Below are 128843 nucleotides of genomic sequence, written 5' to 3'. Positions count from 1 at the left end.
GTCGGCAGTATCTGGTGTGTTGCCATCTCGTTGCTCACGCGACGTTCTCTATAAACAAGCAGTCTGGTGTATAATACAGTTCTATACGATCTCTGTTCTATACGATCTCTGTTCTATACGATCTCTGTTCATATTGCAATTGCACTGTCACCACATTTGTCCATGATTATAATAACTTGTCATTATGCTCTCTATGCATGTAATGGAATTATATGATGACTGCCAATGCAGAGAGCTTTAGTTTAGCTAGCGTTCTATGAATCACATTGAGCCCCATAAAACCACACTAAGTCCCAAGTCGGGCTGTGATTTTCTGCATATTAATTGCGCAGGCAGTTGACGAAACCTGCCTCTTGTCTTAGAATTGAATGCATTTGCATATTTGAATAACAGTGCTTTTGTCTGACGCATTTAATATGATTTATAATGTGCTAAGCTGCCAGACTCTTGTTTCCCAGTATGAACATATGCCTTGACACTGCCTCCAGTACTGAGCATTCCAATGCCATTCTGTCAGTTTAGAACAGCGAGGCCTTGCATAAATGGCAAGTCGACAACAATCATCATTGTGCGCCCAGTCTTCTGGTACTGTATCATATACTATCGATCATCTAATAGCCGCTTTGGCATTATACCCGATTACCGCGAAGGAGAAAAAATCTATGTTGACAACGTTTCCGCAAGTCCGTGATATGTTTTGCCTTAACCGCGTGGCGTATTGTGACAGCTTTAAGGGAATCGGGTCATGGCATCACAACACTTCCATCCAGTCTACGACAAAGATCAATATTCTCGCTCGGACATTTCCGGAAAACATCGCGCGATGTCCCTCAGTGACGCTCGCTCGTCATGATTCAGTATAAACGAATGACGCCATGCTCGGCATCATGTTTACAGTTGTTGTTCTGCAGCCATGTTAGTGGGTGATAAATGGCTATGTCAGGAGATGGTATAATACCTAATAACGACAGTTACATTATAACAAATTATGGACAGCATTATGAACTAATTTTTGTGGAGTGTTTTCCAATTTCTATTTTGCGTGATTAACTTTGTTGGAATTTGGCCCCTCGTGTGCGTCAGAGATTTGTATAGGAAGTGCGGCTCTAAGTGTACACGCGCTTGTCCGATTTTGCTCAAATATTTCTAGTGTAATCTTTATCAGAATACTATTGAATGATTAGACTTGAAACAATAAGATAATGCTGTTAGTCCAATTAAGTTAAGTCAGTATTGATCGATTATCGACCATGACATTTAAGGTGACGAGTGAGGAATGTCAAATGTGGTGCTTATAGATTTGACTGAATATCAGTTTCAATCTAAGCGTCGAAACAGACGTTCGTGTACTACCCGTCAATCAAAATGGACGTTCATGGTCAATAATGGCAAGACCAATTTTCCAAAACAACGTTCAAAGTAAACCACCATAGAATTAATGAAGTCATTAATTAGGAAATCAAAGGCTGTGTAAATCATTCACCATAAGGTTTTTCGGCACTAGGGTCAACCGTAACACAACATGAAAATTGAACACGCCACTACATTTCTCAGTGAAGGTCTCCGTGGCTGAGGAGGTTAGCGTGATAGCACGACGCAATGACCCAGGAGCCTCTCACCAATGCGGTCGCTGTGAGTTCAAGTCCAGATAATTCTGGCTTCCTCTCCGGCCGTACGTGGGAAGGTCACCCAGCAACTTGCGGATGGCCGTGGTTTTCCTCCGCCATAATGCTAGCTGTGTAAGTGAAATATTCTTATACAACAAAAGGTTTTTATCGGTTGGTTAGTTGCTAATGTCGTGCTTAGAAAAGTATACTGTTTCGTGATGGGAATACGTCCTCATCTTGACACAGTGTGGCGTAAACGCAAACATGACATAAATCCACAATTATTCACTCTTTCATTCAACCAAAAACGACTTGCAAAAAAAAGATTATTTTCACCTAACGTCGTCAGTTATGTCATAAGACATATCGCATACAGAGCCCTGGGGTACATAAGATAAGCGCCGATCTCAACCATTTTCAACGACATATGTATTCCATCGTGTTAATATATGTAACCCACGCACTGGAACGTATAATATACTGAAAAGATTTTGTTAATCGGTTCACGTAACACTATCTACAGGCTAAATCTGTAAAATGAGCAAAACTAGATCATTATGCCAGGTAAAATCCGCATGCTGGATTGTTATGCTATTAAGAGCTTGTAGCCCATGGCCTTCATTATAACGCTTTATGTTCCGTCCCCCACCCCCTTCCACTCTTCCCCACAGGTCTGGGCAGCCACGGGCCTGCCGCACGGAATGACTCATCCTCGAATGTTATGCGAGAGGAAATCGCCTGATGGGAGAATCTCTTGCGGTTGCTTAGCGGCTTGATGGATAGTCTACGAGTCGCAGTTCGGAAATAACTCGGGTGTTTCCGCCATCACCACAATTATATCGACACCACTCGTGACAAATCGTGCAGAATCGAGAATTTCCGGGGATTGTGTAAGGATATGTTGCAGTTTGATATGAAAATGAACGATATTCCTTGTTTACGTAGAGTTGAACAAGCTTGAGTTGTTGCTAAAATTTAGCTTTGCACTTTGTGATATGCTTACATTTTGTCATCTACATGTGTACGCTGCCTTTATAACAAGCACAATTATTTCTCAGGTATCAAGTATTTATTTATTTACTTGTTTATTTATTTGATTATTGCTTATAACGCTATGCTCAGGAATTTCCCCATACATCGAATATTTTGCATGCCCAATAAGCCTATATCAGTTACTAACATGTGACAGCTAGAAATGGCATGGTAACGTCTATACCCTCACTGTATGTATACATGTATGTATGTGCTTGGGGCTTTACGTCATAAATGACAATTTTTTAGTCATGACGACGGGAGTCATTAGATGTGTGTACATTTACTATGTCTTCTTGTGGCAGGGCGAGTTCACGCCGCCAAAGTGCTGCCGCCACTGAAGTATCATGCCGAAGACACCAGACATGACACCCCACTCAGTCACATTATACTGACACAGGACCAACCAGTCCTGTTTCATTGCTCAGTGTTGAGCACCAAACGAGGCGGCAAACGATATACCCTTATTGTAAACCCTGGAGACTCTCTCCATACGGATGTACATAGGTCATTGATGTTTTACATATAAATGTGAACATGCACAATGTAATATTGATATGAATATTAATAAAGATAATTTCTGACACAAATGTAAATGCATTTCACTCTGGAACAGAGAATTTATATATGTCTATAAAGTTAACGTTTATTAACTGACGAATTCACGGGTCAGCGTCTCTAACTTCAATCAACAAGCTTTTAACACCCATGCAGTCAGATTAGGCCTATAGATGTACCCTAAATGACCGTAAATTTCGTCCATGACTAACATGCCCATTTTTCCCGATTCTGAGAGTTCCGCTGATTTTAGAAAGGTGTTTTGAGGTTTGCTTGGAACATGATATTATACTGGAAAATTGTCAGTTTCAGCACCAAAAATAATATTTTGTGACATTTATTTACCTCAAAAAAAAAAAGCACTTTGATGGGGGAAACTTTAGGTCATTTCGGTCTATACTGACTATTATATTGTTCATGCTGTTTCCATCAAATTAAGTTACAATAACCAGATGTATGTTTAGCTGGTTTCTTTGCATACATTAGCTGGCCATACCCCCAATTAAAGTATGTTTCGTGCAATGGCGGTATTCGTTTTTGTCATATTAAACATATAGCTTTACAAAATAATGACAGGTTTATTCCTGCAATGATACTGTAAATATGCATATACATGAGGTCATAAATAAGTAATATTACGTATAATTTAACTCTTACGTCAGGTTATTAAACTGCACACCGGCCTGCAGGCTTATAGCATATATGTTTATGTCACTGGTTTTAAATAGAAGGCCGTGGGAACGTTTGTCAGTAACCTGCGGATGGTCGTGGGTTTCCCCCCGGGAATTGACCGGTTTCCTTCCACCATAATTCTGGCCGCCGTCGTATAACTGAAATATTCTTGAGTACGGCGCAAAACACCAATGAAATACACAAATAAATAGAGAGGGCTGTATAATATAGTTGATTTGAAGAAATTTGGAAGATATTTCACAGAAACAGTCTAGCCTCTTTACACATGTTTCTTTACAGTTTGATACTTTTTTTTAACACTGTTATATCATTGCGACCTTGACATTTTAAATTCATTTTAAGGCCATTCGAATCTTCATATACTCCATGATATGAGAATTTGACAATCGGGAATTTATTTGGAAGTTTGGGAGCAGACAATCATGAAAGCCGGCTTCAGCTGCTGCTGATCGTCGTGAGGTTTTTCATTTACCTGGAGAGAGGCGGTGATTTGCCCAGGACACTCCAGCTTATTCCAGCCACCAGTACTGTAGTCGCATAGGATAAAAATTCTAGGTTATGGCATCAAATACCAATCAAATAAATATAACAAAACATATAGGCTATAGTATTTGACATTTTTTTTGGGGGGGGGGGGTGGTATTATATGCGACTGGGTTAATTATATCGCATGACTATCTATATATAGATTACATTATTTGATGTCATTTTTTGTATCATAGGCCTATATGCGGCTGGATTAACTAGAACATTCCTACATACCATGTGCTATATAGCCTACTCTTGACTATGGTATCGTGTGTACATTTGGTACAATCAAATCAACAACAACCAGCCCCATGTGATGTTGCCTCGGTATATGTACAGACCGCTCTAAATTCTATCCGGACTCTTGTAGTGTGCCATAGAATTCTAACCTCTACCCCATACGGTTTAAAAGCTTGTCCACCTTGATAGATGTATGTTAAAACGGGACGAAAATCTTTTAATAGTAACGGATTGTAGCTAGGTCAGAATGCACCACGCCGGCGTGACGACTGCGAACCTGAGAGAAGACAGCTTTAGTGGTAAATCTTGTTAATTTAACTCGCCATTTGTTCAACACAAGATCGGTCGTTGCAGGTTTAAAAAAATGCATGGCCATTCTATAAAAAAAATAGTCGACCGAAGTTGTCGCTGCATTCCTCGCGCCCTGATGCAGTCATTAGAATCTTGAATGTGACACCAGTAGACAGAAGGCGCTATACATGGAACGTTTACTTTCTTATCTGTTAAAGAGATAAAATATAACTGTTCTGAGCTATTTGTTCTGTACATCTTGTTCTATTAATAGCAACATACAGCAGAAAGACACGGTGTGTTTTGACATAGAAATTATTCTATATCTTTGCATTTCCACAATAACAACTTATCCTAAAAACACAGTTACCGTAAACGTTCAAACATTTCGCTCAGCTAAAAAGCATTCCTAGAGGCAAATACATGTTTCTGTCAAAATCCTATGATCTGGCAGATATTCCCACGTAGGACTGGGGAGGAATCCAGTATGAGCTGGACTCAAAGTGACGGATTGCCTTAACATGACACATCTCATATATTCCATATTTTGACACATAATCTTTTTTATATTCCCAGTCTAATTGGTTTCATATGTTTCATCCGTCTAAAACTAGGTACGCTAGTGCGTAATATATTGATTTGATTTACTTACCGGACTCAGTTTATTTATTTAATTGACTGTTGTTTTACGCCACACTCAAGAATATTTCACTTTTACAACGGCGGCCAGCATTATGGTGGGAGGAAACAGAGCATAGCCCGGGAGAAACTCGTGACCATCCCCAAGTTGCTGCGAAACCTTGACACATACGGCCGGACAGAAAGCCAGCATAAGCTGGACTTGAACTCACAGCTACCGCATTGGTGAGAGGCTCCTAGGTCAATGCGTCGAGCTGGCGTGCTAAACCCCTCGGCCACGGATCCTCCTCTCCCCCTTCCCCCGCCCAGAACATTTAACCTATATAACACCTTCAAGGGTGTTGTATATCTGGTGCACGTTTTACAAAGCTGTCGTAGCACTACTTCAAGCGTATTTAGTGACATCTCTTCCATACATGTTGTCATGGAAGCTACAAAAGGCGCAAATTGCGATTGCTCCGTATAACGGAACTCGGGCTAAAGAAGACAAAGCACTCACCAAGGACTTAGCAAAATTCCTGACATGAAATCACCAACGAATCGGCGTTTTAATTGCTTTGAACTTGCGACCTCATTGATCAAATACTTCTGACACAAGCTATATTGGTCAGCCAAAATGGGTTAAAAAAATTGGTAAGCATCTAGGTAATAACGTAGGCCTACATGTATACATTTGAAAAGTGTACGTGTACACGTCTAAGTTAGACAATTTTACTCTTTTTGTACATGGTGCATTAAAAAAAGAAAAAAAAAAACAGAAAAAAAGAATACAACCACAACGTAATCAAAGAAAGAAAGGAAGTATTAACAACGCCAGCAATAAAATATTTGTAACACAGCATCTGATGTTACCGTGGAAACAGATACATCGTTTTCCTGAGTGTAATCAGGAAAGTTAATGACAGTCCATTAAGTCAACAATGATCGAGAAAAAAACACAGTTCTGGCACAATGGACCTCATTTAAAGTACAGTGTAACTTTAAATGTGGTTCAGATAAAATAAATGGTAAGACTGTTCTTCCGAGAATAGATCGCTCTGTGATCGGCGCACGCTCTGTTGACGAGTTAAAGGTCTTGACTTGTACCTTGCCCGAGGCAATAGCAATACTTTGGGCCTGAACAGTGAGCAGTGTTCATTTCACGTTACACCGCTTCTATAGCAAGGTTTACTTTTTTGCATGGATGTTACCCAGGAGGAAATATCCTATTTATCCGAGATTACCTCAGAAAACCAGTCGCAAAACTGTTCGCTGCAGTAGCCCAGTTGAACTTTTCAAACTTTGAACTTTGAATTTCGTGAAACATTGAAATCGGGATATTATCTTCTAATGCTAATTTACCTACGTGTACGTGTAGGCGATGCGAAAAGTGTCCTTTCAAAAACTTTATCTTCAAGAGGACTTGTAGAATATAGTCTTTTAGACCTACAAACTGGATTACAAGTTTCGTGGAATAAGTCGTTGTCTTATTTTGGACACTCCACATATGAGAAGGTACAATCTGGATGTGGCGGTATGGAGTGGCGATTTGGTGTACCAGCTTCAACTCCGCGCAGTTGTAAGACCGCGCTTTGTGCAATTTAATATGGACATGCAAGGAGGATCTCAGAGATTTAGGCCCTAGTTATTGTCAACAAAGAGCGCTTTTGTATAAGAATAGTGTAGCAAGACATTCGATCTAGTGTGGGAACGTCCCGTCATATACGACATCCGAGATAAAATATCGCGTCTCGACAGGACTGAATGACGTCCCGTGTTTGGCCTGCATTTCCGGGCCAGCTAGCAACCAGGATATGCAGTAGCGGCCCAAATAGTCATTTCCGACAACATCTGTGTACAGAGCATTGGATTTAGTACGGTGAAGTGGGACTGAAATATGAAGAAAGTAGTGTGAGAAAGTTTACAATAGCTTAGCGACGTAATTAAACGTTCTCACGCGATTCACGGACAAGTCGCACTTAGGTTTCAATCACAGAGAGGAAGTCTTGCGAGACAGCATTTTCGGACAGTTTCTTTCCCTTTTTTCGCACAGTGTTTCATTGGACCTTAGTTTCTGTTCCTGTTGCATTTATTTCGACGTTTGTTCTGGCGCAGCATCTCTCTAGATCGTGTTCTTTGTTTTCCTACTGTTATACCACGAAAGGCAGGCGTCTTTCCGCTCAGGAGGTTTCGTAAGGCGTTATAGAGGGTGCATCACACGGTGTGAGGGGGTCTTGTTTGAACTGAATTACGATTCACTTTGTACGGACACGATAATTTTATAAAAGTGAATTTTTTCAGTGGAGTTCACTCTCGGCCTACGTGTACATTCGTGAACAAAGCAACAGCCTGTAAACCGTGTATATATTCTGGAAGCGAATAGTGGGAAATAATAACTGACTGCTAACAATGGAATCTAATGATTTCCAATCCCCAGAAACTTTGCACGGCAGCCTTGAGGGAATAAACCTTGAGGGAAGGGAAGACAACTCATCCGAAAACAAACCGGTGGACCCGGGAAGGCGCAGGTCTTTAGCAGGTGTGGAAGTCAGTAGGGAAATCCCCACTGCAGGATCTACCGTGGAAGAGGATTCTGTGTCTTCTAACACCCAGGACGAAGACGCCGACATGTTTTCCTCAAGGAAATCGACCAGCAGAAAAAATTCTTTCGGCAAAGCTTGTGACCTGGAAAGAGATCGGAAAGGCACATGGAACTTTTCTAGGGTAAGTCAAATTTTGTTCATTTACCTGTAGTTAATTACACCTTAACCCGCTGTTTCTGCACATAAGATTGATTATTTTATTGGTGTTCAACGCCGTACTTAAGAATTTGTCACTTATATGACGGTGGCAGGGTTATGGGTGGAGGGAGCAGGAGTGCTGGGAGTACGCTTGTACCGAAAGAGCGAGAGCTGGATTCATTGGTCTAGTGTCTGACAGTCGCAGGGTTCCAGTGTTTTAACTGTCTAAGCCCAGTCTTGAGATCACGCCTTAACAATTACACTTAGATATTTATTCCATTGGTGTTTAACGTCATAGACCGTTCCGATGGCCTGTAATGGTTAGAGTGTCCGCCTCGAAGTCGGGAGGCCTGGGATCAAAACCAGGTGAGGTCATGCTAAAAACATTGAAAATGATACTTGCTGCTGCCTCGCTTGGTGCTAAGCACTGAGAGGTCAGAGCAAGGAAACAATACTGGTTGATCCAGGATCGGTATAATGTGACTGGGCTACGTGTGAAATCTGGTGTCTCCGTCATGATAATTTTGTAGCGGCAGCACTTTGGCGACATGGACTCGCCCTGCCACAAGAAGACACAACATATGCACACACCTAATGGCTTCTTGTCGTCATGCATATGACTGAATTTTTATAAGTAGGATGCAAAACCCCACCTATACACCCATACATTTAACGACGTGCACAACAATTTTTGCATTTTTCTTTACACGACGGCGGTAGCTGGATTCGAGCCTGGTGCCGACTGACTGTGACGTAAACATCGCTTAAACCCCCTATCACGCTACGTCAGATTGTGTGTAACTATTTAATATCTTCATCTCTGCTTTCACAGAGTAATTGTGATCTTCATAACATAAAATTACCAGAGCGTAGAATTGGCTTTCAAGCTGCAGCTCAACCGCTACAGGCAAAATAAGTGATCGCCTAATGCACTTGATTAACACACAAATATGTCCATCCTTGAAGCGTTTTTCACATTAGTGCAACACGTCATTTGCTTAAGAAAGCCATAATTCAGCTTCTGTGCTGCTATGGGTGTTTATATTTTATGTTATTACAACTGACACAGTGTTCATCTTCATTCCGTTGGTGAAGAACGTTACCTCAGGGTGACCTTGTACACGCAGGGTTACCCAATGTCACGTGATGAGCATTTCTTAGAGCACTTATTAAAGATAAACAAATGGGTCCTACACCAAGGATCAGGCATCCCAGGTCAACTACTTATCAAATGCCACGGACAGGAAATCTTTAGATGTCTCCCCTATTACTGTCGATCATTATGCCGTAGGTCACATGACGATATGCGATTGTTATTACTTTTACACGGTCTGACGTCTGTTGCATGCATCACTTGTTTCCTGACAAATGATGTGCATATACCTGTACGTCACACGTGGGAAAGTTCGTCAGTAAGATGCCAAAATGTCGGTGTTTTACCTCAAGCACTCTAATTTCCTCCACCCATTTTACTGAAAAATCCTTGCGTATGGTGTCAAACAAGAATCAAACAAATAACTTAAAGATGTGAAAACCAAGATTTTGAGAAAATATCGATCAGCGCAAATACAATCGCATTTTTGGTATTATTTTAAAATAGCCCAAAAATTTACCTTTCACGAAATATTAGCCTCGTCTATGCAAGTCTTACCTATCAAAATCAGTAATAAAGGTCCCACTATATGTAGAACGGTTCAACTGATATTTTTTTAAAATTAAATCTAAAATCTTATTTACAACTTATTTAGTGCAGATATACTAGTTTGATATTTTCTGAAAGGCAATAATATGAGCTATTCTTGGTTAGTAGAGGTAAAATTGTTTGATTAACGAGGCCCCTTGCTATTTATGCGATGGACTTGTATTACGCTGATCCAAAAAGTGTGGACGAAACCACGCGTAGCCTTGCGGAAACCATCGCCCACAATCAGGTGGACTTAAGCAGGTCTCCTGACCTGAAGCCGCAACAAAACCAGTGACTGGTGGATTCGAACTCGCGACTTCAGTGGTGCAGGGCTGGTTGTCTGAAACAATTGCGGCGTGTTAGACTACCGGTATACTGAGTAATACTAGTGACATCCTGCATTGAAATGATGTATACTAGTTCCGCTTTGGGAGGATATGTTCTTAGGCTTGTGATAATATTGTGTTCATATTCTGCGGTTAACCTGTGGATGCCCGGGAAATGTGCACATTCACAGTGGCTATATATATGACCTTCTCTGTGGGCAGATATGTAGTACTTTATACACGAAGTTGTAGCAAAAAAAGTACTTCATTATCACGGAAAATGGTGGAGCCTCCGTGGTCTAGATGGTTAGCGCGCCATCGCGGAGCACTGATCCAGGAGACCCTCACCAATGTGGTCGTTGTGAGTTCAAGTCCAGCTCATGCTGGCTTCATCTCCCGCCGTGGGAAGGTCTAGCAGCAACCTGCGGATGGTCGTGGGTTTCCCCCCGAACTCTTCCCAGTTTCCTCCCACCATAATGCGGACCACCGTACTATAACTAACTGTTGGTTAAATACTCTTGAGTACGGCGTAAAACACGGCGTATAGAACGTCATACATGTCCTTAGGCAAACCGTTACATAATTGTTGTACCATACACTAAGTTATAGCAGAATTTACTTCAAAATGGATGACAGTCATCAACAGTTCTGCGAAACAGATGTACCGATAAATACACTTTGTATAATCGCCTGATCTTGAATTTGTCAGCATTACACATCCTGGTCATATAAAATCTGGGGTCTGTACCAGATCCGCTTTAGTTGCCATTTGTTCCTACAAACTGCCCAGATGATGTCAGCGCGTGTGTACACTTGATTTATAAGTACTTGTATTTCAAGTTGCTACAACATTTAACCATTACTTCGCCTGAAAGGTTAGTACGTGTCTAATATTATGCTTACTTTAATTCACAAGTTTTTTAAAAAATATTTATTTATTTATTTGTTTGGTGTTTTACGCCGTCCTTACGAATATTTCCTTCCTCTCCGTCCGTACGTGGGAAGGTCTGCAAGCAACCTGCGGATGGTTGTGGGTTTCCCCCGGGCTCTACCCCTTTCCTCCCAACATAATGTTGACCGCCGTCGTATAAGTGAAACATTCTTGAGTAAGTTGTAAAACACCAATCAAATAAATAAATAAATAAATAAATAAGAATATTTCACTTATACGACGGCGGCCAGCATTATGGTGGCAGGAAACCGCGTGTTTGTTTAAATAGGTACTGTAAATACGTTTTGGGCCTTTAGTCCAAAATGGCTTTGTGAAAAAAGGGCCACATTGTGCTTAATTAAGCACCACAGTGAAGTAAATAAGTCATCTTCACCGCGTTTTGTGGTCAAGGACCTGTCCACATGTACACATGCAGCTTTGCTTTGAAAACATACATCAACGTGTGTAGTATAGCTTATCACATTTTGTGTACAAGAGGTGTACAGTCAGATGTGATGAAGCGGCATGGAGAATACCAACCGATTGTACCTACATGTCGTACACAAAAAACCGAAGGTATTTATTTTTATAACTATTTTGTTTAAACCGAGAGTACATGTCCTTCACTTTTTTCTACAGGGCATACCGTCCATTCACTCATACGTGTAAGATAAAAAAATACCGATCCCCTATCCCATCTCGTCTGATCTTCCATTAATTGCTCACCTCCCCATTCTAGGGGGCTAACACAGTTCCCCATACCTACACCCCATACCCCCCTCCCCACTAACTCCATCCCCAATGGTGACTCATTCTTCATTGACGTACCTCCAAACAATTCACAGGTATAATTGTCTAGTCAAATTCGTAGGATATACGATCGCAAGTATATATGCCTGTACAGTTACAAACCAGACAGGTAGGCCTATGTACTTGTGTGTATATAGTATAAAACTGACTCGGACACCTGGACAAGTTAGAGCTCAGGTAAGGTGTTGCAGTCACGCTGTTACCAGCGCTGGGGATTCTTACCTGTCCAAACATTTCTTACCTGAGCAGATTTCAGATTTTCACCTGCGGGTTTTACAGCTAACGCCCTCTGACATTTCGGAAGTTTGATACGATTTGAAGAAAAAAACGGGTTCATTTTGAATGTTCAGGAAAGTACATATGCCCCACAGAGCGAGTCGGCGTACATAAAACACTGTAAGAGACAGAGTCGGGTATAGCTGCATGTGTGTTACCTCTGATTAAGTTTACCTGATCAGTCTACCTGTGATTAAGTTTACCTGGTCAGTCTACCTGTGATTAAGTTTACCTGGTCAGTCTACGTTGATTACTGATAACATTTCAATCTGAGGGTGAAATCGTCCTGAGATCACGCCTTGAGCAGGTCATGAGAGTTTTTGCTCGCATTAGCCACACGTAGGTAAGTTTGCTTTAATTAAATAGGTGAACTAAAATAGCGAAAAGTCTACAATACCGTCAGGGGTCCGGTACACACATTCAAGTTAAAACCCCTTTTCTACATCAGCACAGTCCTCTGACGGCCTTACCTGTCAGCTATTCAAGCGGAAAGTCGACCGTATACGCCCATACGATCTCTTCCATCTTAGTACTTTTTAGTACAAATTATAGGACTCCTTTTCTATATCTGTACAGTCCTATGATTGCTGTACCAGACAGTTTCTCAAGAGGAAAGTTCACAGAATATACAGCCTGGGCCGTTTAAGTACATTCAAGTTTTCGGACCCTTGTTCTACATGTAGGCCTACATAAGTACATGTAGACCTATTGTTGCTTGTCAGTTTTTCTCATCAGCTATATTTAAGCAAGTATATAGCTTAGAAATAGCTGCTAACATAGCCCTCGTAAATTGTAACTGGAAAGGTTCGTTTTCCTCAGAGCTTAAAAACCAATACACACTTTAGTCTAGAATAATTTCACTTCCTCAATATTAACGAACTCGTACATATATACCCTGTTATGTAACATATAAGCTATCAATTTGTAAAACTCATTCATCTGTCGCGCATGCCATGCAGTTATCAAACAGATATATCTTCATAGAAATTACGGTATTGGTATATACACGTATTCTGTAGGGAAGTGGTTTTCATTTCAGATTGTGATTTCGGTTGGCATATATATCTGATCTAGCGTGAACAGTTAACCAAAGGTACATGTATACATACACATTCTCTCCTACACAAGCACACTGGTTGTCTACATACTGGTAGGTAAATGTTTGTTTATTTATTTTTTAAGAGAGGGAGGGAGAGCGGGGAAAGAAGTGAAATAAACGTAAAAACATGTACACTCAAAATGCATCTATTAATTTTAACTGAAATTCTGTTGTCTGAGTGATGCTAGAATGTATTCTGTTATTATAACATAATACTGTGTCATTTTCAACATAATATCCTGTTAGTCTAATAGTCTTTATTTTGAATTAATACAGTATGTGTGTTATATTTATCAGAATAATCTACTGAAGTAACAGAATACATTCTAGCATCACTCAGACAAGATACTTTCTTTTAAAATTAACAGATGTTTTTTTCAGAGTAAGCACCACACTGTAAAGACTACTTCATTGGTAGTAGATTTTTTATCATTTTTTTTTAGGTGAAACAGACATATAAGTATGTATGCGCTACACTACTGACTGTGAAAGACTACTTAGTCTGATGTCTCTAAACACAGATGTTTTCTAAATTGCATATAAATGCACTCTTGTGTCAATATAACTCAATGTCTTTGGGCCAGTAGTTCTTCGTTTGTGCAATTCTGGAAGGCTGCCATCGTTTACCGTGTACTAAATCCGCTCTACTGATACCACTGTCGTTCATAAAACAAGCTTTTTTACATTCTTTCAACCAAGCGCTACTTTTAAAGCGTATTCTGGAAAATTCCATTACATAGCCGCCATCATTAATTTTCCCGTGCAGATTTTGACAGTCGCAGGAATGCACCTCCTTCTCCCTCTTTGTCGCTATTAATTCTCTGTTATCACCGAGTGTGGCGTTCATTATTTTTTTACCAACATGATTGTGTGAATTAAAATTATTTTCCAAAAACATGTATAGATATTAAAGATTACGCGGAATTTTGTTATTAAGTTGTTATGGACAGCATGATCAGTCAGCGGTTTATCGCGTGCGCTACATTAACCAACTATATATATATATATATATATATATATATATATATATATATATATAGCCATTGTTTTCACAAAAGCACAGAAGTATGACATAGGCCTACATTGTAGCAATTTATTAATATTATTAGCAAGTTATTGACATAATTAAATGTCTTCACATGACATGTAATCGGTTATTGAAATTTATTTTTCTCTTTCATGTTTTATGCACAATTAGGCAACGACGTTATAGCGTTGATATTTCCCTATTACTCATCTAAATACATGAATTTTACATGCAAAATTTAAAGCTTCAATATGTAGCGTAAATAGTTTATACAACCCAGGCAAGTTCAATTTTTTAAAAATATAACTTGTTACTGGTGTTCCCAATTTTATTGTAAAGCTTTAAAATAAAATTTCAAATTTTGACTGAAGTCAGAACTGGCTGAGTGAAATCGTACCCATACAGTTGCTTCCTTAGTATGCCAGTTCTTTTATCAGCTTTTTATTTTATCAGTCACTTCACCAGCCCCATTCCCTTTCCCACCATTTTTTCTCCTTTTCAGCAGTTAAGGTCGTTTCCCCTGACATTTCCCCACGTCAAACCTTTAAATGCACAGACTAACATTCGCCTAAATAGATGAAACTATTCACACTTTTAGATGCCGAGATTTGTGGAAACCTTCAGACAAGATACCCAGATACACATGAAAACATTCACACAAGATGCCGAGATGTATAAGAACATCCAGAAAAAATACCGAGATATATGAAAAACTCACACAAGATGCCGAGATATATGTGAAAACGTTCATACAAGATACCGGATTTATGAAAATATTCACACAGGAGATACCAAGATATATGAAAACATTCACACAACATACCGTAGTGTGAAAACTCTCACACTTGTGTGGAATGGACCTGGTATGGTAAGGCGGGGAATCGGCCCCTCGTTCAAGAGACTCTGCACCCTAAGAAGGGAAACTGACTATAGCTGTGACTGACAGCTTCTGACACACTCGTAAGGCTATTTCTTTCTTTCAGCCATGTTTTACTTTTCTTTACCTATTATATAGCAAACATGCATGTAAGCAATTTATAGGTCATAAAATCGAAAAATGGTGGCATGCTCCGGTCACACTGAAATATCTTTTTTGGCATTAGACACTGTAGACTGGAAAAAATCACTGCAACACAAATGTAACCTTTTGAAAAATTCTTGAGCGCGCAGTTACGCACCAGTCAATAAATTACATATGTAACAAATATTCAGGCTTACATTTCCGCTACTCGTAACATGTTAAAGTTAATGATAACTAGAGAACGTCATGTGTTCACAGCCAGGATTCACGCACGATTTCGCTATAGCTGCCACACGTTACGTAATGCCATGACTTAATAAGTATCCACTGTAATTTGTGATAACATTCATGAAAGCGTTGCCAACAAAACCAAACCAAAAATCCCCAAAGATTCGAACTCTCTCTCACGAGTTGAAACCTCTTCTCCATACTTACTTCGTTAGTTCACTGAACTATGAAGGATGCCTGACAGAGCGTGGCAGAAATATGGATTTTAAAGTTGCCAAAATATGTCAAAACTGATCACATTATAAAGTTTATTTTTTACATATGAAGACAAACGTTAACCAAAATGAAAGTTTCAGTAAAGATATTTTCCTAGTTAACGTTGACCTTCATAATGTAAATCAAAAACACAGTGCCTCGTTTAAATGAAAAATTGGCTTATTTTTTGCGAGTTGTTACTAAGCAACCATCCCTTTTATGGCCATACAACTTTTATGGGTGATTCGACCAAGCATTGTACTTCTGATTTGGAAATTTACAGAATTGTGCTTGGATTTTTAACACTGATCTCACCACAATCCGAAGCATTTATTGATTAGCTTTTACACGCAGATAGTATCACGGATTTCTAATCATTCTTATATCCAATTCACTGTATAAAAAGCATTTGGATTTAAGCGATAATGGGATTTTTCAGGCACGAAAGGACGGTAGTGATGCACCTGGAATGAATAATAATGACATATTTTTGTAAAACTCAGTGTACAGTGACCTAACAGAGCCTCACATGCTTTTTATTTCTCCAACGTCCACCTGTGAATATATATACATCATATGTACGACATAATTGTGTGTACACGATCTTTCGTTCGTGTCATGCTTGTACTGGTCGCATGCAACTTGTAGGATTTTTGCGATATTCAGGACGATTAAACACACTGTAGGCCTTTACCAGAGCATACAACGGATCTGTAAAATAGGTATACGTTAATAACTCACTGGCGTTTTAATTATGAACCGTAACCATGCATGTAATTTAAAACGGACCATCTAATCAGTGAACCTGTCATGTAGTTAACCTGTCTGTCTGTCCGCCAGTCAGTCTGTCAGTCACGCAGTTTGACTGTCTGTCAGCTAGTAATTTAGTCATTCCGTCAATAAGTCGATGGCTTTTAGTCAAGATCGTAAGTTGGTCAAATCTTTAGTAAGTCAGTCAGTCAGCCAGATCATGCCAGCACTCAACCAGTGTTTTTAATCAACCACCAGGCAATGCCAGTCAGACCGCCAGTCAATTGGTGAGTCCGTTTTTTTCGGTTGTTCAACATAATGTCAGGTGAGTTGACAGTTAAACGATCGTGATATAAGTTTGTCAAGTCGTTAGGCACTTGGTCATTCAACCCATCTGTGAGTCAGTTATTCCAACCCTCAATCCGCTTAGATGCTGAGAGTTTGTCTACAACAGTCATTTTTTCCATAACTAAACCAACTCTATCACTGTGATCGACATTCCTTAACATAAACGACAATACTCCCCCCCCCCCCACTCATTCATTCAGACTCATCAGTCAAGTCTGAACGCAATCATCCATCCGGTCAGTGCAATAAGTATAGGTATTAACACCATTAAATGCAGACTAAAACCAACTAAAACAGCTTGAAACTAATATTCAAATTTAAATTTTGCATCAGTTTATTTTAAATCTCCACACCTATCCCAGGGTGATAATACCCACAGATCTTATTTTTTTTTTACACGACTAAAAAAAGGAAATTTGCTCTCTGATTCATTTTCCACAAGTTTAAGAAATTGGGGGCATCCAGTAACCCAGCCAATACAAAGAGTAAGGTCTAACCACAGACATATATGCCGCTTGCGGCGAATTAACACACCTTGTCACATTTAGACCAAAATCAGTAGTTCGTCATTTCCTTTGCTGTAAACAAAAATGCAAGGTGATGAAAGAAAAAAAAAATCCACGGGAAATAATGAGTATTATTTATTCTTAATGGGATCTGTGTATGTTGACAATCGTACACAGCAGTGAGCCGTGACGTACTGTCATGTATCGGTGATGCTTGAATGAATCGAACTTCACCAGAGCGTGCAGGTGAGCTCTTCGGGTACACTTCTCAGTGTGAAGACTTATACATATTCCGATGCAACGAGCATCTTTGGGGTTGTTTTTATGTCTTTGTAATGAAAAATTATTTTGTTAATTTAATTATTACTTTTTAAAATTTATTTAATTACTTGAAATTTATTTAATTACTTGAATCAGATTAATTTTATTTTGGCCATAAAAGAATACTGTATAATACATACCTGTACGATGTAACATCTATACATTCAATGTATGTCGCGACACCTGAATGTACATACGCGTATGAGGCGATACCTATACGTCCAATGTGCACCTGTACGATGTGAACTTGTGTATATACCTGTATACAATGTATACCTGCACTATGTAAACCTATATATACAAGGTATACCTGTACTGTGTAAACCTATATATACAGTATATACTTCCATGATGTGACCGTACATGTATTTATACAATATATACCTGTACGATGTGAACCTCTATATACAATATATACCTGTAAGATGTAAACCTATATATACAGTATATACCTGTACGATGTAACCGTACATGTATATATACAATATTTACCTGTACGATATGAACCTATTATACAATATATACCTGTACGATATGAACCTACATGTACTTAAAGTTATTACCTGATCGGTTGAAACACCTACACAGCTAAATAATATATACCTGTATGTTACCTGTACTAGGTCATGGCCATTGTTTTTTTTAATTTGCACCTGCGTGCAGTAATTAAATTATTAAAATACAATATAATTAATATTCCACCTGCACAGCTGATTGATTTTCATCATCTCCAGTATGTTTTCATCTTTTTTAAGAGGTCACGAGGTTTAGTTTTAAGTATGAACAATTACTCACAATAATGTCTGATCAATATCAGCGCGAATATTCGCGGTTACTTTGGTCCTTAACAATGAACGGTATACCGGCATATAAAACAATGGGAGTATTGGGGTGGGGTGGCAAGTGGGGGAGGGGTTGTAGTGCAGAAATACATCAGACTTCCAGCGCAGATTTGATGCCCTTGAGGCAATGTGTCTCGTACGGCTATATTTATCTGATATTAAATCTAAGTGTTATAGAAGTCATTATCTACCTCTGCAGTTACGCATAATTAAAAAAAATTTATTGCTATGGGGCCATAAATTTTTCAGCTATATTCCCTGAGCGTCTGTATAGTGAAGGGGTATTGATAAAAGAAACGGACGAACGCGTGGTACAATTGTCACACATCGCATACCGCTACCTGTGAGAAATATTTTCGCTGAATCCGTGGGTAAAAGCATACATATATACAGAGTGATGACACATGGGGCGGTTTCATATACACTGGTCACACGGGCTCCAGAAAGTTGAGGAAATTTGGAACCTTTTTGTCGGGGTAGGTCAGACCTGGTAATTAGATGCCGGTTCATTCGTACCAAGCCGACTTGACAAAGTGTCTACCTGTTGATTTATTTTTCGGGTCATGCGTTGTGCAGGTCAAAATCTTTGAGGCGATACAGTGCTACATCGTAACAGCAAACGGACGAAGAAACGAGCCATAAATGGATGACCTGAGGTGGATACTTTCATCCCTTCGGGAAACAAATGTGTGAAGATAGGATTCAAGTGAAATTCCCCAAGAGGATCGTGTTATGATGTTTTTCATTCCGACACATCTGGATATTTGTAAGCTTGCTACGAATTTGCAAGTGGCCTGGACCCGATACATGTGAATATTTGTAAGCTTGCTACGAATTCGCAAGTGGCCTGGAGGATTCGAATGGAATGGACTTCCTATAGGGAATATGGACACGTCAAATTTTCCGGCAAAAGTTTACTTCTTTTGTTAAAGCACATACAGATTGGGACACTCTCTTGACGCTGGAGGCAGAGGTATGATAAGTTCTAAAGCATTGCTAGCAGACACATGAAAAGTTCACATCGGTTGTCAAAGAAGGTTTGGATGGGATACACTATGGAGAAACGACTTTAAATCGTTCGTGACAAAGTTCAAATGAGGTTGGTAGCCAGTGGACATCTGGATCAGACGTAGGTGACGAAGGTGAAGAATTCACGAGGACGTTCACATCAGTTGTCTTAGGAAATTTCGATTGGTTTGGTTTGGATTCACTTTGGATGAGATATCGGAAACAATTGTAAAATCTAAAACGGTTTGACAAAAGTTCGAACGCTGTGAACCTATGAATTGATATATTTCACTTTGCCAAATCAGGCGCTAGTTGCACGTAGGCCTATTGCAGGTATTTAAAGCCAGAAACATTGCTCTTGTGTGATTCGTGCGCCAGGCAATTTAAGGTCTATCAAACAGTTTCTGAGCATGTTGATCAAGAATAACCAGTTTTCTGCCTGCATGTATCGTGTATAAGATCGGAGGTCAGGGATTACGCAGCCGATGACTACAAAGGGTAAAAGCACAGTGCAAGCCACGATGTCCACATAGGGTTTCATGTCCAGCACAAACGCCCACTTGTTGAACCTCCGAAGTTGGAAAATATTGACAAGCTTTTCAGGTCTCAACAGGAATTTCGGTTACATTGTGTTGGATTGAGACGGAATTTTTTCGGAATGAACACTGTTGGGTTTAGTGTGCGATTCGTAATATGGTAATGATGATGTGGAATACGAGCGTAATTAGCCCCAATATAAGCTGAAGCGAAAGGATTGCTTATAAAAGTGATAAGGAGAGGATGTTGTCTGTTCTTAATAGAACAAGAGGGTTGTTTCGAGAGACGTATTTTCTAAACAAAAATATATACGCATATAGAGACGACGCAATTAAAATCTCGACTTGTGATTTCTTCGAATCAATGATATATCTTACTCAGTGAAAAAGTACAATCGACGGAAAGTTCAACCGCCTGTTTCTGTGACCACAATTCTAGTTGAAAAATAAGTAAATATGGACAATTGACAAATTCTGAAAGAATTTTCAAACGTATGAAAAAAACGTATGAAGTAGACTGATAAAGTTCACAGCAGTCACCGGAAGCTGACAAAGAGACGGATGATCACGCTGTCGGGATGTGATTATGAATGTATCCCATATAAGCTGAATTTTTTGCCTGGATTATGTTGACAAATTGCTTAATATTTTTTAAATGACTGGTCGTCTTACGCAGTGTGTTTACTGCTGATAAAAAAAATACAGTGACGCTGCTTATTCCGATCGCTTCCCACAGCCTCTACTGATGCGGAATGAATAGATATACGTATATATGTATACCTTACATCGTATGGTTGCTTCACACAACGTCAGAGTTTGGCAACTGAACTGACAAATTCGTTTTATGTATACAAAGGATCAGGTAGCCACACAAAGCCACCTTGATGAGCTCCGCGTTTTTCCTACCACTGCTCTTGTTTTGCCATGTAACACTTTCACACATAACCAGTGTGGGTAGTTTGGAGGCATTTAAACCCATCTCATTGTTTTTTTATTCATAACAATAGTGTATAACTAGTTTACGTCCACTGTGCACGGCGCCGCAAAGCTGGTTAGCAACACGATCGCTTTTGTAGGCAAAATGAGCGGACAGGCTAATAGGCCTAAAGAAATCAGCTATCTACAGCTAATATGTAACAGTTGTGTAACACAGTGTTGCTCCCCCTAATCTGTGTCAAGCTGACGCGCCCGTTAAGGAATTCCCTGGTAGACCTGGACGACTTAACACTTCTTCACTTTGACGGAACGATGGACAATTATCAGACTACATTTCAGCTGACTAACGGTGCAACAGAAAAGGAGTAAACATCCTGTGATTAACGGAATCACTGAAAATCGTTACATTTTGTGTGATTAACGGAATAACTGAAAATCGTTACATTTCGAGTGATTAACGGAACAAGGGAAAATGATCACATGGAGCAAAGGAAACGGATTACACACCACCGATTAACGGAACAAGAGAATCATCCAATCAGCTGAGCAACGGAAACGGATTACACTTCGTGTGATTAAAGGAAGCAACTACAACGGATTGCACTTTGTGTGTTTTAAGAAAAGAACGGCAACGGATTACACTTCGTGTGATTAAGGAAGCAACGACAACGGGTTACACTTCGTGTGATTAACGACGCAACTGTAACGGATTATACTCCGTGTGATAAAAGAAGCAACTGCAACGGACTACACTTCGTGTGAATAAAGGAAGCAACTACAAAGGATTGCACTTCGTGTGTTTTAAGGAAGGAACGGCAACGGATTACACTTCGTGTGATTAAGGAAGCAACGGAAACGGATTACCACGCTTGAACACATGCCACTTCATCTAGTTAGTGGAGCAACGGGAAAAGCTGAATACACTTCATCCGATTAACGGATCAAACGTAAACAATTACCGTCATAGGGAAAATTACCCATGGATTAATCCGTGATTCTGAACTGGAGTGGATTTCAAATAAGATCAAATGGATCCTAGGAGAGTGAATGTAGTAGCTGTCCCTGTGATGTATCATTACAGAGGGCATGTGTTACCGCGGTATGCTCTGGTGCAGGTGAGTCCACGGGGGTGGGGGGTGGGGGGGGGGAGTAAAGTATTAGGCCGTGAGTCATCCTAATCGTAATTAACACATCTTGTGTTGTGAACGACCACGACAACGTCAGGCCACATAGAAGGGAACCACATTAAATCTATCTTGCTAATAAAATCATAATAAAAAACGATGGTAGCGTCTTATAAAAACCATAGTATGACATAATATTTTGCTTGTAGTAAATATGAACTTCGTCAGGTGTAGTCGAGACGATCGTATAAGAAAGTCAATCCATTCAAACTGTTGAGTAAAGGTAAATGAGTACAAAGTCAGTTCATGATTTCACCCATACTGTTCATGAATCCATCACTACCTTTCATCAATCCCATAATGGCTTATACACTTGTTGGTGAATACATCAATACTGTTCATGAATCCATCAATACCTTTCATCAATCCCATAATGGCTTATACACTTGTTGGTGAATACATCAATACTGTTCATGAATCCATCACTACCTTTCATCAATCCCATAATGGCTTATACACTTGTTGGTGAATACATCAATACTGTTCATGAATCCATCACTACCTTTCATCAATCCCATAATGGCTTATACACTTGTTGGTGAATACATCAATACTGTTCATGAATCCATCACTACCTTTCATCAATCCCATAATGGCTTATACACTTGTTGGTGAATACATCAATACTGTTCATGAATCCATCACTACCTTTCATCAATCCCATAATGGCCTATACACTTCTTTGTGAATACATCAATGCTGTTCGTTAGTCTATCGCTACTTTTTTGTTATGTACCAATATCACACTGTTGGCAAATCCACACATACCATAATCACAATTCACTACATGTTGCAAATTAACTTAATACTGCATGGTGGGAAGGTCTGTCAGCAACCTGCGGATGGTCGTGGGTTTCCCCAGGGCTCTGACCGGTTTCCTCCCACCGAAACGCTGGCCGCCGTTGCAGAAATATTCTTAAATGCGGCATAAAACAGCAATCAAATAAATAAATAAATAAATAAATAAATAAATAAATAAATAAAATCAATAATTTAAAGTGTAATGAAAAAACGTCGGTTGCTCTACAGTTGAATCAGTGAAGATAAGTTCAAGATCTGTGTACAAGTATTTATTGTTTTCAGTTGACGTATATTTCCCAAGAATATTATATTTCACTTTTACAGATATATTTAGTATGATGGTATTAAATTAAGACAATTCGTCTTAATTTAAGGATGATATGAATTACTTGTGCTCAAATGGATCGTCATATATAGACACATGTAAAACCTTTCATGAAAAGCAGCCAAGGGTGGTAAACAGCAGTGATTTTCAGTCTAAGCAGCCGCGGGCTTTAAACAGCGGGGATTTACTGTACTAGCAGTTACCAGTTGTAAACAGCAGAGATTTACTGAATAAGCAGCCGCGGGTTGTAAAACAGCAGGGATTTACTCTACAGGCAGCCACGGGTTGTAAACAGCGGTGATTTACTGTATAAGCAGCCACGGGTTGTACACAGCGGTGATTTACTGAATAAGCAGCCACGGGTTGTAAACAGCAGAGATTTACTGTATAAGCAGTCGCATGTTGTAAATAGCGGGGATTTACTGAATAAGCAGCCACGGGTGGTAAACGGCAGAGATTTACTGAATAAGCAGCCACGGGTTGTAAACGGTAGAGATTTACTGAATAAGCAGCCACGGGTTATAAACAGCAGGGATTTACTGTACAAACAGCCAAGGGTTGTAAACAGAGGGGATTTACTATATGAGCAGCAATGTAGTTACGAATTTCGTCTCCTAAACGGCTGTATGCCTCTACAAGGGATTCACCTGCGTTACACAAGACGTTCTAGTTGGAATCAATAAAGTGCTTCCCAAGCACACAACCTGTACAGGCGTACATGTGTAATGGTTTGTCCCACAGTTACAAAGCCTTCATTTAAAGTTACGTGAGCATCTTACATACGGCCATACATCATAACGATGAATGATAGAATGATAAGAAGTCCTTGATGATTTATGCTGATAACCCCTGTGTCTAGTGAGTTTAGGTGAATGTGATAATGTGAAGGTGAATGACGTCTTCTCATACATCTCTTAAGCGTACCATTCCAGACCTCGCAATACAGCGGTTGACATGGTTGATGATGATGACAGGTTACACGTCTTCATAGACTGCTTAGACTTCATCATTCACATCAGGTACCGTTAAACTCATTTGTAAAGCAAAGTATAATCCGGATATGGGTTTTCTTCAATCTGGCCCAACTCTAACAAGTCTATTGTATGTGTATATAGCGTTTTTTTGTTGTCAACACAAGCCAAACTGACCGATCTTGAATTACACGCACATTTTGATGCCCTAAAAGAGCTACACTAACGTTATCTTATTGCTTCAGTCCTATATATATATATATATATATATATATATCGTAGACATGTCCGAGGAGACCACTGCACGGTAGATCACCTTGTGACGTAAAGATTCAGTAAAATTAATCAGAGCTGGATTCGAACTCCAGTCCCATTGCATGTTGAATCTCCACAGATGACCTACACTGCAATGTCTAGTGATCCTGGTTGTCCATAGCGGATCCGGGCGCAGTTTCTGAAGAGCCCCATTTATCTTACCAAATACAGCAATAGTACGAAATTGCTCTAGTATCACGTAACATGAGTAGGCCCAATTCTGAATGACGGCTCAGACGTATAGCACATACACTGTTCTGTTTAGAATGTGGACAGAACCAACTTTTCTATCGTCTTTGCTATGTTAGTAGAGATATATTCAAGATGTTTCCCGAAAGACCTCATTAACATGCCTTTACTTTAGTTAATTCTTTAGGGTGACACATGTCCACGTTCTGCCCCATGTCTACTCCTAATTATTCAGAATTATGACCAGTAATTACTAAAAATGTTTAATTTCACCATATGCGTGATAAAATAATATAAATGTGTCTGTAGTGATACACTGATCCCTACTGAAATTTGAGGTCCCATAATGCTCACTGAACACACGACCGCGTGCCTGTGGGTGAGGAATAATTACAATTAAATTCACATGAATCAGCTATTAAAGTCAGTTTAATTAGTGTGGTATGTCAGCTAACATTAAATATGCGACAGGGATTTAAAACTCCATGTTAAAATATATGTGACAAGGAGCAATGCATCTGAAAATATCGCACGACACAATCAGTTTTTAGAAAATGATAGTAATGGCATTTGGAGGTTACGGAATATAATTAAATGAGAAATAAGGCACTTGGCGGGCTTAGATGCAAACCAAGAAAGGGCAGAAAAGAGGTTAATATGCTTAAATGAGTAAAAAAGTAATTCTTGGGAAATGGGAGAGAGAAGGACATTTGACAATGGCAATTACCTGACAACCTATTCAACCCACAACGTTCAGAGGGGCACCCCATAATGGTTTTGAAAGCAAGTTGTCTTCCTCAGAAGTAAAGCTTCGTAAACGTCGGCACAAATTTTTGGGATTTAACGTCGTACTTAACAATTTTTCAGTCATATGACGACTAGGAGCCATTAGGTGTGTGTACATATACTGTGTCTTCGTGTGGAAGGGCAAGTCCATGCCGCTAAAATGCTGCCACCACTGAAGTATCATGCCAAAGACACCAGCCATGACACCCGACACAGTCACATTATACTGACACCGGGCCAACCTGTCCAGTTTCCCTGATCTAGCCTCTCAGTGCTGAGCGTCCAGCGAGGCAGCAACACATACCATTTTTAAAGTCGTATGATGGGTTTGACCCCGGGTATCCGACTTCGACGTCGTAGGTAGAAGTGGCGCATACGTTTCATGAACACGCCTTATCACGTGACCACGTCTCTGGGCATTGGGTGATCTAATATAGCCCTGAAAAGAATTCCAAGGTCAAATTTCTCTTTCCAGAATTCCAAGGTTGCAGAAGGCCCCAAGACCCCTCCACCCTTACCCAATCGGAGTCCGACAACACGTTTGACTTTCGTGGACGACCTTGACAGTGCATATTACAGCTCATCTTCATCCGGAGGGGTAAGTTCTTGTGAACTATGATTTATCTAAAAAGCCTTCTTCAACAATACCCATCCTGTACACATCGGCACTAAGGGTATATTTGTATTAGGTGTTTTCATTTTTACTCATGATTTACCATTGACCCCATATATGTCCACGAGTCACCTTGCCAACAACAGGCTATCTACCACTAACCTTTGCAAACCATCAGTGGGTTGCCTACAATGCCGTCGCGCGACATGATCCATTAAGCACGTACTGTTTTCTAGCGTAATAATTAGATGACTGTTAAAAAGTCAAGAACTGAGTCATTGGCAGGACACGCCACTAAGTTAATCGAGAACAAATCGTGTGAATGTGTTTCCTGGCTGCACCATGGTGATGTCATTCCTCTTCCGGTAGGAAGACATACTTAACTGCATGTTTTAGGTCCTTAGAACTTCAAGTAAAACGAAAACCGAACACTCAATGGCTTGCTGCAACATTTTTTCCTGTTCCGTGTTTTAAACTGCCGAGGGTCTTCTTTGAATAGTCTATCAGGTGTAACGAAAACATCAGGTTATAAGTAGCCGCAGCACATAATTAAGGCTCCAGAACAGTCAATATACTTTGTTTCAAACAATGAAAACCATGTTCTGTTCACCGGACCCACATGTGATATCTCTTACCTAGTCTTGCTTTGATTAAGACGACAAACGTGCTATATTCTTTACACCCCGAGACCCCATGGGAGTGTCTTGCAAGGAATCGTTGCAAGGAATGCTGCTCTCACATGAGGGATGTAGTTCGTGTTCCGCAAGGAAACGTGTCTCGAATCTTTCAGTGTTAGGCACTTCACACCTAATACAGCAGAACATGCGTTAAGTATAGAGATAAAACCTTTCCTCGTCAGCAAGGCACACAAGTCTCGACTATTGCGGCGTTTGACTCTTCATCCGATGAAGTAATCATTAGCTGCGAACACAGGTGTTTGTTTTTCTGTTCAGCAACGAAGACGTCTGGAAGCTTTTAGTCTTCGACAGCTCAAGTGAAAGGAAAGTGTAATTTCAAAGATAGTTCAACAAGTACATGTAGCTGTAACATTAGGACAGTTTCTCTGTCCCGTAAGGGAAGAAATGTTTAGAATCTTTCTGCCTTCGACATTTGAAAGTGCCATATCTAATGAAGTTTAGCACGCAGTAACGATGACATGTTTTGTAAGAATTCTCCATCATTTCGATCAATAAAATCCATCATTCCACATAGATTGATTGCTTGATTAGTGTTGAATGCCGTATATTACATGACAGGGATCAGGTTTAGGGATGGTGGAAATCGGAGAGCCCGGAGTAAACCACCGTCCTTCGCCAGGAACCTGACAAACCTCCTGACTTAAAGCCGTAGCCCAAATAATGTTGGCTACATATGAGCACGCCACACCAAGGGCCTGGTATGGTAGCGGCGATTCAACGTTTTACTGTACCTATGACGTAAAAAAGTCACCATCTTCACCCAGTCGAATGTTCGAATGCCAAACTTTTGCTTCTTTAGTCCAGTGGGCCCGCTGATCAGTCTTGCATAAAACAAAAGGAAAGTACATGTAACTCCGAGTACTGGAGTCATAATTGATCTATATTTCGTCTGCCTTGGTTGTGTCATCATCAAGAAGTATGTATTTCTTTACGGTACATCCCGATGATGACACAAACATGGCAGACGAAGTATAAATCATCCAGGACTCCAGTAATTGGACATTTCTTATACTCTGTTTACTTTTTTTCTTTTCATTCTGTCTAGTTTAACTTTTTAACCTTCATTACAACTATATTTATGAGGAAAGCGGTCTTTTTTGTTTTTGTTTTTTATCTGCGGCGAACTGCACGTTCATCTTCACCTCTTAATTACATGTAGTTTATTTATAAACGTTTTGTTTTCGTATTTTACTCTATTTATAGCGCCAGACGTCGTCTGGATTTAGTAAATTAAGGCCTGTGTTAAAGTTCACCTGGTGATGTTCTCGGAATTACATCTATATTGTTTATGTAGTCGGAATTTCAAGCTGGGCTAATTTTGCTCTTTCAGGGCAAAATGTTCATTTCCTCGTCCTTAAAGACGTCGTTTAGTGGCTATAGCTTTGTCGGAAGTTTACTAAAGCTATCTTTTGTGACTACAGCTCAGTGGAAAATAATTTCACGAATGTAACTGAAATTGAATGAACACATTGTTTAAAGGAGCAACGACGTCGTATAATTAGTGCCGTGCTAAAGTTCCGAAAAACAAACTGGAATGTTCAATGTCTCTTGGGGACGAGACAATTGCCTGTGTACTATACAAACTGACCGTAAAACGCCATCCAAAAGCGCAAGTTTCGAAGGGATACAATGCTGTCGTTTTTCACATGAATTGCTGGGTTCGGGGAAATTTCTCGATTATATTTTTTTGCAGGACTTTTGCGGTCATGTGCAGAAAGTGATTGTTAGCAATAAGAAAGTCCACTAGGAGTAAACTTAACACTCCAATACCAGAGGTTACTTCAATCTTTTCTTGGCAAGCACTTTCGCTGTCAAATAAAACAACTCTTTTTTTTCTGTTGAACGCAAAACTGACCAAACCAGATAGCCCTTTCGTTTGTCTTATATGATACAGACTTTATACCCTGTATTTCGTCTAATGTTTGGTATGTAAAAAATGCACTTTAAGAAGCACTTTGGATGTCAATAGTTAAGTTTTTCTGATGTAAGTTTTAATTTTTAATCTTAAGTTGGATGAATGACTCAGAATCAAGTAAAATGTGTCACCTGAAAAAGCTAAACTTTGGGTAAAATACAGTGGTTTGAAACCTTTGTAGTATCTGGCGTCTTTAGTAGGCGCGGCACCGTTATTTGATTAATTTATTTGATTGGTGTTTTACGCTGTACTCAAGATTATTTCACTTAGACGACTGCGGCCAGCATTATGGTGGGAGGAAGCCCACGACCATCTGCACGCTGTTGGAAGACCTCCCTACTTACGGCGGCACCCTTAAAAATTTCAGTAATTATAACCGTTCACAAAGTTTCAAACGGACAATACCAGGGAAATTTGATTGGGCCATGGGCTTTGGCACGTGCGTTGTGTTATGCGAGTGATGCAGTAAAAAGTGAAATATTATATAAGAAAACAATGTGCAGAGCTAGGAGTGTGAAATTTAGATGCAGCTGAGATCCTCTTGTGCTTGGCTGTCCACAATGCATTCAGACAGAAATTCAAACCCCCAAAAACTGACTCAATCAAAAACACAGAGCTTTTTAATTAGTTTGGCTAGATATAAACATTAATAAAAGTGTAACTGCACCAATGGATACCATCATTTATATGTGTCAAAGATATATGAGAAAACCTTGCAGTTTTACTAAAAAAAGAAAACGAGAGAAAAAAAATCACCTCACAGCTGTTATTTGGGTTGTTTGCACCTGAAGTGCATTCCATGCTACATAAAACTACTTGAGCGTAAAACACATACATTAACACGACACCGCTTGATATTAATAAATTAAACCTACATGTTAGAACATCATACATTAACAAATCTGAAGAAACAAAAGTTAGAATTTTTTAATGGTTTAAATTCGTCACTGAAACGTCAAAATTAATCTGATAAGATACACTCCCTGACCTGCTTTTATAGGTTAAGTGTATAAACAGAAACATCTAAATGTGGATAATTAAGTCACTCAATGAAGCAACATTTGCCCGCGGGTCCCGGCGTTCAGCAATGGCCTCAAATTAGGTCAATCATATGCAAATTCAACGAGCTTAACGTCACCTCAATATGCAAATTAGGAAAGAACTCGTGCATACAAGATTTAACGCTTCTCCGCCAGATACCTGATTAACCTCCTGACTTAGAGCTGCAACCAAAACAGCCGGAGCAGGATTCGAATCTTGGTGGTCAAGTGCCAACAGCTTTCCACAGAAGCCCTAAATCTCATGGTCAAAGAGGGTTCCATATATTTAATTATACACACTAGCTGTGAGCAGTAAAATTAAATAGCTTCCTAAGACAAGTCATATCACTAAAAGAGAACATATAGTTCTAATTACGACAAGAATTGCCACGTGAAGTCAGTTAAACAAGGCACAGTTTAGAAGAACTTCCTACATTTAGAAGATTGCTTATAAACAGGCTACAGAATAGATTGTGACTGGCTGGTTTGAGAGATAAGCGAGTACAGGCTATACCATACCTAAGCTGAATTTTACATAGGGTACATTTATTCAAGAGTGACAACAGGGTTTAACACACGAAACCCTATCTCCACTATCAGCCAATCAGGGTCGATTCTGTATCCGGTAGTTTCTTGCCACTATAGATGGTTTGCATTGGCAGCCATCTTTGAGGTAAGTTTGTGTATATTGCCCATTGTATACCCTCACAAGCCAAGGGCATCTGCCCAGCTTATGACACCTCTAACAACCCCCAGTGGGCAATACACAAACTTACCTAAAAGATGACTGCCATTGCAAATCATATACAGACCCAACATAAGATTATGTCTCGAAAAAGTTAAGTCAACACCGCTAAAGTATGTTATTATATTGTTTTAATACATAAAACACTCTTACTTCTTGAAAACTGAAAGACTTGCGAAGTTTCATGAGACAGGGCCAAACATAACAATGTACTAACAGATGAGTCTCCCAGATTGTTTCTGATAACGCACTTCATTCAGCGCTGCACTCGGCTAAAATTTACACCACGTTGCTATTGTATTACGGCCATTTTGAAGATCTGGCTTTGAAGTTAGCAAGAAGTCAAGCTATCAGCTATTTTCCATTCTTGGGAGGTATTTCTCATCTATCAATTAGGATGTCCCTTTATGCACATATTGCCTCAGTATTTGAAAATTTCTTAAACTGAAGGATAAATTTAGTTACCCGTCTTCAATACTCAACCCATAGTTATTTCATAATGAACACACCCTAAGACACTGGTTGGTCTAACTCATTAAATAAAAACAGTGTTTATGCTCCTACATATAAATTAGGGCATACCAAAGCCAAAATCTTAAAGATTACCAGAAACAAACACTTCATAAACCCTATAGATATAAAAACCTGGGTTACAGTATTGTATCCAATGTTAAGGTCAGCAATATGTGCAAGACGGTAAATCTTGGGAATTTTTTTACCGCCTACACATGTAATGTAATGTAATCACTATCATCTATCCACGTCACGTCTGTCAAAGGGAAATGAAATCAGCTCCAATAAAGTTTTTTCTAGTTTATCAGACATTGGAAAAAGCACATGAGAAAGGACGAGACATGGCATTGTAATAAGGCTAAAAGCATACTGTTTTTCATCTGTCACAACGGTCAATATAGAGAAGAAAGATACATACATTATCAGTGATTAATGAAAGCTAGAACAAATTGTTATAGGCAAGTAAATTGACGTGACTTCTTATTGTTAGCCATCTTTTTTCCCCTTACCGATGCATGCATAAATAATATCATTGAGCAGTTAAGCAGTAATCATGTCAAAGTGCCATAAAGCCAGTTCCAACAAATAATCTGCATCTATTATTTGATTGCGTATTTAGGAATATCACAAACCTTACATTTGTCATATGAGACATTGACATAAAAATGCGTAGGCCTGTAATCACAGCATCACATGGCTAAAGTAACATCATTCCCCAAGATTTAAGTTGATTTATTAACTTACCATAAATAGCCAAAAAATTTCTTACAATTTTCCAGCAGAATATCATCTCATGTTCCAAGGAAACCTAAAATGATTGTTCTAAAATGTATAGATCTCTCAGAATCAGGAAAAATGGACAAGCGAGTAATGGGCAAAATTTATGGTTATTTAGGGTATCCCTCATTTTAAGACTGCACATAACATTTGTTCACCTTATATATATATGGTCTTTGTCAGTTTTATAGGTAGAGGAAACCCAAGTGTCTGGATTAAACCACTGACCTTTGGCAAGTAACTGATGACAAATAAATTCACACATCTATCATGTGATTCTGTCCTCTATCTCACGAGGTAAATCTCAGCAAAGTCAGTGAAAATTTATACAGATTGATTTTTCACACCTGACTGGACATATATAGAAGAGGTATAGAATACATACGTACCTGTCCAGGTTACAGAGTTATCAAACGAAGCTACAAAAGGTCATATGGTGCACAGTCAGGACATAAGGATTTAAAATGGCACGATATTAACAAATCCAATGATGCCCCAGTAGCTTGATCAGGTGTAGCTATTTGAGGACAGTAAAGGGGGATAACCACTAGGAATGTCATTACCATAACTCTTCAACCATTTTGCTTGTTTTGCAAGGTGTTTATTCAGACATATACTGAAGGGATTTTTCTTTATAGTCTGATAAAATTATACTTTTTGTGAAGCCCTGAAAATGGCCAATCCAACCATTGTAGTTTTGCCAAATTATAAATGTGCATAAATTCCACTGGAAGTTGCTAGCTTGAGGAATTAGGGTATAAAGAATGCTAGCTCAGTATTGAATATAATACAACTGGACAGCTGATAAACAAAAACATTATACACACTTAGCTGGATAACTGCTTAAATTTACAAACCATGCTGTATTTCATCTAAGGTTTCCCCAGTAAAATGCATTTTCACTGACATAAAAGGGCCTTAAAATGATACTTTTGGTGCTGACACTTCAGTTTTTCTGATCAAATTTTTAATAATCAAACTCCAACAAAAACAAAACTCCTCAGCGGCCCTGTAAGGTGGATGAATCAATCAGAATCGAAGTTTTCTGACTCCACCCATAATATGAAAATTAGCACGATAGTGTAAATATTTTTCTGCATGTTTAGAAAAAAAAAGCAAACAGAAGAAACAATCCACAGACTAGGACTATAAATATATCATATTATTTTGTTACTCAATAAACATAAATTTGAATAAATGAATAAATTTGACAAAAATACATGTACCTGTGAAAATAAAAATGAGTATGCATGAATAAAAGTACACATTAAAAAAGAGGTGTACATCTCTCCAGTGTGTATTCAGGCATTGTCTATGATGATACAGTGTATTCCGGTATAGTCTTTGTCTCATCATACCATGCGCAAAGACAATAGGTATGTGGTTAAGTGTGTTTTTCTGTAGCAACCTGTACAGCAATTAACACCGTGAAAAAAGCCTGCTATTGTATGTAGCAGATGCTATACAAAGGCCTAATGATAAGCTTGTGGAGAATTCTCCTTGGCACAGACGGTTAATATCAATGATCTACCTACACTATATTTAACTTGCCCACTGTCTCATGACTCAATTGCTACAGCTATGCAGACTTTATTATTAACTGTTTAACTCACCTGTAACGACTGTTCGAGTCTTTGTTCAGGTGGTAACTAGGAATTGCAAGGCCAGGTGGGCTAACACAGGTAGGAAAAGTATGTCAGATTTATGGTAGTCTGGGGACTTGTTTTCAAAAGTTCTTACGCAATGACTTTTTGCATCTTTGACTTTTGACGATGACCCTTACGTGCTTTATGAACTGTTTACTTCCTTTTACGTGGTATAACTTACACAGAACTGCTTGTGTTAGGTTTGAGTTTATTCATCATGAAGACTTAATCCAGTTCCGCTTAAAAGCATCTGACATCAAAAATTTGGACCATTCAGGAACAGAAATTCTACACCACTACGTATAGGTAGCTTTACATGTATTGACCAAGTTCAAGGACACCTTAGGAAAAACACAACTGTTTACAACAGGATAGGCCTATTGCTGGGTAAACGCTTCAGTACATATAAGCATTGTTTTGTGTTTCTCGTGTTATTTCCCACCTCACATTTAAGGAAAAGACATCTAAAAATCGAAGTAGACATCACTTAATAGGGCACTTAAAACTATGCGTAAATATATTTTCATTTATTTTTTTTTAGATGTTTTTGAAAAGAGTTAGAAGTGTTCAAACTTTGGAATTCTAACATTTGCTTTATTGACCCTACTATCAGAGTTTTACAAGGAACTCTTACATCACAGAAGGTTTTTTCAAGTTCTTAAACACTGTCAGTATGGCTCATAAAATCAAGGTTCCATACGATTCAAATATTGGAATGCCTTTCAATACTGCCTTTAAAAACAACCCTAAAGAAATAAACGGAACTATTTTTACCCATAGTTTTCACTTGTCTGTATGATAAGCCTTGCTTTATATTTCAGCTTTCTTTTACTTTGAGGCAGTCAAGTCTAAGGGTGCAAGAAACCAGAGTGTCCCGAATAAACAACTGACCTTTGCCAAGTATATTTAAATTGTACAAACACTTGCTACATTAGTGTTTCGGTCAGTGGACACAAACAGCATATCTGTCAAATCTCACGTTTTGGGGAAAAAAAAAAACAAATCTTGTGTTGTTAAATCAAAAATCACATTCTCACGGTCAATGTTTTACATGTTACCTTTGACAAAATTGTTGTATGATGTTTTCATCTCTTATAATGACAAAATATATGTAAACTTGCCAGCAAAAACTTCTAAAATACAGCAAAACTACGCAGCACCATTTTCTCCCAGTAACTTTGTCCCCCTAGACCCCAGGCCATTCCATGGTAGTACGCATCACACTGAGGAGTTTTTCATTCAACATTCCAGCCTGCATGAAACCGCATTTGTCAGTGGATAATCAACCATAAGAAGTCAAGGAGGGCACCATTGTGATGTGCTGTGATATAAATTAATGGCATTTCCACAAAGGCAATATTACACACAGACCTTTCATAAAAGCCCTATTTATTCAACTCCTCAACAGCATTACAAAAAAATATATGGGCTTTGTGATACATTGTTGAGAAATCATTTCTTGCTACAATGTATTTAAATGTTTCACATTTTCTTAACATGATGTCAAATGGGTGGTTCTACAGCAACCTACATGTGAACATTGCCCTCCAGTCTGATACAGGCCAGAGCAATCCCTTGAAAACAAGGAAATGGCAAAGTTGTGCAACAGCTAGCACACATACATTCTCATCACAACTATACTACAAATATGTTTGTATTAACAGAGCCCTTCTCCCATGTATACATACATACAAGCCATACCTTTTTACCTGTTATCGCTATAGCCAAATATAGCGCATCACCGTGATGAAAAAAAATATAGTTGGTTAGGAGACTATTCAGGCAGGTGAATTAATACAGGTGTAGATCAAAACTGTATCATGTACAATGTATATGATCAACTACAGATTAGATTGAATGTCAGATTTGCCTAACAAGAAATGCTCCTCTTTCTACAATCACACATGTGAGACTAGAGAAACTCACCTGCTAGGCTGTATGCAAAGACTCATTAAGGACAGGTGGGCAATCAAGAAAAACAGAAACTCACTGTGGCTAAAAAGCAGAGAATTTATGATTTACACATGTTTTAAAACAAGCATTTGTTAACTTTAGAAAATTTTGGTGGAGATTTAAAATATTGGATTCTCAAATAATTTTGTGCTGGCCTCCTATATATATATATAACTTCAGAAATTTATATCTGTTATTCATTTTATTCATAATAAAGCAATTATATCCCAAAGTCACAGACTTTACCTTTCACAACTGTGCTGAAGGAAGCTGATTTATTCCTTTGCACTCTGACATACATGTCCAAGGCTAGCCTGGATAATTAGTTTTATTTCCTATTTTATATAAAACAATAACAAAACTTCCTTGATTCCATTTCCTTGTTGACACTGTGCCAGCCAGAGATATTTTACAATCACACAAACCATATATGCCACAGAGAGTTGGTGGCCTTCATACATCGCCCATTTTGGAGCGTAAAATGCCAGAGAGGTAAAATCCATCCTATCGGAGCTTCCCCCATCCACACCACCATCAGAATACTTACTAATAATGCATCTGTTAGAAAGAAAAAAAAACTTATTATAATGAAATATTATTAATGATCATATTTTACTGATGTAAACAGCAGTATATAGGTGCACATAGGTATGTATCAACTGAAATACTATTAAGGAATTCACCATCTATCTTACCTGTAATTAAGATTACAGGTGAAACCACATATATATGTATAACTCTAAGTCCACATGAGCACATTAAACTAATCCTCATTATGGCTATTTTTAGGCCTGTCATACCCTTTACAGTAATGTGTGATAGGCTTGAATATCCCATATAGCATGTATACCACAGCCACCAGACTAGAGTATGCTGTAACCTAATACAGTAATATGATATAATCATGTAACAGGGAAGTCATAAATAGAGAAATGGGAATTTCCAGCATGATGAACGACCCTATAATACTTATTTTAATATTTTATACTTCATGTTGATTTTATATATACCCTAAATGACCATACATTTCGCCCATGACTAATTTGCCCATTTTTCCTGATTCTGAGAATTCTGTTGATTTTAGGAGTGCGTTTGAAGGTTTTCTTAGAACATGGGATGATATTTGACTGAAAAATTGTAAGCTTCAGCTTCAAAAATAATATTTTATGTTTATTTGCCTCTTATAAATGCACTTTTGTGGGCGAAATGTTTGGCCATTAGGGTTGTTGGAAAATCTCTTCCATGTGTATACTATGAAGGTAGAGATAAATAAATGCAGTGTCAAATGCAGCCTTTTAGTTTGACAACCTTTTTAAAACGCTTACTTTGAACAAAAATTTTCACTTATTAAGAAACCTGTGACTAATGCCTTATATACCAAATTAAAGCGTCAAAATTACTTATAAATCTATCTGGAGGCAGCATTCTTGAAAACAGGAAAATGTATGTTGTAATTTTAAGCACCTTTGAAATGTTTCAAATTAGGACCATGATTTAGTGAAGCATGAAAATTATGCTCAGTTTACATTCCCTTTATGACAAAGGGAGACAAAACCTCGCAGTGAGCTTTGCCCGGTCAGTCTAATACCCTGCAGTACACGGTTATAACCACTGAAGTCCCAATGATGACAGGCGACAATTTCAACAGGTCAACAGATAATAAAGACGGTTGTAAAAGGCATCATTACTTTCAACATAAGTTAGCTAGGCCAGACATTAAAAGCCAGCTGATGTACATTTAGTTGTCACTGGTATCTGCTAACATGGGGAACATCTGTACATCTACAATTTAAGAATTCTCTCAAATGGTTTCCATCTTAAAAGAAAAAACTTGACCAGCTCATACTTCTAAATGTATATTAATTACAATTTCAAACAATTGCAGGATTCTGTGGAAGCCTTCACCATATACTCATATTTCCATTAAAATGCATTTTGAATTTTCTACAATTTTAGAATTCTACGGTATTCTCCACCCTTAAAGAGCCTCCACCACCTCTTATTTCTATACTGTCTCTGTTGTAATTCTCTGCCCCTAAAAAGCTTCAACCACCTCTAATTTCAATATTGTCATTTCTATAATTTCAGGATTCTGTGGGATCCTCAGTACTAGAAAAGCCTCCACCACCTTTTAATTCTATATTGTCACTTCTATAATTTCAGGGGTCTGTGGTATCCTCAGTACTAGAAGAGCCTCCACCACCTCTTACTTCTATATTGTCACTTCTATAATTTCAGGGGTCTGTGGTATCTTCAGTTCTAGAGGAGCCTCCTCCACCACCTATTAGTTCTATATTGTCACATCTATAATTTCAGTGGTCTGTGGTATCCTCAGTACTAGAAGAGCCTCCACCACCTCTTACTTCTATATTGTCACTTCTATAATTTCAGGGGTCTGTGGTATCCTCAGTACTAGAAGAGCCTCCACCACCTCTTACTTCTATATTGTCACTTCTATAATTTCAGGGGTCTGTGGTATCTTCAGTTCTAGAGGACCCTCCACCACCTATTAGTTCTATATTGTCACTTCTATAATTTCAGGGGTCTGTGGTATCTTCAGTTCTAGAGGAGCCTCCTCCACCACCTATTAGTTCTATATTGTCACTTCTATAATTTCAGGGGTCTGTGGTATCTTCAGTTCTAGAGGAGCCTCCTCCACCACCTATTAGTTCTATATTGTCACTTCTATAATTTCAGGATTCTGTGGTATCCTCAGTACTAGAAGAGCCTCCACCAGACTATGAGGTAACCTATGAGGATTTAGACGCAGTTCGACAGGACATTTACAAACGTCAACAGCTACCATATCCACCTCCACCCAGGCTAACCTCCCACCCTTTGCCACCCCCCAACCCTCAGGTCATGAGAATAACCCAGGTACAAGGGGGAGGGCTGACCTCGAAACAGCCCCCAGCATCAAAAGCTAATGTGGTGCACATGCCCGGGGATACAGGTCATCATTACTGCAGTATTGGCGATGTTGGGGGACTTCCTGGTAGTCTACATACAGAGGTGAGTAAGACGGCAGTCCCGTCTCACCAGTCAGCACAGCCTCACGTACATGTTCACCTGTGTCAGGGAGAGTGTAAGTCACTGGGTTTCCAGGCAGGACAGGTACACTTCCACCCTAACACCAGCTACTCCAGAGGCCTCCCAGCAGGGGGCTGGCAGGACAACATCCCACCCCCACCCTCGCTGTACAGGGGCAGTGTGGATATCCAGGCACCTGGGGCCCCACAGGTGCTTCCCACCTACCAAGGCGCATACCAGGAGATTCCTGCACAGAGGGTAGGGGGTGTCCCGTTCCCCCACCACCAGTCTAAGTCAGTGCGGGTCCACACGATGAGTGACGTCATGTCGGAGGCAGGGGTTCAAAACCTGCACTCGTCATCTAGTGTCCGGGCTCCGAGTCAGAAGGGTCCTTACCACCTTGGGCCACAGGTTGTTAACATTGAAAGCATACCTGATATGCCCCAGTTTGTTGGACGGGCAGGCAGTCCTCTGCCACCCCCTCCAAACTTTCCAGCACCCCCTCCTCCCATCGTGCAAAACCAGTCGCCGAGTCTTCAGAGGAGCTCGCTTAACCAGTCACCCTCTCCGCCTCTTCCACCTCCACCCCCTGAGCTTGCCGCAGAGTATAATAATGGGCTAGGGATCTATGAGGATATACCAGGACAGAAGGAAACCCCGACAGAGCCAGCAGCTCCGCCAGCTCCCCCTATCCCTGCCCCTCCCCCTGCTCCACCCATCCCAACGACTACACCTCACAGAAAGGTGAGCTTTACCCCAACAAGTGAAAGCGAAAACCCAACGGAGGTAAACAGTAACCCTTCACCACGAAAGACATCGTCAGGCCAACTGAGCTTTTCTGCGGAGGAAATTGGAAATGTCTTGAAAACACTGAAAAAGACAAACAATTCTAAAGGTAAGATATGGCTATTGTTATGTCTAGACTATTGTTCACGCCATACATATATGTAAGTTTTGTTCAGAACATATATATATGTAAATTTTGACTATATTGTTCACGCCATACATGTATGTACCGGTAAGTTTTAACTATACTGTTCAGATCATACATATATGTAAGTTTTGACTAAATTGTTCACACCATTCATATATATAAGTTTTGACTAAATTGTTTCACACCATACATATATGTAAGTTTTGACTAAATTGTTTCACACCATTCATATATGTAAGTTTTGACTATACTGTTCACACCATACATATATGTACGTTTTGACTATACTGTTCACACCATACATATATGTAAGTTTTGACTATACTGTTCACACCATACATATATGTACGTTTTGACTATATTGTTCAGACCATAAATATATGTACCCATAAGTAACTGTTCACACCATACATATATGTAAGTTTTGACTATACTGTTCACACCCTACATATATGTAAGTTTTGACTAAATTGTTTACACCCTACATATATGTAAGTTTTGACTATATTGTTCAGACCATAAATATATGTACCCATAAGTAACTGTTCAAACCATACATATATGTTAGTTTTGACTATACTGTTCACACCATACATATATGTATGTTTTGACTATATTGTTCAGACCATACATGTATGTGTTTTCCTGTTGTTCACATCATAAGTATGTTTTGTCTATTGTTCACATCCTAGGTGAAATCCTTCTTGTAACAAATCAGGCAGTGTTTTTATTTTATTCACATAGTACTGGTTCTATAGACAAAAAACAATTTTCATACACATGAAAGCAATTAACTAAAAAGAGATAAAATGTAGCTATATATATTCATTGTAAGATTGGGTACAAATTAATGGCTGCATGACAGGCACTTTAAACTAATACTGTTGTCCTAAATGAACTGTTATCACTTTAATAATTCACAAATTCATCTTTTCCATGACTCTTCTGGTCATTAAAAGCATTAATTAAATGTGGTAATTTGAAGACACAGATTGACAGGGAGTCATAATAACATTAGCCATTGGACTTGATAAGCTTACAGTGAAAGTCTACACGTACAGGTACGAGGCACTACAGGTATTGTGAGTCCCCTGTATACAGTGGAAGCCTATACATAGAGGCACGAGGCACTACAGGTACTGTGAGTCCCCTGTATACAGTGGAAGCCTATACATAGAGGCACGAGGCACTACAGGTATTGTGAGTCCCCTGTATACAGTGGAAGCCTATACATAGAGGCATGAGGCACTACAGGTATTGTGAGTCCCCTGTATACAGTGGAAGCCTATACATAGAGGCATGAGGCACTACAGGTATTGTGAGTAAGGTAGTAGGATCAGTATATCTTATACTTCCCCTAATGTTTGGTAGCCGATAAAGTAGAAATTCAGACGCACATAACGGCCTTAAGACGATACCTGTGATGCCAAGCTTTTCTGAGTTGGATGAATCATTCAGTACATCCAGCAAAATGTGTCACTTGAAAAAATCGAAAACTTTAGGTGAAATAAAGTGACTCTTTCTTCCTATTCTGAGAACATGAAGCTGTTCAAGAGGAAGCTTATAAAATGTTACAGTCAACTGCTGCCCTAGAATTATTATTATTTTAAGCAGAAGTGTCAAATAACTGAAGTGGAGAATTACTAATAATAGAGAGCTGCGGAGAGCTAGCTTTTCTCAGGTATCTCAAATTCCATTTTACTATAGAGCTTCTATGTTTAAACAACCACAAAAGGGTAAATTCACCTTTTTATGTGGTGCAGTATGTGAGATGGGACTAGTTGAATAAAACTAGGACAAGCTTAACTTTATACATGTAGCTCTCGGGCCCAATGTCAGGATGGTAACTATCATATTTTTAAAGAACGCAAAATGAGAATATGCTGTTTACAGAAATACTAGTATTTCATCTAAAGTTTGGCATGCTGATATGCACTTTCAGAAGTAAATTTAAAGGCCTCATAATAATACTTTTGATGCCAAGACTCAAGTTTTTCTCAAAAGAATTTAATCAGACTTAATAACAAAAAACTCTCAAAGTGGTTGTGTATAAAGGTGGACAAATCAATCAGAATCAAGCAAAATCTGTCACCTGAAAAGTGCTAAATATTAGGTGAAATGCAGTCATTTCATATTAAAATATTACGTATGTGTGAAGGTCTGTCAGCAACCTGTGGATGGTCGTGGGTTTCCCCCGGACTATGCCCGGTTTCCTCTCACCATATTGCTGAACGCCGTCATAAAAGTGAAAAAAAAAAAATGAGTATGGCTTAAAACACCAATCAAATAAACAAATAATTACTAAAGTATTACTTCACCCCAATCCCTCTAAGTCTGAAATATGTACATTAAGCTACAAATAGAACAATATTTTATACACGTACATGGTTGGATAACATAGTGTATGTTATATTCTGGGTCATTATGACACGCTGGCGCATTAATCACCTAGGCCACCTCGGTCCCAGGGTCACCTGATATAAACAGTATGACAATTACTTCAACTTAAATAACGGTGAGTGAGTGAGTGACTGAGTGAGTGAGTGCTTGGGTTTAACGTCATATTTTATCTAGTGCTGGAATGACTGTGAATAATTAAATATGGCTAAACGCAAAATTTTAGGTGAATTACATCACATCTACGTGTATGTAATGTAGCTCTATATATAGGATATCATGCCTTCAACATGGGAGTATCCTTTCATCAGTTTCAAGTGTTTACACACTTTCAGGGCTGTTTATACATTTGCAAGCACAATACATTCTCAGCTCACTCCAATTAGCTACTGTTGTATTAGTCACACAGGTGTAGATGTTTACCTGTGCATTAGAACTGGTTTAACGAGTTGTCCACCTGGAAAAGAGAATTTGATCAGGCCTAGCTGGAACTACACATATCTGATCATTCCATGGTCATTTAAAATTAATGAGTTTTTACCTGTGTGAATTTTTTTTAACTTGGGTTAAGAAGAGAGTCAGGCAGATTAACAACATGAAATAGGGCAGCCAAAGACATTACAGGTAAAATACAGGTAAACAGAATATCAAGTAGGGCGAAATGTCGTAAATTAAGTTGTCAAACGGTAACTACATGTGACTTTATTTTCATGCTGAACCACATAAGGATTATTTCTGGCATACAAAAAATTTATATACATGTACTTATCCGTATGTGTTCAAAGAAACAGCTGTGTGCTTTATAATCTTAGGATTCTATGAACTGTCTATGATTTCAAGGTTTTTAATATTTCAAATTATCCTGACATTAAAGATGTTGATATTGTTCAAAAACTGCGTAAATCATGAAAATTTCCTTGAATGTGAACACTTGAATATTCTTTATATTTCAACAATGACCTAAACAGGACTTTCTTATTTATACAGGAGTTGGCAATCAGGTTACCGTGGCAACCATGCCTGAAAAGTTTTAGGCCTGCACATTGCGCGTCCACCAAAACTGAAAACTGGAAACTGCTATACAATAATATGCTTTCCATCCACCCTCTCCCCCAAAAAACAGAACAGCCCATCATTTACATGTGTTATACATAGCTAGAAACAGAACTGCCCATCATTTACATGTGTTATACATAGCTAGAAACAGAACAGCCCATCAATTACATGTGTTATACATAGTTGTAAACTGAACAGCCCATCATTTACATGCGTTATACATAGCTAGAAACAGAACAGCTATCATTTACATGTGTTATACATAGCTAGAAACAGAACAGCCCATCATTTACATGTGTTATACATAGCTATACACAGAAATAAAGCCCATCATTTACATGTGTTATACATAGCTAGAAACAGAACAGCCCATCATTTACATGTGTTATACATAGCTATAAACAGAAATAAAGCCCATCATTTACATGTGTTATACATAGCTATAAACAGAAAAGCCCATTATTTACATGTGTTATACATAGCTATAAACAAAAATAAAGCCCATCATTTACATGTGTTACACATAGCTATAAACAGAAATAAAGCCCATCATTTACATGTGTTATACATAGCTAGAAACAGAAATACAACCATGTTGAGGGATACCCTGGACATTCTACAGCCCGTATAGGTCTGACATATTTGTCTTTATTTTACTAATCTAATTATTCCACAGTTCTAATTATTCCACAGTTTGTTACATTTTCCAAAACTGTGTATTGTAAATTTGAAACCAAGCATGTTAGTAAAAGACTGCTTTTTTTTTTTTTTTGCTTTTTTTTCATTTCCAAAGTGTTCTACATGGATTTTTATCATGGAATATACTCTTTAACCATGTATGCAAATTAATGGACAGAGAATTTATATGTATTTCCGCTATCATTCCACTGTACATGTATGTATATCACCTGGTCACAATAAGTTGTTGATGAAACTCGTGTGACCATTTATGCAGTCTAATGAACACGTCTGGATGGTCATCCACCACACTGCATGGTCTTCCACCTGGATGGTCATCCACCACACTGGATGGATGGCCACCCACCACACTGGATGGTCTTCCACCACACTGGATGGTCTTCCACCTGGATGGTCATCCACCACAATGGATGGTCATCCACCACACTGGACGGTCATCCACCACAATGGATGGTCATCCACCACACTGGACAGTCATCCACCACACTGGATGGCCACCCACCACACTGGATGGTCTTCCGCCACACTGGATGGTCTTCCACTTGGATGGTCATCCACCACAATGGATGGTCATCCATCACACTGGACGGTCATCCACCACACTGGATGGCCACCCACCACACTGGATGGTCTTCCACCACACTGGATGGACTTCCACCTGGATGGTCTTCCACCACACTGGATGGTCATCCACCACACTGGATGGTCATCCACCACACTGGATGGTCATCCACCACACTGGATGGTCATCCACCACACTGGATGGCCACCCACCACACTGGATGGCCACCCACCACACTGGATGGTCATCCACCACAATGGATGGTCATCCACCACACCGGACGGTCATCCACCACAGTGGATGGTCATCCACCACACTGGATGGTCATCCATCAATACACAGTGCATATCTTTGCATCCCATGTGGGGAAGTTTGTTAGTAATTCGCCAAAGGTTGGGGCTCTGTTTCGGGCACTCCAGTTTCATCCGCCCAACCACTATATGGAAAACTTATCAAGCTGGTTTTGATCTTGTTCTGAGAGGCCAGAAAATGAATTTCCACACACAATGTTTTATGAGGTGCAAATTTTTGGCAAAAACATGGGATACAAAATATGTAATGATTGCTACAGCATACCACAAACCTGAAAATAAGTCCCACATTCATTTGCATGCACAATGTTAAGTAAACAAACATGTTTACAATAAAAATAAGGAAGTATGTTTGACTGGCTTATCAAGTTGCCACTTCCCTGTTTGGTTACCAATGATGCGTACAGCGAGTGATATTTGATAACTGTCATAATTTCACGATATATTATATTGTCCTCGATTATGTTGGAAAGATGAAATTATACTTGATAAAACAGTCATTATATTTAATTACATGCATTATGCTCATCTGTATTCCTCTCCGGGAATACATGCACGTGGGAAGGTCTGCCAGCATAATGGTGGCCACTGTCATATAAGTGACTATTCTTCAGCATGGGGTTAAAACTCCAGTCAAATAAATAAATAAATAAATAAATAAATAAATATACCCATCCATGGGTAAGGTACTAGTACAACTTCCTAAAATCCTTCCTGAATAAAGATGCCCAAAGAGGTCCTTATACATAAGAAAATCCAGAAAATTTCAATAAAAGAATCTGATTTTGCCGATTTTTAATGGGTTGGCTGATAGCCAATTGGTAAAACGTAAGTTTTATCACCTTTGTTCATAAACATAAGTTTCATCACTTTTGTACATAAAATGTAAGTTTTATCACCAAACATAATAGTTCAGGACATTTATTTGCCTCTATAAATGTTCTTCTTTTTGGGGTGAAATTTTAAATCATTTACCATGCTTCATAATTGATAAAAAAAAAATGAAAATCTTTTTCACTGCTGCAGGAGCTTAATAGTTATTAAAATTGAATTTGAATTAAAACAAAAATAAATTGATTACTTGTTGTAACAACTCTTGTATTTGTATTTCAGCACCAACTGCAATACTTGTCAAGGAATGTATTATTTTTAATATGTATGTGTGTACAAATGTGGTCTTTGGGTTTATGTCCTACTTAAGAATTTTAAACTCCTATGATTAACTTTAATAGCATTTACTTCCAACAATGTACTGGATTATTTAAGACCTATACCGATTGCTCAAGCAGAGTCTCTCTTCACCAGATTTCAGCTGACATCTAATCTATCAAGCATTCAGACAGGTCATGCACTGAGCTCACGAGACGAAATACATACAGTGGATATCTGTGTTAATTTATATTTCCACCGACATGAATCGCACATGAATTACATAACTGCATGTCTAAATTAATAAATACTAATTAACAGTGCACAGGGCATAATGCATTTGTTGTATCTTCCCTGAAACGGCAAAGGCTGTCTTTGTCTGCCATTATAACACCCAATCATTCTTATTCATTTCAGCCAAAAAATCAGTTCCTGTTCCAAAGCCTGGCACCCCTGAGCCAGTTGCTGCTGAATCGGTCGTGCTCAAATCTACGCCCCCTTCCACCTCCCCAGCCTCAAAAACAACACCTGTAACAAAGGCACCAGAAGTGACAACTACACACAAAGTACCAGTACCGCCACCTGTCCAGACTGAGAAGAGGCCGTTACGATCTTCGTCAACCAGTCGAGTTCCGAACAAATTCCAGAACAGCACTGACGAGGACAAAGAACCTAAAATACCTGCCACCCAGACGCTAAGAAGGACGTTCTCAAAGGTGGGGCCTGGTGGAGGCTCAAACATAAACACGTCAACCCCTGTGACAGAGAATCTCAGTCCTTCAAGGCTTAAGCCAATACAATCTACCAATCAAGATGGAAAGGGGCCAGGTAACAACGCTTTATGGAGTGGGAACACAACAAGTAAACACCTGGCACATGTAAATACTGCTCCAGGTAAGCTACATTTCTGTTTTAAGTCAACTTCACCACTTCAGAGGCCTAATGGTTAGAGAGTCTGCCTCACAGGAGACCAGGGATCAAACCTGGGTCAGGTCATACCAAAGATTTTAACAATGATACTTGTTGCTGCCTTGATAGACACTCAGCACTGAGAGGTTAGAGAAAGGAAACATGACTGGTCGGCCCAGTGTCAGTATAATATGACCGGGTGAGGTGTCATGTCTGGTGTCTTCTGCATGATACTTCAGTGGCCGCAGCATTCTGACTGCATGAACCCTGCCACAAGAAGACACAGCATATGTACAAGCACCTGAAGACTCCTCGTCGTCATATGACTGAAAAAATTCTTAATTACGACGTTAAATCCCAAGCCTTCATGCAACCACTTAAGGTAACTTCTCAGACAGCAGGTTGGTCTTCTCGGTAAGAGCTCATCAGCAACTGATTAATGCTTCATTTGTTTGTTCTGATTTGTCATGATGCATATACCTGTCATCTATGACATTAAAAACAGCTAACTGGCTGTCTAAGATCATACTGCTCTTTAAATATTACACCAATGTGGTTAGGAAAATCATCACTTAATTAAATCCTTTCATCTATTTCATTATTTGAAAATTTCACATGCAATCAAGACACGTACTAGTTAATATTACAATTATGTTAAACACAAAACATAAATTTATCTCACTTTTTATTGATGTACTTAGCACTTCGCATCCATGCTTGCGTGTGCTATGTGTGGAGCCAGTTTAACACACTCACCAAATAATCAAAGCGTTGAAGCATAAAGTTGCACATCAACTGCTGTTAACTATTTTTTGTTTGTTTATACACCCAATGACCATGTGAATGCTGGTGAACTGCACTGCTTAAAGCATTCTCCTTCTTACCATACATACTAACTATGGAGCTTTTCTACTCCATTTCTTACAGCAGAGTTGAACTCCTCCACCCCACTGGACACCGATCAGACAGAAGAGCATACAGTGTCCCCCAGTGCTATAGCAGCCAAACAGGGACGAGGAAGATCATTTGTCAAGGGCAGGGGAGGTAACTCTAGTTGACTTGTCTCATCATGAGATCCTCATTTAACAGCTGTTTTAACACTTGACTGATGTTAGAGCAAGGCTATAGGATTTTTCATTTACAAATGCATGATGGCTGTCAGTTTTACAGGTGAACAAAACTGGTGTGTCCGAGGTCATGATAAATGAAAAAACCATTCATATATACATGTAAATGAAAAATCTATGCAAATACATTTATTTATTTGATTGGTGTTTCACGCCATACTCAAGAATATTTCCCTTATACAATGGCGGCGGAAACGAGGCAGAGCCTGGGGGAAACCAACAACCATCCGCAGGTTGCTGACAGACCTTCCTACGTACAACCAGATCTATGCAAATACAACTGTAAATGAAAAATACATTCATGCATATCTGTATGTACATGAAAAATGATTTTATGTGGCCATCCAATCACATCTTCATCTAACAGACATGCAGTTTCAATAAGAAAAGGTCATTTCCCAGTTGTACTGTTGTAATAACTGACCTTCATTTGATGCCTGACAATGGTTTATAACAAGATGGTTATAAAACGAAAACATAAACAAGAAAGAAACCGGTACATAAATTAACTGTGACACAAAACTAGCTTAATATATAATAATTCATGAAATATTTAAACTGGCTTTTAAACCCACAGAATACTGTAGCTAGGTATACTATGAAGTTCTGTATGTTTTGAAACTGAAAGATAATGGAGTTTTGAAACTGAAAGGTTAAAACATCAGCTTGACACCCACTCACAATTTTTTGTTTACAGAGCCGGCGATCACTCGAAATGCCACAATGAACAAAACAAATCCAGGGGGGATAACTCCACAAACTGTGTCTTCCGTGAATGCATCACCAAGTGGTGCACAAGTACATTCCCTTGATACTGCTGAAAACAATAAGTCAGTTTTAGTGTCATCAGAAAAAACGACAACGACTAAACCTGAGGAGGATGATCACATGAGTCAACGAAAACTGTCAACAGGTGAAATCCTAAATGCGCAAATGAAGTTTTCTCAAAGGGATGGAAAGTTTCAGAATTCATACACCGGGACAAATCACACGGCAGCGCTAACATCGCGTATTACCTCCAGGCTGGCCAAAACGACACCACAAGATGAGAACGTCTCCGCACCTAATTCACCCCCTCCTGCTGTTATGCCCAAATCTGGAGCTAAATGCCCGCTCCCTAATTCGCCACTTTTGTCTGCGTTGTATCTGACATCTGTGATCAAAGCCAAACAAAGTGCTCCAGAGAACACGCAACCAACAGCAACAGTGACTCCATCCAGGGCAGCAGCACCACCTACAGTGCCAACGCTTAACCAAGCAGGGGAGATAACCTTGTCAACCAAAAACATACAGGATTTTGAGAATGTGATGGCATCCAGTAAATGTAAGTAGGTTTAATACTATTAAAACACCACATATGAATATCACATGCTGGAAAAACCTAAGGGCTAGGGAAGTAAACAATATGACAACATTAATTAGAATGTATCCCCCATATACATATACCATGCAGGTTTACGATATTTGTGAATGCAATTTATAGAGCCCTCTCCCTATCAGTCAGCAAAAGTTACATGTATTTCCACCACAGCTCACTGACCTATTGCCCTTCAAGTCACAGGTTCGAATCCAGCGAGGGTTTGGTAGCAGCCTTAAGCCAGGAGAATTGTCCTAAATAAATGTGTACTGTAAATCTACAGAATTACAACATGACTCAAAATACAGCATAATCTGGGGTTATGATTTCCGGCTCTATAAGAGGTTCTCTTTGGATCTGATTCATTGTCTGAAACAAACCAATTCATGCAGAATCAGTGAGTCTGTATATGAGGTAGGCAAATCAATTCACGAGAAGAATGTCAAAATACAGCATAACCTTGGGTTTATTATTTCTGGCTCTATAAGAGGTTCTCTTTGGTTCTGATTCATTGTCTGAAACAAACCAATTCATTCAGAATCAGTAAGTCTGTATATGAGGTAGGCAAATCAATTCACGAGAAGAATGTCAAAATACAGCATAACCTTGGGTTATGATTTCTGGCTTTATAAGAGGTTCTCTTTGGTTCTGATTCATTGTCTAAAACAAACCAATTCATTCAGAATCAGTGAGTCTGTATATGAGGTAGGCAAAACAATTCACGAGAAGAATGTCAAAATACAGCATAACCTTGGGTTTATTATTTCTGGCTCTATAAGAGGTTCTCTTTGGTTCTGATTCATTGTCTGAAACAAACCAATTCATTCAGAATCAGTAAGTCTGTATATGAGGTAGGCAAATCAATTCACGAGAAGAATGTCAAAATACAGCATAACCTTGGGTTTATTATTTCTGGCTCTATAAGAGGTTCTCTTTGGTTCTGATTCATTGTCTGAAACAAACCAATTCATTCAGAATCAGTAAGTCTGTATATGAGGTAGGCAAATCAATTCACGAGAAGAATGTCAAAATACAGCATAACCTTGGGTTTATGATTTCTGGCTTTATAAGAGGTTCTCTTTGGATCTGATTCATTGTCTGAAACAAACCAATTCATTCAGAATCAGAGAGTCTGTATATGAGGTAGGCAAAACAATTCACGAGAAGAATGTCAAAATACAGCTTAACCTTGGGTTATGATTTCTAGCTTTATAAGAGGTTCTCTTTGGACCTGATTCATTGTCTGAAACAAACCAATTCATGCAGAATCAGTAAGTTTGTATATGAGGTAGGCAAATCAATTCACGAGAAGAATGTCAAAATACAGCATAACCTTGGGTTATGATTTCTGGCTTTATAAGAGGTTCTCTTTGGTTCTGATTCATTGTCTGAAACAAACCAATTCATTCAGAATCAGTGAGTCTGTATATGAGGTAGGCATGGTGTGGTTATGAGGAATCTAATTTAAGGTGTTTATGTACAGAACTAAGATCCCATTTATCAGCATTGACTACATGTACTAAAACAACAAGAGGTGTTTAAGTGTTCTTTGTCAGATAGCAAAGTGACCTATGCTTTAATTATCTTTCACTGGCTCTGACTAAAATGTGTAAAGATCCATTTTAAATTGGAAGTGTCGACATTTCAATTTTGTTAGCACAGTATGTTGTATGTAAGATAATCAGCCATGATACAACAAGCTCTGGTAGTGAGGCCTACAGGGGGCTAAGTTCACTTGGGTAGCCACAAATGTGTAAGGATTTACTTGAAATTAGAAAGTGTCTACATTCCAATTTTGTTAGCACAATATGGCTAATGTGAGATAGTGGACTACCCAACACCAGCCCTGTATATGGACCAGGGTTCTGTCTGTGAAGCCCACTGTTTACTACAGTATACACCAGTGTTATCACAACTTCCCCTGTCAATCCCATCTATCCAAGTGGCAGACAGCAATACTAGCTGTAGCCCTACAGATAAGCAGACAGGCACCATCCACTGTAAACATCTAAATTATTTTTGAAAGAAACCTATAGCTATGTTTTAGGCTAACATACAAACATTGTTTCATCACTGCATTGTAGAGTGAATATTCTATATTTAACCCAATTCTTCATCCTTTTCGACCATCACTGCAACCAACATTTCGAAATTTCTTCCAGAGAGCTATGGGATGTAGAGAAATAATGTGTATTGTTTTCTGAAGCTTCCATCCTTCGTGATACAGGCAGATCATTTCAGCATCATTTTCATAATAATTGTGCGCATACATTTCTCTGAAAACAGTGCTTTGAAGGTCGAAAGATGTACAATATTCATGTATGCCTACTATCACACCAAAGAAAGGTATATAAAGACAGCTAGCTGCCCCCATACTGCATTTCTGTTACAGGGAATTTACCTCAATACACACACTTATATAGACATGTATATAGGTTGTCTAACACAAAATATATTTAAAAAAAAAACTAAGAAAGTACAGGAGTTTTAGACAACGTGAAATTTTCCACTTTGTTTCACAAACAAGGATTTTGAAAATCTCAGGGTTCTCAGGGTATCTTGTTGTTCAGAGATAAAACAGCATCTGCTAAAATACCTCACCTTTATACTTTGTAAGAGCCCTTGATCTCACTGTGCATTGGTGACAGTAAGTGCTCCACAATGTTTGTTCAGACTTAACATTCACCCAAAACGAACTGTTTAACTGAAGACCAATTTTTTCAGGCTTAACTTTCATGGATGAGCAATTGTTTAAGCTTAACATTCACTGAAGACCAATTGTATTCCCAGTATATGAAGTGAAACAAGTTCATCGGTAATCTGTTTGAAGTCAGTGCTTTATCCAAGGCACTTCAGTTTCCTCCATCTCTCCGGTCCTATGTCTGCCAGCAGTCTACGGCTCTGCCCAGTTTCCCCCCACCATAATGCTGGTCACTGCCATATAAGTGAAATATTCTTGAGTACAGTGTAAAAAACACCAATCAAATCGAATAAATCAGTGTTCTCCACCAATAAAAACTAACTGAACCAACACCTAAAGGAGGCTTTTTTAAAAATATTTACGGTAACATGATCTTCTGTCTGGAAAGACTGACCTCTGCTCTTTGGCAAATATGTGTTGAGTGCCCAAGACATGGGAGTAGCTATAAACAGGGTATCAGCCACTCTGCTTCATACTGGATCAGTTCCTCCAAATGTAGTCCAGGTTTTGATATCATCAGAATGTACTGTATTTGCTCTAATAATACACAAGAGAGATTGCATATGTGTATATTGTTTAGAGTTATTGTCGCTTTTAGCATTGTTTCAGTCACATAGCAAAGGTATCTCTCTGTAGCAAACTGGTCTTAAAGCAGCCATAATTTACGGTGCTGCCTCACTGTAAAATGCTTTAAAGACACCAGATATGATGCCTGGCCCAGTTACACTACATGGCAACACTATACTGACTATGCACTACCAGATGGCAATCTGCATGAATTCCTTTATGTGTAGGGCAAAATGAGAATCGAAGGACAAAGACAAGTTTGAAGTTTTAACTTATTTGGAATTTTGAACGAGGGAACAAATATTTTGATACCTGATATTTTTTTTATTTTGGTATTTGTTCATCAAGGATTTTTCCTATGGAATTGAGATCAAATCTCTGGGTGTGACATCATATGTCTGGGGATGACATCATATGTCTGGGGATGACATCATATGTCTGGGGATGACATCATATGTCTGGAGATGACATCATATGTCTGGGGATGACATCATACGTCTGGGTATGACATCATATGTCTGGGTGTGACATCATATGTCTGGGTATGACATCATATGTCTGGGGATGACATCATACATCTCGGTATGACATCATATGTCTGGGTGTGCCATCAAAGGTTTGAGTGTGCCTTTTGGGTGTAGCATTTGGGTCTGCCACAAAAGGACTGGGTCTTACTAATCAAAGGTCTGGGTGTGCTATGAAAGATCTAGAACAAATAAAAGATCTGGGAAAGCAGTGAAAAATTTGGGTTTGCCATGAAATGTAAGGGCATGTCAATCAAGGTTATAGTGTACCATCAGATATCTGGGTATGCCATCGTATGTTTAGATGTGCCTTCAGACATACTGGTCTTCACATAATATTCGTCGGAGATTCAAAGAAAAAATCCAGAAGATGGACTCACTCCAAACAAAAGCATTAATTTCCAAACAAAGTTAAGATCAACAATTATGTAATCATTACACCTGTTGAGCATATCAGTCATAAACTACTATTTCCCTTGATTAATTTTCAAGGTAAGTTCCTTTGATGTCTATATTAGTGGGGTATTAACATTACCAATGTAAGAAGTCGGCATTGGCACCTGTCAAACATCAATCTCGACCACCTGTCAATCAACCAATACCATGTGTGATTTCCCTGGCTTGAATATCAACTAGAAAGATCAAGGGTATAGCAATAAACAGCTGAGGATAAAACCATTGGTCTAGAGTGAGTGTACTTGGAGTTTGTCTTACTAATAGTTACACTTTATACCAATTAGTTGAACGTAATTTTTTTGCCCACATTAATTTTGTGCAGTGTAATAAGTGTCAATGTAAACATCTATTAGAAAAGTTCATATATACAGTGCAACAAAAGTAAGTTTCCCCCCAAAACATTGTTTGATATCTCCCGTTGTATGTACCAGATCGCAATGAAATTTTGCACACACTATCCTAGTAATCCGGCGGACGTGATATATCAGGGATTAACGTGCAGGTGCAGTTGTGTGCTAATGGGCATGCGCAAACTGAAAATCAGTCCATTTAGATTAGATCACTAATGGTATTGGTTGATTGACAGGTGGTTGAGATTGATTCTTGACAGATTAGACTAGTCAGAATCTTGGCAAAAATCTGCAAAAACAGATAAGGCTTTATTTTTCCTCTCAGTTTTAGCTAAAATGACTACTGAAATTTTATGTAACTCTGAAGCAGTGTTTCTTTAGGATAATAACACAACTATGTCAAAAGAATGTCGAAAAATGTGTCATGAAACTCCACCAATACAAAGCAAAATTAAGTACTTTCTGTACAGAATCTAAACACGTACTGCACATATTTTCAAAGACCATCTTTGCAGTACTTTAATTAACCACTTTAACTATTTAAAATAAACACAGAAGCATGATTTGCATGTGTAACCCAGAGATACATGTATGTACTTGCATCATTAATGGTATATATTAGTCAAACATTCACTTCTACCATCTGTGAGCTGTGTAAACATATGTACAGAGACTGCCAATAGCTTCACTTTGTCAGTCAGCAGATCTAAAAATACACATGCGCCCCCCACCCCACCCCCCTCCACTGAGAGAATTCACCCCAAGTCTTTCTGTCCAGGAAACAGCTGCACATAACTGCAGGTGTATGCCCTAAAGCTTAGTGCAAGCTAGGCTGAAAGTTCTACAGAGCGGTACCCAGAAGTATGTGGCTAGTGTGCCAGTAGTGAGCTTGTGGAATGGTAATGGACCATTTCCAGAAAGTACCTCTAACTTTTCACTGCGTGTGACTTAATCGTGAAAAGGTTATTGGAATGCTAAATGCTTGCTCAAGGTGAGCTGCTGGTAATTATGCTATAGCCACGCCTTGGATGTAAATTATATATATATTTTTTTATCAACAGTTTATTTTATTTTATCACTTATGAAAATAGTTACTATGAAACAGCCATTTGCTAACCTTTATCCGGCATAATGTGAAGTGACTGAGTGCTTGCGGTTTAACAGCGTACTTTACAATTTTTCAGTCGTATGACGATGAAGGAATCCTTAGAGTGCATGTAATGTGCCTCCTTGTTGCAGGACGGATTTCCGTCGCTCTTTTATCTAGTGCTGCTTCACTGAGACAACTTACCGAAGGCAAGTAAGCCACCCTACCCGAGCCATTATAACGATACGGGTCAACCAGTTGTTGCACTATCCCCTTCATGCTGAACGCCAAGAGAGGGTTACAACTTCCTCTTTTAAAGTCTTACGTGTGACTCAACCCAGGATTGACCCTGGATCTACCGCTCCCAAAGTGGACGCTCTAGTTGCTAGAGTGCCAGTAGTAAGATTGTGGAATTGTAATGAACCGTTTCCAGAAAGCTACCTCTAACTTCTCATTACGTGTGTCTTTATCATGAAAAGTTTCTTTGAATGCTAAATACTTGCTCACGGTGAGCTGCTGGCTAGAGGCAAGACTTGGATGTAAATTATATATATTTTTTGATCAACAGCTTATTTTATTTTATCTCTAATCAAAATAATAACTATGAAACATTTGCTTGCCTTTATCTGGCATAATGTGAAGTGTAATAAGCTTGAACTTGTGTGAAGGAAATAAATACAAAATGCTAAACAGTCAGTTGAAGGCTGTTCAATTCCACCTGCATTTAGCTGTAATATTATCAAAGCTCATGTTATAGAAATAAAGCATGGGTAATTCAAAGATTCTCAATATATCCCTTTGGCTTTTTATTTGAAAACAAATTTCAAATAGTTATAGTTATTTGAAAACAAATTTCATGTAGTTATGGCAACAATGCTCAGACGGAAAACTGATATTTGGAGTTTAACGAATCAAATGCACTGCAGTTGCTATGATTAGTGATTTGAAGCATAGAACAACATATTTATCAAAGCAATATATGTAAAAATTGGACGAGATTAGAATATCATACTGCATGATGCAAATAAAACATTATAAGATATGTTTAACCTGCTGGCTTATACATATATAGCACCCAACATCTATGCTTATCACAAACTAATCAGATTGTTCCTTAATGCCATATGGTCAAGTATCACGAATCAAACAAACTTTTACAACACGCTTCAATGTCTGATCTTACAAGTTAAAACTTTTCATTGCATATTTTTCAATACTAAAAGACTTGACTATAGGACTCATTATGGCTTAAGCTAGCGTTTAGTACTATGAATTTGAAATTTGTCTTCCTGCTTTCTTCATATCTCTTTCATTGAGTGTTACACACTTGTGATGCCACTACTGTTGTGGACAAACTGTTGGAATAATCTGCTTGGAACCGTAAAGAATGAGATGTTCCTTTCCTTCATGACCATTTCTTTACGTGCTACGTACAGTTTATGTGTATTGTACTCTTTACTTTCTGTCACACCAACACACATGAAATACAACAGCCATAATATTGTTACCATAGAGGAACCTACACCTACATGTACATGCCATAATATTGTTACCATTGAGGAACCTACACCTACATGCCATAATATTGTTACCATAGAGGAACCTACACCTACATGCCATAATATTGTTACCATAGAGGAACCTACACCTACATGTACATGCCATAATATTGTTACCATTGAGGAACCTACACCTACATGCCATAATATTGTTACCATAGAGGAACCTACACCTACATGCCATAATATTGTTACCATAGAGGAACCTACACCTACATGTACATGCCATAATATTGTTACCATTGAGGAACCTACACCTACATGCCATAACATAGTTACCATAGAGGAACCTACACCTACATGCCATAATATTGTTACCACAGAGGAACCTACACCTACATGTACATGCCATAATATTGTTACCATTGAGGAACCTACACCTACATGTCATAATATTGTTACCATAGAGGAACATACACCTACATGCCATAATATTGTTACCATAGAGGAACCTACACCTACATGTACATGCCATAATATTGTTACCATAGAGGAACCTACATGTACATGCCATAATATTGTTACCATAGAGGAACCTACACCTACATGCCATAATATTGTTACCACTGAGGAACCTACACCTACATGCAATAATATTGTTACCACTGAGGAACCTATACATGAGGTGCCCTTCACCTCCAACAGTGTGTACCACCCATGACTTAGTATTTCTAGTGCTCCTCAAAACTTGCAGGGAATATTAAGTAAATAACCTAAAATTCCATTCAAAAAGATACATTTTTATAGGCAAATAAATATCAGAAAATGTTGCTTTTCATTGTGAAACAACTTTCTTGTAGGATAGCACTCTACCTTCCAGACAAACTTCATAACATCTTCCAAAGATTGACACAGTTCTCAGAATAAGGCACAATGAGCAACTTAGTCATTGGTGCAATTTTTAGGTCATTTACTGTAAACAGTTGACCAATGTCTGAGGATATATTGAGCAGATGGATCACCAATCTAACACAAGAACATTTGTACAACTTCCTAAGCACATAATAGTGTCCAGCTTGATCTTTGCCAGGCCAAAATGATCACAGATTTGTACAGCTGGCAAAGGTACCCAGCCAAGAGACCCTCGGGAAAGAGGGTGGGTCCCAATGGAGCCACTAGACTGCAGCAGTAGCCTACTGAACACCAGCATCCACAGTTTTCTGCAAACGTTACAAAACTTTTTGTAAAGGTGATTTGAGACTTGTGTCTGAGCAAGGATTATGGATTGCTTAATAGTTAAAAACTTTAGTATGGAATAGACATCCAAAGAGAAAAGAACGTGTAGTGTGTCATTTTATATTTTTGACCAAGATATAGGTGTATGAGGGTACATGTCCCTAATAACTTGTTCTATCATCTATTTACCGTATTATAGTATGTTAGATGGAATTTGAAAATTAAATCAATGCTTCTACATGTATTTTTCAACTTTAGGGAACAAAATTTCAAAATAAGGGGAAAGGGATCAGAGAAATATTATTACTACACATGTATTTGTCCCTCTATATAGATGTAAATATTAATTTCACTGACGTGAGAATTTTGTTTGTACTATTGATATATTTATTTTGTTGGAGTTTCACACTGTACTCAAAGACTATTTCACTTATTAAACATTGGCCAGCAAATTATGGTAGGAGGAAACCTGGCAGAACCCGGGGGTGGTGGTGGGGGGGTGGGGACCCATGACACAGTTTTTTAGGGTACTACGGTAGACTATGGTAGTTGATGCAGCACTGAGCAAGAAGGTAGACTCATCACCTTGCAGGGATGGTTTTGGAAGTTAAACATAGATGTACAGAGGTCTTCTCAAATTACCCACGCGCCGCCAGCACCTCCGCCTCTGAAGCCGGGTTTGCACCACAATATACTGTATCATCATCATCAGGAGCACAGTCAGCATGTGTGTATTTCTGAGTGTATGTAAGAAAGCATTTGCTAGCAATAAGTAGTGTGTTCAGAAGCTCAGTGGCTGGAACTGAACACCCCCTGAATCCTCCAGGTTAGCTAGATACCTGAAATCTCTCGGAAAACCACTCAAAGGATCGGAGTTACAAAGTCCAACTAAGTTTCTCCTGAGTAAGTTTGGAGTTTTCTGCAAATCTTTCCTCTCTAAGGTGTTGTACGGCCAGTTTTTTCTGCACAGAAATCTAATTTACAGAATTCAGGGGAATTCTGGAATCTCAGTACTGTGAGAAGTTAGTCTGAGTTGCCTTACCAAAAGAGGATAAGGTTGGAAACTGGGTAGCTCTGTATTCTGAGGCCTCTGTGAGTATAGCCAGGTAGGCAGTTTTCATTCACCCTCATGTGTGGGCTTTGTCGTTTCAAACATGCCTTGCCCATACAGTGGTATGTGTGTACATATGCGATTACCTGTAATAACTAGAATGTTTGAATGAATGATTATGGCTTAACGCCACATCGGCAATTTTGCAGCCATATCGTGACTGTTTAAAGAGATTGCTTTTTATTTGGGCAACTAATGCTAAAGGATCTTGTTTCTAAACTAATAATTTATGTTAGCTTTTGGTTTATGTGAGTATACTGTGTATACCTTAATACTGGGTTGAGAGAATAAGATCCAGATTACATCAAAGGTGATTGTGAATGCTACAACACAAATATGCATCAAGAATTTTTTTCATGGACACATGGGTGCTTGTGTCTGACATTTGTATGCCATTCGTAGTCCGTAAAAGGCGTTCCAAGTCGATAATCACAAGACCCATTTCCAAAACAATGTTTAACACTAGCTCCCAAAGACAGAGGTATGTAAGAAATTATACAAATAGGAAATAAAGCCGGCAACACACAAGAGAGAAGCGGTCATCAGTTTTCAATGATGCCAGGCACATAAGGAAGACATAACTTTGATCCTGACTGCAAATTTCAAGCTGTCATTATATTCAGGCAACAGTTTCCACAATGGGAATTCATAGTTACAAAAATAGTCTGGCTCTTCTCAAGAAAGTCTGAAAATGTCTTATCCCTCATGTACCTCCAAATTACACCAGCAATCAGCTGTCTTGAGGAACTTGGTCAACTTTTCTTTTATACATTTTAAACAATACAGTTTAAAATCAGCAAATAGGAGGACAAGCTTCTGTCTTGTTCACAACATCTGTCATTCGCAACATCTGTTGTTCATAACATCTGTTGAAAATCTATGCAAATGCATATGTGATAAGAACATGTCAATAACGCAGGATTCATCTCTCATAAACATACATGTAGCATGTTTTAAATACCACCAAATGTCTGGCATGCAAGAAATCCGACACTACAATGGGCTCTCAACAACAGTATCTACCACCTACCACTTAAGGGTTTTTTGTGAAGTTTGTGCTAGCAACAAAAATGTGATTTAAAGACCTTTTTGTGCTTCTGAAGGTACATTTTTTCTTACCAAACGTTACATGAAATGCAGTAATCTCAGTATGATTATTGTAATAGGTTATTAGAATGCATTATCTAGATAAAGGATTGAGAACACCTTGCTGATGTGACAGTTACATGAACATCTTGGCCATGTTCATATCTCATAGAACAGCAGGCCACATTTGTATTAACATGGCGAGGACGTGACAGTTACATGAACATCTTGGCCATTTTCATATCTCATAGAACAGCACGCCTCATTTGTATTAACATGGCGAGGACGTGACAGTTACATGAACATCTTGGCCATGTTCATATCTCATAGAACAGCAGGCCACATTTGTATTAACATGGCGAGGACGTGACAGTTACATGAACATCTTGGCCATTTTCATATCTCATAGAACAGCAGGCCTCATTTGTATTAACATGGCGAGGACGTGACAGTTACATGAACATCTTGGCCATTTTCATATCTCATAGAACAGCAGGCCACATTTGTATTAACATGGCGAGGGCGTGACAGTTACATGAACATCTTGGCCATTTTCATATCTCACAGAACAGCAGGCCACATTTGTATTAACATGGCGAGGACGTGACAGTTACATGAACATCTTAGCCATGTTCATATCTCACAGAACAGCAGGCCACATTTGTATTAACATGGCGAGGACGTGACAGTTACATGAACATCTTAGCCATGTTCATATCTCACAGAACAGCAGGCCACATTTGTATTAACATGGCGAGGGCGTGACAGTTACATGAACATCTTGGCCATGTTCATATCTCACAGAACAGCAGGCCACATTTGTATTAACATGGCGAGGGCGTGACAGTTACATGAACATCTTGGCCATGTTCATATCTCACAGAACAGCAGGCCACATTTGTATTAACATGGCGAGGACGTGACAGTTACATGAACATCTTGGCCATGTTCATATCTCACAGAACAGCAGGCCACATTTGTATTAACATGGCGAGGGCGTGACAGTTACATGAACATCTTGGCCATGTTCATATCTCACAGAACAGCAGGCCACATTTGTATTAACATGGCGAGGACGTGACAGTTACATGAACATCTTGGCCATGTTCATATCTCATAGAACAGCAGGCCACATTTGTATTAACATGGCGACGGTGTGCTTTCAACAGTCAACCTATACATAACCTTGATATTATATCCTGTAGTTAAAAACTGGTAGTGTGATCAAAGTTAAATTTAATTGTGAGTATGATCAAGGTTGTAATCTGGTGAAACAATTACAATCGCTTTAATACTAACTTCTTTGCTGATTACTGAATAAAAATTCCTGTAATAGTTATCTGACTAACATTACCATCCTCAATTCCCCGATAATTTCTATATCGATGACATATCGTAAGATTAGTTTAGGGAAATTTCATTTTCAGTTGTATTAAAATTAAATGTACCTCTGTCAAATTTTTAACATTAAATAGAACTGACAGTGACGGAAATGTATCTAAGACATTACTAGCTCAACCTAAATATAAACCTGTACAGAGATAATGGTAAGATCACATGACATAAGAGAAACTATTTGTTGACACAAAATCTCGTTTTCGCATACTGTCCGCTAAAACTAATTGTATTTAAGACATTGGCCTGTTTGCCTTACGTCTGTAACAACTAGGATTTGAATATTGTTTTGCCAACAGATCAATATGGCCATATCATCAGAATGCAACACCTTGCAGAAGGATAATCTGTATTTTGTACATGGTCATATATGCATTCAAAGTGCTGTCTCACTGAATGATGACATCAGATGACACCACTTAGGATCATAGCATATACTGTACATACTGACACTAAGAAGACCTGCTTATATGTACATTCTCCAAAGGGCTGTATAAGCAGCATACAAAAAACAAAAAAGACACAAAAGCAAATTTTAAAGACTACTTATGGTCTGACGGGGATTTGAACCCCTGATCTCCTCCATGACTAACTTTCAAAATACTTCAAAGTGAACTCACTGAGGCTATAGGCTTATAAACATGTCTGGGAAGTTTTTTGGCTCCCAGAGTTTTTGGTTATCTTCCAAATCAGATCTAAGATCAGCTGACATGAAAACTAAGATAGTCTAGCTAGATTACTCATTCATGGTTTATTCACTCTGTGCCTATTTAGTACACAGATGATCATTGTTCTTCTGTGTAAAACTAGCATTGCTTGGAGGCAACATACAGTTTAAAGTGAGGCCTAAAATTACCCAATATCTCCAGGTTAAGATGACATTGGCAAGCAGAGCTTTTTCAAGGTTCAGCTAACAGACTTTGACTTTGAATGTTTGGAATCTCAGACCCGAATGTATTCTTGCCACATATAGTCTGTTGTCATTTTCACACAGTGTTTATAATGAATAACAATGATACATGTACCTTTTCTGCCTTAATTTATTTGATTCAAGTCCAGCTTATGCTGGCATCTTCTCCTGCCATATGTGGGAAGGTCTGGCAGAATCCTGTGAATGGTCGTGGGTTTCCCCCTGGGCTCTCCCTGGTTTCATCCCACCATAATGCTGGTTGTCGTCGTGTAAGTGAAATACTCTTGAGTACTGTGTAAAACAACAATTAAACAAATCACTAACTTCATTTGACCACAAAATTCAGGCATGATTCTGACAGCTCTCTTAATACTATTTATTTATTTATTTGATTGGTGTTTTACGCCGTACTCAAGAACATTGTTTGGCATTCTGAAAATGATTTCCTCAAGTATTTTTTGGCAAATTCATTTCATTCTCTTCAAATTTTACTTGATTAGTGGATGTCTTAAATAGCAATTTTTCTCAAAACAAAAAAAAAAAAAAAAATAAATAATAATAAAGGAAGGTCAAGTAAGAATAAATGCTGGATATACCTTGCTAGTATAAGCACTCATTGCAGAGCTACATGCTTGTATGCCATTCTCATGCAAAGATGCACATACGCTATAAATTTATAGGTCATTTCTAAACTTTCCACTCATGCTTCTTTCAACCCACATAAAATGTACTGACAAAGAAATAGATGTGTCAACACTGTGATTAAGACAAATAGCTGTCAATCTTGAGGTTTGGCAATTGTCAGGCTACCTCACACTCATTACATTATACTTAATGAGTATAGAGAGACTGAGCCGCTCAAACCATACAACTAAAGCTATTTCTTCACTGGTCAGTCTCAGGAAAAATGTTTGTTCTAGATGCACGTACAAGAAACTCCAAGCAGCAGCCGGACAGCTAATTTGACGCAACACTAAGGTTCCCTTTTAGCCTTTTTGTTGTTTAAATTTGGTGAGACCATCTCGGATGATTTCCTCACATCAGCCCACAAAACATGCATGTCTATCGCAGCTAATTTCAAGCAAGATTGGTGCTCCCTTTTTGCGGGAGCAAATTTGCATAGCACCCGTGCAAAAGCCCATGTATTCCAGCTACTTTAAAGTGAAACACTGGCAATCCCTGGCCTTGAACCTTTGATTAGCTGCTAAGTTCTGTGAGCTTAAAGGCCACCTCAGCAGTTTTCCTAATGCACCACCCCACAAGCCATGTGTATAACCAGGCGCTCCCGCCATGTTAACACACGTTGACTGTACCGCTCGCACACCTACGGCAGCTGTACCTGTATCTTATTGCAAAAGGCCTCCTGGCGCTCTATTTAAGGCAGATAAGGTTCCACCCCAGCTGATAGTTAAAGCTCATCTGTTTACAGACTCAGGTAATTGGTTATGACAAGTTTATAACAAACAATCCGCATCATTAGATGAGGTGTGGGGTGAGGGTAAATAAACCACCAGGGGACCCGATGGGACCCCACAGGAATAGATACAGACTTATTAGGACAGAATAAATGAAGAGGTGATGTACTTATACAGAAGTTTCCTTTACTATATAGCAGCCAAAAATTAAAACCGAAGATTGACACTCAGTACATGTAGGCATGCAAATATTACTGACTAGCTCATTTCAGGAACAGAAAACTGTTAAATGTAGCACTGATATTTCATACTAGCCACATATGTGTCAGAAATTTATATTCAGTCAATCAGAAAACAACTTTAACACGAAAAATGTGGTATACTTGTTGACTGCATGGACGTACACAATGTGGCATAAAATACCACCATGAACGCAGATCTGGAGATGAATGTTTCAAAATATTCAAAATGAACTGCGTAAAAATACTGCACCTCCCCCTCACCTCCCCACCACCACTCACCTGCCAATTGAAAACAATTGTTATACAGGTACACAAACATTTATGCACATAAACATTATTTACAAAAACTCAGGTGTTGCCTTTCATTGTTGGAGGAGTTCACATCAAGGAATGTTTCTAAAACTGAAGCCCGTTCAGTTCCGAAAAGGAAACACTCATAAAAGTTATATTTTTGACCAACCTGTGGATGGTCATAGGTTTGTCCTGGGCTCTGCTCGGTTTCCTCCCATCATAATGCTGGCTGCCGTCATATAAGTGAAATATTCTTGAGTACGGCGTAAAACACAAATCAAATAAATAAATAAATAAATATATTTTCTGACAACAGCCTGATAGAAAGTTTGTCAATTTCAATTTAATTTCCAAACCATCTTAGCTCCTTCATGCATATACACCTGTATATACATGTATACATTTTTGTTCGCTAAATACTGTAATTACTCCAAAAATTAACTTTTTATGAGAAATGAAAGTCATGAAATATTGCTTCCAATATTTTCTATGTTAATAGACGTATCAAAATCTGGCAAAATGAATAGGGTCATGTTTGAAGCTTTTTAGGTCAAAATACAGTCCAGAACAAAATTCAAAAATATTAAACTGTACTTGAACACTAATTTGCTCCACCAGACATTAGCAGATTTACTGTAGAACTTCTAGTCTCTATCTTGGTTTAACACAGGTTTACATGGCGTGGTAATTTAGCCGCTATCTGTGTGTGTCTGATATATTCACAAGTGGGCATGGTTTGTGAACTTCCACTCTGTAAATGCCTCTAAGATGCCTAATCTGAACAGCATATGTCTGCCATCAAATAATACAGCTAGTCAGATTTGATAGCGTAGTCGACATTAATGAGAATAAAACTCTACTTCCTCCTCAACAAACATGTAAAAAGTTGGATTTATCTGAAAGAAAAGTGCTTGCTCCAGCTAATAATAAACCAGAGTTTATAAAATAAACTTCATGAAAGTTTATAAAACTTCATTCTTGAACTTCATACTGCTTAATTTTTTGGCAGCAAAGTTTTGTTAAAAAATTTCCCCATGAATGTGTACACATATCAATATCCACAAACACCCGCAAGAACTTTTTTAGAATCATTTTGTGGTAATGCCTTTGGCTCTGGCTTCAGTGATATGATACTGCTTTACCAAACATTATGATGTTCTCCTGTCTTGGCTGTCTCCGTAAACATGTCCAGTGTCCATACATTATGGAGTGTTACTTATGTCCTGTTCCTACATTATGGAGTGTTACTTATGTCCTATTCCTACATTATGGAGTGTTACTTATGTCCTATTCCTACATTATGGAGTGTTACTTATGTCCTATTCCTACATTATGGAGTGTTACTTATGTCCTATTCCTACATTATGGAGTGTTACTTATGTCCTGTTCCTACAATATGAAGTGTTACTTTTGTCCTATTCCTACATTATGGAGTGTTACTTATGTCCTATTCCTTTCACTGTTCCTTGTGCAGGCCATCATGTCACAATATGTAATCTGGGTTTGCAACGTCTTAGAAACATCACAAATTATGACTTCAAATAGATCAGCCTTGATTCATGTCTGCTTGGGGTTTAATACTGTACTTAACAATTTTTCAGTCACATGACCACGTGGAGTCACTGTAGGTGTACTTATACTACGTCTTCTTGTGGTAGGGCAAGTCCATTCTGCCAAAGTGCTGCCGTCAGTGAAGTATCATGCCAAAGACACCAGGCATGACACCCCAACTCAGGCACATTATACTAACATGGGGCTGGCCAGTTAGGTTTCCTTGCTCTAACCTCTCAGTTATGAGAGCCAAGCAAGGCAGAAACCAGTACCATTTTTAAAGTCTTTGGTATGATCTGACCTGGGTTTGATCCCGGAATCTCCTGACTTTAAGGCGGACGCTCTAACCATTAATAGGCCACTGAAGCGATTGATCAGCCTTAATGTGTTTGTTGAGAAACTTCACGTAGTTAAATACCAACATTACTCTGTTGATCAATCTGTTAATGAGTTCTGAACTTCCCATATGTATATTTATTGTGATTTGGTTTTTGCATTTTTTTTTTTTGGTATCTTATGGTAGGTCTATATAGCAATTCCAGGTACATATGTATATACATCTCCAGATAGCATACCAACCTCCACATGAATACCCCAGGGTCAAGAATGAAGCTGTGGACTTAAGTCAGAGTTAAATTCAAAACAGTTTACTGTGCTGAAATTGTGAATCACCATAAGGATTTTTATGTTAATACAAAGAGACCTGGTGAAAATAAAATTTTTGAAAAAGAGCAAAAATTAATTTTAAAAGAAAGAAATTTTTTGGGAAGAGAAAGAAAAATGACATGGTGAACAAAAAAAAAATTGGAAGAATCTGGGTAATTTGTGGGATATGACATATTGGCTGATTTAGACCGGGACATATCAGTAAATGTATTTAACTGGGAGCTCTCCTTTAGCAAGAGAGGGGCCTCCGTGGCTCAGTCGGTTAGCACGCTAGCGCAGCATAATGACCCAGGAGCCTCTCACCAATGCGGTCGCTGTGAGTTCAAGTCCAGCTCATGCTGGCTTCCTCTCCGGCCGTAAGTGGGAAGGTCTTCCAGCAACCTGCGGATGGTCGTGGGTTTCCCCAGGGCTGTGCCCGGTTTCCACCCACCATAATGCTAGTCGCCGTCGTATAAGTGAAATATTCCTGAGTACGGCGTAAAGCACCAATCAAATAAATAAATAAATAAATTTAGCAAGAGAATTGTATATTGGTTATCTGATAGCCAATGGTCTGTGATTGGTTTTATAATAAAGTCAGGGCGCTGAAGAAAAAAAAGATTTTTTTCACCATGACATTTTTTTTTTTTTTTTTTTTATATTTTCACCATGTGACTTTTACTGCTCCGTATTTAACACCATGACAAAAATCAATATTATAATGTTCAAGTTCAAATCTATCTTCCAGCAGGAATACAATGATAAATCGAGACTAACTCTAACGAGACTCTTGTGTAAAGCCTATGACAGCTTCATGATCCAGGAGCCTTAGTTGTATATGGACACCATCAGACATCTCAGATGTACAACAAGCTCCTGTAAACCACCAGAACGCAAACCCTTGCTTGTATCAAACCACATTATACCACAGAAACATGACAAATGACCACAGAGCTCACACTGACTGTAGCATATGTCCACTCAGAGCCTAGGAATGCAGGGCTTTTCCCACTTAGCACACCCTTAAGGGTATGATCATTATCATTCTGGATAATGTTACCTTTGCCAGCCACAGTATGTACCAGCTGTAGGACTGTTCCCCTCAGAGGCAGGGAGGGGTGGGCGGGTTCGCGGCGGTAGAGATGACCTCATGCACCCCTAATTCCTATAATTTTTGGAACAGATATTAGCAGCGCTGAAAGCAGAATTTTACGTTTCTTTCCCAACTTTTATTAAAAGTAAGGATGGTCTAACCATGTGAGATAAAAGAAACTAAAATTTCTGCTACAGCTACATGTACATTGGCCAAAAAGAGCAGACCAGGTGTCTGAAAAATTAGAAGAAACAGGGTGCACGCACCTATGGTGACCGGCCTCAAAATTCACCCCATGATTTAGGGGACTCATTTTTCCTGAATCTGAGAATTATACTGATCTTACAAAGGTGCTTTGAGGTTTGACTGGAAGGTAGGAAGAATTCCTACTGGAAAAATTCAAGCTTCAGCCACCAGAAGCCATTGTATTTTATGACAACTATTTGCCTCTAAAGCTGCACTTTCTGGTGCAAAATTTTGGGTTATTTACTGTAACATTTGATAGCTGCTCCCTTGATGATGCTGGGCTGTCTTTTCCCTCTAAAAAGTAACTTTTTGGGACAATATTTTGGGTGATTTACTGTAACACTTGATAGCTGCTCCCTTGATGATGCTGGGCTGTCTTTTCCCTCTAAAAAGTAACTTTTTGGGACAAAATTTTGGGTGATTTACTGTAACACTTGATAATTGCTCCTTTGATGATGCTGGGCTGTCTTTTACCTCTAAAAAGTAACTTTTTGGGACAAAATTTTGGGTGATTTACTGTTTTAAACATTTGATAGTTCCTAAATTGATGATGTTGGGCTTTCTCTTCTCTCTAAATCTGCACTTTTTGAGACAAAATGTTTGTTTTTCTTACTGTAACATTAGATACTTTCTCCTTTGATGATACTACGCGCACCTCTCTACTACAACCTTGTATTTAACCAAACATTCTTTATGTGTGAGCAGTGGTTTGTGGAGTAGATGTGTTAGTTATTTGTCATGCTTGTGTTATGCTGACTAGAAGGTGAAGCATCCAGAACCAGGTGTCTTAGGCATCAATGATGATGACTGGCAACAAAGTGGGAGTCAGGGCGCAAATTTTCACGTTTAATGTTAGCAAATCAATTTTTTGTGATTTTCCACCGAAATCTCATCATCTTATGGCACAGTGACCTCAGCCACAATTTGTAAGGACAAAAAAAAAAGTTACGATAAAAATGAATCAGGAAGTCTTCTGAAGTTGATTCCAGGTGTCCGCGTTGTGGTTTCCACCAATACTCTGGACACCTCACCCAAAAGTTAAATGTCCTTCAAACAAGAGACAACATCAGTCCAAATGTATATATATGCATCAATAAAGTATACCCACATAAAGTATCCCACATAAAGTTCTGAAAGGAATATCTTTTCATTTTTGTAATGTTTCGAATATTAACCAGGATTGTTCAAAGAAATTGCGCACAGAGCAATGTTTGGCCGTGCATGTACCAGTATGTTCTTTTGCATACACACTAATTCCACTTATCCCTTCTTCTCTTCCACAGATAAATCTGACTCCAAAATGGAAGGAATAGGTAAGTTCTAGTCGAGCCATTAGGAATTATGTCAAGTGTACAGGCAGTATCAGCCAATAGGACCTTTATTATCCACAGCAGTATGTTAAATCTGTATATTCAGCAATATGTCAAATCTGTATATTCAGCAATATGTCAAATCTGTATATTCAGCAATATGTCAAATCTGTATATTGAGCAATATTTTAAATCTGTATATTCAGCAATATGGTAAAAGCATTTTGGTAAATATGTAAACTGTGAAATATAATAAATACGTACCGCCACTGAGCAATACGATAACTATGAGCAACATTGGGTAATGATCAATGATGAGACTTCTAGGTGAATATCTGGCCATGAAATCTACTTGGATGAGTGAATGAATGAAAATGAATGAATGAAAGAAATCTTTGCTCTTGCCAGAGACCGTCTATGACAATACATGAACATTAATCAAGTACTAACACTATATACAATTCCATTTTTTAAAAACATGAAAATACATGTAGTCAATAATATATCACTACATATATCAGTTTATGTAAATTTACTGGTTGAAATAATTATTAAAATAACGTGACTTGGACATTCTAAACTGTTCCAAGCATGACAGCCCACTACTGTAAAACTGTTTTAATAATAGTCAGAGTTATCGTTCTCAGTATATAAGTTGTTAACAGTTGATCTAAGAAATTTATTATGTACTGCTGTGTTTTTAACAAGCATGTCAGTTTTACCTTGCCTATAGCTACATTATGATTTATATGCTGATATAAACATGTACAAAGACAATGCCTGCAAAACTAATTACACTGAACGCTGACGCATTGAAAACATTATACCTGTTACAGACGTGACAAAAATTCCTGGCTATGTCAAAATCCCTGACAATACTCCAGCATGGAAACGACAGGTGATGGAAAAGAAAAACGCTGAGATTTTGAAGAAGTATCAAGTAAGTTTTTATTGGCTGCTGGCGACACCCATCTTGTTCCATCATGCCTTGTGGTGTGTGAGCTAGGCTTTGTTCTGCTTTTTGATTGGCTCAATCATTATAGCTATGATCCAGCAGAGCGATCAATAAGTGCGATCAATCGAAACTTTCATTGCTTTGACATGTGAATCATGATCCCGTGGCCTTTATGACGCAACACATCCCAGAAATATGTAGATTCTTCAACTTTTCCAATGCTTACTTTAAATAGTGTATATCTTAAATTTTAACCATTCTGAAAGAATTTACATCATGGAGATTTGTACTGCATTAAATTTACATTATGGCGATTTGTACTGCATTAAATTTACATTATGGCGATTTGTACTGCATTAAATTTACATTATGGCAATTTGTACTGCATTAAATTAAGGATGAAATGAAACATTATTCCTACAACTTTCCGAGTCAATGCCGAGGTCAATAAACGAAAATGTTGAAGAATCAGAGTGATGCCTTGAAGATCCCTAAACAGCTGACTTTTTGTTTCAATGTTTGCATTTTTATGAAAGACAACATTTTCACAGAAGTTAGTCTGGAAATTTCAAAACAGACTGGAGTTAATCATGTTCAGAGAAAATGTCAACAAAAACGTAAACACAGGTCCATACATTCAGTTCACCCAACAAAGTTTGTGCAAGACAACAAATTGTACCAGATATATAATCAAAATTGTGATCAAAACTACACAAGAACATCTTCTACACTGTGATCACCCAAAGCATAAAGCATGACAACGCAAAGCACCACAATAAAATGTTACAAACCGCCATGACCACAGCGTGATCAATTTGATCACCACTGCACACTGATTGTTTACTATTGTACTAAACCTTTAGTCACAAACAGTACATATATTTTGATCAGTCTGATCAAACAGTTTTATTTACCACAATAGTTACAAATGGACTCTAAATACAGTTGATCACAACCAGTACAATGACTTTGATCAATCACAACATAATTTACCACCATGGTTACCACTGCACTGTACCTTTGGTGCACCACAGCACAAATTAGTTGGATCAATACGAGATGAATCACAGAGCACACTTTCACAAGGAAAAGCACAACAAACCTGCACAATGCAACTGAGTTTGATATGTCCGGAATTCTGGTGGTTGAAAAGCCTACTGATGCACAGCTGTTTAAACAATAACTTGATCAACCAGAGCACACTTTCACAAGGAACAGCACACCTTAGTCATAAAGTCTGATGGTTGATCAACCCACTGAACAGCAATATCACAATTCACAGCTGAGTTTCATCACACCCCTTGATCAATCACAGCACACACTCGCTTATATCATCAGTGTCTGTATTGTCACATGTCATGTCACGTCACCCTGCTTTTAGTCCAACCGCACATCACCGCCATGTTTGTTCCCCCCTCGTATTCCATCAGGCGCAGTATGAGGAGATCTTACAACAGCAGCGTGCTGAGGAAGAGCGCAAACGCAGAGAGGAAGAAGAGCGCAAACTTGAGGAGGAGAAATGGAAGGGAATTCCTGAGTGGAAGCGCAAGATCATGCGAGACAAAAAACAACAGGTATAATTACCTCCCATTTGCATAGGTGTATTCTGTTTATGTATGATGTCACTGAAGGTATATTATATCTATATATGTCGCCAAATCACAGCAGTTAGACTACCAAAAGTAAATCACAAAACTTTACACTTTGCTCTTTGTGTTTTAACAAGCAATAGGCCCACATGTATGTGGCGCCTGAAAATTTGTTACTACCCTGTGAAAATTTTTAATACTAACAATAGTATACTGTATGGGGCTGTAAGACTTCATGTAATACTCATAGAGACTATAAGAAAACTCCAATGCTGGCTGCAGTTATTTTCTACACCAGCACTGTGGAAGTAAATCAATCATAAAATTCCATTAAATGTTTTCAGTTATTGTTAGAAATTTGTTTTAACAATATTCTTTAAAATTTTTTTTACTTTTTTTAACCAATTTAATGGTGAATTAATTCTTATTGTTACAATTTTTCTTTCAAAGTTAACACTTTAAGAAACCTATTAGTTTGATGATCATATATTGGTGCGATGTTTTGTGATATCGATTTTTCCTGTGCTAGTACAATCATATCCATGACCACATGATGGGAACAATATCAAGCAAAATTCATGATTCTCAAACAAGGACAGCAGTTTTCTTCGTTATTTATCTATTTTTGGCTTTGCTTCATATGAGTAGTGAAGTTGTTTTAAGGACACATTCCCATTCAAAAGCAGTTTATTGTCTAATAAATCAAAGCAAAGAAACGTTCTAACAAAGAGACCATAATTCTTTTTAAGGCAATGTTCAAGTGCAACCATTATTTTATTGGTGTATACATGTATGGTTCTTGAAAATTTCGTATAAGGGGGGTAACTCTCACAGCTAGCCCTTACAAAAGTACATGTGGCATTATCTCCCCCTTAATTTCCTGAAAAAAGTTTCTCCAAGAGAGAAGGTTAGTGTTTTTTTTTTTGAGGTTTTTTTTTCTCTAATCTCAACTGCTTGAGAAGAATCATAGATAAAAAATACCAGTAATGGCATAACCTCAACAACCAGCTTAGTTTACTGATAGCTTTTATTTCAGGTTTTGATAGCATTAACATGTTCAGATAAAATTTCTTGGTATAAAATGAACCCTGTCCCACCTCAGCTTTTAGATGTCATGTATTTAACTTATCATGGTAATATCTCCACCTTTTCTCTTAGATATTGTAATAAACTGAGTTACCTTGAAAACTGTTGCATGGCTGTCAGTGGCCTATGGTAATCCATACCTTGATAACTTATCTCATCATTTCATACTGAGCATCAGCATTCTGCAGGTAAAAAACAAACAAAAAATGAAATGAAAAGCAATACACTATTAAATCATTTACATATAAGATGACTTTTAATGACCAATTTTCCAAACTGACAAAGCACCTATGAAAACTTGCATTTTGATTTCAATATAATTTTGATAATATTACGTGTAAGTGGATAATAACTCTTGTATTTGATAACAAGTTTATACAAAATTCACATCTTGAAATGACAAACATGGAGAAAGTTAAAATGTGTTTCAGTGAATCAAGTACAAAAAAACTGTTTTTTATATTCATTCTCCTGTCATACAAATACTTACAATGCATTGGCTTTTTAAAAAAATCACTAGGTACTGAATAGAGTTTGCAAGCTTTTGTTTGAAAAATATGGAATGATGAGTTGACAGTAAATGATAAATATGTGTCATAAATGTGATTGTGTATATCCTTCCTGCATACCCTAAATGACCCAAAAATTCGACCAGAAAAGAGTAATTTTGAAGGCAAATCAATGTGATGAGATATGAACTACATTTTCTCCAGTAGGATATCATCATCCTACCTTCCAAACATCTCTCAAAGAACCTAAAATCAGTACAACTCCCAGAATCTGGAAAAATGAGCAACTTGGTCATAGATGAAATTTTAGGTCATTCACAGGGTTTATGTTTTATCTTACCTGAGGTGTTATGATCCCTGTTTAATGAATTGACATTATATTCATAATTTATACTTGTCACTCCTCCAATGTTTTGGCCATTTTCTTATTTTCTTTTTATTTTATTTGTTTTCATTTTGCACTTCATTTTCTTCGGTGTTGCATGCCAGCATTTTTAAGCCTGTTTTTGTTGAGTGTTTTCATTATTTTATAGCCTTTGCAAATTGTGTTTCCTACAACTTCATTCCGAAGGTGATCTGCATCACTTTAATCATTCAGTAGAGGTTTAAAACAGTTTACTGATTTTCATCTGCATGAAGAATCACATGAAATCACCAATCAGATATTAACTCAAAATCATCATATGATATCACGACATCAATTTGAAGTTCCTTTGACGGAGTATACAGTGAATACATAAACCCTCAAATAGATTAAAGTTTCCTTGCACAATTTACTTTTCAGCTGAAAAATCAGTGAAAGACAGTAAAATAGAGAACATATTTGTATCCACATCTAATGTCCCCTTTATATACCTTGTGTAAAACAGTATCTTAACTAATATACATATTACTCCTGCTTTACTGGATTTACACTCAAGAATATTTTGTACCACTCGTTTCTAAAGTGGTAATGAAACCAATTTATGCCAGCAAGTTCACATGTACTTGGTTTCTAAGTTGGTGGTAAGGTGGCAAAGTCATCAGGGAATGCATTCATGCCACCAAGTACACATGTACCTACATGTTAAAAACCTTCGGACACCAATTAGAAACCTTCTGACACCGATTAGAAACCTTTTGACACCGATTAGAGTTATTTAAAGAGGGGATAAAGCTAAATATTTAGCTTTTACAAGTAAATCCCAATTTGCTAAAAGACCAAGTGAACACATTTTGAAATTACAATATTAATTCAGTTTTCTTTCCTACACATATACCTGAACTAAATATGTACTTTATAAATGTTTGTTAATAACTCATAACATAATATTTTAATTAAAACAGAAGTTGTATTACTGTTCTTATACTTTTTTCAGTGTGTGTGAAATTTATAAACACTTTGAAAGTTTTTTTAGAAGCAGTTATAGTTTTAGTACTAAAATATTTAACAAAATAGAAGAATTCCTAACCAAGTGGCAATAAATGTCACACATGTCCTAACAAGGAGATACACAAGTAAAGATAAAGGTAATAAAATGGAGATAACTAACCCATAGCTTTGAAACAGTACCCATGGGTAACAGACAGCATTACCATACAGAACAACAATAAATTCCACAGCGGAACTTAACAGGAATTGACAGAAATATCTAGCATCGTAATTTACTATACCAAGCGTCACGATATTATTTCTGTGAGGGGAAACTAACTGGATGTCTTTCCATTTTTGTGTATAAAAAAATAAAGATATTCAATGTTACATTAACTTAGATATAGGATAACACAGACTTACCAGTAGAAATAATTTTCTATTCCAACACCTTTTTTGATATACATGTAGATAGGATATAGACTAACCAAAAATCTAAACTAGAAGAGTTTTCTTTGACTTACCGGTATTTATTCACTAGTGTGTGGTTTGGTTTTCGATTATTTCAGTCAAAATTAACACACTACACACATTGGCTGGCTTTAGAACACTTTTTATATTAATTTAATTTTTTTTAATTTCCTTTTTTTTTAATTTTTTTTTTTTTATGTTAATGTCCTTTGCTGGAGGAGGAATAAAATGCTAATACAGATTTAACTCCCTTGTTTATGTCTATGCAAACTTTAATATTTCCAGAAACAGCAAAATCCCTCAAACTAGGTAAGGAGCAGAAACTACAGTGGTAAGTCCTTCTAAAACAGGGACTGGAACTTCTACCATATCTCACCTATATCTGCTGAATCTCGTATCTCAATCCATATCTCACTTAAATATATCTGCTCAATCACATATCAGCTTACTACCAAGTCCATATCTCACTTACATCTGCTGAATCTCATATCTCAACCTACTACCAAGTCCATATCTCACTTGAATATATCTGATCAATCACATATCAGCTTACTACCAAGTCCATATCTCACTTACATCTGCTGAATCTCATATCTCAACCTACTACCAAGTCCATATCTCACTTGACTATATCTATATGACCATGGCTCATCTGTATAACATATCTCACCTAATATACCTGATAAAATCCATGTCAAATCTGTCAAATTCCTGCTACACATGAAGTCTGCATATCTCTAATTCCATCTGTCCATATCTAGCTGTCCACAATCAAAATACTATTCTCAAAAAAATCTCATCTTTAATGGTCATCTCATTGAAATTCACATCTCATATCTCACTCTATTAACCAAATCCACATCTCTCTCCATGAACTCACTAGATCTCACATCATGCTTTTCTAACAAATGAAATCCCGTTAACCGTCGAATGGTCTAGCAAATCATTATCCTTCATTTTTCCCCCCTTGCATTATAAACCTCTCTATAAATCCCCCTCTCTCTTCTCTCTGTTTATATATGCTTCCTACTGACCACTATATTTTGCAGTTTTATTGACATTTCCACATGAACACACCTGTATTAGTCATTGCTATATGCTTTTGATCAACATCCTCCTTGCATGTGCACAAGCATTTCCAGGTGACAATACATGCATGCTTAACTTACAGACCTACTCACCATAACACGTTCCTAACTTCCGCATTTTCAAACCTCATCATATTGCTATTCAGAATGTTTTACCAGACTTTGTATCACTGTTTCCCACCTGTGCTATATATGTTTCACGTTATTCATTGGTTTTATGCAACATAGCATTAATGCTTTAATGTCTCTAAAACCTACATGTAGCATTAATTTTTGATCCATATTCATTTTATGTGAATAAGTTCATGAATATATATATATATATATATATATATATATATATATATATATACGTATATTTATACATGTACCTGATGAATATTTACATGTGTATCTTGTACCCTGTGTTTATACCTGTATGTTATACCTGGGTCTGTATATGACATCATTTAGGTACCCTTATACAAGTAGAAGAGAGCTATATTTCTACTATCTGTATGTAACTAACAATTTATGCTCTCCAATGACTCACATCAATGTCTACAGAATGTTTTAAACTTTAAAGTGTTTTGTCTCACAGTGGTGTGGGAAGCAGTATGGCTGGTACGGCCATGGCCATACCACATCAAAATAAAAATAAATAAATAAAAAGTAAAGTCGAACCAATTTAATGGCAACCAACAAAATGAAGGTGTGTGCAAACACCTGGACTGTAGACTGTTAAGGACATAAAACTACAATGGATGTATGTGAAGAATAAAACCTGGTGGTATCTCCAGCCATCTAGCATCCCAAAGCTTCCAGGGCCTAGGCGGCCCATGGACCCTCACATTTTGTGCTGGGATACTCAACTGCTGGCCGTACCACTTTCAAATTCATCTTTTACCTTTGGTCATACATATGTGGAGCTACTATATACTATATATACTTATATGCAGCTACATGTAAATTGTACTTAATTTTTCTTTATTTCTTTCACACATGTTCTGACTACATGTATACTTTATGTCTCTAACAACTTAATCTGCATGCACCACTACAATTGTATTTATCTTTATATTTTTGCACTTCACTATGTGCCTATTTTTTGTTATCCCACCTGCTTATAACAGCAGTACATGTACCTGATCTATGTACCTGTATACTACAAATACTACAGTCACATTTTAATAGTATAGGCATCTTCAGTCATACCTATGTAGACTCCATGCATCGCTCTTCAACGCAGCTATAGTGCATTTACTTTGATGCTGGCTTCCTCTCCAGCCGTACACGAGAAGGTCTTCCAGCAACCTGCAAATGGTCGAGGGTTTCCTCCAGGATCTGCTCGGTTTCCTCCCACCATAATGCTGGCAGCTGTCGTACAAGTGAAATATTCTTGAGTGTATTCGGTGTAAAACACCAATCAAATAAATAAATAAACCTATACTTTGACTGTATTTTATTTCACACCATGTCTTCTCATAATATTTCATATTTAACACAAATTAATCTGCATGCACTATATTAATATTAATTTGTATTTTTCACTTCACTACCCGTGGCTATATTATGCCATTTTCTTTCTTTCCGCTTTCCTTGTACACCAGCTTAAATTCTGCACCACCTTTGTCCTACTGTTGTTGAAGTTCTATCAATTCAATCACCTAATCCACACTATAAACTTTAATCCTGTCACATCTGTCTATCAGATCACACTGGTTTAAATTCCGCAATGCCTGTATATTCATTCATCTGCAGCTTTGGTGTACACTAGCTGTGACCTTCCTCAGTTTGTTCTTTTCCTTTGTTTGCTGTCGTCTTTCTCCTACTTAATTTTAACTCCATATACACCAAGTTGAGCACAGATGTTGTCGATAAGCACAGTGCATCATTTACTGAATTTAATTGTCTATCTACAAAATGATCACTTGGTCAGAGTCATCTTTTAATGAACTAAATTCTCAAAATGCACTTCAGCTTTTAAGGGTTTACCACACATGCTAGCCATTCATTTATTTATTTATTTGATTGGTGTTTTACGCCTTACTCAGGGACATTTCACTTACACGACGGCGGCAAGCATTATGGTGGAAGGAAACTGGGCAGAGCCCGGGGGAAACCCACAACCATCCACAGGTTGCTGGTAGACCTTCCCATTTACCGCCGGAGAGGAAGCCAGCATGAGCTGGACTTGAACTCACAGTGACCGGCTAGCCATTGACCTTTTGACATGTACTAAACCTAAAGCTCAGTATGTACAATTCAACGTTCACATCTACATGAAGATTTTGAAATGATACCTAAGATTTTCTGGTTAGAAATCAAACTTCACCCAGATAAATAGTGAATCAATGGGATGCAAGCAAAATGCGTCACCTGAAAAATGCCCCAATTTAGGGTGAAATACATTATCTACTTGTGGCACACAAGCAAGTTGTTTCTAGAAACAAAATATATAAATGAGAGAAAAGCGAACCTTAGTAAGAAAATGTCAATGTTCTGACCAGGTGACCCTTTTACCTTCAGAATTTACTTTTCATATTACACTGTAATTGTTTTTAGTTTTTTATTTCTTCTTGTATACTATCTGCACCTGTATATGATAACAATGTGGCCTACCTGAAAGTATGTAAATATAAGAATTTACATATACATGTATTATAACAACAATAAAGTGTTCTCACAAACACTAAGTATTAAATACGAATTATTGGTATGGGAATCCAATGAGCATCCTGTATATTCAGGGCACTGTCCTTTATATAACACACGTGAAAATAGGAAGTTCAGAAATTGTCTGAAATGTCACCACCACCTGTAGATCTGCAAGATGCACGACATGTCTTCAGCTACTTATGCTTGACACAAAAATTCATTATTTTGAATGTCATTATGTGGCAAAGTGCTGCATGTCCATGGACAAAACAGATGTGGCAACATGCCAATAGGCAAATCAAAGGTGGCAGTGTGCTGCATGTCCATGGACAAAAATGATGTGGCAACATGCCCATGAGCAAATCAAAGGTGGCAATGTGCTGCATGTCCATAGACAAAACAGATGTGGCAAAGTGCTGCATGTCCCTGGACAAAACAGATGTGGCAAAATACTGCATGTCCATAGACAAAACAGGTGTGGCAACATGCCAATGGGCAAATTAAAGGTGGCAAAGTGCTGCATGCCCATGGACAAAACAGATATGGCAACATGCCAATGGGCAAATCAAAGGTGGCAATGTGCTGCATGTCCATAGACAAAACAGATGTGGCAACATGCCCATGGGCAAATCAAAGGTGGCAATGTGCTGCATGTCCATAGACAAAACAGATGTGGCAAAGTGCTGCATGCCCCTGGACAAAACAGATGTTGCAACATGCCAATGGGCAAATCAAAGGTGGCAATGTGCTGCATGTCCACAGAAAAAACAGATGTGAAAAAGTGCTGCATGCCCCTGGACAAAACAGATGTTGCAACATGCCAATGGGCAAATCAAAGGGGGCAAAGTGCTGCATACCCATGGACAAAACAGATGTGGCAACATGTCCATGAGCAAATCAAAGGTGGCAAAGTGCTGCATGCCCATGGACAAAACAGATGTGGCAAAGTGCTGCATGCCCCCAGACAAAACAGATATGGCAACATGCCCATGGGCAAATCAAAGGTGGCAATGTGCTGCATGCCATAGAACAAAACAGATGTGGCAAAGTGCTGCATGTCCACTGACAAAACAGATGTGGCAACATGCCCATGGGCAAATCAAACATGGCAAAGTGCTGCATGTCCACAAACAAAACAGATGTGGCAACATGCCCATGGGTAACTCAAAGGTGGCAATATCTGATATGCCCATAGGCAAAGCAGATGTGGCAACAATTGCCTTATGGCCACGGGCAAAGCAGAGGTAGCTGTGGCAACAATTGCCTTATGGGCACAGGCAAAGCAGAGGTAGCTAACAGGTCACATGTCCATGGTTACAATGCTGTGACTGGCATAAGTAGCAGCATGCCAACAGGCAAGCGGTATTCTTTTTTACAACTTTTCTGCTTTTGAAAAATTTGCAGAAGATAATATCTGTACATGAATACCCTTCTTTTTAAGCCATGCAGGACTGTATTGTCATCTTGCCTTTTATTATCAAATTGGCAATTTTCGTTACAATCAAACTTTCCACTACTCTATAACAGTATGCAAAGTAGACAGAATGTGCATTTCAATACATTACATAACAGCATTTGCATTACAAATTATGACATGTAAATGCATAGTGAAGAGTGGGTTAAAAATCCGCTAAAACAGACTACATGGATTACCAATATGTGAGAGTATATTCCTTACTAATACACTGTCTGTAGAAAATTTTCATAAAAATCATAATACTTTTAATTTTCATAAGAAAATTATTTTGGTATCAGAAAATCAAAATGAAAATGTAATGGGCAAAACTGAAGTGCATTTTTTAATGAATACTATAAGTGAAACGGTATTTCTATTTTCAGCCACCAGGTGGTGCTGCAGCAGGTAAACAACCTGCCCCTCAACAAAAACAAGCCCCCGCCCCTCAGCAGAAGCAAGCCCCTGCCCAGAAACAAGCTCCCCCTGCTACCGCCCCGAAGCAAAAACAAGCTCCACCTCCCCAACAACAAGCTCCGCCCCCTCAACCTGCACAGAAAAAGCTGGATGTGAAAAAAGCGCAGCCCTTGCCCCCGGAGAAAGCCCCTCAGACGCCCGCCGATATTCCACTAAAAGTCTCCAGAGCTAGCATCACGTTTAAACAGAACCCCGCTGGGACGGGAGAGCCTGATGTGCCCATTAAGAGGAGTATCAAAGTCCTAAAGCGTAGCAAAGCATAACATCTAAACTGTTAGGTTAGAGACTATATACAAATACTGTGTATTATCAACAACTTGATACTCATTCTGTTTGAACCCAGTGGCTTTACTTCGACACAGGTACACAAGACCTGATCTGCTTTACAAGACACCTATTTCTCACGCTTCCCAAATAATTATCATGAAATTTTGCTTGACATTTCTGCCAGCAGCAGGTGATATCAGGAAGTAAAAAATTTGTACTTGCATGGTGAAATTATTAAAGGGAAAGATTTCTCAAAATCGAAGTAGGCATCACTAAATAGACCAACTAATACAATGCATAAATGTACTTCCATTTATTTCTTTTAGAGTTTTGTGAAGAGAGTTAAAGGTGTTCAAACATTTGAATTCTAATTGGGGGGGGGGGGGAGGTATGGACCATACAATCAGAGATAAGGAACTCTGATGTCAAAGGAAGCTTCTCCAACTCTAATCACGACACTGAATGTAGGAATAACTCTTTTTACTCATGAGTAAAAGATTACTGATAAAAGATTCCCCAAAATTCTTTCCTTCTGGTGATATTGACAGATACCATGAATAAGGCTTATAATGGCCACCTTACTATTCAAATATTTGAATGCCTTTCACCACTCTTGAAAAATCTGAAAAAATAAACCTTACTGTTTGGGCAAGTCTATTCCATCCATGATATCAGCCAACAGAAGAAAAGATTTGGCCAGGTGAAAGTATATGTAGCTGATTTCTCTGTTAAAGCTATTACTCTATGGCCTTTAACTCACAAGGACTCACAAGGATAATGAGAATGGTAATGTAACACTTTTAGCCTCCTACGAGTGGGCTAGTGGTGAGCTTATTGCATGACACTGAAAAGCTTAATTATGACTGGCCAATGACAATGTGTATTGAAATGCTACCAACTAGGGAGAAAACCTGAACGATCATTTCACACGTTACCCTGTTTAATGACATTGAAAAAGAAAACCTTCCAGAAACCTATCAACAATTGCACGTGAACAACTGGGTTTTCTCTGATTGAGATTCACTATGTAAGATCCTCTAAGTTATGCAAACATCAATATCTGCACGTCATTTATTTTTCAAATTTGAAAAGATATGTATTTTCAAATTTGTATGAAAATGTTTGGATATCTTTTCTAATTGTTTGTTTACTTCTGGCTTTACATAGACCAGTGTTTACATCAGACTAGGCAGGCCAAGCTTTTTGTTTTGTAACAAACTTTAACAACAATTTGTTACTTTGTAAGAACTTTTTGTAACAATGTGTACCAATGTTTATGTCCATGTTGCTGTGTGTAACTATTTATGTTTGGGGCTATATACATTTTAACTTTACTGGTTTTTGATTTCACGTTTTTTGTTTCTGCAATATTTCCTTCACAAGGCTACATTTTTATGTACATGTAATAATGTTTCTTGTTTCATTACGTTACAAAACGTAATGTTTACATGTAATGGGTTATAAACATGTATGAGGGGGACTTTGTAACATATTGTTTATACACTGATAAACTGTGTAATGTTTACGTTTACATGTAACCCAATGTTATATTCATAAGCTTCATATGAAAACACAAGCTGCAAATATTGTTAAAGGAGTGTTAATTATTCAGAGGTGCATATTCATCTTAATTAACTAATTAAGTGACGCAGGTAATTACCTGAATTTATGTTTGCACTCACCTGAGTATCTGATACCTTAAAGTTTATTATAGTTTAAGTTTATTTTTTGGCTTGCATGCATTTCCCAGATGTGTAAACTCATTTGCAGTATACTCAGCTTCCATTCTTCAGCCGTTCCTATCCATCCAAATGGTCCATGTATAATATAATACCATCACATAGTACACAGGTAGAAGTAAGGCCTGATGCTATACAACACTTCTGACCCCCCCCCCCCCCCCCCCCCCCACCTCTCCTCTGCCCACACACAGTCAAATATTACTATGTCCTTTTATACTCTTATAATAACAAAACATCGGGTGCACACCAGTGCAAATGTAAAGCTAAACTTTCTCTTCTAAAGAGTCTTGGTTATCCCATATGCTGCAAGGATAAATACTGTCTTCCACAATGAAGAGCAATTATGTTTTTAGATATTTTATACCTACTGAAATGCTATTGGACAATTTTTAAAGTGATGTAATACTATTTTGATACATAATGCTGCTCAAATATAATGTGCATGTTTGCATGAACACCATCAGTACAAAGAATGGATATGTAACTGATTCATTACCATGCATCTCAAGGCACAGTTATTTAATTCATGGTTTTCATAAAGTATTGTAGAAGGAAGAAAAAAACTGACAAGCCGTCTGACGGTACTGGATCAGATGGTCATAGTCTCCTCTGTAGGTGTCTACTACGATGACCTGAGTTTGCTATCTGCAATTTCACAAATTTGAAAACCACACAATTATATACCTAGACAACTTAGTAAATGCATGTACAGTAACTCCTGAGAAAATCATGCAACAAAGCTTTAGAGATCATGCAGAAAGCATGTGTGTTTTAGCACAAATGCTATAAATGCTGCTTGTTTGGAAACCTATACAAGAAAAATACGGTGCTATGAGTTTTTAACTATGGGAAATAAAAAAAAAAACACAGCAGTGTTTTAAAAGATAAAAAAGTTTGCCATCTTGATTTGTTTTGTTTTTTTTCTATCACATATTTTTTTTCAGTAATTATATTAATTTGAATTAATATATAGTATACCAAACATAAATCATTGCTAAAACTTGTTATAAATTTAGTGATGTATTTCAAGAGATGTTTCTCACATTTTAGCTGCATAGAGACAATTAAGCCTTGTTTAAACTCAAATTCATGTTTCCATACAAACATTCTTGTGATTGGTCCACAATCTCCAAAAAAAAAGCTGATTTCCCAGGCATGCTACAAGCGTAACAAAAAAAAACAAAAAATTATATTTTGACAAAGTTAGTTTATTTCATTTGGCTGTCAAAGTGAAAAAAATGTTCAATGTCAGGTATGTCTAAAAGACTGATGAATGGGATAATGGATATAAAGTTCTTTTATGCTATATCCGGCAAGAGTGAGCGAGTCAGTGCTTGGGGTTTAATGTCATACTTAACAATTGTTCAGTTATATGACAACGAAGGAATCCCTAGATATCGGGCGAGACAAGAACAACTGTTGACTGTGCATGTAAGTAGTTCTGTTTTATTTAGCTGTACAGACAGACTGTTACAGTTGGGTTACTGAGTAATGCTCAAATAAAACAACCAACCAAATGACGTAACAGTAACAAAACATGAAAAGAGAGCAATGCCGTACAATGAGTATTATTATTATTATTATTGCATTAGTTGGATATATTACAAACACCGGAAGTTTTGTATCAAAAAGAGAACATAATACAAACAAAACATTTACAGTAACAAAATCAAAACATGATAAAACACAATTGGAGCAAAAAAAGAGCTCAACGAATATTAGTTCTTCAATCATTACAAACACAGTACACAATACAAACAAATTAAAACAACAACAAATCGGTTTTGTAACAGAAAGAGCTACTTGTTCGTAACAAAAAAAAAAAAAAATAACAAGACGTAATATGTGCAACATATGATTCGTATCACTTGATGCTGGAAACCATCATGTTTTTTTCACGACACAAAAAAGGAAAACAACTTCAATAGCCTTACAACTGTTTTCAGTATGAAATTGATAACTTCGATTTTATACTACATTTCCAATCATAATTGTAATAGCAGTTATTATTATTATTATTATCATCTCTGAATCATCTAGTGCTCTTCATACTCTGACTTTAGAGCAATATTCATTTATTTATTTGATTGGTGTTTTACGCTGTACTTAAGAATATTTCACTTATACAGTAGCGGCCAGCATTATAATGGGTGGAAACCGGGCAGAGCCCGGGGGAAACCCACGGCCATCCGCAGGTTGCTGACAGACTTTCCCACGTACTTTAGAGCAATAGAACTGCGCTGTGCATTCACCAGTGGATGTCTTGGTTGTCTGTTACACATTACACGATTTAACTTATGAAGGTAATCATTTCTGTGCAAAAAACAATCTGCTACCTGAACAATGCTTCCATTATCACAATGATTAGCTATTTCCGTTTTAATTAACAAAATCCCAACACAAGTTTTGCTAAAATAAAGATTTTTAAACCAGTAATCTGTTTTAATATTTTTTTTTTTGTATTCTAATCTCGTGAAATCATAATATTCACTGTTATCTTTTTCTCAAACTTTTCGATTGATTACTTGGCCAGCTATCAGATCTATAAACCATTTTTTGCTGTTTTATTCATTGAACTATTTTGATTGGTTGAATTATTTTGGCTTGTTGTCTGATATCAAACCCCTCACCTGGATAATTGACACATATGTAAAACTGCAGTGACTGGTTGTCATGTTTGATCCACCAGCTGGCTGAAGAATTATCAGCCTGATACCAAACTTGATCTTTGCATTAAGGACACTTGATTACACTGTACCTGATTGAGTGCTTTCTTGAAAACAAAGGAATTCTTTTAGTGCATGTAATGTGCCTCCTTGTCGCAGGACAGATTTCCGTCGCTCTTTCATATAGTGCTCCCCCAGTGAGATGCCTTACCAAAGGCAAGTAAGCCACCCTACCCGAGCCATTATACTGATACGGGTCGACCAGTTGATGCACTATCCCCTTCATGCTGAACGTCAAGAGAGGATGTTACAACTTCCTCTTTTCAGGTGTTAGGTGTGACTCGCCCCAGGATTGACCCTGGATCTACTGCTCTATACTGTACCATGCAAATGGATTACTTACATTGCTGTAGGCCATGGTCATTTATATTTATTTATCTGACTGGAATTTTACACTGTACTCAAGAATAGTTCACTTATATGACAGCAGCCAGCACTATGGTGGGAGGAAACCGGGCAGAGCCCAGGGGATACCCATGACAGGTTTCAGGTTGTTGGGCGACCTTCCCACATACAACCGGAAAGGAAGCCAGCATGACCTGGAGTTGAACTCACAACGAATGCATTAGTGAGAGCCTCCTGGTCATTGTGCTGCGCTCACATGCTTATCACTAGACCACAGATCCCCCTCCCCCCCTCCCAACCCCCCGATCAACAAACCTGTGATTGATTGATTGACTGACTGACTTGTTCCTAACACAGGGTCACTGATACACCATATACATTTTATACAAAACTATTTGCTGAATCGCTAATTCATTAAAAGGATAACTGTCAGACACATGCATCAAGTTACATGTACTCTGGGCACTATGGTTTCCTCCAGACACCTTTATATGTATAATTTTGTATTTTTATAGAAGATATATTAAAATTGGCAATACAGTTACCATGTCAACTGCAGATAGAAATGAACAAGTGTGGGGTGTGCCAAGTGGTCACCCGAGTATCTATGTAACCACCAAAAACTAAAACTCCACATGCAAAACAACTGTATTTTCACCTTTGGCATGCATAAAATCACTCTTATCCATACAATAGTGGACACCTGGAAATCAGCAGGTGCTGATCCGTCCTGTAACAAGGAGGCACATTACATGCACTAATATGGCTATCATAGCAATGGATAACACAGAAATGGAAGAACAAACTACTGCGTCAAACATTGTCTGGAACAGTGAGGTATCTGTGAGTGACGTAAGCCAGGGCAACACTGGCCCCTGAAGCAAGAAAAACGAGCACACTGCCAACAGAGGGCAGCATTTTCTCCACCAAGGTCAGTTCAAGGTCAGCTGCAGGGTGATCCAATGACTCAGGCTCTTCCTGCCAGATTTCAGCTTGCTCAATTCGACCCATTGAACACAGCACCTGAAGAAGTTATGCGCTGGAATGAGCTGTGAGTAGAGTACGTTAGACCACATAACTGTCAGTACAGAGCGTCAACAAAGCCTAGTTTTGGGCATGAGAGTTTTGCCTTAACTCCCTTGTTATGTAGACATTATTTTCACCTTCGTGTCTCTGTGAATAAAGCTGCAAAAATCTGGATCCCAACAGTCAAATCAAACAAACAAACAAACAGAATTACATGTACATTTACCTCCCTTGCTGCTCGCTCTCCTGCCTGTATTGCCCCTTCCATATAACCCGCATAATACGTGGCAGTCTCTGTGCTGGCAAAGTGAACATTACCTAATGGTTCTCGCAAAACTCTGGTAAACAGAACACAGGCCAAGTCACTATTAATCATTCCTCACTCATATAAACCAAGGAATATAATACAGGCACATGTTTAACAAAATCTGATGTCTCCCATCTCTTCTTATAACAATCAATTTTAATTAACACAGTGGGAAAACAATACGATCAACTTTTGGGATAAAGGCAACTCCTGAGCCAGTTTAGAGTATGAAGACTTAAATCTTCGGTTAGCCACATCGTCTTGAGAAGATCAATGAAGAGGGCAACAAGCTTTCAACATCTACCCAAAGACACTCAAAAGCCACTGCTCGAATGGATTTATCAACTTTTTGTTTGAACCCGGCGACCCTTCAAAAAAATTCTTTATTGCAGCTAACACAACCCCACCAGAAATATGGTTTGACAAATACAGTTTGACAAAATAGGGTCTGATGAAATAAGGTTTGACAAAATAGGGTTTAAAGAAACAGGGTTTGAAGAAATAGGCTTTAAAGAAATTAGACAAAAAATAATATTCCCTCTAAAGTCTGATAATACCCTTGTTTGGACAGTCAGCCTGGTTAACCCTAAGAAACATAGATTTAATGATGGCCTGGAATTTTAACATTTGTTGTTTTCTATATTCTTTAAATCATACTCCATACATGGCCTGCCTTAAAGTTTATGGGTCTCACAAACCAAGAATCATAATATACAGGGTTAGAAGAAACAACATTACATGCACAAGGTGTAATGAGGTAAACAACACTACATTAATTTACACCTTTTTGATGTAAAGAAAAGTATTCAATGTACAAAGATATATTTAATAACCAGTATAAACTGTCAACAGAATTGTTGGCTGTGCAAGATTATTCTTTGGCTAATAATATGTTTGGAAACATGCATGCGTCCAAGATTTTCTACATGCAGTCAATTAAATGGGTGGACCGGTGCACGAATGTGCCCCATATTTCTGAATGATAAACCTAACTAGATTTAGTAAATATTCTGGTTTCCATGACTACAGTCTTACACTCATTTCACTACAGACCTGCCATAGCTGGTGAGCACCCCTGGTGGCAGAGAGCTGACGAAACATCCCCCAGAATATTCCTCGGACATCCAATCTTTTTCCAGGTAACCTATAGGCTACAAAACACACTATGAATGTTTTTAATTTAAACGAGAAGAAAACTTAAAGCAATGACACTATAGGTTGAAAAGAGCACATTTTTCCTTGCAAATTCTTAGGCAAAATGGAGTCACCCACAGCAGATGTTGGCGCTGACTTTATTTATAATTTATCAACTTGAGGTACACATTAGAATTTTATTTATGGCATGCACCTGCAAGGAAATGCATACTCTTTTCAATGGTATGTCTTTGATATTTAAATTTTCTTCTCCTTTAAATCCTGCACACACTGGGCGAATGTTTTCGTCTGTAAGGATGAACTATACTGCTGGTGTAATATTTATCTATTTATTTACATAACTGGTATTCTAGGCACATATTTAAGAATATTTCACTCATACGACTACATCCAGCATTATGGTAAGAGGAAACAGAGCAATTGCCCTGAGAGAACCCATGGCCATCCAAAGCTTGCTTCCCATGTACGACCTGAGAGGAAGCCAACATGAGCTGGGCTTGAACTCACAGCGACCACATTGGTGAGAGGCTCCTGGGTCATTGTGGCATGCTGGCACTCTAAACACCAGGCCCTAGTCAGTGTAACATGCCAGAAATAGTCGCAGCATAGCTGCAAACACATTACGCAGATTTTTCCATTGAGGTCAGTAAGTTACGCCAAGTGACAAATCATTATCATCATCAGTAAATTATGTCAGACAAAATGTCAAAGGCCCACACAATTCCTTGTTGCTTGATTGATCAGCCTGATTGGCTTGATGGCCAAAATTCCCTGGAACGGAAACACTACACTCGCAGCGCATTCTTTCCCTTGTATTTAGCATGTTTGATATAAGCAAATTTTGGAGCGGACAAGATCACCTGTGAAAGATGTTTTCAAGAACGCAGTTTTCATTTTATACCAAGAAACAATGCGATCGCTGTGAGCTTCCTCTCTGGCCATACGTGGGAAGGTCTGACAGCAACCTGCGGATGGTCGTGGGTTTCGCCTGGGCTCCTCCCACCATAATGCTGGCCGTCGTCATATAAGTGAAATACTCTTGAATACAGCATAAAACACCAATTAAATAAATAAATACCAAGAAACACATCCATACACAAGGAGGAATGGGATACAGTTTGAAACAGAATTTAGACATGTATGACCTTTTCTTGCATATATTTATGTCACATAAAATTGATTCTTACATGTATTCGTCAATGATAACTGGAATAAATACAGGAAATGACTTACCTTCAGAAATTTATCACACCTGAAAATTGTGGCATAATGTTGACATAGCGCCTGCTGCCTGCAAAATTAGACACTCATATAAATCTATTGCTTTCATTTGTATTAATACAGGCAATCATGAAACAGGTATTTCTACATGTATATTTATCAATTTATTTATTTGATTGGAGTTTTATGCCATACTCAAGAATATTTCACTCATCTGCCAGCAGCCAACACTATAAATGTGAGGAAATTGAGCAGAGCCCTTGGGAAACCTACCACCATCCACAGGTTGCTGGCAGACCTTCCCATATACGACTAGAGAGGAAGACCGTCTGAGCTGGATTTGAACTCACAGCGAAAGCACGGGTGATATTAGCACTAGCACGCTAACCATGCCATGCCAGAGATGCTCCCAAAGAAGCTATTAAACCTCTTCTGAAAATAGTTTCATTATCATATTTTTTTCACAATAAAGTTAATCAATGATCCAATTGTCAGGTGGTCATTACTGACCAGAGTTCACTCTCAGGTACATCTAAATAACCATGCCTCATTACATTATCGCCATGTTCCAGGCTAAACCATTCATGAACAAGTGCAAAAGCACAACAGCTGCAACAGCCCGTACAAACTCCATTCCTGAAACAAGGCAGACTAGGAGCGTGATACTGTTTATTTTTTTTTTTTTGTTATAATAACCGAAAGACCAGATAAACACTGAATCCTCTCTTCCCACCTGCCAGTCATAAACACATGTATCGAGCTGTTCTGTCAACTATGGTTTCTTCCAGCCTTATGTGCTTGAACAGGAATATTCATATTTATATAACAGATACAGGCAAAATTACATGTACATATAGCTATTTTATTGGTGCAGCTCAGAGATTTGCAGCTCGTGATATTTTGGCATTCCCCTTTTTTTCATATAAACCTTGGTGTCTGAAATAAAGCATTATTATTATTTATTAAAGTAGCAATCCAGTTACCATGACAACTACAGAAATGGACAAATGGGGAGGGGAAGAGGGGGTGTGCAGCCTTGTCACACACCAGAAGTTTTGACTCTCTAGACCCTCGAGCCTGTAAGCCTGTTAATCATTTTGCTCACAGAGGTATACTTAGGACTCATGTTTAAAGATAGGAACCAAAAACACCCACCGATCAACCAAGCCACTGAGAGACAGACAAAACACGAACTTATAGAGCAGCTTTGTCGCAGCTAAAAGTTTAATGGATGTATGCGCATTTGTGAAAGAGTGATCATGTTCAGGCCATTAAGAAGACATTTAAACAGTGCAAAGTTTTATCTGAAAATATGAACACCCACAACTATTGTACTTCTCTAAATACTGATACCTTTCTTTCTCTGCAAGTTGACAGAGTTGTCTGCTCTTGTCAGCCAGGATAAAACCCCATGATGGCTGGCGAGGAGCCGTCAGGTTTGGTGTCGTCCATGCTACAGCCCACAGGCCCATCCTCACTCATGCAGGTGCCATTCAAGTCTGTGAGCAAAAGACATTAAATAAAGGGAATTGGAGAAACCCTGGGTAGTTTGTGAAATGACTGGTAAAAAAAAACAAAGGCATCTATTACAGCTACTTTCTACCAAAATTCATCACGCACGTTTATCAGCACCATCATCATACAAGTCTAACAGCTACTTTCTACCACAACTCATCATGCACATTCATCAACACTGTCATCATACAAGTCTAACAGCTACTTTCTACAACAACTCATAAGGCACATTCATCAACACTGTCATCAAACAAGTCTAACAGCTACTTTCTACCACAACTCATCATGCACATTTATCAACACTGTCATCATACAAGTCTAACAGCTACTTTCTACAACAACTCATCAGGCACATTCATCAACACTGTCATCAAACAAGTCTAACAGCTACTTTCTACAACAACTCATCAGGCACATTCATCAACACTGTCATCAAACAAGTCTAACAGCTACTTTCTACAACAACTCATCAGGCACATTCAAGGCACATCATACAAGTCTAACAGCTACTTTCTACAACAACTCATGCACATTCATCAACACTGTAATCATACAAGTCTAACAGCTACTTTATACAACAACTCATCATGCACGTTCATCAGCACCATCATCATACAAGTCTAACAGCTACTTTCTACAACAACTCATCATGCACATTCATCAACACTGTCATCATACAAGTCTAACAGCTACTTTCTACAACAACTCATCAGGCACATTCATCAACACTGTAATCATCCAAGTCTAACAGCTACTTTCTACAACAACTCATCAGGCACATTCATCAACACTGTAATCATACAAGTCTAACAGCTACTTTCTACAACAAGTCATCATGCACATTCATCAACACTGTAATCATACAAGGTCTAACAGCTACTTTCTACAACAACTCATCAGGCACATTCATCAACACTGTCATCATACAAGTCTATCAGCTACTTTCTACAACAACTCATCATGCACATTCATCAACACTGTAATCATACAAGTCTAACAGCTACTTTCTACAACACCTCATCATGCACATTCATCAACACTGTCATCATACAAGTCTAACAGCTACTTCTACAACAACTCATCATGCACATTCATCAACACTGTCATCATACAAGTCTAACAGCTACTTTCTACAACAACTCATCAGGCACATTCATCAACACTGTCATCATACAAGTCTAACAGCTACTTTCTACAACAACTCATCAGGCACATTCATCAACACTGTAATCAAACAAGTCTAATAGCTACTTCTACAACAACTCATCATGCACATTCATCAACACTGTCATCATACAAGTCTAACAGCTACTTTCTACAACAACTCATCATGCACATTCATCAACACTGTCATCAAACAAGTCTAACAGCTACTTTCTACAACAACTCATCATGCACATTCATCAACACTGTCATCAAACAAGTCTAACAGCTACTTTCTACAACAACTCATAAGGCACATTCATCAACACTGTCATCAAACAAGTCTAACAGCTACTTTCTACCACAACTCATCATGCACATTCATCAACACTGTCATCAAACAAGTCTAACAGCTACTTTCTACAAACAACTCATCATGCACATTCATCAACACTGTCATCATACAAGTCTAACAGCTACTTTCTACAATAACTCATCATGCACATTCATCAACACTGTCATCAAACAAGTCTAACAGCTACTTTCTACAACAACTCATAATGCACATTCATCAACACTGTCATCATACAAGTCTAACAGCTACTTTCTACAACAACTCATAAGGCACATTCATCAACACTGTCATCAAACAAGTCTAACAGCTACTTTCTACAACAACTCATAAGGCACATTCATCAACACTGTCATCATACAAGACTAACTGCTACTTTCTACAACAACTCATCAGGCACATTCATCAACACTGTCATCATACAAGACTAACTGCTACTTTCTACAACAACTCATCATGCACATTCATCAACACTGTCATCATACAAGTCTAACAGCTACTTTCTACCACAACTCATCAAGCACATTCATCAACAAGTCAAAAGTGACCAAGGTTTTTCTGGCGATCCAATATGGTCCCTAAACTTGGAAACGATGAAACATAACATCCAGGACATTTCTGCTGCCAAATTTCAAACAGCTGGGATTTGCGTGCAGTTGTGTAGAAAAACTTCAAAAAGCACTGTCCAAAAACAATATTTTAATAGATTGAGCAAGCACAATCATCGAGGGAGCACAATCATCTACAGAGCACAATCATCTGCAAAGCACAATCATCTACAGAGCACAATCATCGACAGAAGACAATCCTCAACAGAGCACAAATCATCGATGGAGCACAATCATCTACACACAGAGCACAATCATCCGCAGAGCACAATCTTCTACAGAGCACAATCATCTATGCAAGCATAATAATATAATCTAAATGACATGCAAAGAATGCAAACTCTGCCACTGCTAAATGTACACTATCTCCCATTACAGCATGGCCACTCTCAAAGTTCAAATCAGTTCAAAGAAAAGGGTAATACTTTTTAAGAATCATTTTAAAATTTGTAGGTATGGATCCAGATCATGGTCAAGTGAAATTGTGTAAGACTGGTGCTTTGCCAACAGATCAGCTGTGATCAAAATTGCATATGGAGAAGATTTTGTTTCCATTAAACTAATGACTATAACTCTCCCCCCACCATCCACCCCCAGGGTGTATTTCTTGCCACTTCAAACCTTGAATATGTATAGGTTACTCTTACACACTTCAGGTAAATGGGTCCTAGATTTGATTCTGAAATGACGAGTGAAGGAGCACCGACTGGGTTATACTGCCACAAAGACACTCTAAGCTGTTGATACAGTATAAATATCTGCACTGCTATTTTCTGCTATTTTGCCCCTGGAGGTTGCCAAGGTAACAATTTCAAAAGCCACAGTTCAAATCAATGACGCTGATTTTTTGATACAGTTGTATGTTGTGGAGAAAAGTGCAAGCTGCACGTGATTGGTATGGCATGGTACCACGTGAAAGTTAGGGATATACACTTCTGAGGTTGAGGTTCACAAAACTCACAACATGAACAGTAAGAAAAATCAATGTGCTCGCGTAACCTATAAGCCCACCTAAATCTCTCCAGAAAGCTGTCTTGTAGAACATGACAGTCTTGATGACGGAACCCATTGGAACCCTCTGTAACAACTGGTTCTTCAAACTGGGCAGAGCTGGTTGAAACCGTATCTTGTTCATAACCGCTGGAGGGATGGCTAGGATTACATACTTCCCCTGACAAATAAAAAATTAACTGTCATTGCCAATGTTTCAATACAACGGAGGGTATTTATTTATTTCATTGGTGCTTTACACCTTCCTCAAGAATTTTTCATTAATACGACGGTGGTCAACATTACTGTGCTGAAATGCATGACTATCTGCAGGCTGCTGACAAGCCCTCCCATGTATGACCTAATGGGAAGTTAGCATGAGCTGCACTCACAGTGACTGCACTGGGGAGAGGGTACAAAAGTATTGTGCTGCACGAGCACGCTAACCACTAGGCCACAGACTTCCTTCTGAGTAAAACTAACACCTTGATCAAATATACATTAAGAATGGACACAGGATTAGATTTTACATTATATTACAATGAGGGGGCGTTAGGTGCGTGAGCATATACTGTCTATATACTTCTGATGGCAGGGCAAATTCAGGCCACCGCCACTAAAGTATCATGACGAAGGCACTAGATATGACACCCCACCCAGTCACATTATACTGGTACCGGGCCAACCAGTTCCATTTCCTCGCTGAACGCCAAGCGAGGTAGCAAGAAGTACATGTACCATTTTTAAAATCTTTGGTATGAATCAATCCAGGTTTGATCTCAAGTCTCCCGACTTCGAGGCCGATGCACTGACAACTAGGACTATGTCAATACACACTAAGAACTTCTCCAGAATCCAAGTAGAATGTTCCAATCTTGAATAGTGCCCAATTACAGCTCCCACTGGATGAGCTGTAATTCAAGATTGGCCATTTACCAGGTAAAGTGCAGTGGTTCTCTATGGCCTAGTTTCCTCTGCCTATAATCATGACTCCAACCACATATAAAGTGAAATGTCTCGGCCTCTCAATGTCCATGGGACCTTGGTAACAACAGATTGATCCAAAATATCCAATGTCCCACCACCCCTTCTTGTCAATACGTCACTTTTCATTCCATTCCTGATGAAAGCAATTGTGATGTAATGGTGTCACAGAAGGATTGAGCGTTTGATATCAATTTTTTGGGACATCAGGTTGACCTACATGTATTTGTAACAATACTGCTTATGACTGGTCAACTGCGTGGTTTTGATTAACAGTTTGGATAGGCCTTTTGGCAGTCAACCGCACTTGTACGCCTACTTGTTAAAGATCACTTGTTTTCCACTAAAATAAAAAGCATGTATGCATGTCACATGTAGAAAAGTTTATCACTTACTCGCCAAAGGTTGCACTCTACCCATAAGACTGGCCACCACTGATTGTGTAATAAGTGAGGGCGACGCTGAGCAACAATCAAAAAAGTATATATTATTAAGTGAAATATTTGTCTTGAATATTGTTCAAATAAATCCTAAGAACACTTCATAGATGAAGTTCAAAGCTGCATGTCCCTCTGGTGACTTACAGTGTGGACACTCCCCATATCAGTGGTCACGGTCACCTTTACTTCCTCCTGCGATATCATCACCACTGCTGAGGAGAGCTGCACACATCCAGCGGGTAGCTTTCGAGCCAAGCCTTCTGATAACTGCTGGGCCCCACCTACAATCTTTTTCTCCTGTTCATGTCAGAATAGAAAATTAGCTGTACATAAACTAATTATGATGGTCATATTTTAGCCGATACCCAATAAGTCTGGTTGATATGCATTTATATGATTTGTCAAGGTCAGAGTGAAGACCACAGTGGGATTTGAGCTGTGAAACTCGAGTGTAAGTCACAAAGTTACCTGAGCACCGTGGTCGAGTGGTAAATGTGCCAGCGAGGAGTAGCTATCCTGAAGCCTCCCACCAATGCGGTTGTTGTGAGTTCAAGTCCAGCTTATGCTGGCTTCCTCTTCCATCGTACGTGGAAAGATCTGCCATATTGTCGTGGGTTTCCCTCGGGTTCTGTCCAGTTTCCTCCCAACATAATGCTGACCGCCGTTGAAATATTCTTAAGTACGGCATGAAAATACCAATCAAATAAATAAATCGAACTGTGCAGCATTAGTTATACCACTCAGAGAAAAGTCAACTTTGAGAGCTGTTGAGTTACATCTGTTGGATTTGAACACAGTCACATACCTGTGCACCATTGGTTATACAGATCATCCTCATCAAGCCTTGACCAGAGTTGATGTACCACAGAAAGGCCAGTAGCGAAACCTCATGAGGCTCAACTGTCATCAAACTCTGAACAGCAAGTGTCATCAGAGCTCGCGTAGAGCTGAAAGACACAAAATTACTAATATGTGTATGAAGTTATCATTTAAAACATGTTTGTCACACCTTACGTGAACCTGAACAAACCTAAAAAAAATAAACTGGCCCTACTTTAAAGAAAAGACAACAAATAAAATATTAACATGAGTTATTTAAGAGGAGGAGTGGAAAGAGTCCTAAGTCACCACTGATATTTTTCAATGCTGTGCTCGGCCACTCTGAAAATAAACTTTCAATCAGGAATTATTATGAGGCCATCGGATCCACCATGTCATAAAAACCCCCGAAACACGATGTCACACATCTCATACTCCGTGTACATATAGGTAAATGGCAAAACAGGGTTCTGACTGTGGAAACTGCTGCTGTTGTCTCAATGTGCCAAAATTTGCTTACTCTAAACTGTGAATGAATGATTATGGCATAAGGCCACATCGGCAATTTTTCAGCCATATTGTGGCGAGCCTCGATCTGAACTGTGATATCTCCCTGCTAGATGCTTCATCAATGTATGCACCTTTTCTTGAGTTATCTACTTTTTTTAAAGTTGAAACTGGGATAGTAATAGACTGCTGCAGAATTTTTCACTTATGGTACACCAAGCTAGCCAACAACCTTTGCCTCCATTTGCCTCCAAGGGGTGAAAAAAGGTGGCTGATAATCAAAAATTCAGTCATGTGTGATTACTGTATACTGCCAATAGCGGACTGCATGTAAAAAACAATTTACATGAAGTCTGACATCTTTTGCTGATTCTACCTCATCCAGGCTGTTTTGTCGATGAATTCCTTCACAGTCATTGAGTCCCAGAGGTGAGCTTTCGCAGCCAGCCATGGGGACTGAACAGGGACCTGAGGCAAACAACAGCAGTATAGTTCATCACAGGCTAAATGGTATGATATAAAGCAGTGTAGTGTCACATTGAGCTCTGTAATGGCTTATCTAAGTAATGGTGGTCAGGTTAATGCAGGGCAAGAAAACAGGTAGAACACCGGCAAATTTTGCGGACTGCTTGATGTTCAACGCCATCCTTAATGGAAAAGACGTCTAAAATCAAAGTAGATTTTAAAAAAAGTAAAAATTGCTAGATAGACCACTTAAAACTATGCATAAATGTACTTTGATTTATTTTTTAGATTTTTGTAAGGAGACTTAAAGGCGTTGAAACACTTGATTTCTATTAAAGATAGGCTTTATGGACCATGCCATCAGAGTTTAGGAACTTGGGCATCACAGGAAGTTTTTCCAACTCTAATCACGACACTGAATGTTGGGAATAACTCTATTTATCCATGAGTAAAAAATTACTGATAAAAGATTCTCAAAAATTGCTTCCCTCTGGTGAACATCAGAAATAAAAAGGTGGTGTGACGTCAGAGTTCTTAGATACCGTCAGTATGGCTCATAGAGCCCACCATAGTATTCAAATATTTGAATGCCTTTCAACACTCTTAAAAAGATCTGGAAAAATATTTAGTATTTAAGTATTATTCCGCATAGTTTTCAGTTGTTTGTATGATGAGCTTTACTTCAAATTTCGGCTTTCTATTACCTAACAAATTTTCACTTTATCTTGCTGCAAGCCCACCAGCATGTCTCCCAGCAACATATGTATAGCTGTGGGTTTCAAGTGTGCTCCGTCTGTTTTCTTCCCACAATAATGCTGCCCCATGGTGTGTAAGAGAAATATTCTTCAGTGCCGCATAAAATACCAATCAAATAACTAAATTCAGATGAATGAGCCAGGTAATGTGCAGTTTCCAATATAGTTGGGATTACGAATATTTTAAGTCATTTATTGAGTGAGCTAGTCAGGGAGTGCTTGGGGTTTAACATCGTACTTAATTTTTCATACATATGACGATGAAGGAATCCTTAGAGTGCATGTAATGTGCCTCCTTGTTGCAGGGCGGACTTCCACCACTCTTTTATCAAGTGCTGCTTCACCGAGACGCTTTACCGAAGGCAAGTAAGCCCCCGCACCCACCCACCCCCCCCCACTCCCACAAGCTATTATACAGATCCCAGTCGCACTATATCCCCTTCATGCTAAACACAAAGAGGTCATTTAATGTTTATAGATATTAAGTATAATATCACTTAATTGAATAGTACCTGTTTGGCCATGGCCTCCACTGTCCTTACTATATGATTCAAGTCTAACAATCTGAAGGGGTTCCAAAAGGGAGGGGTGCTTCCACGAAATCCCTTCCAGGTACCCTGCAAAGGCAGCATACATGTAACATCATTCAACGAAAAGACAACAAATGAATTAACCTTAGTTATCTCGGAAGAGGGGAGAAAACAGACTTGAAGGGCCATAGCTAATTTGTTCTGAAATGCTTGGAAAGTCTATAAATTGGCTTTTAATCTGGACTGGATGGATCCACCACATCCATAGTCCCACCACGCCTTCATGTGACAATGTGACATGTACGTTTCATTCCATTCCCAGTGAAAGCAAATAACCTCACAAAACAACTCAACGTTTGTCATCAATGTATGGGACATCTGGTTGACCACCTTGCAACAATACTGATTATGATTGGTCAAATGTGTGTATTATATATAAATATATAATTATATCTTCAGTCAAGTGTTGTCGTTTCTTTTCACAAACCACAGTCAAACCTGTAAATCAATATGATAAATGAATAACATGATAACTGGATGTATGGGTGTGATTATATCTCATGGCTTCTCACTCTGTCAGGCTACATACACATATTCATGATGCTGAAGCCTGATGCTGAAGCCTGACCTGAAGCCTAATCTGAAGCCTGATAGGCTTGTATCACACTTTTGTCTCATGACTAATAACTCCATTCTTTTTTTTTTTAAACTTTAGAAAGAAGACTATACCAAACATCACTTCACTTTTAAACTCAGGACACTCCTCTCCTTTTCATTCACATCATAGAACTTTAGGTCCAACGCCTTTGCCAACCGGTATACTCGGTTCTGTGTGGGACCGACGTATCCCGCACCCAGATCTACAGTTCCATGCTGTTCATCCTATAAAATAACATCTGTTATATCACCTATTAATTACAAAATCATGTGTATTCCTTGATGTATATGATAGCAGGGCATATAAAGAGCTGTATTAAACATAAACTATCAACTTGCACATGCACTAGTGCTGACTCACTAAAACACCTCCAACAAATTAAAGATACTGGTGTGCCTTGCACATTGTTATGAATTGTTGATTTACACTACATACATGTATTTACACATTGTTATGAATTGTTGCTTTACACTACACACATGTATTTACACATTGTTATGAATTGTTGATTTACACTACAGACATGTATTTACACACTGTTACGAATTGTTGATTTACACTACATACATGTATTTACACATTGTTACGAATTGTTGCTTTAAACTACATACATGTATTTACACATTGTTATGAATTGTTGCTTTAAACTACATACATGTATTTACACATTGTTACGAATTGTTGATTTACACTACATACATGTATTTACACCATTAAGAAATTGTTGCTTTACACTTCATACATGTATTTACACTTTGTTATGAATTGTTGCTTTACACTACATACATGTATTTACACATTGTTACAAATTCTTGCTTTAAACTACATACATGTATTTACACATTGTTACGAATTGTTGATTTACACTACATACATGTATTTACACACTGTACGAATTCTTGCTTTAAACTACATACATGTATTTACACATTGTAACGAATTGTTGATTTACACCACATACATGTATTTACACATTGATATGAATTGTCGCTTGACACTTCATACATGTACTTACATACATGTACTTACACATTGTTACGAATTGTTGCTTTACACTACATACATGTATTTACACATTGTTATGAATGGCTTCATACCACAGGTAATATGCTATATAATGTACTTTAGAGCATAAGGTCCATTAAAGGTTTACTTAACCTGAACCGTATACGTCCTTCCCCCGACTCTGTTTCTGGCTTCTAACACCTTCACTGTGACTCCATACTCCTCTGTCAGAAGTTTAGCAGCTGATAAACCTACAGAAACCCAGAATTCAGGCATACTTGTATTTTTGGAAATTTCTCTGGCTAACTGTTCTCACCAGCACCCCATCTCCAACACCTCCCTCACCCCCCCCCCCCCCCCCCACCAAACCAAAGTCACCCTCCCACAGCCAATGTAAATGAATAATTCAGACATATTTCCAGTGTTTTACTTTTCTATCTGCATATCTGCAGTTTCTTTTGATGTTGGCTACCCATCCTTAACTCCTGCTTTGCTTAATCAGTTAGTTTTTTAATTTTTTTTTAAATACCAGTGATTTGATAAATTTAATTATTCTATTATTCTTTTATTAATCATAGTTCAGTTACCCTTCAGAGGTATTTATATAAGCCAGATCGGAGTCTCAGCCTATACTGCCAGGTTGTTCTATCCGACTCACAACATCAATATAATTGAAAGGTAGGGGTATGTACAACAGGGCTACTTTACATGGGCCAGATAGAGAATTAGGAAGTTAAGAATAAAACTTCTTGTTTTTAATATAGTGCTTGCTCTCAAGTTTGTTTGTTACCATTAGAATAAAGACAGGGGATACATAGTTTGAAATCGGATATAAAAATTGAACAAAGTAAAACAATGAATATTTGTTATATATTAGTATCAGCATGAAGGTAAAACAGATGGAGGCACAACTATGAGGCTTCAAAGTGTTCAATGTATGTTACTGACACCATGGGGGGGTCACTCAGATTAGAGCTGTCTGGCTTGGTCAGGCCTTGGCGAAAGCGTTCCTGAGCCAGTCGCAAGCGGACAGCCACGACGTGTTTTGATACAGACTTAAGGTTGCTGAGATCTGCCGACAATGCCTGTAAGTTTGTGTACTTTCTGTTTGGGTTGTTTGATTGAAATGAAAATAAATAAATGTTTTGAACACTGAAGACGGTTGTATATTGGAGAATAAGAGAACAAGACAAAGAAAGGACTTGCTGGCCTCTTGACCTTGGAATCCCACGAACAAAGCAGAAAATGAAAAAGCTTTCATGAAAATCACGTGAGTTGTTGACGGTTCTTAATTAGCGTCCTTTATGCCCTATATGCAACACAAAACAAAATCTCCAGGAATTCTTAGGTCTATATGGTTACAAATGTTGATCTACAGCTACTGAATTTAATGGATTTATCAGCTTATTGTAAAACATTCGGTAAATCGGATAATTTACATGTTTGTGGTTGATACAATCGGTTTATCTAATTTGGTCTGGAACAAACTCGAGGTACTGGTCATTATTTTATTCATTGTGACCGATTACAAAGTTTTGCATTCAACATTGAGAGAAATGGAATTTTTAATCTTTGCAACAAAAATTGCATGCTATGTGCAAGTTTTACTGGACAGCAAGGGTTACCTTAATTTTCACTTCAAAAGGCCATACCGTTTCTTCAGTTTATAAGGTGGATCACATAATTTATAGAAACAATTTAATCAGCTCAGGTAATGCCAGAAGCGGGGTAAATTCTGTCTATTAGGTAAATATCTATTAAAGTCACCCCGCCGCCCTACCCATGCAGCTGCTGAGCAACAGGTCTCACAGTCTACGTGTACATACCACTCCACCCAAACATGCAAAAAGTGCGTTTCTTCTATTATCAACAGGTAAGTAAACCTCAGAATTAACAAGTGCAGAGGTTTTTATAAACACGACTGCGTGCCAGGAGGAATTTCCTTAAAGCAATGTTCCGACTTTTTTTTGACACAGAGCGGTATTATACAATGTGTAGACCTATAGGCTTAATCGCTCTATGTGCCTTCATGCCAGATAGCCCTGAGCTCTTGTGCGCATGCCCTGAGAGGAAAATATTGCGGCAGTCAACCGTGACCAGGTCGAGTAGTGCCCCATGACACCAGACTATTGTGCCTTCAAGCTGTTTCACTCTTGGATCAGAATGTGGATTCGATCAGAATTATTCAAAACTATGCTGGTCTCACTTACACCTCAGCACCTCTACTGAATCTGGCCCAAAGTAATTAACTCTGATCTTGATTATGAGCAACCCAATAGGTGGACGTAACTGTCGTTGTCAAATTCCTCCACATCCCGACACTATCCACGTTAACATTCCACGGCGTATTCCTTGGCCTTTCAGCGATTCTCATTCCAATCAATCCAATACTGGAGGAACTGAACACCAAATTAACTATTCGCCTGACCAATAAGAACGCTACAGTCTCTGAAACCATTGACATCTTACCACTTATACCAGCTCCCACAATTACGACGTCAACCTCTCCCGCCATATTCCGTGGCTAGTCACGTGGGACGTCATGTGACTCACTGTGCACAGGGGACACCACATGTTGGCTCCTTCGCCTGTCTTCGGTCTCCAGATTTTTGAAGTAGATGTGTAGGCCTATCCTCCCAGCGAGTCAACAGATTGGCACAGCTATTCGTATACTGAGCGAAGAGGAAAGAAACAAAGAAAGGAAGAAAGAAAACATGGAATTGTGCGTTCCATCACTCCAAAAATGATTTGTAAATTTTAACAGAAGTTTGACTTATCCTAGAATGCATTACAATATTATAACATAACGCTCTGTCATGTTCTACATTAAATATCCTGTTAGTCTAATGCAGCCATTATGCTGATTTAGTAGAATAGGTGTGCTATATTTAACAGAATGATATGTTAATGTCAACGGAAATTTAACACAATAATATCTGCAATACAAGAATACATTCTAGCATTTATCAACCAACAGACTTTCTGCTAAATCTAACAGATTATTTATTTAAGTACATCTTTCCTCACTTCATAGACTGGAGTTTTATCCAGTGGTTTCACTAATAAAATTTAGAGCGTCCCTTCGGGAGCGGTAGATCCAGGATCAATCCTGGGTTGAGTCACACCTAAGACTTTAAAAGAGGAAGTTTCTCGCTTGGCGTTAAGCATGATGGGGGTAGTGCAACGACTGGTTGACCGTATCAGTATAATGGTTCGGGCGGGTCGTCTTACTTGTCTTCGCTAAGTCGACTCAGTGAAGCAGCACTAGATAAAAGAGCGGTGGAAATCCGTCCTGCAACAAGGAGGTACATTACATACACCCTAAGGATTCCTTCGTTGTCATATGATTGAAAAATTGTTGAGCACGACGTTAAATCCCAAGCACTCACTCACTCACTCACTTATAACATTAACATCACAATAACTTAGAAATATCTACCGGTATGTAACTGTAATGGAAGTAGATGTCAGTAGAGGTGTGTACCATCCGCGATGCGTCAAATCCTGTACGTACAGTACAGTTAAATACTGAAAGGTCCATATTTGTGTTATACAAAATACCATGCTAAAAAACAATAATAAATTAAAGTATCTCAGTTATATACCTTAATTTATAGCAAGTGTTCATGTAAAACACATAGGCCTAACACTCATTTTCCTGCATATATGTATGCGGTTCAGGCCTATTTTATCTTATTATTTCCTCCCACCATAATGCTGGCCGCTGTTGTATAAGCGAAATATTCTTGAGTACGGCGTAAAACATCAGTCAAATAAGTAATAAATTTTATCTCATTATAGGGATCAAACTATCTGAGCGATATCCTCTAGAAATTGTCAGGATTATTAAACATGATTTTGTTACGGTATTTATTTATTTATTTATTTAAAATTCGGGGCCTCCGTGGCTCAGTTGGTTAGCGCGCTAGCGCAGCGTAATAACCCAGGAGTTCTTGAGTAGGGCGTAAAACACCAATCAAATAAATAAATAAATAAATTTATCTAAATTCTGGAGCATTACGCTGCGCTAGCGCGCTAACCAACCGAGCCACGGCCCCAACGCCAGTTATCTAACAAAACTGCTAGAGCTGGATTCCATCACGACATTAGTTATATGTTAGTCGTATAACGCCCTCCCCCCCAACTCCCGTATTAGGTGGAGGTACATGGTTTTAAAAATGGAACAGTTAGTCTTGATCGTCTTCCAGCAGAACACGATATGAAGACTGCTGGGCCAGCTTACACAGTTTAAGAGAATACATCTTGGAAAATAGAGTCAGACAGCGTGATAATTGGCAAATGGTCACATGTAACCTGTGAAATCTAGTCTTTTGTCATTTACCGTATGTTCGTTTTTGTCTTTTGTTTCCGCGCTCGTGTAAATGGTTAGCAATTTATTAGAGATGACTGGTGTAGAATTATAACTCAGGATGCTTTGATGTCATCACATTTATGTATGTACATATACGCTTGTCTTCTTGTGGCAGAGCGAGTCCATTAAGTGCTACCTCTCCTGCGGTATCATGCCGAAGACCAGACGTGACACACCACCCAGTCACATTCCACTGACACCAGGGCAACCAGTACTGCTTCCTTACTCTAACCTCTCTGCATAATTGCCACACGAGTGCCACTTTTAAAACCTCTGGTATGACCCGACCCAGGTCAGATTTCTGAATCAATAACGCAAACAGTGGATCAGGCCTCGGGGATGCTTAGTCCACCAGATGAACAGTCAATCCTGTTGGCAACAACATTGTACGTACTCGTATATGTCAGTAAAACAAGATCAACCAAAGAGTAATAGTTGCCAAATGACAAAGTGATTGGTGAGAGGAATCGGGGCAAAGCCCCGGGGAAACCCGCAGAACTTTCCAGGTGGTGAGAAACTCCTGGGTGATAACGCAGCGCTAGTATGCAATGGCCCCCAGGCGACGGGAGTTGCCAGAGGTTACTTAATTAATCCGAAGTAAACAATTCCAACTCTGCAAATACTTTGGTATATTTAAGGAAGGCCCATTTGGCTTTAATTTAATACTCCTCTTGCTTTGACAAATGCCTAGGCGTACATTAGGTTTTAGGTATATGTACTTCTTTGGTGTTTCCTAGGAACATCGCATGCAACTGTCGTTTTTTCAGTTCGGAATTCCTTCTTTTAAGCGTCCGTTTGGTTTTGTCAGGTTTATAGCGTTGCTTTTGTTGTTCACACTTCATACGCAGATATACATTTCCTGTCAGCGTATGGTGTCATAATCTGTCGTACTGATTTACTGATGCATGGAATTAAAGACCCCAGATTTGCACGAAGGTAACATGTCATCATTTTATAGGCCTATACACCAACACCAAATCAGCTGTATACCTACGTAACAATTTTTGTCAAACTGCGAGGTCGCCGCCATCTTTCTGTGACCAGAATTGCTGAAGTTCCAACACCTGCTCCGTTAAATTTCTTTCAGTGACTCTAAATTTTCGAACGTCAACTATATCGTAGAAAACCGGATAATGTTCCTCGCGCAGAAAGTCTGCGCATGTCTGTTGGTACCGATCCACTACATCCCAGTGAATTCTTCTGGTCCAGTTATAGGCCGTTGCTATGGAATTTGATTTTGTTATACTGAGCGGCCCGTTGCTTTGGTGACCTGAAAAAAGAGTATAGAATATCCATTTGGCGACATCCGAATGGAAAACTAGTCCCAGAAATTTAAACATATTCATCACCGTCCGCAGTGGCGTCTGTATTATATCCTCGTATTTGACGCTACAGACGCTTTCAGGATGCACATGCGCTAGAGCACGTCGACGCAAAACGTCAGTTGTAAGGCGTGCGCACATGTCATTAACATTGGCCAATGATCCTCGGCACTGCTTGCGCTGTAGTGAACAGGCCATTCCACGCGGATCGCGCATCAAGTGGACTATTTTCAAATCTGGAATCACCTTGAGCAGTTCCTCAGCTAAGGTCATATGAACACGAATTGTCTTAACCACTATGGTTTTAGAGGATTTACACCTTTGGATTAAGCCAGGCAGGCAGTTTCGTCTGACGTTTTCCCTGTTGTTAGAGTTCAACGGGGTACTCCTCAGGCATCCTATGTATTCGGCGTAAGCAGTAGACTTTGCTCCAAAACCGCTTGTTATGGTGTGCCAGTCGAGAGCCTCTAAGTCACAGCTGTAAAAAGCTTGTAGGATTTCAAGAGAAAGGTTGCTTATCTCTTCCCACTTTGGCGCTGTTCTGTGAAAGAAAAAAATCTTTAAAGAATCAAATGTTTGATTATTTTTTTCTTTAACTTTCATTGGGGATTTTACCCATGACCCCACAGAACATTTCACTCCTATTTATTTATTAGTATATTTATATGATTTTTGCTTAGCGCTGTTCTTTAGAATTTTTTACCTACACATCGGCAATCAGGTTTTTTGGGTCGATGGTCCTTAGAAAACACCTGCTTGATTGTAGCTATCCGTCAGTCAATCTGACGGGCGGAGGAAACCGGAGTGCCTAACGTAAACATGAATATGTTTGTAAATCCAGTTGTGGACATGTTGGTGTTGCATATCATGAGTCCACGCGTAAATAAAGCTAATATGAGTCAGTCTCAAGACAGAGTCGCTTCACAGGCCAAGCACCCTACCTAACTTTTCCGCTAAAGTACTTCAGGCTCCTCTGGCGGTCAGCGTTCTTGAACACGGCATGGAGAGGCTCAAAGGTGTAGAAAACTCCAGGCAGACTGTTGAAGAAACTTCCAGTGAGCGTGGAACCACTGCGATAGTAAGCCAGGATCAAGACCTTTGCTTGTTTCAAGCCAGATCCTATTACGTCATTAGTTGCGCCCAAGTTGATGTCAGGCCTGCCGACAGAACCTGTGGCGTTCTGGGCGCGACCAGTTTCCCGCTGGACTTCCGCTCTGTGGCGGCTCTCCATGGCAACCAAAGAACCAGGATGATGTCTTTGAAATTCTTCCGAGGAATTCTGAGAAAACCGAATACGGATTTTTGGTCCCATATTCATGTCGAGGGACTCATCATAGCCTACAGTCACTGTCCTATGTGAAATTTTCACATCTAGCGAAACTGGAATAGAAAAAGTTGCTATATATATATAATACTTAAGAAAACTATATTTAACACAATAATTTGCTGGAATACCAGAATATATTCTAGAAACGCTCAAACAACAGACTTTCTTTTAAATTTAATACATGCTTTTTAGAGTATAGTGCGTTTCCTTTAACTTGTTGCCTATATTCACCTCTCTGTAAAATCAGTAGTATTCACCATCAAAATTGCCTTTTGCTAGTGATACGTAACACCACAAGTTCTATACAGTGACATGTCAGACTTTTATATTGTGAGAAAAATGCAGTTTCGACAACAAGAACTCATTGCCGCGGGTGACGTCATAATTATAACTATTCATAAAACGTTTTATAAGACTATAGTTTTTTTTGTTTTTGTTTCAGTTAATTTACCTTTGATTGTAAGCACAGTGAGGAGATTGTACTCATATTACTTAAATAGATGGTGAGTGTTTAAAGGTCAGTGATATTTTGTTGCAAAATGTATTTACTTTATATGTATTTATTCAAGTGGTGTTCAACGCCAGTTACATCACAACAACGCGGTTCATGGGCAGAGGAATCCGGATAATTTGTTTTTAAAGAATCTTGGATGTACAGATGTATTGTCTAAAGTCAATAACAGCTACTGTTTTACGAAAAGCGAGGAGTCAGCCAAGTTGTGTGCAAGAATTAGAACACTGACTGTAAACTTTTTTAAAAAGATCGCATTTGCGATTTCAACTGAAGTATAACAGGCAACAGAGTTACTTTTACCACATTTGGCTGGAACAGGATGCTCGGCAGCGAGGTCAGAATTTTGCGGGTGTGCAACTTCAGTTCAACTTGATGAGAGAACTGTTTTGTCTGCCGGTTATGGTGCCATTCGGAACTTTAAACATTTTTTAATGATTTTCTGTGGTTTTTGTAATGAAAGCTTATTATTACGAACAAAGAAGGGAATATGGAAAAGTACATGGGAAAGCGAATTAACCCAAACACAAAATTGTGGACAAAATTGACAAATTCAGCTATAAACTTCGAAAAAACATAACTCCGCGGTGTGGACCATTCCTCCGCAGTGGAAAGGTTTTCTCCACGGTGTAACATTCATATCTGCGTTGAAAAATTTTTTCCGCATTGGACACCTGTCCACCGCGGTGGAAACCGCAGGGAAAAGGATTACCGCGGAGAAAATTTCTCACTGTGATGGAATCCTGGTGACACTTAACCTCGATCTGAGATACCGGCCCGGATAGAGCGTCCGCTTCGGGAGCGGTAGATCCAGGGTCAATCCTGGGTCGAGTCACACCTAGGACATTAAAAGAGGTACAACTTGAAGTTGTAACTTGGTGATAGTGGATAGTGCAACGACTGGTTGACCCGTATCAGTTTAATCAGTTTAAAGCCGCTCGGCTTACTTACCTTCGGTAAGTCGCCTCAGCAGCCCTAGGAGAAAGGAGCGGTGGAAATCTGTCCTGCGTCAAGGAGGCACATTACATACAACATAAGGATTCCTTCGTCGTCATATGACTGAAAAGTTGACGTTAAACCCCAAGCACACTCACTTATTCGCAGTCTTTGATCTGATGAACATACGCTTCCTAGGATGCTGAGTCTGATATCTCAGATCGATTCACGAAGTGTCACGTGGGTTTCCACCGCGGTGAAAAGGTTTTCAAGGTTTCCAGTGCGGAGGAAACCTTGGAAAACCATTTGATGACGACCATTCCTGTGCATTTTGTTATTAAACAGCTCAATGCCTTTCCCATCCCATTCACCTTTTTTTGTGTATAATTATCACAAACTTAGTGTGTTTCACAAGCCTACCTGTAAGCAGAGAGTAGATGGACGTCCGGAGCGCGATACAGATGACGAGAAGGACCGGCAGAGCTATCAAGCGACTCGTCAGTCGGCGAGGGAAACAGAAAACTGAAGCACAAAGAAATATTTAACCCAACAGGGAAAAATAATTTTAAATGATTCAAGGAACGTATGATTTTTTTCATGTCTTAGTACATGTCTATGTAGTTCAGGATGTGTCCTATCACACAGCAGGGGCCTCCGTGGCTCAGTTGGTTAGCGCGCTAGCGCAGAGTAATGCGGTCACCGTGAGTTCAAGTCCAGCTCATGCTGGCTTCCCCTCCGGCTGTACGGGGGAAGGCCAGACATTCGTATACCAGCCCTCAACCAATAAGGACGTTCCGGGTCAATAATGGCCACCAATTCCCAAAACGACGTATTACACAATCCACCAATGGGCTGAGAAAGTATGTAAAGTACAGAAAATAGGACGGAATCGTACAAAGAGAAGCAGTCGATACTTTTCAATGATGTTAGAAAGACGTAAGGTATGAAAGGCGCTCGTCGCAAAAACAAGCGAGACATGGGTTCGGTCCAAGCCTTGGGCAGATAATTTGTACATTTCTCTCACTATTCATGGGGCCTTGGTGTCAACAAACGGTCGACGACGCGCGTATGACTGCTTGCGCTATCTAACAATCGTTAAAGACCTGTATTCTACCAATATATCGTGCCTCAGCTCTGTACGTCAAACATGTAAAAGTTCAACAGAAACTTGCCCAACGTTGGTGGTTTACGCTCGACTCTCCGGTTTCCTCCGTCCACAAAAGTGACCGTCATAGTATAAGTGAAATCTTCTTTATTATGGCTTTATAAACGACAATGAAATGTATAAGAGAATAAATATACACGATAGAGGTACAGACACCCAAAATACACAAGCGTGCGCCCTAGCTATAGATGTTCAGTCTGTCTACAAAGTGATAATACTTTAAACTTCTATCCTATCTCGTAATGATGAAGATTAGTTTTATTAAAAAAATCCTAAATTCGAATCACGCCCAAAATGTAACTGATCGGCCCTCAGCTCATGATCCAGCAGTGCACAAAATTGACCCAAAAGAGTGCATAACTTTTTCCTTAAAGTTGCTGATGGACAGACAGACAAACACCACCAAAAACATAACTTCATTTGACGGAAGAAATAAACAAACAAAATGAAATTCATTTTATATATATATATATATATATATATATATATATATTTATTTCACTGGTGTTTTACGTCGTACTCAAGAATATTGCACTTTTACGACAACGGCCAGCATTATGGTGGGAGGAAACCGAGCCGGGGAAAAACTCAAAACCATCCTGTTGCTGGTAGATCTTCCCACGTACGGACCGAGGTGAAGCCAGCATGGGGTAAAATTTATGTTCACCAACAAACACTTAATAGCGATGTAGCTGTGTAGGATACTTACAGCCCATAGTTGGTTCTGTGTTGACCTCAAGACTTCATCTCCCTGCAAAGACAAGAAAGAAATTTTGGCACCTAGCAACAAATCATGAAACCATGCATATATACACCAGAGATCAACTATTTAGAATTTCGACAGTTTTCTTTTTGTAACCTTGCTGTCAATTTAAATCCGTGATCGAATTTATTTCAACACATATACAAAGGGCTCGTTAATATTGACATTAATCATCAAAAAAAAAAAAAGCCAAAAAAAACCCCAAAAAACACTGAGCCCATCGTACACAGACCTACGCTTTGTTGTTATATGTAATATGACATGTGATACGAATATTGTACCTATGACCTGTAATGATTCTACGCGTGATTAAGGCCGATCATCCACCGTGAAATTAACGTATTAGTGGCATATATGTTGTTATATGTATAAATCCGAACGACACAATAACGACACAATAACATTCCCACAGTTAATTTTCTTTACTATATCATTTTCTTGTTTCTTCAGTCCTAAAGACGGACATATCGTGCAGAGCACAAACATTTCATTTGAACTGAACTCTGAATTATCCATTAAGCATGCCAGACATTCTCCTTACAGCGCATGCGCTGCTCTCTACACTCAAAAAATAATAATATTTTAATTTCAACAGAAAGTCTATTGTCTGAGTGATGTTAGAATGTATTCTGTTGCTAAAACATAATACTGTGTCACATTCAACATAATATCCTGTTAGTCTAAAAGAATCTTTATGTTGAATTAATAGAATATGTGTGCTATATTTAACAGCATCATCTATTGCAAAAGTTGAATATATTACAGCATCACTCGGAAAACAGAATGAGTCACTGGGGTCCAGGTGATGGGGCAGGAATTAAGTGATGTCAGAAAACACAAAAATTATGTCCCAACAGAGTCTGTTTCTTAAAATGCATTATAATATATGCATTCATCTAAAGTGTGTGGACCATGGCAAATGAAACAATTTTATTGATGAACGCTGATTAGATTTAGTTCCTCCCATGGAGACCAATGGTGAAGTTAAATCGAAACAAACCTACGTGTGTCGCATAGGCACCAAAGGTCAAACTTGTCTGGTGTTGGCAGTGATGCTCAGTACGCATAGAGAGCGCGAGTATTAGTGCCAGAGTGACTCTCGAAGAGGTGAAGAGGTATGGCCTATGGCCTGTGTAGAATGTGTGAAAGGGAATATTTTCCCGCCTGAAAACAAGATTCCCTAACTGTGCACCATTATTTTGCCCTTCTCTTTTCATACTTCATATACTTTCCTGGTGGTTTGGGTTATACGTCGTTTTCGGACTTGGCCAAGCGATTGTTGATCTGGAACATCCTTAATGGTTGACGGCTTGTATACGTATGCCTGTTTCCACGCATAGATTGTAACGTTATTCTCTACGCACACATTGTAAAGATCGATCTGTTCATTCTTTTGTGTGATAGCAAAATAGATAATGTTATTGCTACCACGGAAGTACATCTATTGTTACGAGCCTTCGGTATTTATGAGTTTAGTGTCATTGTAAATAGTGTGTACATTCTGGAAATATGTATTTGTGTTGTAAACATATCAATGATCAAACCATCCAGAATTTTCTTTTACGTTAGTCTGTAAATATGAGCGACGGAGTTGTAAAGCTGGCAGTCATTTATTCAAGCCCACTTGTGAGCTGTCATTGACGCAAGTCCACTTTAGAGCAGTCATTTATTCAAGTCCACTTGTACTCCATTTTCTGTACACAGCACTTTGTTAGCTTGTGTTTCGTCACTTGTTATTTTTTTGGAACGTTATTTTGGAGCTTGTATCGTTTATTGTCCCTTTGTGTAATTGCGTACATTTCATCCCAGTCTACCATGAAAGTGACTTTGTGTATATTTCTCAGGAAACATACATCGACAACTCGGCATGACGAGGCTACTGTCAACGCGCTCGCCCTTAGAAGTTACACATTTGTAGGCGGTTGGGGAATAAACCACTTATCGGACTGTCATCCGTAGATTGTTGTATTAAACTGTGGATTCTATATTTACGTGAACTGACTCGCCTTTAGAAGCCAGAATATTCCATCCCGATTTGGACGCTGTAAAATGCTATATATATGTATTTGTAATTATTTGTATTGTCTTGTATATTATTGTCAGTTGCATTATTTGTCTGTTTTGTTAAAATATACGAGTTGAACTTATTCAAGCGTCTTCGTGTTTCTTGTGTAAGGTCTATCGCTGATCTGAGAATTAAACAAGCCAGATGTTTATCTGTACTCTCCGATGCCATGTTGCTACAAACTACTACGTTTTGTATGGTAGCAGAATCGGTTGTGTTAGCGCTATCTCGAAAGTACCTCTATGTTTCTATGTACTATTACGTTGTATATAGTAGTGGAATAGATTATCTTATTGCTACCACGGAAGTACCTCTATGTTGCTACACACTATAGTACGTGACAGACTTATTCTGTTACTACAGCAGAATACTTTTGTTGATGAAAGGGGGTAGTGTGGTGTCCACAACAAATGTATGCATGCTTGGGGTTACAAAGTACTTAAGACCGCTTCGATGGCCTAACTGTGAAAGCGTTCGGGTCGAAGTCAGGGGACCCAGAATCAAACCCAGATCGGGTCAAACCACAAATTCCATACCATAAATGATAGGTTTTACTGCCTCGCTTGGCGCGCAGCACTGAGAGGTTAGAGCAAGGAAACAGAATAGGTTGATCCCGTGTCAGTGTAATGTGACTGGGTGGGCTGTAATGTCTGGTGGCTTCTACATGATGCTTCAGTAGAGACAGTGCTTTGGCGGTGTGGACTCGCCCTGCCACAACGAGTTATGTACACACACCTAATTACTCCTCTTCGTCATATGACTGAAATATCGTATAACCCACGCACACCAGACAAGACATCCTACTGAGTCGATTTAGCCTATTAGTAAGTGACCCTCTCAGGGTACAGTCTCTGTAATGAGATCAAACTCATCTATACTAGAAAATTATACTGGGTAAGAAGATCTGACGGATCGAGATAAAAATGCACCAGGATAATGGTCATAGAGACCTGAGTACATTTTCCAAGATGAAAGAAGCCCATGGGAAGATTAAAAAAATATCATTCGTGAGCATGGCAAGACTAAAAAGACTGTCGTACGTAATGCATACTAAATAACGATATTATTGAAGATATCAAACTTTTTCTATCTCAAACTGACAGGTGAACCCTGCTAGGTGAATAAATGACATAAAGCTTTCAAAATTAGGTCAAATAACGAAGTTGAAAAGCTAATCCCCTTAAACAACCTTTAGTACTATCATTATCTCATCTCTTCCTTTCACTTAAGAGACATACGTAATTTTTTAAATATAAAAATGAAATAGCTTCATATACTTATGCCCACACTAATTTGCATGATTCATCTTGGGCGTTTCTACCCAATGATCAGCATGTGAAAATGTGGTCACAGGCGATTATGCACACATGTACAATTTTTATAGTTCCTATATAAAGTTAGCAAGTTACTGACTAACTTTCTCACATGTGACGCGCAGATTTGCAGGCCTTGAATTTAGTAGGTTTATACATTAAATATTTCCGATCTTAGCTTTTACGGCGAGCTTTAAGACCGTTAGGTACTTTCCGTATTTGTTCGCTTACTCCAAGTATTTAGCGCTGGTCTTTCAATCCCAAGGACACAAGGGCCATGGGTTCAATGCCTTCATTTAACAGGGAATTTGCTGATTCCCTGGTCTCATGCACTAGTTATGGGGTCTATAGGTGATAATAACGTATCCAAGACGCATGCATGACCGTTTGAGCAATCCTTCATATAAGACTGCTTGTCCTCCTTTAATACGGCTTAGATATCTGTGCGTCACACGTGGAACAGTGCAACAGTAACTTGCCTGAAGTAAGCGGTTCATGCCGGTTTCCTCCAACCATAAAACTGTCCCATATAAAAAACACCTTATGTGCTGTTTGAAATTGTTGTGTATTTGGTTGTATTTTACAACAGAGAAACTGTAAATTTATACTTTAGGACCACAAATGTGGATTATTGGTAAAGTAAGTCTTTGAGCCAAAAAAAAACAATTTCACAATAGGTACCTGATATCAACACGAAGGTAGGGCCACTACTAAACTAGACAAAGCTGGATTCGAGCACAGCATTTCACCATTTACCCCAAGTTCACACCAGTGGGAATCTCGCGAACTAACGCGACTAAAAGGAGTTATTTTACGGTACCGGTAAATGATATGTAGACTGGTTATACATCTTGCATAGTTAGATCTGTCAAATCAGCAGCGTCATTACCAACTAAAGATAAATTCACTGCTTTATTCGCATTGTCTCGTCCAAAGCTACGTCAACTGCCGAGACTCCTGAAATGGTGATTCAGCTTATATATTTATTTATTTGACTGGTGTTTCACGCTTTAGTCAACAACAATTCGCCTATACGACGTCAGTCATGATTATATGGTCTGACGAAACGCTGCAAATGAGTCGAAAGGAAACCCACGGTTTATCGGCAGGTTGCTGTCAGACCGTCCCATGTCCGACTGGAGAGAAAGCCAGATTTAGCTGATCTTGAGCTCACAGCGACTGCATCGGCGAGAGGCCCCCCCAAGTCATTCTAAGGCGCTAGTCCGCTCACCTCTTGATTACCACATTTGGTTAATTCCCTCAGAATATACCACGGCAAACATTCAGTATACTAAAGCCAGATTATCCAACATCACTCAACTTTTGTTGACTCAACAAGTGAGCTTGAAGTTAAGTCAAGTTGAGCTTTGTTGATTAGTCTGGACGGGTTCTTTGACTTCGTTCAACAACACTCAACACCATTCAACATTGCTGAATCGGGCGGGTCATTTTGTCAACAAGTTGAGTCAAGCAGAGTGAAAGTAGCCAACCAGCGGGCGTGTAGAAATAACGTGACCGCCTTAAGGCACGTGACCTGGGCAAAACTGCGGCACCAAAGGAGAAAGAGTGAGTGAGTGCTTGGGGTTTAACCTCGTACTTAACAATTTTTCAGTCGTATGACGACGAAGGAATCCCTAGAGTGCATGTAATGTGCCTCCTTGTTGTAGGACGGATTTCCACCGCTCTTTTATCTAGTGCTGCTTCACTCAGACGCCTTACCGAGGTAAGTAAGCCACCCCGCCCGAGCCATTATTCTGATACGGATCAACCAGTCGTTGCACTATCCCCTTCATGCTGGACGCCAAGCGACGAAGTTACAGCTTCCTCTCTTAAAGTCCCAGGTGTGACTCGACCCAGGATTGACCCTGGATCTACCGCTTCCGAAGCGGACGCTCTACCAACTGTGCTATCGGGGCGGGCAAAGCAGAAAGAGAGAAACTGGTTTCACGATGAGTCAGTTTCGTTGATACAGGATTATGAAAAATACGATGGATGCCTGATAGGTCAACATTAAACCCACGAGACGATTTTTCAGCTGCTCATCATTGTGTCTCCTTCATTGGAGAGAAAGATTGAAAGTTCCCCTCCAATTTATCGAAAGTTTGTTTAAAAAAAAAACAAAACACATAGCTCAACACCGTTCTACACACAAAAACAGTGTTTTAAAGTGTTGACCTATGTGATTGGAAGTGTGGACGAGACATTCAACTTGCTGTTGACTCTTGTTGAGTCAACAAAAGTTGAGTGGTATTGGATAGTCTGGACGGGGCTTTCGTTCCAAGCTCATAAATGATGGGCCTCTGAACGAATGGTTTGACTGCTCATGCGTGAAACAAAAACAATTGGGTCTACTCTGCGTTAACAAAAACGGCATATACATTACTAAAATGTGTCAACACAGTTTTAGCCGTAATGGCTCGTTAAATTGTACTATGGAACTGTTTGGTATATAATAAAGATAAGTCTGTATAAGCACACATCACGTGTGGAACATTTACAGCTGTGTCAAGGATTCTGTAATGTTTACATTTCTGTTGTCAAAAAAAAAGCCTCACCCAATACATGAAACCATACAGGAATGCAAACACGAATAACTATTTACTGACAAAACACTAATACCAATTATATATTGTTTGAATACATATTGGGCATGGTTGACATGAAAACCAGCAGAAATGACAGGTGTATAAACGTGTCCACAAGGGGAAAAAGATACTCAGCGGTGTTCATTGAAACAGCTGCTTGTTCCAGTTACAAGAATACCATTAGCATACCAGCTTGTCGGCGGCCTGTTTCACTGAACCAACCTATCTAGTACAGTTTATTCGCTTGACTACAAGGTAGTATTTATATGAGAGCAGGTAACATTATTTACTTTCCTTAAAGCAACACTCAAATCATGGCTTTACACACGTAGATTAAAGTACAGGCCTTAGTTTGTTTTGTTTTTAACATTTCTTTTAACTCCTTTCTGAAGTACCGGCAATATACTAAAAGATTATTCGTTAATTTTAACAGAAAGTCTGTTTTTTGAGTGATGCCAGAATGTATTCTTCTATTGAAACAGATTATTCTGATAAATATAACATATATATTCTATTAACTTAACATAAAGGTTCTATTAGAGCAACAGGATGCTATGTTGATTATGACAGAATATCGTGTTATAATAACAGAATATATTCTAGCATCACTCAGGCAACAGAATGTCTTAAAATTAACTTCAAGATTTGTTTTTTAGTGTATGTGTGTATGAGCCAAAGATTTGTTGTTTTGGAAAGGATTAATTTTTAATGCAACAAATTAATACCCTGAATATATTCACTGTGTGGGAATAGCAGCAAAAGTTTATAGTAAAACTAAAACGTTTATACATTTAAACCTTAACCATAACTGTAAATGTCATCATGACCTTCTTAATCTAACCTCCCGCCGCCGTATAATGTTGATATAAGCTGCTTTCCATTCACTTCGCCTCCTTGAAGTCAACTTACGGCCTTTACCTTAGCCGGCTATACATACCCTGGATCACTGGTAAAATGTGCCTGAAAAGTTGTAAACTATGTTGTGTCATAATCTTATTTAAACTAATTGAGGTCTATACAAGGCGTTTGTGAAATATGTTTGTCCATAGTTAATGAAATAGTCCCATGTAATATCTGCATCTGCCACAGCTGGATCTTTTCTCACTATACCACTGATTCTGTACAGTGTTTGAAAACTACCTGATACCACGCCTGGTTTTGAACAATCGATCTCATTACCAATCGCATAATCTCGGCAGCTTATCAATCGAACAATCAGCTAAATTGATTTCTTTTCCACCCTGATTTGCACTGACCTGACTTCCAGAACTTGTACTTCCCTATATAGTTTCAGGTTAATTCGTCCATCCCGCTGTACGTATGTCACCAGAATCACTCATGTGGAACCGTGTCCAGCGGTATTTATACGAGCGAGCTATACATGTATGTGATGCGCACCCAAATTAGCTCGTAAATAGTTCCCCAATACTGCCGATTTTTTTTGTTTTTTGTGTTCCTATTTTTTAATGTCCCCTTGAGCTATGAATCTACAGACATATGCTCACTTTTAGGTGTTGCATACATTCAAAGGATAGGCAGTTAATTATTCATGCACATAAGCGAAAATTCTGCGCTGTAAAACACTAATGAGGTCTTATGCTCGTGGAAATAGAAAGGACACACTCTTAAGACTCATCTACTGTACATCCGCAAACAATAAAGCATGTAGATCTACTTACATGTACACAGAGATGCAAAATATTTTCTGCAAAAGCTCGCCAAGAAAACTTGATACCACGTCTCCATGATACTGCAGCATACTTTTTTGTAATAACACAAATTTTGTGTGACGTATCCCAGTGCCAATGAACAAATGTAAAATTAATAAACCACTGTATTTGTTATCAAATTCAAATATCTGCATTTCACCCGCCAGGTGCAGCAACAATGAATATGTATTGCCCTAGGACTTCGTGTAACACGACTCACGGTATTCAAATTCAACAGCAGGAACCATGAATCAGTCGCAACCATGTGTCACAGTGCACATTCATTAGTATGACAGCGTTCGCCTTTACTGTACGTTGACTGTTGTTAGACCTAAACGATATGTTCAAGAATTGTTCATTTATACGATGACGGACAGTTCTCGTAGTGGAGGATCACTGAGTTGCTGGAAGTAGACATGAAAACTGTGAAATTCATGCAAGGTCACACAAGACAGTGTCGTGTACCCCTTGTCCCAACCCATGCAGGTCCCAGGATTGATAAGAGACCGGGGAAATCTAAATAATTCCCTGTTCAGGAATGCGACTGAACGGAATCGCAGTCTTTGAATGACTTATTAAGACAAGCACCGTAACCGTTTGACCACAGCCCGCTCCCCCTGAATGAAAAGACATGAATGGATGAAAGAATGAATGATTTGTGTTTAAGATCACATCTGCAGTATTTCAACCAGGGTAGAATCAGGCAACACAGACGCCTTTATTTATTTCTTTATTTGACTGGGTTTTTTTCACGTTTTCGACAGCGACCAGCATTATGGTGTGAAGAAACCGGGAACGGCCCGGGGGAAACTCACGATCGTCTAAAGTTTACTGGCAGACATTCCTACGTACAACCGGAGAGGAAGCCGACATGAGCTGGACTTGAGCTCCTAGCGACCACAGACGTCTTTAAATCCCAGTCATAAAGACAGAATATTCGAAAACGACACTAAATACTTTTTATGTACATGAACATATTACAGATGCACTAATTCTAACTATAACCAATGTCTTTTAAATATTTAACCACATCGTCACCTTTCCCCCGGAATATTTTAAGTTACAGGTATATATACACGCGCGCAATTCGCGTTAGACACGAAATGCATTAATACGAGCAGAAAAATGTAGGCCTACATATTAAATGTCTAAACACAAACAGTGCTTGTTCGTATCTCATCTTACTATAGATTCTACTCTCTAAATATAGAAGTATAAACGATGCCCATGGGATTACGAGTATATCAAACGGCGTACAATAAATGGTGTCAAAATGTGACAGTAATTAAGAAACAGATAAAACATAGCACGAAACAAAAGAACATTGTCGTGAGAACAAATTCCGAATTCTCTTCATTTGCTATTAGCTGGAGGGTATACATGAACGTATATAGCGTCCGGAGGTCAGTTCAGGGATGTTAAGCTAGTGTATTTAAATAGACACATAAATGCATATTTTACATCTGCTCTTTTGTTCTGGGCAAAACAATCAGGGTCGGTGATTCGGTTTGCTTCACGCTCAAAAATCAGATGCGTACAATTTTGTGCACGTGTTTATGTAGCTCGCAATGTAAACAAGACGTGTATCGCACGTACTCGTTTTAAGCGTAGATACGCGAAGATTATGTCTACAAGGTATACATTAATGCGCCCATGCAAATTTGTTAGAATTAATGTGTAGCTGTGGTACACATCCTGTGTGCTTTTTTTGTACACAATTGCCAAATCAAGTCTCGACTATGCACTGTGAGAAAGAGTGGTTCAGTGAATGAGGGAATGATTAGTGTTTAACGCTTCACTGGCAGTATTTCAGCCATATCGTGGTGAGAACAAGTTAGAACACTGGAACTACTGTCTTTCATCATGAGAAAAATAACATCTCAAATCAGGACAAACAGGAAACAGAAGCTGAAATAGAACAAAGTTAAAAATCGAAAATCACATCAAATGTAGTGTATATTTATTTATCCATTTTACTGTGGTTTTACACCGTACGCAAGACTATATGATCTGCACGACGGCAAACAGCATTATGATGAGAGGAAACCGGGAAGAGCCCAGGTCAAACCCACGACCATCCATGTACAGCCGGAGAGGAGGCCTGCATGAGCTGGTATTGAACTCACAGCGATTACATTGGTGAGAGACTGGATCATTGTGAAACTAGTACTGGTGCAAACCTGTTTGAACTTTAGGTGTCCTGTTGATTGAAAGGCATGACCTTGACCGCTCATTCCCCACTTCATGCAGCACGTGTAATGCCCAATACATCTAATACAATTCGCATGTCTTTAAATCTTATTCAGGTATGCTTCAGCCATGCATTTAGTGTGCACTCCCGAGATTGATTAACGGAACCTTTGGTCACTGATGTCGCGTGTTCGAATCCTGTTCTCGCCACATAGTTCGTCTGGAGCAATTTGTCAGGAAATTTATGAGCCGCGTTGGCTTATTTCGAGCTGTACCTGCTTGCCATCGTTCAGATCCTTATAAACAGGTTAAGAAATTCTTGTTAACCATTAAAATTAACATCGGCATCTTGTCCCAGGACTACTTCAGCATAGTGCCTCCGTGGCCGAGTGGTTAAGGTGTTCATGCTGGCCTCCTCGTACGTAGGAAGCTCTGGCAGCAACCTAGATCTATGCGTCGAAACAGACATTCCTATACCAACCGTCAACCAAAAAGTACGTTCCGGGTCAATGATCAATAAAGGCCAATCAGAAAACGACGTGTACCATGCTAGAATATCAGTTGTCGATAACAAAATGTGTATCTCAGTTGCGCTTTGATTGCAACTGTTCGTGTATCCAACGTGGCTATTAGCCGGAGGGTATACATGATATATTCACAGACTTGTGTATGTAACGTGACCTCGTGCATGACGTCTTTTATGATGTCGTGTCTTATTGTGTGACGTAGGAATGTTAATGCCATACATTTGAGAATCTTCCATATATACTAGTGACTAATAAGTGAATGAAACAAAGTTACAGTTGCTTTAAATTCTTTAAAGCATACACATGCAATTACCTTGCTTACTCCTCAGCCCAGGCGCTCTAAGTAAGATACATTTGTCATAAAATTGATTAATGAATGTATGTGTTAAAACCTAAACGCTACGCAATACCGAGTTAACACAAATGTTGTCAGAAAACATCGCCCTGTGGTTATAGATGACACCCATTGTTGTATCTTGCTGTATTTTAATTACAACATCATTGAACAGCTCTCAGTATTTATATGTAGTGGAGGCATTTAATTATTTATTTATTTATATATTAATGTATTTATCTGCCTTTGTATACTGTAGTTTTATGTCCACAGGTATATAATATAATTGGGAGTTTCGAGCTGGAACTCTTTTGTCGTTGAAGGTAACAAAGAACTACAGTACTGTCATCATGATTTTGACCTGTCAAAAAAGGCATCTATTGTGGATCACATTTATGCCTACTACGACATCTGCGCCTGAATAAAGTTTCGCGAAGAGGTATATAGAATAGGCAAAAGAAAATTGAGGAGCTGAACATTTGTGAACTTGAGAAGTTTCAAAAGGAAAGGGAGGTCATTTGTGCCTCTGCATGGTGAGAGAAGTGATCGATAAATTAACGTCAACAAGGGCTGCCTAACATTCTTACAAGTCACATGATACAGGACGACTGTTTTTACCTTCAACGACAAATGAGTTCGAACTCGATACACCCCTATTAAAGACGTACAGCAGAGAGTAAAACAAGAACAGCGGCGATAATCTGATAGCAGGCAAATTATCACGCCTAACCCTTGAGTACGGCCCCTTGTAAAACCTCAGCCAGGGTTTTATTCTAACTGTTCATGTAAATGCATAGATAGTAGCAAATTATACGCCGCGTAGCACCATATCTTAGGTACAATTAGGTAAAAACAAATGCCGTGATGGTAACTATAAGTTATTAGACGTCACTGATCTAGAATTACTCAAAATGCTCTGTTGTCATCACACCGGACCACGTCTCAGGGATGCTTAGTCCACCCGCAGAATCCTAGTTTATGCAGGACAAACAATATAAGTAAAGATGTACAGCACAGATAGTAAAACCAGAGCAGCAACGACAGTGTGATAGCTGGCAAATAGTCACACGTCAATAGGTCTAAAATCAGATACGCACGCTTCGGAACTTACCCGCGTCACGACAAATTCTTCAACGCAGACGACAACAGACTCATGCCAATCGCTTTACCTTGTGCTTTGTGTGTTTATGATCCTTTCCACGACGCTCTCAACCAGTGGGGAGGAGCTCGGGCAATTTGCCAAGCGTTTGCGTCATTTGGTCTCATATTGAAATGTAAAAGTTTAAAGTATGTATAATAAAATATAAATAATAGCTCTTTATCGAGTCATTGCTGTAGATGCGGCGCCTCGTCCTAAAATTTCAACTCTTTCACATTTGCCGGTCTAAAATCTACAACAATGACTCGATAAAAGTCATTGCACCATGTCTTTCGCAGAAATAGGTAAAAAACTTCTTTGATGTTAATTACAACTTATTTGCACAGTGGTTTTTGCACAGTTGTTGGATTTCTTCAAAACGACGTCATCATAAGTTACAAGTTCGCGCTCTTTCGTCCATTTTCGATAAAATTATGAGCATGATTGTCCAGTTTTAAACTTTAATAGTTGTGTAGAGGTTTATTGAAAACGGTGTATCGTGTATTAAATTGAACCTTTATCATATCATGTTGCGGATCGAGGTCAGTTTTCATGCTTTTATATCCATTTCATATAATGTTTTGCTTTGGACAGCTTTTTTCATCACTTTCAAGTTTGTGTCAAGGTGATTCATCATCGGAAATTGATCGACACAGTGTGTAAGTACAGCTTCGCCTGACGATGTTGCACAGATAAGTTCTATGCGTATTTTCGCCAAAATGATAGCTGTGCGGTAGATGCCATAATAGGGGTATTGTACGTTGCTATTATTTAAGCACGTGCATGAAAGAAAACCTCATCTGAGGTAAACTGACTAGAACCAGGATTTCATTAATTGTGATATGCAAACTATCACACTGTTGCCATTGAGCTAGTTTTACTTTCCCTGTATATTTTATATTGTGGCAGTTTACTCAATGTGGTAAGTTGTCTGTCGAGTTTCTTGCTGATTGATTTGCTTTTTACCTAATTATTGATCCTTTCACCTGGCTTTTTCGTGGACCTTTTGTTAAAGTTATTACAGTGAATAGCAACTAACGGTATTTGGGTCAACCATAATACCGTTAATGTCAGTATTACGTTATTTTTACACTATTTACAAAAAAGACGGGCATATTAGTGCAATCTCTTGAGAAATTTCCTTTTTGTTTCATATGTTACATTCTGTTTAATTTTCAAACTGACGATCCTAACGGTTAGAGAACGTGTACTGTGAACGCAATACTTTTAGGATGTTGTTCATCAGGCCGACATAACTACATTTTTTGTGTTCTATAATCAGTTTAAATGCAACAGTTCTTTGTTGATAGAAATTTGCTTTGTGTGTTCTTTATTACGTTATGTTCCATTTTGACAATCCTAACGGACAGAGAAAGTGTACTGTGAAACCAATAGTTTAACACCAATCAAATAAATGAACGAAATAATCCAGATGTCATATTCCTATAAATTATCTGGTGGACTGAATGAAAGATTTAATGACTGATTGTCTGACTAATTTGACTGATTGATTTATTAATTGACTTAATGATTGACTGGGTGATTGGTTGGTGTTTAATATTTCAGATATATGACGGTTATCAGTGTCAGGAGAAAACTCGAGAGTGGAAAGTAAACTTCTTCTTTTTGTCAACTTGCCACTGAATTTGCTAATTAAAAGCCGCTGCCAAACTAGCGGTATACCATCAGCCGGCAATAGTCAGGGGACTTTTTCAAAATCAGAGCATATATTTTCTCTTCGTGTCATCAATATTTACGTAACGTGCTTTCAGTTTGTTATCTATGTACATATTGATGCAATATTAATCAATATTTATATTTTTGTGGGATCTTAAAAAACTTTTTCAAAATCAGAGTATGTATATATTTCTCTTCGTGTCATCCATATTTACCTAACGTGCTTACAGTTTGTTTATGTTCAGTTCTAGAAATCCACTCTAGCAATGCATAATTCAATGTTAGCATAGTAGTTTGTGCTTACGTAAAGCCTTTGTTTAACATTTATTGTTTCATTCCTTAATAATGATTTTGATTTAATCCGAAATATCGACCTAAAAGGTACAATTTTATTTATTTATTTGATTGAAGTTTTATGCCGTACTCAAGAATATTTCACTTATACGACGGCGGCCAGCATTATGGTGGCAGGAAACCGGTCATCATGAACTGGACTTGAACTCATAGCGACCAAATTGGTGAGAGGCTCCTGGGTCATTACGCTGCGCATTAGCGCTAACCAACTGAGTCTTTATAAAACTCCTGCATGTGGCTCGTATGTATTTATGCAGTCGGCAGTAAGCTGTGCGAAGACCACACCTCGCACGCACGCCCCCCCTCCCCCCTCCCCCCCAGTCCTCCTCTCCCTGAGCAGCATACACTGAATGGGAACATCACGTACAAAACACGTTCACAAATCAACGTTCTGTTCGGGATTAAATTGCTCTTCTATATACGCTTTTGAACTGGCATGATTCAACACAACCTTTTGTTACCTCGCTTGGTGCTCAGCACTGAATGGTTAGAACAAGAAAACTGGACTGGTTGGCCCTGGTCAGTATAATGAAAACTGGGTGGGGTGTCATGTCTGCTGTTTACGGCATTACTCTTCTGCGTCAGCCGCATGGACTCGCCCTGCTATTTGAAGGTATATGTCCACACGCCTAATGACTCCTTGTCGTCATGTGACTGAAAAACTGTAAAGTCTGGCGTAAATCCCAAAGCATACATACATAAATACAAAAATTCTTCCGTGTCATTTATGAGTACGTGTACATGAGAGTATGATACTCGGTAATAAGGTGTATGCGAAATAACGTGAACATAAAAATGATCTTAGCACCTCAAAGAAAGAAAGAAATGTTAAAGCCACATGAGAGGAATGTGAACAAAATACCTCGGGCTGGCTAATGCAATCCTGTTGCAGATTTAATGAAATATAAAGCAAACGAAAAAAAGGGCCATTCCGACCCGTACCCACCCGCGCGATATTGCATACATCCCCGTCATCTTGACATGACAAAGCAAATAAGTTGTCCGTCACATGCAGTTTTCCGTCTGTTCAATTATCCTTAGAGAGCTGTCACCGTTTTAAAGTATTTTGCTTGGACTGACAAACCCAAGGTAAACGTAATGTTTCAAAATAATGTTGAACTCAAGACGGATGAATCAGAATACGTTTTTGTCAGGAAATCCTGCTTTGTCAAGCATGTTCGATTTGACGAGAGGCTTAGACTCATGCTTTCTTGTTTCCTTCATTGACTGATACATGTAGTAACTACACTGAGAGAAAAGTTTGGGTCATCTGACTCAAAAGTCTTAGTAATTCAATGGAGTTAAGTCATATCATCTTCTCAGTTGAGTCAAGCAACTCATCTGGGTATATTCTGACTCGCTTGATTAGTCGGAGTCTCACGGGAGTCTTTCATGGCTGCGGCAACACGGTCATATGACTCAGTTTCTGAGTTGAATTAGCTCCATTGAATTACTCAGATTTTTGAGTCAGCTGACCCAAACTTTTCTCTCAGTGTACGCTCTAATTAAACAGTCGCTGGGGCAAGCGGAGATCTATGGCGTTTCAGTTCGTACATTTAACATGTGTAATGGCTTCAAAGTTTACGCTCAAGATTAGTAAACCCTATGTCCGAGATTGACAAGCTTGTAGAATAGATAACTGATTCACTGAATGATTGTTTACAAGATTACTTGTTCAGTTCATTGGGAATCTACCGCCAAGCTGGATGTTCTTGCAAACACCTCTATACCATTACAAGGCCAAAACGTAGCTGCACACCATGTGAATAGCCAGCCAGCCAACTTATTAACGATCTGCCTACACAAACAGACACGGTCTCCAAATCGTGCTGGCTCAAATGGTCGTATCATAGCATCCTCCCAAGAGGCATTCTTGTGGAAAATAGGCTCTCGGTGGAAGAAGGAGTTAATTACTTGGAAGCAAAGCACATTCAGCATTCTGACTGCAGGGCTAACTTTGTTTTGTTACTTTTTTCTGCCCTTTATAGTGGGTGCCATTTTGTAGAACGGGCTGTGAAGTTTACTATCGGGTGTGGTGTATTGATGGGTATAATTTAGAACTTGGACAGACCCACACTCCTAGAAACGTGAGGGTAAGCCCTCGTCATCGTTGACTAAGCAAGAATTGGAAGCGGGAAAGTACGCCCTTCTAATTGTTGTTGACACCTTCAGACCCATCATGTGCTTGCGAGGCTCTGGCTAAAACTTTATCCCAAATTGTGGTTCCTCTATATTTCTAAAAGTAATATCTCACAGGCCCCAGTCATCAGCAGACTAAGGGGATTCTAGTATATGGGCTCATCAGTCACTTGAAACAGTAACATAAACGTCAGTAGAAAATTAATTCTTGCCTGCATGAGTCAGGGTGAGCTCGAATCTCGGTCACAGTGATTCAGCTGCGGCTTTTGGTCAGGAGGTTTGTCAGGCACTTGCTGAAATGCGGTGCTTTCTCTTCCGATACTAAGTGTGGGTTTCTCCACCCGTAAATCTATACGACCAGCATTATGGTGGGAGGAAACCGGGCAGAGCCCGGGGAAAACCCACGACCTTCGGCAGGTTGCTGACAGACCTTCCCACGTATGGCCGGAGAGGAAGGCAGCATGACCGCCACAATAGAAACAATTCCTGAGATAGTGCGGCTTTTAACAACGGTTAAACATAGAGTTAGATGGAATTATGAAATTGAATAATTATTTTGCCCCGCTCTAAAGAATATTAAGGCCTATGTTCTCTTTTGTTCTTACCTGATTAAATTTTTGCTTCACGCCTTAATCACGAATGTTTCACTTATACGATTGTCACGAGTGTGGTCTGTTTTATGGGTGAAGGAAACCGGAGTGCACGGGTTAAATCATCGACCATCGGCAAGTTGCTATCGAATTTCCCTACATGTGCCGTGCATACAATTATATGCACACCTTTAATGTGGACTGAAAGTGGTCTGCAAAAGACGTTAGTCTGCATAAACGGCCCCACGAACATGGTGGCCCGCCTGTTGTCATCAAGTCCCCATGCGCAGTGAGAGCGATACAATCTGCAAATACTCTGTCCAAGGCTGGCTCTTTCCTGTAGTGGATTGTTTATTTATTTATTTCATATGTGTTTTACGCCGTACGCCGGGGGGGGGGGGGGGGAGACCAAAACACATAATACAGAGCTAAGCACACCGGTTTAAATCATGACCTAGAGACTGTCGTTATGCAACACCGCGCGAACAACGGATATGCGATGTATCAGCCGAATTCCAGCTATCCCAAATGAAATAGTATGGCAATAAATTTTATAAATTATGCTTTGTAGCACTCTTAAGACCACATACAGTTATTATTGTAGAGCAAATGTGTTTTAAGGTGTACATAAAAGTAATTAATTTATTACACAGTCATCGTTACTTAATAGGTCACTTTTATTTATCAATGTGTCAAAACAGACATTTGTACCCCAGCCGTCAATCAAAATGGACTTTCCAGATCATTAATAGCAAGACCGAATACTACAGGACAGAGCGTGGGAAAAAACCGCACTGGACAGATCTCTGAAAAACCACCTGACGAAAAGTCGCAGTATGGCCAGCTAGAGCTGGATTTGAACACACAACCTCCAAACCCTTTGCCCAGCGTACATTTATTAATGATCAACACCCTGCCGTAAACAGGCATACAGGCATACAGATACAGAACACATGCTTTTTGAAGATCTAGCAGCCTTTGTTTATATGTGATAGTTCGAAAGTTTGAAAGTTTCAGTAATCAGAAAGTCATATAAAATATCTTACCGTATAACGGAAATTCTTGCTTTAAGACTGATAATCCGACCACTTGAATCTTGAAGCGCGAAAGCGGGCAGTTCCATTAACATACAGACGGTTCCTGTCAGTGGATATCAGCCAATATGTCTGTGTTTGCATTACCTCTCCGCTAATCAGAGCTTAATCAGTGAATTCCCTGTCTCTGATTCTCTGTATCCACTTTTGTCAAACTCCTCACAGTGGTAAACTATCTGGTCTCTAACATCAATTATAGCTCCTCACGATCAAATCTCGCCAATGCGAGACTCGTCCCAGTGACCTTTCATGGCGAGAGAGAAACACGCTGATCCCAACTTAACTTAGTTGTATTGGTATGCCAATCGCAACTTCGCACAGCTCTGGTGTTTTGGTCATTATTCTGAATACTTCTGACGGTAAATGAACAATAAGTTTTGTGAGAATCACTGAAATACACGTGCATGACTGATGTGATATTTACATGATGGGTTTACTGAAATGGTTAAGTAACGAAGTCAAAAGCAAAGTCTAGAGAAAATGTGCACACTCATCACCGGGTACATGACTTTGGGTAAAATATTGAACTATTATGAAATACTAGTATTTGGCGGGAGATTTCACAATCGTGACGACTCATTATTCAAAAAGGCGGGTCAATGAAAATGAGTCCATCTAACTGGTTAA

The 128843-nt window shown here is 38.7% G+C and overlaps 3 protein-coding genes across 7 annotated transcripts; 1 reads left to right on the top strand and 2 right to left on the bottom strand.

The window, feature by feature from the left end:
* Positions 1 to 7319: 7319 nt before the first annotated feature.
* Positions 7320 to 81448, top strand: LOC135479501 (uncharacterized). Of its 5 annotated transcripts, none has more exons than XM_064759366.1 (11): positions 7320 to 8291; positions 26259 to 26381; positions 38381 to 39608; positions 46239 to 46715; positions 47658 to 47774; positions 48555 to 49181; positions 68903 to 68932; positions 69766 to 69869; positions 71315 to 71458; positions 75176 to 75199; positions 80455 to 80593. In XM_064759366.1, exons 1-10 carry the CDS (start codon positions 7977 to 7979, stop codon positions 75197 to 75199), a joined length of 3189 nt encoding a protein of 1062 aa, XP_064615436.1. In that variant the 5' UTR covers positions 7320 to 7976; the 3' UTR covers positions 80455 to 80593. The 5 variants fall into 5 exon arrangements, with proteins under 5 accessions (XP_064615436.1, XP_064615435.1, XP_064615433.1 ...); XM_064759365.1 differs by having other exon boundaries at positions 75176 to 75221; XM_064759363.1 differs by lacking the exon at positions 75176 to 75199 and having other exon boundaries at positions 47661 to 47774; positions 80455 to 81448.
* A 4942-nt stretch (positions 81449 to 86390) lies between these two features.
* LOC135479503 (amine oxidase [flavin-containing]-like) lies at positions 86391 to 102620 on the bottom strand. The gene is given in 14 exon segments (XM_064759367.1): positions 86391 to 86648; positions 86878 to 86989; positions 88012 to 88109; positions 89347 to 89404; positions 90688 to 90743; positions 90745 to 90833; positions 93964 to 94123; positions 95511 to 95663; positions 96172 to 96313; positions 97069 to 97160; positions 98425 to 98529; positions 99187 to 99324; positions 100259 to 100356; positions 102575 to 102620. Coding segments are annotated over 14 exon segments (1557 nt in total). The 3' UTR covers positions 86391 to 86438.
* A 2864-nt stretch (positions 102621 to 105484) lies between these two features.
* On the bottom strand, positions 105485 to 107117 carry LOC135479806 (carbohydrate sulfotransferase 1-like). Its single transcript, XM_064759711.1, has 2 exons — positions 106741 to 107117; positions 105485 to 106340 (listed from the first exon to the last, which is right to left on the bottom strand). Exons 1-2 carry the CDS (start codon positions 107115 to 107117, stop codon positions 105485 to 105487), a joined length of 1233 nt encoding a protein of 410 aa, XP_064615781.1.
* Between the last annotated feature and the right edge of the window lie 21726 nt (positions 107118 to 128843).

Source organism: Liolophura sinensis, chromosome 12 (assembly GCF_032854445.1).
Source record: "Liolophura sinensis isolate JHLJ2023 chromosome 12, CUHK_Ljap_v2, whole genome shotgun sequence".
Taxonomy (NCBI): Eukaryota; Metazoa; Mollusca; class Polyplacophora; order Chitonida; family Chitonidae; genus Liolophura; species Liolophura sinensis.
The sequence above is the reverse complement of the archived record's forward strand: the minus strand, read 5'-3'. Positions and strand labels throughout refer to the sequence as shown.

Excerpts from the sequence above, each read along its gene's own strand:
- LOC135479501 (XM_064759362.1), top strand. The coding sequence starts at position 7,977 with ATGGAATCTAATGATTTCCAATCCCCAGAAACTTTGCACGGCAGCCTT. Across the intron at positions 39,609-46,238 it reads AAAGACAAACAATTCTAAAG|CCAAAAAATCAGTTCCTGTT; the intron begins GTAAGATATGGC and ends TATTCATTTCAG. Across the intron at positions 68,933-69,765 it reads CTCCAAAATGGAAGGAATAG|ACGTGACAAAAATTCCTGGC; the intron begins GTAAGTTCTAGT and ends TACCTGTTACAG.
- LOC135479806 (XM_064759711.1), bottom strand. The coding sequence starts at position 107,117 with ATGAATATGGGACCAAAAATCCGTATTCGGTTTTCTCAGAATTCCTCG. Across the intron at positions 106,341-106,740 it reads TACTTTAGCGGAAAAGTTAG|AACAGCGCCAAAGTGGGAAG; the intron begins GTAGGGTGCTTG and ends TTTCTTTCACAG.